Here is a 144,179-nt window from a genome sequence, read left to right as displayed (position 1 = left end):
TGCTTAACCAACTGAGCCACCCAGGCGTCCCGAATGTGTATTTTCTTTCCATTTTTTTCAGCTTTTATTTTTAATGTCATGTAGGCCTCTTACTTTTTCAGGGACCAGATCAAATTTATAATAGAAGTACAACAAAGTTAAAAACAAAGGAAATTTTATCAATCATCATCCTATAAACAGGATTGTTTATTCATCAGGAAGTTTTCAAATAAATTCTTTTGGCTATAAATCCTAAGAATTTGCAAAGAAACCCAATAAATATAAAGCCTCCTCCTCTCTTACCATGCCTTTTACCCACTCCCACTCTTCCATCTGCCTGGACTCCAACACACAGAACAGGAAGAGATTGGAAACCCACCAATTCCACGCTCTTGGCAAGACTTCCAGGAGTCACAGGTTCCAGGCTTAAGGATTAATGTTCCTACATCTTGATGACATCATAACATATTACGGAGAGTTTGGGGCATAAAGGAATCATTGTAAGTAGAAAGTCTTGAGGTTATTTTTCTGCAAAAATATGTTTGCCAAGAAGGTTGGCCAAAGAACAGTTTTATCTAGACCAGCTAATTTCTGCGGGAAGACATGTGATTTCCAGTGTACACATCTCTAGTAAGCTTCAATCTCTCTTTTCCTTTTCAATTCCTTCTCCCTCTCACACTCCTCTGCCCCTGCCCCCTCTCCTTTCTCTCTCTTTCTCTCTCTCTCTCTCTGTGTCTTAAATAGAAGAGTAGTTAGGAGCATGGACTCTTGCTCTGACTCTGGCTCAAAAATCTCAGTTTGTCACTTTTTAGTAAAGTGACTTTAGCCACTTCTCCACTTCTCTGTGCCTCAGTGTCCTCATCAGCAAAAGTGAGGATAATACTTGTTCTTACCTCATAAGAATGTTAAGAGAATTAAGTTAATCTACAAAAACATTTAAAATAAGCGCTGGCACTTAGGAAATTCTCTGTGAGGATTGGCCATCACCACCACCACCATCACCATCATCATCATCATCTAAGTAAAAAACATTGACTCCCCTGGAAGGGTAGAAAGGGAGAAGCTCTTCACCTTTTCTGCATTGCTCTTGTACTCAGCTTCCATTCTGACCACTCCCAGGTGCTAAGTACAAATCTGAGATCCCCTAGAAAGAGATACTTTCCAAGGAGGCTTAGGAAGCCAGCCAGCTTGTCTCCTAGAACACAGCAGAGACTAAGGACCTGCTTGTCAAGACCGTATGGGGAGAATCAACCCAAATTTGTTGCAATCAATCAACATCACCTTGTACAGTCTTTTACTTCTCCAGTTCTCAAACGTCCTCATCTGTGACTCGAAGGGCTTGAATTAAAATTATCCCTTAATTCCTCCATGCTATTTCAATTCCCCATCCCCTATTCCATGTGATCTTTGCATTTACAAGACACAGAATATATAGGAATTCAGTTCAGAATTCAGGAGTTCAGAAATGATTGATTCTGATGATATTGGGGAGTTTGTACGGAAGGGAAGACTGTCACATTCGTGTGGGTATGGCCACATGGTCATGGCCAGTCTACCTCTTGACACCTCAACTCCACCTACCATGAGGGAAACACAACTAACAATACTCTCGACATCTTCCAGGACAGCCGTGTCCTCTCCATGTAACTGCCCTTCTAGCTGTGTTACGGAGCTTGTCACCAGATTCACAAGTCAATGGCACCCCCATGTCCCCACCACAATCCTATGGACCCATCTTCCCTACTCCACTTCCTTTCCCACCCTCATTTCCTTTCCCCTCCATTCCTCTCCCACCCACCCCTGTCTTCAGCAACACTTCCCACTGCCCCTGACATGTAGGACCTAAAATGTTGCAGCCACTAAAACAGAAGACACCTTTCCTCCTGGACCCTCTTTCTCATTTACATGAAGCTACTTGCACAATTTCATACAGAGAATTATATAATTTTGGATTTTTTTTAAAAAAGAGAGAAGAGTAAGGGAGAAAAGGAAAAACTTATCTATAGTCCTACCATCAATATTTTGGTGTATTTTTTAACATTTTCCCATGCACAGATTTTTTATATTCCCAGGGAATATCATGTCTTTCCATTGTGTGATAATACTGCAATTAAATATGCCTTTTTCACTTAGCACCATTTCTTAAGCATTTTCCAAAATAGTATATATACATCACAAATAAACTTGTTGTGTACCTTTTGCCTCACTTAAAATACATATGCCAAAGCTGTCTTCATCTATTCTGATGGTTACTGAGTATTTCGGTCATTTCCAGTTTTCCACTATTATCAAGAACAAAGCAATGAACATCTTTGTGCTTTTAGCTTTTTACTTAAATGTATTTATTTAGGATTCCATAAATGAGATCAAAGAGTATCAACATTTCTAAGCTATGTGTTTCCAAACTGTTCTCCCAAAAAAAATCCATATTGATTTCAACGACTTATGTGTTATTTGGTCATTAATTCCTTTAACAAAATTTATTGAACATCTCCTCTGTGCAGGCACTATCTGGATGCTGTGAATATAGTAAAAAAGGTGGACTTGAAGCTCCCTTTCCTTCCAGCCATCTACAGGAACGTCCTCCTTACAGAGCTGTGATGGCACTTCGGTGTTTAAAAATACACTGATGGCTCCTACAGGAAAGTGGTTTGTAAAGTTGGCTATAAGCATTCAAAAATGTTCACTTTGCAACAACTCTATAAGTAAGTATTATAATAACTCTTTTGGGCAGATAAGGAGAATGAGGTCAAATTTATGATAAAAAGCAGGACTCAAACCAGTCTGTTGGCTTTCAGATTTCACTCTTTAACCAATATACTACACTATTTCCCATTTTTGCAGCTTTTGTCTTCAGGACCTGCCCTTCATTTCCCATTTTGCAACAAATCCTTTGTTACTGGTTAATTCTCTAACTCCTCACTTCATGGATCCTCTCTTCCTCTCCAGTTACCCCTAAGCCTAACTTCCATGTCATGATTCTTCCTCAGACAATCAATCTGTCACTGACCTCCTAAATCCTCTGCTTTTGTTCCATGTCAACCTCTCAGCAGATCTCAACCCTGAAATCATCCAGACTAGTGTCAAACTCACTCCTCAAACATTTTGCTTTGTTTTGGTTTCCTTCAGTTCTCTGAATTCACTGTCTTTCTTCTCATCTCCAGAACTCTGAGCACCATTTAACCTCTGCCTGAATCACTCTTTTCTCCACATCTTTGTCCAACTAACGCTTAACTTATTCTTCATAAGTGGGCTTATGAGTCGCTTCCTCCAGGAAGCCCCAGAACCTCTTCGACGTGCTCCCACAGTTACCAGAGCTCTTATTATACCAACTGGTCATCTAAGGTCTAATGGGCTCCTTTGCTATAGTATAAACTCAATGGAGACAGGGATCCTGGATATCTGATTTACTGCCGTATTCCACTCTTGCCTGGTACCTGGCAACTGCTAGGTCTCTACTGTTCATTATAAAATGAATGAATATTCCAGGTATGCCTGGGTGGCTCCATAGGTTAAGCCACTGCCTTCAGCTCAGGTCATGATCCCAAGGTCCTGGGATCCAGTACCGCATCAGGCTCCTTGCTTGGCGGGGAGCCTGCTTCTCTCTCCACCTCTGCTGCCACTCTGCTTGCTTGTGTGCTCGCTTTCATTCTCTCTCTGACAAATAAATAAATAAAAATCTTTTAAAATAAATAAATAAAGTGAATGGATATTCTTAAAAATTGTCCCTCATGGAGATGCTCTGTCAATGATAATGGATAATTTCTCAAACTCTACAGTTTAAATGTCTTGGGTGGTTTTCTTTTTATGGGTTTAATACTATGTACAAGAGTGTATCTATTCTTATGTTCTTTAATTTGCAGATATAAATTAAATATATTTATTATCTAGCCTGATGGAAACACATTTTGTTCAGACTGGTGGCATTTATTAATGCCTGTTTATTAATGACTATGTATATTAAATAAGAAGTTTTATGGAATTTGAACTGTTTCAGTGAGTCTATCTGGTGTCTGTATTTTCTCATTTTTTTTCCTTAGATTTTTTTTTATGGTGGTAGAATACACATAAAATAATACTCACGATTTTAACCAACTTTAAGTTCAGTAATGTTAAGTACACTCACACTTCTGTGCAACTAATCTCCAGAACTCTTGTGTCTTCTCATTTTTGTAGTAACCTGGGAGCACTAAAAATACTTCTGCAAATGCCTCTTTCCCAAAATAGGAGTGCATAGATTTTTCAAATTCAAAAACATTTTATTAATATCATAAAGTTCATAGAACCCTGCCAGAATCAAGCCAAGCTATTGACACATGCAAAAATAAACTATTAACTCAATACAAGATTTAGCACGATTTGCATTTTACTAATCACAACAAAATCTTTATATAAAGTGCAGTAGACAGGGTTTGGATTTGCTTTCAGTCCCCCAAGTCATAGGGGGTGGGCTTCTGGCAGAAAAAGCCACAGATCACTGAACCAAGAGTACCACCTGACTCATTGAGCTAATCCAATTCCTTCACCAAGAATTTAAAATTAGCAGAAAGATAGTGATAGATATGGGTTGATCAATGATCAGTTCACTGTTTTCATGGAATCAAACCATAAGATAAATTTGGAAACAGTGGATGATCACAATTTGCAGGTTCATCTGTGCCACCGTTCTATGTGGGGGTAATTATCCCCATGTTACAGAGGGCAAAACTGAGGCTCGGAAAGGTTTTGAGCCTTGCAGCCGGACACTGTTTCTCAATATGGCTTTTCTGCACGGTGGAATACTCTTGAACCTGGGCTGTCCCTGGGATATCATCTGTTTGTCTTTCCATTGAACTGTGAGCTCCCTGAGATTTCAGACAATGTTCTCCACAGGTGCCCACTAAATGTTTCTGAAGGAAGTGAGTGAAATTATATCTGTGTGAGGTTACAGGGAGTACTAGAAAAGTGGTCCACAGGAAACCACCCAACTTATCCAAGAGTTGGAGAAAAGCACTTAATGTTTCTGAAAGACACCAAGAGCGTGTAGAGCTTAGCATCCATCCTACAAGAATTTGGAGAAGGAAAATGATTGATGTGTTTTGTGTCAACCTAACCCAAGTATGATTAATGAGATAAATAAAGCTGTGACAAAAGTTTTCTTTCGAGGCACTTCAAAGCAAAGGCAGACCAAATGATGTCTTCATTGCCTGGGTGTTTTTATTCAAACACTGATTAACATGATTTGAAATGTGACTTCTGGGATCATAAACTTTATGTATACCTGTCATCAAAGTTTTTGAGGGTCTATTAGTTGAACTATGTTCCACTCCACAGTAATTGCATGATATCAAAGAAAATAATGAGTTACTTCTTCAGTGGTTGGAAAATAAAAAAAGGCTGTTGAAGTGAGATCTGAGTGATTTATACACCAGGATCCAAAAATGCTTTGGTCTTTGAGAATATTCTACATGTAAATTTAATCTCCCTTCAACACATGTTTAAATTATGCTTCAACCTATTTTTAACACTGTCATAATCCTAATGGCTCTCAAAAACTTGAAAACATAATCATAAAACATTATACTTGATATTCAGGACTTCAAGTCAAACTCTATATGAAATATTGATATTTGATATTGATATATTTTTTTAAGATTCTATTTATTTATTTGACAGAGAGAGAGATCACAAGGAGGCAGAGAGGCAGGCAGAGAGAGAGAGGAGGAAGCAGGCTTCTTGCTGAGCAGAGAGCCCGATGCGGGGCTCCATCCCAGGACCCTGGGATCATGACCTGAGCCGAAGGCAGAGGCTTAACCCACTGAACTACCCAGGCGCCCCATTTGATATTGATATTTAAAAATCTGTCAGAATCAACAGCCACCACATCCTGGAGATATTAATTAGAAAACTTGGGACGCCTGAGTGGCTCAGTTGGTTGAGCGGCTGCCTTCAGCTCAGGCTGTGATCCCGGGGTCCTGGGATCGAATCCCGCATCGGGCTCCTCACTTGGTGGGGAGTCTGCTTCTCTCTCTGCCTCTGCCTGCCGCTCTGCCTGCTTGAGTTCTCTCTCTCTCTCTCTCTCTCTCTCTCTGACAAATAAATAAATAAATAAAATCTTAAAAAAAAAAAAAGAAAACTTTGAGGAAGGTGGGTGGGGGATGGGCTAGAAGGAGAATGGGTATTCAAGAGGGCATTTGTAATGGGCACTGGGTGTTGGATGTACGTGACGAATTACTAAATTCTACTCTGGAAACCATTCTTCACTGTATGTTAACTAACAAGATTAAAAAAAAAAGAATCAAATAAAAGACTTTAATAAAGAAAAAAAAAAAGAAAACTTTATTGGATTACAAAGCCAGGGGGAAATTTTTCCCTAGTGTTACTGATAGATGTCCCAATCTGTCTTCAGATCAAGCAGACAAGTATCCAATTTATTCATAGAACACATTTCACACCTCCTCTGTGTCATAAGTTGAATATTCTTCCTACAACATATTGTATCAAAATGCATAACAGAGATTGGTTCTGTTATAAATTGTTTAAGTATAACAAAATTCTGGGGTGCCTAGGTGGCTTAGTGGTTAAGCGTCTGCCTTTGGCTCGGGTCATGACCCCAGGGTTCTGGGATCGAGCCCCGCATCAGGCTCCCTGCTCAGCATCAGGAAGCCTGCTTCTCCCTCTCCCACTCTTCTGCTTGTGTTCCCTCTCTCACTGTGCCTCTCTCTGTCAAATAAATAAATAAAATCTAAAATAAAATAAAAATAATAAAAATAAAAATATAAAAATTCTGAAATCAGATTAGTACTTACTGTGAGACAATTAATTTCCATCATTTCAGCCATCACGTCCTGGGATGCCAGCCAGCTGTCTTGTAGAATATTCCATATTCTCGATTTGAAAGCGTTTTTGCTGTCCTGTTGTATAACTTGCTCCTCTTTCTCCTATATTTCCTGTAACTTGAAAGTTACATCTAAAAGCTTGATTGGATTTAAATCAAAGATTTTTGTTGAGACGATGTCCTGGGTGCTTCTAGGCACCTCATACGGTATCCCTTCAAAGATACATGATGCCAGGTGGTCCCTCTGTGGTGACATTAACAGGGATCTCAGGGCTAAGGCACGTTTTTCATGACTTAAAAAGTTGCTTGGCTGCTTCACAAACACCACGGGGGTGTGTTTCCATCCACGGCTCACCTTCCTATCCTTCTGCTCGTTCCTCTGGGGACCTCCATCCCCTTTACCTTCTGAACCCAATGGAAACGTCAATCACAGCACCTCACTCCCCAAGTCTGAATGGGCACCTACATACCTGAACCCAGGAACTCATTCCAAGATGGGCATGTAACTGTCTTAGCTCAAGTTCCCCAGAAAACAGAGCCCGAGGCAAAAAACTCAGATGAAAACCCATCAGAGAAGAATGTAGTCCCCAGAGACCAAGAGGAGGAAACAAAAGGGAATAAAAATGGAGAACACAAAAAGCAACAATCACATGGTACAGTCCTGCGCTGGCCACTGCACCGACAAAACTCTGGTTGTCCTGGAAGACATCTCCAGAGACAATGTGGACACTGCATGTCCCAACAACAGTCCATTGGGGAGGAGACGGGAAGAACCACTCCTCCACCAGCTCCTTCCAATCTCCTATTTCTCACTGGTCAGTCTGCATCCTGTGGGACACTAGACCCTCACGTGGTGCATCGTGTCACCGCCAGCCAGTGGCCACAGCAGCATGAGACGGGGACACTTCCTAACAATGACCTGGGCCAGGGAAGCCAACGCCATGCCGAAGTGTCCATCATGTCCTGATGCTTTCTACACCTCGGCCATGACACCGAAATCCTAGAAGTAATCAGCAAAAGCCACTAGTGAGGAATAATGTGATATGTGGCCCTAAGGTTTCCGCTTGGGGCATTCTTTTACCCAGAGGGCGTCCTGAGCAGCGAGCGTACTGGGTTGTAGGCGATGTGCGTGTGTTTATCACTAGGTGGTGGTACAGCATCACGCTCAGCCCTTCCCTCCCAGAGCACGGGGAGAACAAACGGATTCACGCTCGGCGAAATCAGTACCAACTTTTCCTTCCACTTCAGATGCCGCTGAGCTTTCTGTCACTTGGCAGGGCAACCCAGGCAACGGGCCTCCAAGGGCTGCTCACGTTAATGATTTATTGATTCTTCGTTGGCTGATGTTTTCCACCGAATCCTTGGGTTCGATTGAACTGAACTTCTGGTAGTTTAAAACAAGACAAAACCAAACAAAACTGGTTAGTCCTGTTGGAACTCTAAACAAAGAAAAATAAGGCTTCGTGTTTATAATCATCTACCTCATCTACCCCAGGGACAGTGGCTCCGTGGATCCTAGGAGGGGCACTAGCTCGGAGGAGAAGCTGTAATGCCGCGGAGGGAAAGACCAGCAGGTGGACAGCTGGTGAGGTGAGGCAGTTCCAGTCTGCGACCTCACGCGGGGCCCTACAGAGGGCCCTACAGCTTGGCTTCTGCTCGTCTAAGTCTTAGTTCTCCGGGAGGCCAGCGGAGAGTTGCAGCAACCAGTTCCTGCTACCAGAGACTGGGACAGTAAGTCAACACCTCAAGTTCATATGCAAATGACCCTTGCCTCTAAGGCACCTAGAGAAAAAGCCTTGTTGAGTTTCCTGAAAGGTCCAGACCTCTGGAGGCTTTTGCTAAAGAGTATGTGACCTGTCAGTTTATGCTACTTAATCCTTAATCCACCAAACCACCAGATTATTTCACAATCAATTTGATTTTATAGCATAAATGCATATTAAAGGAAAAGCTCCAAATGCAATGGGACACTCACGTGTATCAAGCATCTCGAGGAAAAATCTAACTTGCACTGTTTGGGAGCTTTTTTTTTTTTTTTGTAATTCCAGTTTAATTAATATACAACATTATGTTAGTTTTAGGCGTACAATATAGTCATTCAGCAATTCTGCACACTGCTCAGTGCTCATCGTGGTAAGTGTGCTCTTAACCCTCTTCACCTATTTCACCCATCCCCCACCCCAACCCACCCCTCCAGCTTCACCCCCCCCAACCCCCAACACCCCCCCCAAACCCCCACACCACGCCCGCTCTGGTAACCATCTGCTTGTTCTCCACAGTTAAAGAGTCTGGTTTTGGTTTGTCTCTTTGTTTCTTTGTTCATTTGTTTTGTTTCTTAAATTCCACATCTGAGTGAAATCATAGGGTATTTGTCTTTCTCTAACCGACCTATTTCATTTAGCATCATACCCTCTAGGTCCACCCATGTTGTTGCATAGACAAGATTTCATTCTTTTATGGCTAATATTCCGTTGTATGTCTACACCACATCTTCATCCATTCTTCTGCCTGTGGACATGTGGGCTGCTTCCATATCTAGGCGCTTGTAAATAACGCTGCAATAAACATAGGGGTGCATATACCTTTCCAAATTAGTGTTTTCATGTTCTTTGAGTAAATACCCAGTAGTGGAATTAATGGATCATATGGTAATTCTGTTTTTAATTCTTTGAGGACCCTTCATACTGTTTTTCACAGTGGCTGCACCAGTTTGCATTCCCAACAACGCTGTACAAGAGCTCCCTTTTCTCCACATCCTCGCCAGCCCTGGTTGTTTCTTGTGTTTTTGATTTTAGCTATTCTGACAGGTATGAGGAAATATCTCTTTGTGGTTTTAATTTGCGCTTCTCCAATGATGCATGATTGAGCGTCTTTTCATGTGTCTATTGGCCATCTGGATGACTTCTTTGGGAAAATGTTCACGTCTTTTGCCCATTTTTAAACTGGGTTATGTGGCTTTCTGGTGTTGAGTTGTATAAGTTCTTTATATATTTTGCATGTTAACCCCTTATTGGAGATATCAGTTGCAAATCTCTTCTCTCATTCAGTGGGTTATCTTTTTGTTTTGTCTATGGTTTCCAAAGCTGTGCAAAGCTTTTTATTTTGATGTCGTCTCAACAGTTTAATTTTGCTCTTGTTTCCCTTGCCAGAGGTGACATATCTAAAAAAATGTTTCCATGGCTAATATCAAAGAGATGACTGTCTGTACTTCTTCTATGAATTTTATGGTTTCAGGTCTCACATTTAGGTCTTTAATCCTTTCCAAAAGTTTACTTTTGCATATGGTGTAAGAAAGTGGTGCCATTTCATTGCCCTGTGTGTAGCTATCCAGTTCTCCAGTTTTCCCAATGCTATTTGTTGAAGAGACTGTCTTTTTCCCATTAACTTGCATTGGTTTTTTTGTTTGGTTTGGTTTTGCTTAGTCATGGCATGTTCCAGAAGTCACCTGACTAAATTTTAGGGGAGTCAGTCACCAGTGGACCCTAAAGTAAGGGGAGGAGTGTGGAGGGGAGATCGCACTGGAGGTCACAAAAGAGGCAGATCTCAGGCCATCTGCATTCTAAGTGTGCGGCTGTCCGGGAGGAGGAGGAGATCATACGAGTGCTCTCCACGTGCCCCCTGAAACAGCAGCCAGAAGAGTTGAAACAGCCGAGCTGTGAGACCTTTTTCCCTGAGAGCCCGAGCGAGGCAGGAGCCAGCCTCCCTCAGCAATCCACAAGAACTGCCACGGACCTCAGTCAGCATCACACCAGATCCCTCTCTCAGGAGGTGCAGGACCAAGTGTCCTCACCGACCAGGGCCACCATGTGAATGCAAGTGAGGCTGAAGAGTTCACAGGGCTATGCCTTCCCAGAGGAGGTATCTTTTCCTCGATTGTAGAAAGTTTCTGGGGCACCTAGGTGGCTCAGTGAAGCACATTCTACCCTTAGTTTCGGCTCAGGTCGTGATCTCACGGCATCAGGCTCCGTACTTGGTGTGAAGTCTGCTTGAGATTCTCTCTTCCTCTCCTTCCCTGCTCCCCACCCCCCAATAAATAAATCTAAGAAAAAAAGGTCTCTGCAGGGCGTGGTTCTGACAGGGACTATGTGCAACAAGAAGGAGCAGCGGCAATAGAGAACTGATGAAACCTTGGTTTTGACACCCAACCACTTACCTCCCCCTGGCCCCCACCACGGGACTCTATAACCCTCAGGTTCCTGAACAGTCTGGGGGAAGGATGGCCCCGAGAAGGAGATATTGACCTTTCTGCCAGTCAAGAACATATGGTCCTGAGTTAGTTTTAATCCCTTAAAGAGATGAAACCATGTTTGCACCCCCAGTTTGGGAAAGAAGTCGTACCATTAACACTCGGAATAATACTCCAATGGGCAAAGTAGATACTGCTTCTTCCTGATGACAAAGTGAGGCTTAAAGAGATTACATAACATAGATTACATAGACAGATTACATAGCTGTTACATACAATGAAAGGGTTGGAACAACCCACATCTTTTCCCAATACTTTAATCTGATAGGTTTTAGAGCCATAGTCTTGCTTTAATAATTAATTCATATAGCCTCACAGATAAACTATGGGATATTATAGTCAATTGTACCATAAAAAATCATTAAAAATAAATATTGCAAATGAATTCCCAATTTGGCCAGCTGAGACATTGGGTAGATCCCCTGAACCACAGTCTTCCACATCTACAAAATCTACACAGGGAAAGACTTGACTTAATTCGCAACTGCAGAATTCCCATAATCTGAACAAAAATAAGCATTGAGTATAAAACAGAAATTAAAACAGCCTCACAACAACACGGCTAAGTATTATTACCCTTACTGTACAGATAAGAAAATCAAGGTCTAGAGGGGCAAACCCCTTAGAGAGGATCTCTCCACTTCTAAGTGGAGGGTCAGAAGGCATGAGCATCTGGATGCAAAGCCCACACTCACCGATACCCCCCCATTCCTGGATCAGTCATGCACACAGGATGCTGTTCCATGTGCTCCCTGCCAGGGGTTCACACTCTGATTTGGTCCAACATACGTCAGGAGGAACCATCCATCATTCACACACTTGCGAGCATTTGTTCATGTATAGTCATTCAAGGAATGTGGTATTTGGTGGAAAACTAAGAATGCAGATGATTTGAAAAAACATAATATTTGATGACTAATTCTGGAGGGAGAATAGGAGCTGCCATGCAATGAGGGAATTCAGGCAGCTGGAAGATTCTGGAAGGCAGCTCAGAGTAGCAGTTGCAAACCAATGTCCCACAGATGTATTTTTGGTTAGCACAGCACATTTTTATAATTGAATGAGTTGCTGACATTTTTTAATGTTTTCTTTTTTAAAAAATCCAAATTTCCAGCCCAGACCATGCATATCCACTTAACAACCATAAGCTGGAGCTGAGAAGCCACATGCCCCTGCATCCTTCCTTCTCGTCAGTCACCATTCCATGTTTTTATGAACTTACATTAACTGCGTCATCATCCACTCCCCATAGACATTTATGGGGGTTGGCAACCTGGTCCTAGAGGCTTGGAACTGGGAAAAAAAGGAGAGTGATTCCAGCAGGTAGGATGGGGAAAGTCAGACAAGACAATAGGACACTATTAAAAACAACTTCCCATAATTCAGAACTTTATAAATGAGATTGGCCACCACTGTGCCATTAAGAACCTGCCTCAGTTCAGAGAAGGCCTCAAGCTAAGCAAAATGATGGTTTAAATGTAATACCAGGACTTTGGGGTACCTGGGTGGCTCAGTGGGTTAGAGCCTCTGCCTTCGGCTCAGGTCATGATCCCAGGGTCCTGGGATCGAGCCCCACATCAGACTCTCTGCTCGGCAGGGAGCCTGCTTCCCCCTCTCTCTCTGTCTACTTGTGATCTCTGCCTGTCAAATAAATAAATAAAATCTTTAAATAAAATAAAATAACTGTAATACCAGGACTCAGATCAGAGTACTGAAAATTAGCCCCAGGATCACTCCACTGCTCATTGTCCCAGCTCCTATGTCGTTCTGCCTCTCTGATAGCCCATTACCAATCCTTACTTAATTTCCAGATTCTCTCTTACCCTATTTCTGCAACAAGATTCACTGAAACCCCAGTTTTGGGACTCATTCTTGGATTCCAAGTCCACTTCTGTCACGGAGTCAGTGACCCAGCTGTAAGTCACAGTCCTGGCTGCATTATTCTGTAAACTTCCCTCAATCACAAATAGTTTATTGGGCAAAGGTTGTTGTTTGTCTCACTATTGGACTCAGCAGGAAAAGAATCTCATCTGAGAATTCAGAACCACAACTTGGACCTTACTCCATATTCTAATATAGATATCACTATATGTTCTAATACATATTATGTTTATAATTCAGAAACCTCCAAGCCTAGAAATTAATATGAAAGCTAGCCCAGACCTTAATGATACCTCTGAGACTCCAGGCAGAAATCCATGAAACCATTCTGAAGAGCAAATTCTCCAAGACTACACTAGAGTCCCAAATGTAAGAAACCCCTGAACAATCAGCTATCAAATCAAAATTATTGATAAGGAAAATATGCACCAAGAACAAAAGTAAGCATGTGCAACAAATACCAACATTACATCCTCTGAAGATTCACTTAAGAGTCATCTGAACTTAATTATGTTTAAGATTAAAAAACACAGAAGAGGGGCACCTGGGTGGCTCAGTGAGTTAAACCTCTGCCTTCAGCTCATGTTGTGATCTCAGGGTCCTGGGATTGAGCCCCGCATCGGGTTCTCTGCTCCACGGGGAGCCTGCTTCCTCCTCTCTCTCTGCCTGCCTCCCTGCCTACTTGTGATCTCTCTCCCTCTGTCAAATAAATAAATAAAACCTTTAAAACACACACACACACACAGAGAGAGAAGAAAAATTAAATACATAAATACCCTGAAAAAAGCAGAACAAACATATTTTTTAAAGGGCCAAATAGAGCTTTTAAAATTATGAAAAAGACTCATTGAGGGGCGCCTGGATGGCTCAGTCGGTTAGGCATCCGACTCTTGGTTTGGCTCAGATTATAATCCCAGGGTTATGAGATAGAGTCCTGCATTGGGCTCCATGCTCAGTGAGAAGTCTGCTTGAGATTTTCTCTCCCTCCTCCTCTGCTCCTCCCCCAACTCAGGCTCACTTGCAAATGCTCATGCACACGCACTCTCTCTCTAAAATAAATAAATAAAATCTTTCTTTTAAAAGTCTGTCATGGAAATACAAAATTCGGTTGTTGGGCTAAGCATCAAATGCAATATAGTTGAGTCAATACTTAGCGAACATGAAGAGAAATCTGAGGAAACTAAGAATTAAAAAGATAGAAAATGGAAGAGAGAGGTTAAAAGACATGGAGGATGGGAAAGATGGCCCAACATGTTTCTGATAAAAATTCTAATTGGAACTGATACAACAGAATACTATGACAAGAATGAATAAATGACCATCACATACAAAATATGGATGAACTTCATAAGCATAGCGTTGCATGAAAGAGACAGAAGTGTACATACCACATGGTTCCATTTTTATAAAGCTCAAAAGGAGGGACTAATCTATACAGATAGAAGTCAAGATGGTGCTAATTCTTGATGGAAAAGGTAGATAATGACTGTAAAGAGCCTGTGGAGGCTTTTGAAGTCCTAGTATTATTTTATTGCCTCCTTCCTTCCTTCCTTTCTTCTTTTCTTTCTTTCTTTCTTTTTTTTTTTTTTTTTTTTGGAGAGAGAGAGAGGGTGGGGGAGGGGCAGAGGAGAGCATCCTGAGCAGACTCCACACTCAATGCAGAGCCAGATGTGAGGCTCCATCTCATGACCCTGAGATCATGACCTGAGCCAAAATCAAGAGTTAGTCCCTTAACCAACTGAGCCACCCAGATGCCCCTGTTCGATTTCTTGATCAGGGTGCTGATAAAGCTGGGGTATTCCGCTTGTGAATACTCATCAAAATACATTTATGACGTGTGCATTTTCCATGTATTTTATATCTCAAAAAAACTACACTTGTAGAAAAAAGGAAATCTTTGCAACAAAATAGAGAAAATATGCAAAAGCAATATTCTTGGATATCAAGACTGACATTTCTCTGGAAATGACGAAAGACATATCCTTGCAGACTCAGGACAACAATGGATCCAGAGCAGAATAAATAAAAATAAATCTACACCTAGACATAGTGTAGTAAAACTGCAGCAAATAATAGATCTTTAAAGCCACTGGCAAGAAAAAAAGAAATATCATCTATAGGGAAACCACAATGAGATTGATTGCAGAACTCACAATGGTAGCAAAAGAAACTGTAAGACACAGAAATGATATATTTTAAATTACTGAAAGAAGGTAAAGTGTCAACCCGGAATTATAGACCCAACTAAAATGTCACCCAAGAGTGAGGACGTTTTTAAAAGAAGGTGGCGGGGGGGAGTGAGGACATAATAAAGACATTTTCAAACAAGTCAAGATTAAGTATACTCACTGAAAAAATTAAGTTTAAACTTAAAATTTTTTTAAAAAAAGATTAAGTATACTTGAAGAAGAAGAAAATTGAACACAGAAGTAAAGAGTAGTAAGGAGGAGAGCCAAATCCTGAGTAACCAAATAAGTAAACCTAATGTCATGGTGGATTTTGAAGTATGCAAAAATAAGAAAGAGAACGGTTACAGATTGAATTGTATCTCGCCAAATTTCATATGTTGAAGTCCCAACTCTCAACACCTCAGAATGTGACCTTATTTGGAGATAGAGTCTTTGCAGATGGAATTTGTTAGGCTAAAATGAGGTCATTACAGTAGACCCTGATTCAAAATGACTGGTGTCCTTGTAGAAAGGGGAAATTTGGACAGAGAGACGTGCAGGCAGGGAGAAGACGATGTGGAGATGAAGGGAGAGATCAGGATGATGTCTCTGCAAACCAAAGAATGCTAAAGGTTGGCCGGAAGCCACCAAAAGCTGGCGAGAAGCATGGAAAAGATTCTCTCACAGCCCCTAGAAGGAACCAGTCCTGCCTTTGATCTTGGACCTCCAGGCTCCAGAGCTGTGAGACAATGAATCTGCTATTTAAGCAGAGAAGGAGGAAATCCATCCAGTTACATGCTATTTTCAAGAGACACACCTACAACACAAAGACTCTTGATGATTAAAACTAAAGAGATTTACTATACACATACTAAAAAGAAACTGCCACAGCTATTAGTGGTACGTGGAATGATGACCACAGCCCCCATCCAAAGCTATCCATGTCCTGATCTCTGGGACCTGTGAATATATTAAGTCACATGGCCAAGGAAAAATAGGTTGCAACTGGAATTAAGATTGCTAATCTCCTACCTGGTGAATAGGGGGATTATCCTGGATTATTCAAGTGGCCTGACATGATCACAGGGGACCTGAAAAGTGGAAGACGGGCAGTCAGAGAAAAATGTGACTCTGAAAGGACCCCACAGAGAAATGTAACATTGCTAGTTTTGAAGGCAGAGAAAGGGGGACATGAGCCACAGAATGTAGGTGGCCTTTGGAAGCCAGAAAAGGCAAGAGAAGAGATTCACAGCTAGGGCCTCCAAAAAGGGATACAAACCCTGTTCACACTTCAATCTCAGCGCCAGAAGACCCAGGTCCTATACAGATCTGTAAAATAGTAAATTGTGTTATTTTAAGCCCTAAATGTGTAATGATTTGTTGCAACAGCAATCCAAAACCAATACAACTACATTAACAAAAAGTAAAATACACTTTGTATCCAACTGAATTATTAAGGATATATGGGCTATGTAACCCCCATTCTGCATCTGGCTGTCCTTGAAGGACATTGCCTTAATATAGGTGAAGCAAAAATAAAAGAACTACCATGAGGAATTGCAAATTTAAGAAACCTTTCAATAACTGATAGATTAAGCATACAATAAGTAGTTAGGAATAGTTAGAAAATCTAAACACACAATGATAAGTTTAACTGAACAAGTATAACCCATTGCAATTTATTTACTCAGCTTAGTCTTAAATAAAAGGAAATTATGAGATTATGCTTAAAAAATTCAGGAGCAGATCTTGATGGAAAAGCAACATTTTTTTTAAAACCTGGAAAATGCTACATAATAAGTATTCAGGAAGCTTTGAAATATAAAATTCCATGGTTTTTCTATTGCTAAGATTATAGGTAACATTATCATGAAAATTCTGAAATATTCTTACAGGATAATATCTGAGTTGAAGGATCATGTGATTATGGTTTGGAACAGCTGAAAAATTGTGAGTTCAACTCATATTAATGGGTCATAGTGGCTATATGATGCATGGGTGTATTCAGGTGTCAGGTTACCTCACCAGCAGCCTGAAAATTGCACAGAAAACCAAAGAATTCCATCAGGTTCAAAAATAGGTATGTCTCCTATTTACACAGAACCAAAAGATTTTCAAGAGACCAAAAAAAAAAAGCAAAAAACAAAAAACCAACAAAAAACAAAACACTTGGGCCAGCGTGTTGTTGGGTAGAAACCACAAGGAAATTAACAAATTAAAAATTCCTAGCACATGACTATTGAAAAGAGATGAACCTGGTTTCACAGTGCAGCCAGGTGAAATGCATTCCCTACAGAAGAAAAGTCATCATTCCAAAGCAAAGTATTCACATGGAAGTAATTTTCTTAGCTCTAGCTGATTGCTTGGCTTCATAAAAAGAGCAAATTACCAAAAAGAGTAATTTATTTCAAATTAATTTCTTCCTTCCTTCAGACCTCTTTCTCCTAGAATTAATTTGAATGACACAAGTGTGCCATCTAGCCCAGGAAAGTCCAATGCATCTGTGAGAGCTATTCTCTGAAATCATAAGTTGGAAATACAGAGGCTACAAGGTCACCTGAAAAGTTTGCCTTCCCTCCCTCCCCCCACTTAACTTGAAGTTCTCCTACTTCCAAGCAAGCTCATCACCGATCCACATAACGAGAGCCAAATGAATGCATAAGAATGATACTCGGAATGCACACCATGTTGTCATGTAGCCTTCCTTCACTGCAAAACTATAGGAAAAAGACACACACATCTAGATTAGCTCTAGGATATGGGAAGTCCCTGAAGTTCCTCATGTTGAGAGACAGGGAGTAATTCTTCCAAGCTGAGGAGGCAGCTCTCCTGAGCCAAGAGAAAGCTTGGTCAGATTAGGCAATGGTTAGTTCCATAGCTCTGCAAGGTCAGAAGATCCAATAAAATGAAGCTGGCAATGTAGCCAGAAATAAGACTAAAGAAGGAAGCAGAAGCTGCCTCTTAAGACCATTGTTCTTGCAGTAATTTAGCATACATCTGCATCACCTGGTGGGCTTCTGGAAACCCAGAGTCCTGGGGCCCACCCCCCGTGTTTCAGATTTAAGGGATCTGGGGTAGGGCATGAGAAGTTATCTAATGAGATTCCGGGAGATGCTGACATTGTTGGTCCGTGGAACCTCACTTTGAAAATCACTGCTCTGAGATGTTTCTCTGTTATCTTCAATGTCTTGGAAATGGAAAGAAATGGAAGTCTTCTGGAGGTATGTTATCTCCACCTTGAATAGCGCTTGGTGCCCGCGGAGGACGAGGTTGTGACCATGAGTCACGAGGGTGTGAGAGGCCTTGAGAGAAGGCATTTTTAAATCATTGTGGGAAAGAAGAGAAAACCCGGACTAGAGTTTCATGGCAGGGTACATTAAAGGTGTGGATGAGATTGGGGGCAATACCTCTGAGGTGTCAAAATACTATCAGCTGCCTGACTTTCCCTAGCAGGACAAGGAAGTGCAGGCATAACAGAGGATGAGAACAGAGGATGACTTAGGTCCAGGACTAGAGTTTTCCTGATGGTCAGATTTAAAAAGGGGGGGGGGGAGGGGGGGCAAAAGTAGGTGAAATATTGGACAGTGGTGGGCTTATATATATATATATATATATATAAAATCACTCAGGTTACCAAAATATATTTTTCATATGTACCTGGTCTTTTTGGTTCCTGATTCACAGTTCCCCAATCCTTGGAATTTCTTGAGCAATAAGAGCCTATTTTTTATAATATTTTATCTCCTGTCCTCAGCTCCTGAGAAGCTCCAGAGCCATAAAGATGAAATGTGTACATTGGTATTTGTAACAAGTCCCTTCCCACTACAACTGGGTTTATGTTAGTGTCCTGACTTTTGGGAAGTCTCTAAGAATGAGGGCTGATAGAAAAAACCAACCCTGGGGACACCTCACTGGCTCAGTCAGTGGAGCACTGTGAGTTCGAACCCCAGGTTGGATGTAGAGCTTAGTAAAAAGAGAGATGAAAAAAAAACAATCCTGAAAAGAGGTTGGAACTTTCAGTTCCACCACCCTGATTTCCTGATAGGGAGAGAGGTTGGATCAATCATCAATGACCAATGAGTTAATTGATCATGCCTATGTAATAAAGTCTTCATAAAAACCCAATATGAGGGGGCCCAAGAGCTTCCAGGTTGGGGAACCAGAACTTCTTTGCTGGACCCCAGGACAGAAGCGTCTTTGTTCAGGATCTCACCCTATGTATCTCTTGATCTGGCTGTTGATTCATAGTTTTCAATATCCTTTGTAGTAAATTAGTGATCTAGTGAGTAAAAGGGCTTCCTGAGTTCTGTGTGCCACTCTTACAAATTAACCAAACCCAAGAACGGGTCTGGGAACCTCCACTCTGAGCCTCGTTGGAACCACAAATGATAATATAGGCTGGCAATTGGCATGTGATATGGGGGAGGAGGGAAGCCTGGTAGGACTGAACTCTCCACCTGTGGGATCTGGTGACCACTCTGGATAGTGTCAGGATTGTGTTGAATTGTAAGACACTCACCAGGTATCAGAATTGCTTGTTGTTGGTGCTGGTGAAAACACAACACCCCCACCTCAGACACTGGAACGTATGGATGTGCAGAACAGTTGTGTCTAAACTACTTGGGAAAGGATATTAAGACCAGTGGGTTATGATACACACTGGAAAATCCAGGAGCAAGAATCTGGGAGTCTTGACGGCAGTGTATAAGTGTGTGGGGTGGTAGTCACAGAGGTAGGGTTGCAACCATCAGTTGTGGCTTCAGTGGGGATAGGTCAGCCAATGAAATCTCAGTGTTAAAGAGGAGTTCCAGGCAAGGGCAGGCATGAATGGATGGGCTCCACAGGCTCCAAGAACGCCTTGAAACAATGAAAAATATCATGAGCTCTCCAAAAGAGATTTCCCTGATACCACTCACAGCTTTCATCTAAATGTCGAAAAACTTTCTGGCCCATAACTGATGGAAAGTCCATGGCAGAAGAGGGTAAAAGAACTGGGGTGGAGGTGATGGTGTCTGGGCTTGAGGATGGCCAAGAACCATGGAGCAGGACATGGGGAGAAAACATTACCGAACCATCTCTCCCAGCCACTAACTCAGGAAAAAGAAAAGGTGAACTCCAGCCCAACTCCAGGGAGCCCATTGGGCATCCTGGACAAAGCTGAAGCCTAGCTCCTGACTCTGTTTGCCAACAGTGTTGACAAATAAATTTGGATGAAGTCATAGCAAGAGAAGCCAATAACTCAAGAGAGGAGGGTTTGGACAAGCCAAAGGGAGAAATTTATTTCAGGCGCCAGCAGCCAAGGGAAGGGAAAGGCACAAGCCTTGGTAACCTACCTCTTGGCCGGCAAGATGGACACCGAGAGATTTATGGAGGGGTCCAGGCAGGTGCCTGCAAGAGAGCAGGCAGGGAGCATGTGATCAAGGTGGGGGGTGGGTACATTCAGCCCATGACCAACATCAGAAGGGAATGAACGTGTGGTGTGTGGTCTTCTAGGCATTCCTTTGCTACCTGGGCTCTTAGGGCCGGTGGTTGGTATGTTCCCAGTCATTGCAAAATGCCTTCTCCAATGCTTCAAGAAAGTGTGATAAGGAGTAAAAACAATGGGTTTCAGTTAGAGCACAAGTTAGAGCATCTTCTCTATTTCTGATGGGGTCTAGAGTTAAGCAAGAGGGCTCATTCACAAAGAGACCAGAAAAGCCAACAAATCACAGAGCAGATGGTTGTGGTCACCAGAGATGGCAGATTTAAAAGCACTTTGCAAAGCAACTTCTAAATCTATACAGGTTAGTTATTTTAATTTTATTTTCTGATTACTAAAATCAAAATTCCCCCTTTGGAAATTTTGAAACATGCAGAAAGTTAAAAAAAAAAAAAATCCAAACATGGGGCGCCTGGGTGGCTCAGAGAGTTGGGCCTCTGCCTTCGGCTCAGGTGGTGATCTCGGGATCCTGGGATCCCACGTCAGGCACTCTGCTCAACAGGAAGCCTGATTCCCCCATCTCTCTGCATGCCTCTCTGCCTACTTTTGATCTCTGTTAAATAAATAAATAAAATCTTTAAAAAAAAATCCAAACATGATAGAACTCAAATTAGATTATTACTGTTAATCCTGGTAGCTTTCTAGCAAAATGACTAATAGCCAAGGTACCGAAGTGATCTTGGTATCCAGAAAGCCAAAAATCAGATTAAAGCAGCCTTTAGCAGATTATATGATAGTTGGAGACATACCAAGCAGTCTGCTCAAAGCAGAACATATCAACCACCGGGCCAAAAAAGCCCAGGTAGCAACGAAATGCCTAGAAGACCACACCCACACGTTCGTTCCCTTCTGTTGATGTTGATCATGGGTTTTTACAGTAAATAAACTTTTTAAAAGATTTTTTTTATCTTTCATTTATTTAGAGAGAACAAGCAGGGGGGGGGGCAGAAGGAGAGAGAGAATCCCAAGCAGATTCTGAGGTGAGTGCTGAGCCCCACATGGGACTTGATGTCACGAACCTGAGATCATAACCTGAGCCAAAATCAAGTCGGACTCTCAGTCAACTAAGCTACCCAGGAGCCCCACAAATGAATTTTTGAATCTGTAAGTGGGACATAGGAATGGACATAGGAATATAATGTAAAATTTAGAGGTCAGTACTTAAAGACCAGAGCTATTGAGGAAATCTGTCCAGTTGAAGACTCCAATGTGTCTAGAGACCTAGGGGCATTTTTTCACTATTCATAGGCATGACTCTAAAATAGAAATAAATGTTGTCTTTGTAATCACAAGCTTGTCCGGTTGGGATAGTGAGGGTGAGTGGCCCCGGTGAATGAATGCAGTCCAACAGACAGCCCTGTTTTCCACTACAATAGAGACCAGTAGTTGCTTACAGAATGTTTTTTAAGTGCAAATAATGCTTTTAAAATACATTCATATTTTATATTCTTCTGAACAGGAGTCATTGGTAGATAATTTCTCCACATGAGTAACACGTAAAACTTAGATGCATCTCCTCTTCTCCAACACACAAGCTTAGTGTAAAATCTGACCCTGAGATTCAGGTAATAGTCCTTTTCTTTGAGTTTAGGGCCTGTGCTTTGATTTTTCACTCCTCCCTTGCTTTTTAAACCAAATCTCTGATCTTTCTCTCTTTTCTAGTCTGAGTAATTTTAAGAACCACAAGAAGAGGAAGGTGGGTGGGGGATGGGCTAAGTGGGGGATGGGGATTCAGGAGGGTGCTGCTTGTGATGAGCACTGGGTGTTGTATGTAAGTGATGAATCACTAAATTCTACTCCTGAACCCAATATGACACTATATGTTAACTAACTAGAATTTAAATGAAAACTTGGAAGAAAAAAACCACACACACGCACAAGAAATCTGGGTAGAAAATCTGAGTGCAGATGTTTACAATTTTCCAATTTTCATCATTAGTTGCCTCACCCACACCCAGTTCAACAGCATTTTTTAGTCACTTGCCTTGAAGTCTTTCCCAAAGCATTCATTAAGTTTTCATCAAAAGAAAGACAATGTTTTCATTTCAGCCTCACATTTTATCAATTTATGTAATTTATTGAAATATTATATAATTATAACAAATGTGTCTGGCATAAACGTGTACAGAAACAAAGGTGACTGTTGGTGAGCACAAATCTCTACAGGTGGGGCCTTAAGTGCACAGATGAGCAAGGGAGTCCCTCACCAGGGAACAGACTCTTGGCATGTGTTTTAAAAGAAAAGTAGAGAATGTCAGTTAGTTCTTGAGTCTCTTTAAGTGGACATCAAGAGCATTATAAGGAGGATCAGTTAAGAGAGCTTCTGTTATATATACACCCCCAAAAAACCAACAACAACAAAAAACAAGGAACACAGACATTACACATCTATTAGAATGACTAAAGTCCAGAACACTGGCAACCGCCACTTCTGGTGAGTTTGTAGAGCAACGGAAGCTCTCATTCATTGCTGCTGGGAACATAAAATGGTAAACCACTTTGGAATACAGTTTGGCAATTTCCTAGAAAGCCACACATAGAAACATGGCCTTACCATAGATCCCTCATGACACGTCTATGTATTTACCCAACTGATTTTAAAGTTTATGCCCATTAAAAAAAAAAAAAAAAAAAAAAACAAAACCTGCACTTGAATGCACTTAAGCAGCCTTATTTATCACCAAAAACCGGGGGTGCCCAATGTCTTTCAATAAATGACTGGATGGATATACTACCGTTGGTCCTTTCAATGTATTCATACAACACAGCAATAAAAAAGAATGAGCTATCAAGCCACGCTGACATGAATGTGTCTCAAATGCATAGGGCTAAGTGAAAGAAGCCAGTCTGAATTGGGTATGTAATTACATTTATATGAAATCCTGGAAAAGCCAAAACTGTAGAGATTGTAGACAGAACGATGGTTTCCAAGGGTTTGAAGGGAGTAGGGAGAATTAAAGAGGTGAAGTATAGGGAATTTCTTAGGGAAATAAAACTACTCCACAGGATATTGTAATGGTGGATTCATGATGCTTCACGTTCACCAAAAATATTTTGGTATTCGCCAAAACTCTATAGAACTTTACAACACAGAGTAAACCTTAACCTAAACAAATTTTAAACATTATTATGGTGGTCAGAGTACTCTAGAAAGGAATGGGGAGTGTGACAAAAGATTCTGTGTCATAAATATATAAAACCACCTCCCTAAAATGGGTGGAAGAAAAAGGTCTTTACCTACATTTGGAAAGGAGTCGAGTCTAAGGCAGAAGGAACTGTATACAAATACTGTACTTTATTGAAAAACTTATTTTACATGGGGATATGGGTTAGCGGTTCTAAACCCCTATCCATGGGGTACAGACACCTGGGTGGCTCAGTCCGTTAAGCATCTGCCTTTAGCTCAGGTCATGATCCCAGGGTCCTGGGGTTGAGTCCTGCATTGGCTGCCCTGCTCAGCAAAGAGCCTGATTCTCCCTTTCCCTCTGCTATTCCACCTGCTGCTCTCTCTCTCTCTCTCTCTCTCTCTCTGTGTCAAATAAATTAAAAATAAATAAATAATAAAAATCTTACATGGGGCACAGGAATAGAAAAATGAAGTAAATGGATGGTGGGAGCCAGGTTTTTTGCTGTTGGACTAGGAAATTAGAGATAAGCAGGGGGAGGAGACTAGACTGATCCATGTGGTATCATGATGTCAGCATCAAGTCATGTTTAGCTTAATACAGAAACAGATGGCTATATACAGCAATATTTATAGAAATGTGCATATTCACAGGTTAGTATGCACACCTCTATTTTCTTAATCTGTTAGCTGAGAGGACCTAGAAGCAGTGACACCTCAGTGGCAATGAGCACACCCAGTGCCCAGCTCTTGGTTTCTATCAACATTCCCCAATAAAAGAAACCACTTCTTGGACTGATTCCAGGACTAGAACAGGACCATCTTATAGTGCCAAAAGGCAAGATAGTGCTTTTAAAAACCCCTCAATATTAGCAGTACGTCAAAGGGATGTGGGAGCCACAGAAAGAGCTCTTGATGCCCAAAGCTGGCATAATTTGAGCAGCAGTATAAATAAAGTGATTTTTGAATATAACCCAAAATCTAAAATAAATATTTAGGATAAATATTTAAATATATCTAATATATTTAAATATTTAACTATATCTAGGAAAAAATATAAATATATTCACATTTATGTAAATATAATGTAATATAATATACATGTATAATGTATATATAATGTATACATGCAATGTATACATGTATAATGTAATAATGTAATATATAAATAAATATATATTTATATAAATATAATGTAAATATAAATTTACATAGATATAAATATATTTATACGTATTTAATATATAAATATTATATATTACTTTTATAAGTAATGAATGAATGACAAGAGATAAAACTCCATGCAGAAGAATTCCAAATAATTTTTGGAGATAAAATGGGAATATAACTCCTACTCCTTAAGTATGGGTTGTGCACAGAATGCAGCATGGGAAAGGGGGAAGAGTAACTTTATGAAAGAGACTCCCAATAAACACTATCCCAGCCAGGTCATCAAGGTCAATATCAATATTCCTTTCTTTTTTTTTTTAATAAAAAAGAATTATTTATTTATTTGACAGAGAGAGAGACAGAAAGAGAGGAAACACAAGCAGGGGGAGTGAGTGAGGGAGAAGCAGGCTTCCCACCAAGTAGAAAACCTGATGCAGGGCTCGATCATGACCGGAGCTGAAGGCAGACACCCAACGACTGAGTCACCCAGGGGCCCCAACAGCAACATTCCTAAATCATGTTGATAATATGTACCCTTGATGTATGTTTTCCTCCTCAAAACCTATAACCCCAGTGTAATCATGAGGACAAGATCAGAATTTCAATTCTATAAACTGTCTGACAAGTACTCCTCAAGACCAATCATGAGAAAAACCTATCACAGCTAAGAGAAGCCTAAGGAGACACAATGACTAAATGCAATGTGGTATTCTGGATGGAACCGGCAAAAAAAAGAGAGAGAGAGAGCGCCATTAGGTAAAAAAAATAAAAAATAAAAATAAATCCGAATGCAGTATGGATTTTAGTTCATAAAGTGTCAGTATCAGTTTGCCAACTGTAACAAACATAGCCTACTAATGTTAAGATGTTAATAGCAGGGGAAATTGAGAGTAGAATATATGGGGAACTCTATGTGCCACTTTCACAATCTTTCTGTAAATCTAAAATGAATCTAAAATAGACTCTTTTTTTTAAAGTCAGCTGGGCTAAAGAGGTCTCTCACTAGCCAGGAAATCTTCCTTTTTCAGAAAAAATATTACTAAACTATTAATGTATACCAATTAAACATCTATTCCTCAAACTTAAACCTACTAATAAAATTACAACTTCTCTAAATCTAAATACATAGGCCAAACCTCTGTTAACAATGTTTTATGTAACATTTGCTAATTTGGAAAAGATGAGAAAGAAAGTATACGCCTTACATAAGAGTGTTAGCAAAGGAAAGTCAACAAAAGACTTAAAATATGGATGTAATTATAGTATACAGTGGGTCATTTGTATTCATTCATCAGAATCCCATAAGATTTTAAATGTCATAGATGGCAATGGAAAGTGACTAATGAATCAGCAAGAACCCCATGTTAATAGTATTAAGGGTTTAAATCAAGTGAGGAAGTATATGTGTATTTTATAGCAGGGACCCAGACTTAATAACCCTTTTTCCTTCCCTGACATGTAAATAAGGTCAAATAGTCTACCTAGGCCAACACAGCTGTATGCACAAGACCCTGAGTGTGCTGATAGTCCTACTGTGACAATGAAACATTGTTGTCCTTTTGTTTTGCCATGGCTCTGTTTGACTTTATTATAGGCTACATGGTGGATAGGACTGTAGCAGTAGAATTATGCTGCCCTTGGAGGTTGACCTGTGGAATAGCTCATGGGAATGTCTTATATAAGGACATCTTTCAGAATTCTCTCGGATTATATCACAGAGAGCCTACTTACACAGTGCCAGATTGTTCTCTACAGAGAATAGTTTGGTGGTCATGTCCATTCAAATATAAATGACTTATGCATTATAATCCTAAACAATGAGGGAAGTTACAGAGTGTCCTAGGTTAAAACAAGGTCGTAGGATGTCCTCGTCTTACTGGAAGCATGCACAGCTGCAGATGAGTGGAGTTAACTGCACAGACAAGAATCAGCCTCACCTAAGCCATGAATTGGTGTTGTGTAATCTGAAAAACTATGGAAAAAAAGCTAAGCTATCTTCCCAGAAGAGAAGAGGAGAGGAGGTCAGAATGACCCTTGGATTGCCTAGGATAAAAGAGTTACCTAAGTGCCTAAATATTCCGTGGAAGAAAAATGCACAGTTTTTCCTACATCCCCTGGTCAACTATGACTGAGTGAATAGCTTGTCAGTAAACTGTAGGCAATCAACAACACGGGGGTGGGTGGCCACGGAGGAGAGAGAGTGCTTCTGGCAGTTGAGATGGGAATGCATCCAGGGATAGTTGGGTGGAGTTGACTGGGAACACCACATAATGCTTACGTATGGTGAGGGAATACCCAAGATGCTTAGGGTTTCCAAAGGCTCTGGCTCGTGTGGTTTCTTTGTGAGTTGACCGCGACACCCTGAACCCTCAATAAATAAATGGCATTCACCTCACCACAAAGCTTGCTTCTCCACAGTGTCCAGCTAAGTCAAAGAGATTACAACACCCCAACCATGCAGGACCTATTTCAAACTGTGAATTCCTTGGAGTTCATGGGTAAGGGATCCATGCCTCTGAATGAATGCCCCAAACCACAGCAAAGAGTACTAGATGATAGTTGTTATCTGCCACATTGATGAGAACATTCTTTTGAAGAAGAGATTCTTCTAAAGCCAAACGTTCTATGAGAAGCAGGCCAAGGGTAGAACCTTGGGAGATATACTGAATATAGCACAGAGGTCACCAGGGATCCGAGAACTCTGGGTAGCTGTTCAGCTTTCAAAGGCCCGGGTACTCTTGGATGTTTCTGGGCCAGCATTCGTACCCATGTTCTGTGTGTCCCCTTGCGTTGTCTGCCTGACATTCTTCCTGTCCTTTCTGAGAAAGTTGCTGACCTGAGTGAGGGACAGACGTTCCAAAGCACGCCATGCTGGGCTCTTTCCCTAAATAGCCGTGGTTTGTCTTGACACTTGCACGGAACTACATAGCAATAGTGGATCACAGTCGATCCTAGTAAAGGAAATTACAGGACTAGGCTAAGCCTTTCCCCTTGACCTCTACATCGAAAATTCAATGGCTGACATTAGCACTTTGAAACCTAGAATTGTCCTTGGACTAATGGGAGGAAATAGTGTGGTGGAGAGATTGCTCAGCTTGAATCAGAGGACTTTGTGTCATCATTGCCCCTAACTTCACAACCCTGGGCAGGTCATCTAAACCCTCTGAGCCTTCATTCTTGGAAGCTTTAAAAACAGGAGTGGGCGTGTCCTGGATGGTGTCCACTGGCTCCTCTAGCTTCCCCCTTTTTCCTTCCCCCATCCTGCCTTCTGTCCTCGGGGACTAGCTTGCGGGAATTCCATTAGTCTCTTTTGCCCTCTACTTTCTGATTGGGGTCTTGTAACCCAGGAGACAGTTAGAAGGAGGATAGTGAGACTGGGTATTTACCTCCTCTTCTCTTTCCTTGGGGTCTCCCAGAGGTCACTTCTCTCTCAGGGCAGCTCTCTGTCCAGTCTTCTCCCTGCTGCTGGTCTGCTGGGTAACCACACCACTGTTACTAGCCCTGAGGGATTCCCCTATCCTGTGTGGCTCCCTAGCCCTGCCTGTGCTTTTATAAATGTTCTCATTAAGTTTAAGCCCCCTGCAAACACTCTCGTTTGAGAGTGCGCATTGTTTGCTGCCCAGGCCATCCATGACTAATACAATGAGCTGCATCAGAGGCATGTGAATGTCATGGGGTACTTCTGAGGTTCAATTTGCACTTTGACTAGAATTTTATGGATGCTAACTAAATCTGGTAGAAGAATGAAACCGGATTCCAGAGCCCCAGTTACGAGTTTGGGGATTTTTCAAAATCCCCTGGACTGTTCTCTTTGATTGATGCTGTCATAAGTCAGTAGAATACATTTCAACTTAAAGGGACATTTTATTAGCAAAACTTCTACTATATCTGCTTTATATGTCAGTGTTCTATGAAAAAAAAAATTGTAAAGATTTTATTTGAGAGAGAGGGCCCATGCCAGGGGCAGGAGGTGCAGAGGGAGAGGGACAAGCAGACTCCACACTGAACACAAAGCCCAAGGCGAGGCTCCCAGGACCCTGAGATCATGACTTTAGCCAAAATCGAGTCTGACGCTCAGCCAACTGAGCCACCCAGGCTCCCCCTTTTTATTTTTTAAATGATTTTATTTATTTATTTATTTATTTATTTATTTATTTGAGAGAGCAAGAGAACAGAGGAAGGTAAAATTCTATTCAAAAAGAAAAGAGGCTTTACTGCTTTAAAATGTTTGATAACCACTGGTAGATGGCTTCTAGGTCCCTTCCAAGATTCTAAGACTCCAAATATTACAGTTTGATGAATTGGGCAAGACCAAGCTTCCGGGCAATGAAACAGGATGACAGCCATTAGCGGTGAAGTATAGAGAGAATGCTACAGACCATTTCCACCCCGCCCAGGGGGACAGCCACCAGAGATATCTAGCCAGGGCAGTAGAATGCAACAGTGTCCCTCCCTGCTCCCTTATCCCTTCCCCTGAAGCAGCTCATTCTTTCCTCATCAAGATGTCTTAGTGATAACACAACACCAGGTATTGTCACCTACCATTTAACCTACTGTGTGTCGGGCTCTGTAGTCTGACTTCTATTCGCAACTGCTCCCTGACCTCAGCACTCATCCACCCAAACATAATGCTCACAGCCCAGTTCCCCTCCCCAGCAGGAAAGTCCGACCCTCACCCCTCCATCCACCAGAGCGATACACCCGCCACACCCCGCCTGACCCCGCTCCCTTTCCGAACTCTTGCCCAGCGCTGGTGGGGGAGGGGCTTCCCACCAGGCCCCCCTGCTCCCATCTCTTCCCAAGGAAACTCTGTCAAAGGTACTTCACCTCAAGCTAGGCAGCGTCCTCTTTCCGCTTATTCCCCTGAGCTGCCTCCTCTAAGGTCCAACTCTGCCCTCAGGAGGGCTGAGTCGGGACACTTAGACCGCTGGGCAGCCTCCTCAGAGACCAAGAGACACCTGAACCGTGTGCTCTTCACTAAGTCAAGACTGCAGGCAGCTCCCACCAGCCCCCACATGTCACACTCCTTTTTACCCTATTGGTAATGTTAGTTCCGGGTCTTTATCACCTTGTCCCTGCTAGAGTCCTCCTGAACTTTCTGGAAGAGTGTGCTGAATTTTGACTCTTGGGGACAAGGGGTTAGGATCTTGGTCCCTAAGGTCCAATGCGCGTTATGCAGGATGTTGAAGGTTCTATCCAGCTCTCTGTTTTCCACAGGGTAAGGGATGGGAGAGGCCAACCCCGCCCCCATTCTCTATAGTAAGTCAGGTCTCCTCCAAAGTGACATTTACAGTCTCTACCAAGAGCTGGCCAAGGTTTTAGGGCCTGAATCACGTAGCACTGAGCACGACACACATCCTGTTGACTCATCTCCAGCATCCCCATGTCACAGCTGAGGAAACAGAAGCTCTGACAAGTGATGGGCCTTGCCCAAGATCCCCCCCAGTGAGGCCTTAAAAGCAGGCCAGCTGGGTTCCAAAACTCACACTTAGTCCACAAGGAGACTCCATACTCTAAGCACCTCTCCTTTTTCCTTTAACATGGCTGCAATAATTGCATAATAATGATGGGTGAGCTTCCCAGGCCACCATATAGGATGGCCCTGGCCTGACCCCCCTGGAAAAGGCTTATCTGCATCTTCTTCTTTTAGGGCAGGAGAAGACGCAGTCACTCCTACTTCTAATTTCTATTATGAGCAGAAATCTCTCGAATAAATCCTACTGCTCTGACTTTAAATTAATCTCGTATTGTCAGGATACCAGACTCAAAAATAGAGCACTTAGGGAGCCAGGGGTAATTTTAGAATCACAGTGAATTACAGAGCAAACAGAGGCTCAAAGTCAGAGTAAGGCAAGTGTCTCTGATGAATGAGTTAGCAAAAAAATTTGTTCCACTTCAGTTCAAACCCCTGAAGTCAGACTGTGCTGTTTTTAGAATATGTAAAGGTTCTGCTAAGTTCAACTCAAGTTCAGTGGTATAAAAGAAGTGGCACACTCAGTTGTTGCAAGGCTTGGGGAAGGAGCTCAGCCTTTAGAGGCAGGAAAGGACTTCAATCCCGAGGCTGCCCTGGGCGCATGATTTCCCTTCTCCAAAACTCAGAATCTCATCTATAAAACAGGGACAATACTACCTATGTTGTTGGGAAGACCCGAAGAGATAATAAATCCCCAGTCTCTGACTAATCCTGCTACACTGAATAAACATTGAATATTTAAATGAATAATGGGACAGAGCACTGATACTCAGAAGTACTCAGTGAGGGCTGGTTTTCTAAGTTAAAGCCTTAGATGTCCCTGAGATCATGGAGGGAAATAATAAAGACTAAAAGAGAAGGGCCTAGAACTGGACGGCCTTGAGCAGGACAGACCAGCCAGGCAAGGTCATGACTTTGACCCAGGAGGAACTTCAAGGAGGTGGCTGCCCTTCCCACCCTGCCCTGTGAGAAGGACAAGGGGAAGCCTAGGGAAGAGAGGTTTATAAATGCAGAAGTGTCCGGCGCCTGAGTGGCTCAGTTGTTAAGTGTCTGCCTTCTGCTCAGGTCATGATCCCGGGATTCTGGGATCAAGCCCCAGGAGCCCAGCTCCCTGCTCAGTGGGGAGCCTGCTTCTCCCTCTTCCTCTGCCTGTCTCTTCCCCTGCGTGTGCACCCAATCTCTCTTTCTCTGTCAAATAAATAAAACCTTAAAAAAACTAAAAATAAATAAAAATAAAAAAAGAAGAAGAAGTGTCCATAGTCAGGTGCTGAAGATAAGCACTGGAATTTGCCCCAGCTGATCAGGAGATGGGGAGGTCCTTGGAGAACACGGTCAAGGTTCCCGCAGAAGGCAGATGGCAGCTCCGGAGAGGGTTTAATAAGAGACTTTATTCACAAGGCTGTGGGCAGTCTTCTGGGGAAATGGCTAAGATTCACATGCCCTGGGGCTAAAAATGGCAGGAAACCCCTTACCATCTCCAGGCTTGAAAGACACCCGGGAACAGGTTCTCTAGGACCCAGTAGGAAAGGCAACCGCAGAAGGGGCCTCCCGAGAAGAGCCAGGGGGTCTCGGGAGAGGAGGCAGCCACCGCCCAGCCCAGCCCTCCTGAGACAGGTGGGAAACTGGTGGGGTCACCCCCCCTCTCCTCTCTCCTGTCCCCCACTCCCTGTCCCACCCCGCCCCCACTACTCTTCCTCTACTCCACCTTCCCTTCCTCCCCACCTCTTCCCCTACTCCCCTCCCTCCCCCTAGGCCCTCTCCCGGAGCCTTCTCTCTCCTCCCCCTCCCCTGCCGCCGCCGCTCTTCCCCGCCCTCCCTCTCCCCACCCACCCCACCCCCAACAGTGGAAGCGGGAAGTCAAGGGACTCCTGGGGAGGCTCTCAGCAGGGGTCAGCCGGCCCAGGTTGAGGGCCTGAGGGAAGGGTAAAGAATAGCTTTGGGGCAACTGAGTAGCAGGGAGGTGGGACGGGGGTTGGGGGAGGGGGAGGTAGACAGGCCCTCAGGGGACAACCCTGTCAACAGCTTCCATCTCGGTCTCTCCCTGAAAGAGAAACAAAACACAACCGGCCTCTCCCCCAGCTGGCCTGAGCCAAGTTTGGCTGCCGGTTCGGTCACATGGTGAGCTGCAGAGGAAGCACACAGTTAAGACCAAACAAAAACACCTCCGTGGCTGTCCCACGGCCCTGAGTCCCTGCACTGTTGCCTTCAGAAACCGTAATTCCCAAACCTGAAAACAACTTGAGAAAATACTTGACAAAGGGAGGGGGCAGCTATGGTGTCTGCTCCGCTTCTGTCTCTCTCTGCGTCACCCCTCTGCAGGGACAAGAACTATTTCAGCTCCTTTTGTGCGTACAGATGTGCCCTGACCTACCTTCCCTCCCTGACCTCCCTGAGCTATCTTTGAAACTGGGTCTGCACTGGAGCCTGCCTGTCCTCAAAAGCCTGGAGTGAACCACCAGGCGCTGAGAACCGGGGTGTGTGGCTTTTGTTTTTCAAGCTCGCCTACCACCCCTGCCCACCCCCAGGTGCACACGTGTGCACGCACACATGTGCACACACATGCACACACACACACCAGGCCACATTTCACAGTCCAGTCTGCAGTGACCTCCGAACGCAGAAACCCTAAGCGTGTCACCCCGCCTAGAGAGGAAGCCGGACTTCCAGGAGGAAGCTAGAGCCGCTGCCCCTTATTCCTACCTGAATGGCCACAGGCTGGAGAGCTCAGACTCCCAGATCCAGGAGTCCCAGGGTAGGGAAAGGCCGTGCAGCTCTTGGACACCCCAGTCAGTACAAAAACTCTCCAGCTACTGCCCAACGTGAATCAGCAATTCTGACAGCCCCTGGCTGGGCCCATTTTCCTCCAGGCCTGTGTAGAAACATCTTTGCAGTTTCCCAGACCTTCTAAAGGTGAGATATGACCAGGGAGTCTTAGACTTAACCTCCCTCTCCCGGCAGGGTTCCACCGCCTAATGTATGAATTGAACTATGTGAAAGTGCTGTTGTTCTCGAGTTAAAAATGGTCCCATGTTAGCATTCATGTAATTCAACCTGGATCGTCAGACCAATAGTCACAGTATCCATTTTATGAATGGTTTGGAAAAATGCCTAACAAGACCCCCCAAAACAAGGCTCTCAGTGCAGGGGGAACTGGACCAGAAGTGTATAACTGAGGCCCAAGTGGAATTTCCAGTGTCTTTGCCTAGAACTGATGGCCAGGACTGTGATACACCTCCCTCCAAAGTAGAGGGAGAATGGGGGCCCTCCCCAAACTGGGGCACCACTCACTAAGGCGTGCTGGTGGCCAGGGGGACTCCCCAAGAGGTGACAGAAACTGGGAGGCTTGTCCCTTTTCCTCATTCTAAACCCTAGATAGGGGCCACCCCCATAGGTTGGCCTACATTATCCTGGGGTGTGAACAAAACAAAGTAAAACTGAAAGCACAACATGGTTGTGATGGCTCATTTTATGTCAACTTGACTGCACTCCGGAGCCACCAGATTAAGACCATGGCTGATGTGTCTGTGTTTCCAGAGAAGGGTAACATTTGAGTTGGTGGACTCAGTAAATTGCCCTCCCCGGTGTAGGCAGGCATCATCCAATCCACTGAGTGCCCAAATGCAACAAAAGTTGGAGGAAATAAGAATTTGTACACCCCCCATTTTTTTCTCTGCCTTATTGCTTGGGCTGGGACATCTCATCTCATCTTCTGCCCTTGGGCTTGGATTTACAAACGTTGGCTCCCCTGGTCCTCAGGCCTTGGGACTCAGACTTCTTTTTTTTTTCTTTTGTTTGAGAGAGAGAGAAAGGGAACACACAAGAGCCCATTGGCAGGGGTGGGGTGCAGAGGGAGAGAGAGAATCTTAAGCAGACTCTACGCTCAGCTGGGAGCCCAACATGGGCTCAATCTCATGACCCCAAAATCATGACCTGAGCCCAAATCAAGAGTCAGACCCTTAACTGACTGAGCCCCCCAGGCACCGCCAGGCTCAGACTAAATTATACAATTGGATTTCCTGGGTCTCCAGCTTGCAGGTGGCAGACTGTGGGCCTCCTCCTCCTCCCTAATCATGTGAACGAATTTCTCCTAATCTTCCTCTTGGCACTTTTTCTCTGCAGAATTCAAATCCAATGGTTCAGCAGAAGAGCCCCTAGTACTGTGTGTTTCCTGGGTGCTTATGCCTTGCAAGGCATAGGTGGAACTGAGAAGTTACCGTGGCCCCTAACTGGGGACTCAGAATGCAGCGAGCTAAGCTAGAAGAAGCATTGGTCCTGCTGTGGTGAGGGGAGAAGCAAGCAGCAGCAGAGGCCTGGTGTAGACTTTCTGACCACGAGTCCGATGGAGACTAATGTAGAAACTTGGGGTTTCTAGAACACCAGCAAGAGCCAAGGGCAGGTTCTTAGTCTCTAGATAGCTGTGAGAACAGGTAACACATTTTAAAAAAATATTTATTTGTTTATTTTAGGGAGAGAGAGAGAGAGCACACGTGGGAGCATGAGTGGGAGGGGCAGTTGGAGAGGGAGAGAGAGAATCTCAAGCAGACTCAGCGCAGAGTCCAACACGGGGCTTGATCTCACAACCCTGAGATCATGACCCGAGCCAAAACCGAGAGTCAGGGGGTTACCTGACTGCACCACCCAGCCGCCCCAGAACAGAACACATTATTAACCACCAAGATTACAGATCCGAATGTGGCAACCAGAGCTACCAGGTCCTAACAAGGTTCTGTAAGTCACCCCACACTCCATGCAGGCAGAAACCATCTCAGGCTGATGAGAGAGACTAGAATAAATAGAAGAGAACCCAAGCAACCCTGTACAAGACTCACATACTGAAGAAACTGCTTACATTTACTAGCTAAGACAATGTTTTCCCCCACTTCTCTTTGGGCGATGTTTGGGAGGAAGAGGAGGACAAGCTGAGGAAGAAAGTGAAGAAACTTCATTTGTTCTGACAGCTGAGGACAGCGTGAGGAAAATCTGTGACCGTGTTACACATACTTCTTCAATTAATTCTGAAGAAACAAAACTGAAAGAGCCTACACCCCAGTTTTTACTAGAACTTGGCACAAGCAACTATGGATTTTGGTATATACCAAGTACCTATCTCATCGGAAAGGTTCAAGATACAAGACAGTAAAGGATTCAATTACTGATCCCAACTGTTCACTCTTCCCTTTCGCCATGCCCTTTGTCACGTAACTTCACAGTTAACGTCTACACAAGACTGTGTGAGCTTCCCCACCCCCGCCATTCTCTTTGGCCATGTGACTTGCTCAGACCAAAGAGCTGTTAGCAGGGACTTGACATGTGGCCATATTGAAGCTGGTTCTCGATTCTTCCATCACCAGGAAACAACAGGTTCTTGCCAGCCTGCTAATACCATGAGAAGGATGAGAAGCCCATGAAGCAGAGCCACCCCAGTCAACCTGCAATGGGAAACAGAGTTGTCTCAGCTGACTCGTACATTCATAATGTTTCTCACTAGAGGAGATCGAGATTTCAAGGTTGGTATGCTGCTGTAGCTGAGTGATACCAAAGAAGACTTTCATGGGACCTGATGTATCAGCATGGACAACAAACACAATACTGGAAACCACAGTACGTTTCACTGTATCCCTGACCAGCACCATTGGCGCTGTCAATAGAGGGAAAGGATACATCCAAGTAATAGAAATAGAATATAGATAAAATTTCTTCACTCCCCCACCATCACCACAATAAAAATAAATCTTACTGACAGGACTTTTCACTTCACTAGAAAAAGGAAGAAGAACTGTCTGAACTTTAAGTCTTTCCAATGAAGGATACTATTATGGGTGATAAGAGTTATCTCAATGAAATCCATGATATAAACTCACTTGCAAACTCTTCCTGACTAGGCAATTTCCATAACATATGGTTCTGGTGGGGGAAAAAAAAAAGAAAGAAAGGAAAGAAACAGGTGAGTAAAACACATTTAGCATGGAGCACTGGAACCACGCACCATATGAAACAGTGAGATCCAGCGGGGGGGGGGGGTCAGGTTCTGGGAAGGAGAGACTCTGAAAAGAACCAGGAGGTGGGGCTGGAAATCTCTACAACACGGGAGCCATTACCTGGGCTGGAGATCCTGCTCTATGGCTGAATAGCACATGATGATGACAAGTGATATAGCCTAGCATTAGATACCCTGCTGTAAAATAGAGATAACACTTACTTACAGGGATTGTACTGGGAACAAAATAGAAACCATATTTGGAGCAGCTAGCTAGCACACCTAGCCAGCACACCACTCTCCACAAATGATAGTTTCCATTCTATTGAAACATGACTGGGGTAATGCACATGTATTCTTCCTCTATGGGAATGGACAACAGTGAACTGGAGGGAAAATGGGGGAGGAGCCTAATGTTCAACGAGAGGAAATGGTGGAGTAAATCCCCCTACACAAACTCGGTGGGATATGAAGCCATTTCAAAAGAGGTATGAGGTCCATAAAAAAACTTAAAAATGATTTGTTTAAAAACACAAAATTCTAGATGTACTCTGATTATGTAAATACATGGGCTGCACAGAAAAGACATACAGAAAAAAGAAAAATAGAGTTCTAAAACTATGGATTTTTTTGGTGAGTTCGTTATTGTGCTCAACACTGTTAGTTATTAAGGAAATGCAAATTAAAGGCACAAAGAGATCCCGATTATACACCCACCAGGACACCTAAAACAGATTATTAGTGTTAAAGAATTTAAACATTTCAATCACACAAAAATGTACAAGAAAAAGTCAAGCAGAGTTTATCTTATTGTTTTTCCCTTCTTTTTTCTCTTTTTTCTTTTGGTTTGAGAAATGACCTGCTGTACTCAGTGGGAATCCACTCCCAAAACAAAAGCAGTTAGCCATTTTTAAACCATTATGCAAAGAGTAATGCAGTTAAGTCTATTTTCTACCTTTTTCCTTTTTCATTTTACTTTATGACATTGGACAATCTTCTTTGGAGATACTTCTGAGCTGTAGTTTATAGGTGGAGAATTCTCTGTGCTTCATCTGGGCTGTAAGAATTTATGAACAGGATCCTGCAGCATTCAAAAACACTTTGAAGAGTATTTAAAATGTTTGACGTGGCATTGCAGCCCAAGCTACCCTACGTATTAGTTGCATTTGTAGATTCTTTTATGGTTAATGCGATCTTTTTCTTTGCATACATCTCCCCTTATTTAACATCTATCTTTTGAGTATAAATCCTTAAAATTAAAGTTTCTGATGAATTAGTTTAAGTCATTGATATGTCTATAGTAGTTTCTTGAGCTCTGTCTAAGAGTAAAATTTATGTAGAATGGAGTTCCAAAGTGACACATTGAGCCTCAAATTGTAGCTTATCTGGGCAGTTTATGTTGCTTGGTAGATGCGGCAAGAGGCTCATCTGCAGAAACATCTTCTCTGTGTGCTCAGGACTTGCCTTTTCACGTTCAACCCCAAATATTCTTGGATCCCAGAATGTCCTTCAGAATCTGCCACCACCACCTCGCTGACCCTCTCTGCTCCAGGGCGAGGAAAAGTAGGGAAGCCATCCTCTGCATGTGTCTGATGGTCGGGGCACATCCAGAAGGCAGTACCACCCCATTACAGTCTGTGACAGATTGGAACGGTTCCATAGTGGAGTCATTTCTTCGGTAAATTCAACTTACATCACATCATCCAACACAGAACAGTTACTATCCAGTTCCCCTACTGAGATATGTTTTCCCCTTTGGGGACAAGAAGTCCTAGGAAGCTTTTCCTCTACCTCTGGGGAGGGGAGGCTGCCCCTCCAGCCCTCCTCCCACACTTTTCTACCTGGCGTCTGTCAGGTCTGGAAATCTCTCTGCCCCTCCCTCTGCCCTCACTGCTGCTGCTTTCCACATTATGAACCCTCTGCTCCTTCACCATATGACCTAGAGTCTGAATAATGGTATTTAGAATTCCATACTGATTTGCCGTTAAAAAGGATGTAGGCCTCTGCCCCTTGGGAACGAGAATTGCTTTTATAGCTTGCCATGAATGTATCGGTCCTGCGTTAATGGAGAATTTCCAAGGTTAAAAAATAATAATAATCAAATCTTTCAATAACTATGACCATAATCGTCAAAGTCAGATCACCAGACGAAGAGACTGATCAAAGAATGGTACTGACGAGTTTTCAATCCCACAGAGCCTCTTCCACAGCTACAAAGAGTCTGGGCTGAAAAGGAGACGTGTACATCACCTCTTTCTGTGGGCTCTTCCTTACACACCACTTGGGCAGCTGACCTAGTTCACTGTCGGAAACAAGGACCTGAGCTCGGATGTGGTATTTTTTCAACATCTGTGGGCTTGAAAATAAACAGTTTTGAAAACCTGCAGCTCAGCACTTGGCATGTGACCAGAACTTTCCCAACTCCCCAAAGCCAAATCTGTTTTTCTGTTCCACCGCGGGGTGCCTCATTTATCTTTCCCAGGAGAAAATGTAATAAAAACTAGAGAATTTGGGTCAGAGGATATATAATGGACAGTTAAAATGATCCTCGAATAATAGTTTCTTCTGAAAAGGGTATCAGGCCTAATTTTTCTAACAACACGCATAGAAATGATATTAATGTAGCACCCCAATTTTTACTCTCTTCAATCTCTTTATTAGTAGATTAATAAAATGTCAGAATTTAAATGTTCATAAATTAGTAGATTAATAAAATAATATAGCTGACAGACAAAAACCACCTGTCTTTTCATATAATTATTTGCAGAACCCTGAGGATAAATTTCATGGTATCATGCGTTATCATGCCTTTATGCAAGAGGGGACAAAAAGATCTGAAAATACACATCTTTATTTGAAAAATGCATTATTTCTTACCAGAAAAGTGAAAAAAAAAATTGATTTGATACAGTCTTTTTAATTAAAAAAAAACCTCTACAATGGGGAAAGAACTCAAAATAGTCTTATTTCTATATGCTGAAATCTGAAAGTACAGACTTAGACAGTCCTTGAGTGGTCAGATTTATTTCTATGAGAATAATCTGGAAAACCCCTATCATGGGACCGGGAGTGACAACAGGCCTGACACAAGCCTGGTAATTTTATACATGTGCCTGTATTATTTTGACCAAAATGTTAAATGCTAGCAAAATGTTTAAAAATGTTCAAAAGCAAATTGTCATTTCCAGTGGGCCTGCAAAATGGGATGCCTGGCCACCAGGGTCACCCAGTTTGTTAGTGGCAGAGGCTCTCCTCTGTAACCGTCCGAAAGCACCCCACTTCTGTTGAGCAGTTCACCCAGGCCTTGGAGGGGTCAAACAGCTGTTTGGCTGCTTCAGCTGGCCCACAGTGCAACTCAAAAGACAAAGCAAGAAAAGCAGCTGTTGTCCCAGGCTAGGAAAAGCTGCCAACAAAGAATGTCCCCACTGACCCCACCTTTCCTTTGAGCAGGTAGCAATCTGTCACCGCCTTGTGGAAAACAAAAGGTAATTGCATACGTGTCAATCCCATTGAGCTAGCTGTCCTCCTGCCTGTATTGTGCTGTAAATTGTTCTAGTTCATTAACAAGGGGGAAGGGCAGACTAGGATGTGCCTTGTCCCTGGAGAAATCTGCACCACTGTCACCTTCCCACAGGTCAACTTGGAAAACGGAAGAGCTCTGGCTAAGCTGGTAGAAGCCATTGGGGTCAATTACGATGACAGATGCAACAAGATCCACCATCACTGGGAGGCAACATCAGAGTTCCAGAAAAATCCAAGGCTGTTACTGCCAAGCTGGAAATGCAAGATCTCTCCCCACCAAACTGGGATAAAAGTACAATGTTAACCATTCAGTACATCAAAATAGAAATTATCCTTCAAAAAACTTCAATCTCCCAATGATCTCTTCCCTCCCCAAATTCACACAGTACTACATCTAGAATATGCAGACTCATGCATGAACACTTATGGCTGCATGTTGTTTTGTTAATTGGATTAATGTGGGTGATGTATCTTCTCTAGCCAAGTTACAGTCTACAACGAATAATCTCCCCAAGTTTATGAAACATTCTTCACCACTCTACCTTGTACTTTGGTTACTTGATGGGATTCCTATCTCTCCAACCAGACTGCAAGTTGCCTGAGGGGTGAAAGTGTCTGTTACTCATCCCTGGCCTGAATTGATTTAGGGCTAAGATCAATTTTTTGTTGTTCATAGCATCAAAGTTCTTAGAACAATTCTGCTCACACCATCTCATAGTTGGAGGCAACAAGCAATGTCAAAGTACAGCCCCCAGGAACTCCACCGTGTGCCCTCAGCTAGAGCAGATTCAATCTCCCTGCTTCTGGAACTACCTACCAGTGTAATTCCAGGGTTGGTAGTTCCAATTCTACCACGGTCGTCAGATGACTGACAGGAGTCAGCGTAAGACTAGCCTGTGCTACAGCAACAGATGCCAAAATTTCAAAGCCTTATCAAGGCAGGAGTTTCTTTCCTATTTATAAGATGTCTGATATAGGTGCTCTTAATAAAGACCCTGCTTCCATCTGTGGCTCCTCTCTGTCAACATGGTCACCACCAAAGGGAAGAAGATTATGAGACCTAGGCTTGTTTCTAACTGCCTTGGGTCAAGAGTGACAAAAATCCCTTTCACTTATGGTCCATTGGCTTAATGTAGACCCACAGCCCCCAATCAAGTACAAGAAGGCTGAGAACTAGAGGAACCTTGGGATATTTGGTGGGTATTGCTATCTCTCCCAGGCAACTGAGTTTTTTACAAAATGGAACCAGGGGACCAGTTACGGAATGACACTTACACAGAGCGATGGCTGTATCAACATGGTCTGTGACAATGGTGCCATGTTTCACTGTAGCACTGAGTCAAGAGCTTCACCACTTTCACATTACAGTAAGACCCATTTTTATGTAATTGATTTTCTCCATTTTAAAGGAAAGCAAGTCCCATAAAGAAAATGTGTTTTCTACTTCATGCCAAGCAATGAGGTATTGTGACTTGGCTTTGGAAAAAAGTTCTTAAAATAATATTTCAGGCTCATCTGTTGAGGCCATCCCTTCTGCAGCAGCTTGCTATTGCCCGGTTTTTTATCTCTTTTAATAGTAACCAGCTTTGAAGCCAAAATAAACTCTCTAGTTGTTCTTCAGAACACCTCATCTGCCTCATCCTTCAACACCAGGACTACTTCCAGAGCCCTTGATGGCTGTGGCGGCAAATACTATAAATCAATTGTCACGTGGCTTCATTCCATTGAGGCTAAGAAGGGTGCCTACTTCATCACAGTCGCAAGAATACTTAAACTTTTTAATTTCACACAGCCATTTTTCTCAGATTACTAGCTGAAAGGCCATCTTTGGGATGGTAAGTGGAAATAGTTCTTTCCCAAGCAAAACAACAAAAACAAAAAATCTCATTCTCTAAAAACATCCCTTTGGGATCAAAATAATATCCAAAGAGAATAGCCACAAAAAATAAGTTTTGCATCTATTAACAAATGCATTTATTCTATTTATATGCACACAATAATCATTTCCTTATAACTTTTAGTTCACTTCAGTAGAAAATAAAAAAGAATGGCAAGGCTCTATTTTTGTAACTTATAATTAATGTTTTTATAACTTATAATTCTAATTCCTTAAAGGCTGTGACCAAAAATATAGTCATAAAAACCACATTGATGTTCTCCCAATATTAAAAAAATTTTGAAACACAAAGGTAAACACATAATTAGAGAATGGCACGCAGTCAACTCTGGTTTCTCTTCTTGGTTCCCCCTGGAGAGACGAATGTAATTTTTCTTCCAGAATCTCTTCCAGGTGTTTGGTGATGGCATCACATTCAAATCAAAGAGGGAGGGCTGAAAAATGCCAGCAGCTGGCAAAGGCACCAGAAAGCAACTGAAGTTGTCCTCTTCTTGTGGTTTTTGCAATCACTAAAATTGGGAAATGGTTACCCAGAATCATAGTGAGGTAAACACACACACACTTAGCAGCAGGTATACTCTACAGAAAATCCCTATGTGGGCTCTTGTCTTTTTACTGGATCTACCCCCTGTATCAGTTCAGATGCTTTTGCAAGTGTTTTTAAGAAAACAGAATCCACGTTGTTCCAAACAGAAAAATTGACTGACTCATGCCAATTTACATCTAGAGCAGCGCTTCACCAACCGTGATGAAGGAGAGTGGGTTGATTTTTTCAATCCAATGCACATTGCTCCATGGTTCTAGTACATGAGATGTGTACACAGTTGGCACTAAACTTGCAACTCGTCCCTTTGTTGGACAGCACTCAAACTGGTGTCTAGCCTGTTCAACTACCCAAGTCCACTGGTCACACACTTACATGTCTCGGGCATGTCAAATCACTACAGAAGCTTCTCAACACCACTTTCTGTTTCTGTGTTCATATCAGCACAGAAAGGTGACAACAGTTCACCCTACCTTTTGAGTAGCACTGGTCTAAACATAAGGTAGGCATCTTATGTCATTCATGCTCCATCTTCCTGATGCTCTCTAGGCTGCCCTCCTCTGTGTTCTAGCTGCCTGTGGGGGCTGGTAGGTATGGAGCTGTATGCCATGGTTCCGTCTGTGGGAAACAGGGACCCTTCAAAGGTATACCCAAAAAAGCAAAAAAGAGCTCTCCCAGGAAGCCCTAAAAATTTTTTCCACACATTTTATTGTCCTTAGCTGAGGCACATTCCTGTTCCTGAATCTGTTACAGGCAGGAGAAGGGATTGCTCCTGGAGTAATTCAGCCTACTCCCAGAGCTGGGGGTACAGTTCTACCCTTGGGGCACATGGGTTACACAGAAGAAATAGTCTATGAGAAATAAAATTAGGTTTATGTGGTCAAGGAGGGAAGGAGGGATAGATGCTTGATAGGTGATCAACAATGCTGGAAGCATTTAAGCTAGACTATTTGCATAATCAATAGTCAAAGGAAGGGTATTATTAAATAGTCGTTAATTTAGTAGCTATGTATTGAGCTTGGGCAAGCAGAGAGATTGACTTGCCCTAGAATGCCAAGCTCCTGTGGAGGGGACTCTGTGGACCCAACGTTCTCCAAACACCTGCAGGCGAAAGATAGGGTTGTTTCATAGACCAAATCTGGCTGCTTAAGGGAGGTGTTTGAAGGAATGGTGTTGGGAAGGGAAAGGTTGCCCTTAAGAATTAGGGCAGGAAAGTTCCCAAGGAATGGGGAATCGTATGAGCTGGGGAGATGCCACAGAAAGTGTCTCCTGCAATTTAAAAATTTTAAACTTAACTTTAAAAATTTTTTAATTTAATTTAAAATTTAAAAATTTAAAAATTAACTCATGACTCCCCTTTCCTTAACTTACTTCCAAAAAGTACAGTATGGAAAAGGAGAGGAAAAAAGAGTAACTTGGCAAAAGAAAAACCTAACACTCCTCCAGCCAGATGGTCAATGTCAACATGGATAGTCATAAATAATATTGATTAGTAAGGTCCATTAATAGGACATGATGAAAATGGTGCTTTATGTTGTTGATCTCCTTCCTTGGACTTTCTCTAGTCATGAGAAAAAAGACATTAGACACATTCCAATAAAGGGGTATCCTACAAAATACCAGTATGCTTCAAAACTGTCAAGGTCATGAAAAATAAGAAAAATCTTGGTCACAACCAAGAAGCACCTAAAGAAACAAAACAAATAAATGAAGTGTGGTATCCTGAATGTGATCCTAGAGCAGGAAAAAGTCATTGGATAAAGACTGAGGAAATCTGAACGAAGTATGGACTTTAATAATTTATCAACACTGGTTTGTTAATTATAATAGATGTACCATACATATGTAAGGAGTTAACAACAGAGCACAAGGAGATGGGAACTCTATCTGCTCAAATGGTCTATAACTCTTAAAACCTTCTAAAAAGTAAAGTCTTTTCATTTTTTTAAGTGCCTGCTATTAAATAAATGGCTAAAAATTTAACTTTAAGAGGCATATCGCAAAAGATGATATCTAAAAGAGCCATTAAAAATATGAAAATGGTGGCACCTGTGTGGCTCAGTGGGTTAGAGCCTCTGTCTTTGGCTCAGGTCATGATCCCAGGGTCCTGGGATCGAGTCCTGCGTCCACCTCTCTGCTCATCAGGGAGTCTGCTTCCTTCCTCTCTCTCTCTGCCTGCCTCTCTGCCTACCTGTGATCGTTGTCTCTCAAATAAATAAATAAAATATAAAAAATAAAAATAAAAATATGAAAATGTATTCAAACCTGTTAGTCATCAAGGAAATGCAAAATAAACCACAATGAAGTATTTATTACCCACCCAAACAGTAAAAATTTAAAAGATTGTCAATTGCAAGAGTCGATGAAGATACAGAGAAATTAGAATTCTGATACACTGCTAACAAGAGTATAAAATGGTGCAACCACTTTGGAAAATCCTTTGTCAGTATTTATTAAGGCTGAACCTATGCCTCCCCTATGACCCTGCAATTCCACTCCTGTGTGTGTCCATGCATATATTTGCTTATACATATATACTCAGCAAAACACAAACATGCGTGCACCACAACGTAGATAGAGAGTTTGTATACATAGTCAATCTAAAAAAGTGCAAACTACCCAAAAGATCACCAACAGCAGAATAAATTAATAAAATTGTATGATATGCAAATAATGGCATGTGGCAATGAAGTACTATGAAGTAATAAAAACAAACACATTCCTGCTACACACACAACGTATAAAATACTCATAAATTTAATGTTGAGTATGGGAAGTCAGACATAAAAGACCTCACACTGTATTTCCAGTAATTCAAAACAGGCAAAACTAATCCAAGGTGACAGAGGTCAGGACAGTGGCTACATTTCAGTTGTGACTAAGAGGGGCTCAAAGCGGGCTTCTAGGCTGATGATAGTGTTCTGGTTTTTGTTTGTTTTTTTTTCAGAGCATGCGAGTGGGGAGGAGGGGAGAGGCAGAGGGAGAGGAAGAGAGAGAATCTCAAGCAGGCTCCTCGATCAGCATGGAGCCTTAGGCAGGCTCAATCTCACAACCCTGAGATCATGACCCAAGTCGAAATCAAGATTCAGGCAATGACTGAGCCTCCCAGGTGCCTGGATCATGTTCCGTTTCTTAATCTGCATGGTGATAACATGAATTTGTTCACTTTATGAAGCTTTACCACATTTACCATATTGGGTCACTTTTCTGTATGTTTGTTGTACTTCAATAAGGAAGGTTATTTAAAAAATAATCATAATGAAATGTCCACCGGTGGATGATGGATAAACAAAATATGGTATACGTATATAATGGGATATCACTCAGCCCTTAAAGGGAAGGAAACTCTGACACGTGCTACAACATAGATGAACCTGAGGACATTATGCTCAGGAAAGTAAGCCAGACACAAAAGGACAAATATTGTATGATTTCACTTGTATAAGGAACCTAGAATAGTCAGATTCATAAACACAATGGGTAGACAGAAAGTAAAATAGACAGCAGTAAAATAGTAGCCTGGGGGCTTGGAGGGAGAGCGGAAGTGAGAATTTAGTGTTTCATGGTAGAGAGGTTCAGTCTGGGAGGATGAAGAAGTTCTGGAGATGGGTGGTGGTGATGGTTGCACAACCCTATGAATATTTAATGCCACCAAACTGTACCCTTAAAATGATTAAAATGGTAAACTTTATATTTTACCACAATAAAAGTAACAATAAAATAGTATATATATTATGGTGGCAATATTACTCAGAAATGAGTAACTGAGAATGAATAAATGAGAAATGAGAAGAACAAGGAAACTTTCCAGAAATATGCATAACTTGAAGTCTTTCTAGAAGAAAGAGAAGAATTTGGCTGAGAAAAGTGTGGGCAACATTTGGTCCAACAACACTGTAGGAAGAACTAGGATTCCAATGGATTTTGGATTTGAACCTGCTTGAGTTGGGCAAGCAGAGCTTGTTCACTAACTCTAAGCGTATAGTGGCCCGCTGCTCTGCCCACACTTTTGTAAGTAAACTTCCCTGGATTACCTGAATTTGAATGAGCCACCTGTGTCTTGTTGGGACCCTGACTGACCCATGGAATCAAATTATAAGCAACCAGATTTGGGCTCAGCCTTGGGCAAATTAAAAAGGCAATCACAGATCACATGACACTCAATGAGAAGACTTAGAGAAAGTAATGTGTTGACATATAATTTACCAATTCAAAAAGGTTATTAGCTGGTTATTAGCCTTCTTGGTAAGATGAGAAGACAGAAATAGTCAATATAGGTCAGCCTTTCAAAGCAGAGAGCAGGACAGGAAAGGTGGAAGGTGTATTTAAAAGGGCAAAGGGAAGCCCAGGAGATAGATAGCACATTCCATGAGGAAAACACCACAGAAGATTGTGAGGTGTGTCAGTTGTGATACTCTTGGCTGAAAGGAAGAGTAGACCCAGTTACTAGAAGTTTATAGAAGATATTTATTATTTTACAGAAAGTCCAGAAGAGAGGTAGTTTCAAAGCTAGGTTAATCCATGGTTCCACCATGTCATTAAAAGTAAGGTGCTTTCCATGTCGCATGAAAGCAAAGTCTCCTTTTTGAGCCACAAGATGGCTGTAGGTGTTCCAGGTGTCCCACAACCACCCAAGAATAAGAGTTTTTTGCCTCCATGGTTATCTTTATTGTAGTGAAGACTAAACTCTTCAAAAAGAATACCCTCAGATCCCATCAGCCAGAATGCAGGCCTCAACTATTCTGTAGCAATGTAATTGAGACTGTCACTTAAATTCATCACCATCATGATTGATCTCCAAGACTCAGTGGGAGGGGAAGAAGGGGAAGCCATAAACTCAGGGCTCTGTCAATAAAGGGTGAAATTTTCTGAGGGGTAACAACCAACATGCTCATCTCAGGAGAGAATAACATAACACTCTTTCCTCAAAAGATGGCTTTCTCATAGCTTCTCCCTTTTTCCCCCGAGAAAGAGATCCCCAAAGTCAAGGTAAAACTTTTCAGTGAGAGCAAGATTGGAAATTTCTCTTCTTCTCTGTACCCCTACCTTTAAGAAAGGGTATTATAGGGTATTTACTAAATCTTCTTCCTTGACTCACTCATTCAACAAACATTTGTTGAGAACTTTTGTCCAACTTTGGGGATACAACAAAAAATAAGACAAAGTCCCTGAATCCTAGTTCACACGAGATGTCAAGGGAGTGACCCAAAAAGGAGGAGCAGGTGTTTGTTGTCAGGCAACAAACAAATGTGGTCAGGAGCTAGCTTCCACTCTGGAGAGCTGGATAGGCATTGGTTGTAAATAAAAAGAAGCCCAGGAGATAGTTGTTTAAGACTTAGTTTAGACTCCAACACTAGAAGGGAGAAGAAAAATCTTTATTAGGGTGACAAAGTGGCAAGGAAGTAGGACAAACTTCTTTAGGCCAAGATTGTGTGGTTGACAGAAGCCCTCCCTGAACTGTATCTCAGGAAGCTGAGGGGGTGATGGTGACTCATGCAGGACAACCCTTCAAAACAAGGCAGGGAGGAGCATGGCTGGACATCCCGGCCAAGGGACATCACAGGAGCAAAGGCCCAGAGGTGGGAATCCCAACGCTGAATACATGCCATCAATGAGATTAGCCTCCCCCTCCCTTGCAGTAAAACTTTGTGGTTACAGAACAGAGAAAAATGTGATCAGAAATTATGAATCATGCAATTCATTCATAAATGAACAATGTTAATGATGGCTGTAATAAAGGTGACAATGATCGTGGTGGTAGCAATGGTGACCCCAATGGGGACCCTCACAAATGGCCAATTTTAAGGCCCCTAGTTTAGTGTAGGTGTTCCCTCGAATACTCTTACAGTGCCACCTACAGGGAAACTTGAGAAAGACCCGACACGTTTGATGGACCCACAAATCCTGAGGACCTGTTGGATGCTTTTTGAGAAGGATGTTGTTAAATATTAAGCTAAGAACTTGCGATTGGATTTGCACCCATCCCAACATGAGCACTATATCCTGTATGAAATGTTCCCACTTCAGAAACTTGTACCACCCCACAAGTTAATGAGCTTTTCTATACATAGTTTCTTCCAGTGTATAATTACTGGCCTGGCTTTATATTATTTTAGGATAGTGTCAGCAGCTAATTGTGGTACAGTCTGAATGCTCTGAAATGAGCTCGGCTGAGTATGAGAATAGCTCAGCAAATTTAGGGCTGTGTGTGCATCATTTTCAAAGTCTATTGTTTAGTAGGACACTGAACATGGCAGATTAATGGTGGCGTCCAATTCAAAGGGCAAGTGACTATAGAAGATGACCTGCCTCACATTTCACTTCGAACTTCACATTCCTTGGTACCTACTTGCCACACTCAAATACCATTGCACTTTGGGTTGGCCTAAGTGCATATGGAAGCTTTGGGTCTTTCCATTACCAAGTCCCCAGAAGTACTGCAGGCTCCAGCACCAAGGAGCATGCATTCTCCACCTTTCCATTCTCCTGGAGGCAAAAATACAGGAAGAATACCTCTGGCTTCTTTTGTCTTCCTTATAGACTATCCTCTTATCTACTAGGGTATAGGAGTAGAGTATCTGATGGATGGTTTTATTTATTTATTTATTTTTAAATGCAAGTGCTTTTTTTTTTTTCTTTTTAAGATTTCATTTATTTATTTGAGAAAGAGAGCAGAAGTGGAGGGCAGGGACAGAGGGAAAGGGAGAAACCGACTCCCGGCCGAGAAGGGCGTCCAATGCAGGGCTCAACCCCAGGATCCGAGGACCATGACCCAAGCTGAAGGCAGACTCCCAACTGACTGAGTCACCAAGGCAGTCCTCTGATGTATGATTTTAGGGAAAGGAATGAACATTACTGCCTCAGCCACTTCCATTCACTCTTTCCATACATTCCCTTCTTTTGTGATCAATCCTTCTGTGGGAAGCAGCTTCTAAAATGGCTCCCAAGGTCCCTACTGCATGGTATTCACTCCCTTGTACAGTCCCTTCTTCTTGTGTAACCAGTGACTTGATCCTGGCAAAGAGAACACGGCAAAAGTGGTGAGCTATCAGTTCCGAGATGGGATTACACCTATTACCGCCATCTTGCTTATATTCTTTCTTGCTTTCTCAGCTTGTTTGTTTCAGTGAAGCAAGCTGCTGTGTTAGAGACGCCCAAGTGGCAAGGAGCTGAGGGTAGCCTCTGACCATCAGTTAGCATGAAACTGATGCTTCCTGCCAACAGCCCACGAGGAACTGAATCCTGCCAGCAACCGCATGAGTGAGCTTGAAAGGGGATCTTTCCTCAGTTGAGCCTTGAGATAACGACAGATAGCCCCGACCAGTACTTTGCCCGCAGCCTGGAAGAGATCCTGAGGCAGAGGAGCTGACTAAGCCTCCCCAGATTCCTGATCCACAGATTTTTGTGAGAGAATAAGTGTGTGTTAAATAACTACATTGTGGGATTATTAGTTATGTGGCAATTAGGAACATATATCTTTCTTGCCTCTTTCATCATTGGTCAAAGCTTTTTTTTTTTTTCTTTTTTTTTTTTTTTTAAGATTTTACTGCTCTGAGAGAGAGAGAGCACAACAGGGGAGGAGGCAGAGAGAGAGGGAGAAGCAGGCTCCCCACTGAGCAGAGCTGTGATCCCAGGACCCCAGGTTCCATCCCAAGACCCTGGGATCATGACCTGAGCCCAAGGCAGATGCTTAACCGACTAAGCCACCCAGCCACCCCTATTCAAAGCATTTTGTGGATAACTTAAATAAAAACAGAAACCAGCGAGACTCACACAAATTTAGGATAGTTTATGGAAACACAGCAGCTACTCACCGTGCTAGGCAGGCAATGTCCTGATTTAAACCTAGCTCAAAAAAAGAAAGAAAGAAAATGTTCATGCAGGTATCAGATTCTAGTATTCCAATATCTTCTCTCCAGTCCTTTCTGAATGCTGTCTGCACTGCCATATACAGAAATGTGTTCCAGAATAAGGGTGTGGGGGAAGAAAGGGAGAGCAAAAGATGCTTAACATCCCTTCACTACCCACCAGTCACCCCGCCAGCCTCTATTCTCCAGAATTATGATTATTCACTCACCATTTAGGAAGCATTTACTGTTCTGACTATTGTGGTTATGGACTTACAGCAGGACACAAAAGAAATGAGGCAAAAAAAAAGGGGGGGGGGTGCCTGGGTGGCTCAGTGAGTTAAGCCTCTGCCTTCAGCTCAGGTCATGATCTCAGGGTCCTGGGATCGAGTCCCGCATCGGGCTCTCTGCTCAGTGGAGAGTCTGCTTCCTCCTCTCTCTCTCTCTGCCTGCCTTTCTGCCTACTTGTGATCTCTCTCTGTCAAATAAATAAATAAAATCTTAAAAAAAAAAAAAAGAAAGAAACAAGGCCTCACAAAGGTCACATTTTAGTGACGGGGCAATAAACAAACAAAAATATATATTGTATTGTCACACAGAAGTGCTGTGAATAAAAATGAAATGAAGTTAAAAGGTAGTGAAGGACAGAATGGCATTGGGAGGAGAAGTGGGTAATCCAAGAAAGTGTCTCCACTAGTAGAATATTTTAGCAGAGGTCTGGGAGAAATCACAAAGTAACCCATGAGAAAAATCTGACTGAAGAACATTCTAGTCTGATGAAAACTCAAGTACAAAAAGAAGGAACTTGGAACATCAAGAAATAGCAAGAACACTAGCAGAACTAGAGCAGAATGAGCAGTTAGGCGTGAGAATGAGGTAGGAAAGAAGGGGAAGGACTTGACTATAGAGCTTCATTGGCCATTGTTAAGAGCTTGGGCTTTGAGCACGCGGAAAGGCTGTAGGGAGTTTGGGTTTAGATGATTCCAGATTGCCTAACTTTTGTACAGGGAGAGAAATGGGCTCCTAGCAGTCCAGGATATCTCTGGTAGGAGGGTTAGCTGATAGAGAGCCTTTGGTGGGCTCTTAAAAAGTGTGTGTACTCTACAAGCTGGCAAATCTATTTCCAGTATGTATCATGGAGAAGCCACCACTCATTTGCACAAGGAAACACATACAAGGATGTTCATCGCAGTATTGTCTATAATGGCAAGACCGTTGAAGTAACAGGGAAATTGGTGAATAAAATAAGGTACATTCACTGGAGAGCTATTAAAAAGAATGAACTAGATCTATCTACGTGAACATGGATATGTTTGAGAAACAATGTTAAGTGGAAAAATGCGTATGTAAATCGAGACAAATAACATCATTTATGTAAATTGAAAGCAATAACCCATTCAAAAACCAGTAGTATGTATTGGTTGTAGATACTTAACTATATGAAAAGAATATAAAGAGTTCACTGAAGGGGGTGCCTGCCTGGCTCAGTGGTTTAAAGCCTCTGCCTTCAGCTCAGGTCATGATCCCAGGGTCCTGAGATCAAGCCCCACATTGAGCTCCCTGCTCAGCAGGGAGCCTGCTCCTCCCTCCCCCACTTGCCTCTCTGCCTACTTGTGATCTCTCTGTCTGTCAAATAAATAAATAAAAATCTTCAAAAAAAAAAAAAAAAGAGTTCACTGAATGATAATGGTGGCGGGAATAAGACTGAGACCTGAGGTCAAACGTCACTTAGGGTTGATCTGCTCTATTTCAATTTCTTGCAAAAACAGAAAGACAAACTAAACAAAAATATTCCATGTGAGCTCCCGGTAGTACGAAACGTGTGCTTTTTATACTACTTTTTTCTACCTTTCTCTCTATGGAAAAAAATAGCTCAGCTCTTCTGTAACAAGTAGTTGGAGCAAAAGGAAAGTTATCTTGTGTACTTATGGTCATATGAGATTATTTTGCCTTGAGCAGATGAAATCAGATACCTTTTTTGGACTCAAGAAGATAGAATGTTTTCCAGCCTTTGGGTGGGCAAAGCAGGCCTCTTAGAACCCACACGTGGCTTCTGCGGCTTTGGATCTTCACACTCTCCTCCTGGAAAGGCTTTCCAGAAGCCTCAGACACGAGGTCAATGGTGCTTTCATCATTTTATGTGAAGAGGTCTGTTCACACAGTTCTTAAATCCACATCCGATCAATTAATTTAAAAGGGAAAAAAAAAAAAAAAAACCTTCCTCCCCATCCCTGGGATGAGGTCCAAGGACTGAGACATCCTGTGGGCTGAGAGAAAGTTCAAACCAAAATAAAGATTTAAGCTTTTAATCTATTGATTTCATTCAGCGAGGGGGCGTCCATCAAAACTCCTCTCATCTTGTTGGTTGTGAAGATGAGAAATAAATAAACTTAATTCCCTTTGCACCACAAAACGGTTGGTCGGTACATCCTCCTGGTGCCTGAGGGAGAGATGTGGGGAAGAGGGGGAGACATGTCTTCCCAGGAACAGGCCTGTGGGTTTGCAGGGCCTCCTGAAAGCTGACACAGCTTCACCTTCAACTGATGTTACAAATGGGCGCTCACCTTCGTTTGGCTCTGCTCAGGTCCCTTTTTCCCAGATCTTAAGTTTCTTTATGCTAAGATCTCAACCCCTGAGCCTGCAACCATCCCTCACCCAAGACCCCTCAACCCCATCTTTCAGTCTCAGGCAAACAAAAATTGTTTGCCTCCTCTTCTCTGTGGCAAGTGAGACACTTCCTCTTCGACCCTCAAATATGAGAAACTTGACATTTTCTCTCTTCTTCTAAGTCAAGTGGATCACCTAGAGTCCCATCCAGCCCACTCCCTCAGTGAGCCTGGGGAGCCTAGTTAAGAGAGGCTGTATCCCAGCTTTCAGAGAAATATGTAAGAATCCCGATTCCAGAAAACAACCAAGAGAGGGGCTGGTCCGGAGCCTTGGCTTCATTGCTGGGGCTCCCTCCCAGCAGCCAGGGTCTCCTGGCAGCCCACCCAGGGGCACACAGGATTCCCCCTACCCCAACCCCTCTCAGCTGCTGGCCTTGGCCATCCGCAGGCTTCCTGCCATGATAACCATTTTTTAATGTGCCAACAAGTATGTTCCTCGAGGAAAGAATCCTGAGATGTCTTTCTCAAAGCCCAGGCGGTCACCCAAATTCAAATTCCTTGTCTTCTACCTTTCTATTCCTGTCAGGGCGAGGGGGAGAGCTTCTGTTTCTCACCCTCTCTGAGACTAAGGAAAAATGAAAGAAATGTGGATGACCAAATCATACCCCAATATTGAACTTTAACATTTAAATGTCTTCTCTCTTTTTTCAAGACTTCCACACCGGTGGTGATAAATGAAACAGATACAAAATGTTGACGTGGGTGCAAAAATAAATCTAATTTTTTAAATAAGAGAACAATATATTTTGCAGATTTTGACATGTTTCTATCTGTCCTGGCCTTCTTCTTTATTCTGACCGCAACTCCGAACCATGCCTACTACCCCATGTCTGTCTCCCCCAAACAAATATGAGTGCCACAGTTACAAGACCATTCTGGAGTAGCCTAGGTTGTATTAATTATTTAAATAACTCATTATCAAATGTCAGGGCTTTATTAGAAATGTAAATAATTTGAGGCATGTCTGATGGACACCACAAAGACAATTCAACCACATCTCTCCTGCAATATTATTTCAGCCTTTCCCTAACCTCTACACCCAGCCCCAAGCCTGTTTCTCCTTCCACCTTCCCCACAGCCCCCACCTGCTTCCATTTCCTGCTGGGCTACCATCCCATCCTTTCTCTGGCTCTCTCTGAAATGCCAGTGTGACCAAGTCACTCTCTCGTGGCTGCTGGACTATCGCCCTCGGCCCACAAGGACGACAAGAACCCCTGGTTCGGATGCATCTTCTCTCTCTTCTCTCTTTATTTCCGCAAGTCTACACACTTATATACGCTTACATGACCAATCAGCGAGCAGGGTACAGGAGCGAGCAAATCAGGCTGTGCACCTAAACGAACAACTTCGCTAGCAACCAATGCTGTTTACTTCCTCTTTGGGCGGTCCACTTAGTCTCACGAGGCAATCCTAACCTGGCAACTAGCCAGGCGCCATCTTTAAATGGCGGAGGCCGCCCTGGCCAGGGGCCTGCCTCCGACACTGGACTGCCTTTAGAATAACAGCATGACGGAGCCCCATCCCAGGAATGGGGTCTGGGGTGCATGTCCGCCACCCATACCCCAAGCTCCAACCAGCCCAGATTCCCCTAAATTCATTCTACTGTCTAACAGCCCGCATGTCCCCCATGGCTGTTGATTCTGCCTGAAATACCACTTCCTCTGCCTTTGGTCTTCCCAATCCTCTTCCTGCCCCCAGGTTTTGTTGCTAATTTACGTAGTGTTAGCACACCTGGACTCCCACAACAAACTGCTCGGGTTCAAAAGCCCGCTTCTACCTCTGCTGGACCTTGAGCAAGACCCTTCATCTCTCTTTGTCTTTATGTCCTTACCTACAAAACTGAGATAATGATGGGTTAATAAAATGTTAATTTAATTAATGATTAATTGATTATGAATAATAATAGCAGCACCTATTCCTAGGAAAGTGATAAGGATTCGATTAGCTAAAACCGTTAAGTGCTTAAAGCAATGGCTGGTACTAAGGATGACTCTACTAACAACTCCTGTCGGGCTGGATCTCCTCCAAGAGAGCCTCTCACTCCTCCAGACTCCCTCCAGCACTTGCTTCACTGTCCTGTGATGGTTTGCTTAGCATTACACAGTGGGTTGCCTCTGCTGGGTGATTTCTTTGTCATTAGCCCTGTGCCCATAGCGGCTCATATTACAGTGAAAACATATTGGAGTTCAACCAAACCAGTATTTTTCAACACCCACTGCACATTAGAATCGCCTGGGGAGCTTTTAATACGCTGCCTGGGCCCCAAGCCAGACCAATTACATCAGGATCTCGGAGGATGGAGCACAGACTTCAGTATTTTCTAAAACCTTCCCTCAGTGATGAGGACCCACTGAGCTAAACCCAGGTTTAAATCTCAACTCTCCCACTTCATAGCTCTAGGAGCCTGGGCAAGTTACTGGAGCTCCCAAAGTCTATGACCACGTCTGCAAGATGTGAATGAAAATGTCTAATTGTAATAGTGACATTCAGAGGGACACCTGAGTGGCTCAGTCAGTTAAGCATCTGACTCTAGATTTCTACTCCAGCCAAGATCAAACCCCGCATCGGGCTCTGAGCTCAGCAGGGAGTCTGCTTGAGATTCTCTCTTTCTCCCTCTCCCTCTGCCCCTCCCCCTGCTTATGCATGCTCTCTCTCTCTCTCTCTCAAATAAATAAATAAAATCCTTCAAAAAAAAAATAGTGACATTCATAGTGTGTCCCCACCACTCCCATCCTCTTCACCAATCAGACCTCTGCACACAGAGGTCAGGGTATTTCTTTTCCTATCTGCTACCCTGACAGGTCATCAGAAATTCCTTGGGTCCCTCCATCAAAGGCTGAATCTGCTGGGCAGTCCCTTCCTACAGATAGAGCCATGTACTCCATGTTCTAGTAACCGCAACCTTCCCTAGCCTCTTCCAATACCGGGGCCATGCTGGTTTCCTACTCTCTCCTACTCTCTCCTTCCTCACAGCCCTTCAGTTTCCTTTGTTGACTCTCATAATTCTGCCCACACTTTTATAAATAATTACTTTATTAAAATTTCCCATAAACCCATTTGAGTGTACTATCTGTAATACTGCCTGATTATAAGAGGAGACCAAAGTCCTAAAGAGGGAAGAGGAAAAACAAAACATAAAAAAACAGGGATGCCTGGGTGGCTCAGTGGGCTAGCGGTTGCCTTCAGCTCAGTCGTGATCCCAGCATCCTCGGATTGAGTCCCACATCGGGCTCTTTGCTCAGCGGGGAGCCTGCTTCTCCCTCTGCCTCTCCTGCCACTCTGCCTGCCTGTGCTCTCTCCCTCTCACAAATAAATAAATAAAATCTTTAAAAAAAAAAAAAAAACAGAAAAAGAACTGGAATATATGGTTACATTTTAGAAAAGTAGAAACAAACAAAAACAAAAACAGAAAACCCTCTTAAATCCTATGTTTACTTGCCAAATACTTTTATGGCAGCTAAAAAGCTTGAAAAGCACTTGTGTTATCTATAGTTCACATATGGGGAAAAAAAAAAAAACAGATTGTATTCCAAATTTCTCTGATACTCTGTCTCAGACACTTTTTTTTCCTACTTCATTATATACTTTCCTTTACAGTTTCTTGTTCTTTTCATATTGAGAGAAGTCATTTAACAAGATTGCAGTAAAGATTTCAATGAGATCCTCCATGAAAAATGTACCTTGAGGGAAATAGGGTAACGGAATGTTCTAGGGCTCTGGTCCCAAAGTAGACTCAAATGTGAAACCCCCTCCTGGTTCTGTAACTAGGACAAGTTGCTTACTGCCTCTAAAAATGGGGTCTGAATTTTTATTTCATGGGTTGCTATAAGATGCTACATCATGATAATTATAATAGTTAATATTTTTGAGTGCCTTTAAGGCAATGTGACTAGAACTGTATGTATGTCATTTACTTCTCACAAAAGCCCTATGAAGTATGCTATTTTTAATCTTTAAATGAGGAAACTGAAGACCAGGGAGGTTAAGCAATTTGTCCGGGATCAAACAGCTAGTAAATAATAGCATTAGGCAATAACATATGATGTAAGTTGCCTAGAGTGCATATTAGGTACATAGTAATGATATCCTCTGATATTTTGATAATGATTAATTTTCCTCTCCAAGCAAAAAAAAAAAAAAAAAAAAAAACTAAAACAAACAAAAACTTAAAATAAGTTCAGGACAATCTAGTGAAATCTCTAAGCTAAATAGTTATAGCACTTTTTCTTAACCCAAATAGTCTGGAACTAAAAACAAGTAGAATGCTTAATGTCCCACTCCTGTGAATTTTCCCAAGAAAACTATAACCACAGAAGGATGTATACAAGAATATTCATAATGGCCTTATTCTTAATAGCCCCAAACTAGAAACTTACCAAATGGCCATCAACACAAAAACGGGAAAATGAGTTACAGCACTTGTGTGCCATGGATACTAGTCAGGGATAAAATGAAATGAATTATGAACACACAATAATATGGATGGGGCTCAAAATACTATACCTATGAGAAAAGACAGAATATGTACCTCCTTGCTCCCCACCAACAAGAGACAGTGAGGGGCTTTTATCACCGTCTTAGAAACAGAGAGCTTTCCTAGAGGTAACGCTCTCTGCATCTCTTTGGCCAGAGTTGGGTCACTCATCTCTTCATGAACCCTTTTCCTGGTTTGGAGGACTGACTTTTGTAGCAGTCAGCCATGGCGCTGAACTAATAATCCCCCAGATGCCCTGCAGCTACTACTTTTTTGGAGAAAGCAACTGTAACACCCATTAGGGTACAGGGAAGGTGGAAACTGAGCGTGAGGGTTAGCCCAGGTGGTGGAGAATAGTCACGGCTGAGGAACTTGAGTTTAACATATTAATAGGGAGCAAGAGAGTGACCTAGGGGAAATTAGGACTGTGGCTTTGAGATAAGGGCATTGGATTTGAAGTCATCCTTTCTAAGCCGTGGTCCTGCCGCATGTTAATTACATGAGCTTTGACGGCTAAGTCCCTTAACACTGCAGAGCCATCATCCGTTATCAGCTAAGTGAGAATAATACTGAGCAATTTCAAATATTTTGTTATGAGAATTGCAGCGAAAATGATATTCTTTATCATTCATTCAAACTCTATCAAGAATTGGTTAAACAACTGCAATAAGATGTAATGATATAATTTTTTTAAAAAAGAATAAATGATGCAACAAACATGAGCCCATTCAGTAACCGCTGCTAAGCTCCTTGCTTCTGACATTCTTCTCTGAATGTCATTTCTGGCTGGGCAATTCTACCCGTATTAAACTGAAAGCCAGCAATCTAGTTTTTCTGCATCCTTGAAAGAGGCAATGTCCTCATGCCTTCATTCACTCAACAAACACATTATGGGGGAGTATGAAAGAGTGTTCTGTCATCACTTAATTGTTGTTCTTGTTTTTGCAGTGTGACTGGATTTAGTCATCCAGACAACCTAGCCCCCAGCCTCATAACAGGCAGCGTGCAGAACAGACAGCACCCTCCTTAGTCCCTCTCCTTTTCCTAGAGGACTTTGGAAGTCTCCATTAGGACCATGGAAACTGAAAGGCATCACATCTGTTCTTTGCTATTTTCAGAATCTCTTTAGGAAAAAAAAAAATTGAATGAACGGCAAACTTCTGCAGTTTTCCTTAGGACACTATGCCCTTCCAGAGTTAAGATTATAACTAACAGAATCTAGCTATTTTTTTGGGATGCTTGCAAAGTTCATTGATATTCAGGACTTAGAAATGTTTCTTTACAATATAATGGAGTGAAGCAAATTAGCCTGAAGAGAATGATCAGCTAACAAAGCAATAGTTGCAAATGACCAATAAACATACAAAAAATTGCCAGGTCCCTCGTGATTGAGGAAATCCAAACTAAAAGAATAATGAGGCATCTTTTGTCACCCAAGTAAATTTACAAAGATGAAAACGAATGGTAATAGCATTACCAATCTACGTGAGGGAACTTTCAAACAGAAGGAGGTCTTTGCATTTTTCTACTTTTCACAAGTACAGCGTTTTGCTAGAGCTGTAACATTGGGACAAACTTTTTGGAAGAGAATTTGGCAGTAAGTATCAAAATTTTAAATATGCATACCCTTTCTCCCAGCAATTCCATTTCCAGAACCATATAATAAGGAAATAACTCAGAGATGTAACTATATCTCTGTATGTTCACATTCACTGCAATGTTATTTAGAAGTGAAAAAATTACAAACAATCCAAATGTCCAACAGTAAAGAATTTTAATAATGTGTAGTTATTAAAAGTGATGTGGTAGAGGGTATTTTATAATAACATTGAGAAATTTATACAATATAACAAAGTTTTCTTTAAGCCATAAAATTGTGTATACGATGATCCTCCTAAAAAACATGCATGTGTTTGTAAGGAGAGCATAATGGTGGGACATATGCACAATAGTAACCCTTACTATCCTACAGTATTAGAATTAAGGGATTTTTCTTCTTTAACTTTTTCTGCTTGTTTTTCAAGATTTCTGCTATGATAATGGAAATGCAAAAGAAAACTGTTTTTAGAAGCATCTTCTGATTCTTAAGACTTCTGTCAGATTGTCCCTTACCTTAATCCAAAAGCACAATATAAAATAAGGTTTAAAATAAGACAACACCATATGTTTAAGTTACATCGTATGGTATATTAGGGCAGGGTCCAGTTCTTACTACTGCCACTATCCTCTACCTTAATCCTTTCCCATTTAAGCTGGTCTAACTAGGTATAGCTGGTCTTCCTATCTCAAGCCTCAGCTGTATCCTCAAATCCCTAGTCCCCACTGCTACCAACGTTATCTTCTTTTTCGAATAAGTTATTTGCAGGGGCCCCTAGATGGCTCAGTCAGTTAAGCAGCCGACTCTTGGTTTCGGCTCAGGTCATGATCTCAGGGTTGTGGAATCAAGCCCCATATCGAGCCCCACATTGGTTGCTATACTCAGAGTGAAGTCTGCTTGAGATTCTCTCTCCTCCTCTCCCCCTGCTGCTCCCCCAATAAATGAATAAGTATTTTTTTAATTTTACATAAGTTATTTGCTTGTTCTTTACAATGGGTAATATATGCACCTGGTACAAAACCCCAAAATGTAAAGCAGGTAGATATGCGTATAATATTCATATATATAATATAAATATATATACACATACTATATATATATTTATATTGTTTACATATATATTTATATTTATATATATATTATTTTCTTACCTTTGATAAAAAATAGTAGCTCATGCTTTTTATTACCCAGATACAGTCTCTTAGAGGTTGATGTAATTGTCCATCTTTATTTTCTCAATTTTCTGTTTCACTTTGTTTTAGATACATTTCCTTCAGATAGCCGGTAGTTGGGTTTTAGTTGGGTTTTGTGTAGCCATTCGATCAGTCTTTTTATTGTTGTTATTAGGTGAGGCTAACCCACCGACATTTATGAATAGGAGCCATAGGTGTGGTCTTGGTTCTGTCCAAATACTTTGTTATATTACTAATGTTTTCCCTGCGTTTGAATACATTCTCATTCTACAGGCTGTAATTTCTTTAGTTTTAGGATATGTGTTTTCTTAATAGTTGGAAAACTTCATGTTTTTGTTCTAATGGGCACACCCATACCTATAATTTTGCTTTTTTCATTGTTTTGTATTTTTCTATTCTTTGTTTTTATAGTAGCTAAGATATGAACATAGGACAAAATTCAAAAGCTATGAAAGAGTGTACAGTAAAAAGGGTCTCCTTTTGCTGTCTTCCCAGCACCCATTTCTTAATCCTAGAGGCAATTATCGTTACAGAATTCTTTATAGCTATAATTCCATACAATTTACTCATTCATTTTTAGACAGTATCACTTACTCCCATTATGAGCAATAATAAAATTAATAGACTTCTTTTCTCTTCCACATCACCACCATTGCCTTAAATTTGCTAACTGAAAATCTCTCTTAGTGTTTATCCTTATCCTTTAAATATATTTTATATGTGTTGACATGCCAGATTTCAATGATCTCTTGTACCTCTAACATCAAGTGTTGCAATTCCAGTACTGAGATGACCTCCTACCCTCTTATTTACCATCTGAAATTTTGCTATTGACATTATTTCTGCATAGTCAGAGTTTATGGTCTATATTTTTCACTCCTCAATCATTACACGAGATCTGGACTACTCGTAATCCTCTGAGTAGGGTTCACGTTCATGCTGTTATTTTTCCATTGAGCTTCTGCTGGGCTGAAGTTCATTCTAGAGTAGTTTCTTGGAGAAAAACTCATTGAAGCTAAAGTTCTTATTTTCTTGATTATTCAAAAGATTTGTATGTTGCTTGTATGTTTAAAAACTGTAACTAGGTTTAAAAAAAATGCTTGAGTCCTACTTTTCTTTCTCTAGGGCTTTTGTGAGCAAAGCTCCATTGTTTTCTAACACAGAAGGCTCTGTAGAACAGAGGCCAATCTGACCTTTTCCCCCTTATGGATGGTATAAGTCCTTCCTTCCTCCCCCAAAACAGGCCAAAGAAACTTGCTTCATCTTTGTCAACCAGTAACCCTACCAGAGTGTGTCCTGCTGTTGATTAGTCTATGTCAAATTTTTCTTAGCTAAATGGGTCCTTTCAAACCGCAGATTCAGGTCTTCTACTACTACTAAATAATTAAATATCTGGAACGTTTTGTTTCTTTTCTGTGACAACTGAACATTCAAATCCTCTTTAAGTCCTGGAGATGTTTTTTTTTTTTTTTTTTTTTTTTTAGATTTTATTTATTTATTTGACAGACAGAAATCACAAGTAGGCAGAGAGGCAGGCGGGGGGGGGGGGGGCGGAAAGCAGGCTCCCCGCTGAACAAAGAGCCCAACACGGGGGCTCAATCCCAGGACTGTAGATCATGGCCTGAGCTGAAGGCAGAGGCTCAACCCACTGAGTCACCCAGGTGTACCCTGGAGATGTTTCTTAAACATACCTTTAAATATTTCCTGGGTCCCTGATTTCAGTTCTCTTTTTCACATAACCACTTGTGCATTATGTTAGCTATCCTTTGTCTTCCATTGCTCTCAATTTCTTTCTAAGCCTTCTTAAGTTTGCTCACTTCTATCACATTTTGTTTGCTTTTCTCAGTGTTATCCATATGCTACTTTGAGCTACTTTAATGATGCTTTTATTTCTATAATAGTAAAAATTTATTTTCCTCTTCTTCTCTGAAGTCTGTTAGTTTATGTTTCATCTCCTTCTGTTGCCCTGCTATATTTTCCCTGAATTTTGTGTATTTCTTCTCTGAGCTCTTGTTTAATAGACACCATCGAATGAAGCATTGCTTCGCTGTGATTTTTAGATGTATAATGGTGCCCATGTTTGGCCACAATTTTCAACTGCTCTGAGGTAATCCTTTCCTGATGGGTATTTTTTTGTCTGCCATTTGTCTTCCTCTTTCCTCATTCTTCTTTCAGGATCCTTGTATAATTACGATTATAATTTGTTACAGTTTGTTATAGATTGCCAACTACAAATGACTGATGCTTGGTATTAGTCATTGTTGGATAATCAGTTGTTTTTACACCATTGAATTGCAGAAATTTCATAAAAGAAGGATGAAATTTCTAGAGTATCAGCTTTACAGTTAGGTTCCTCGGACATAAGATTTTTGTGCCAGCGAGGTGTTTCACTTGTTTGTCGTTTTGTTGTCGTTTGTTTGGGGTTTGGGTTTTTTTGGTGTCTACTTATCCACAGGCAATCCAGACTGCTAACTCCTGTGCTACTCATGATAGAGTCTCTCTACAGCTCCTTATGGGCAAACTGCTCCTGGCAAATGTGGCAGGTCTGTGTGTTTGCCTTTGTTAGCTGTCCTCTGCTTCATCTTTGTAGACTAGTAACCCAATCAGAGTGTGTACACCGATTTAGCTGTGGTTGGTTTTGCCCTGAGAACATTCTGGAGTTTTGCGCTCCAGGTGCTCTGTCTCTTGACACCTAAGCCTGTGTTTTACCTGCCCTGAATCCAGCCACCCTACCTTACCAACCTGTCTTCTGCTTCGGCACTATAGCTATCTCCTCGTCTATGCAAATATGGAGTTTTCTTCTCTGTTTATTTTTGTTTTCAGATATTTTTAGAGAAGAGACTGGAGAAAAACTCTCCTCCTGTGCCATTTTAAACACAGATATCTCGTTTTCTTCATAAAACACAGAATGATTGTTGATTTTTTAAAAATTATTGCATAAAAATAAAGTGTAAAACCTTGCATATCCCCAGTGTTTCATAATCGGGCCCCAGCCTGCTTCTAGACCTCATCTTTGCTGTTTCCTCACAGTACTTCTGTACTGGCCACAAGACAATTTTATACATCCTCCATGGAAAATATATTTTTTTCTCCTGAAATACATAACATATATAAATTTTACAAATAGAGGATATAGAACAATCAGAGGCCAGCCTGATCTTTTCCCCCTTATAGGTGGCTCAAGTCCTCCCCTCCCTCACCCTCCCCCAAAATGCCAAAGATTCTTGCTTCATCTTTGTAGACCAGTAACCTTACAAGATGTGTACTGCTGTTGATTACTCTAGGTCAAATTTTACATAAAGGATGGTTGTCGGATTTGAAATACAGTATCAAGATAAAAACAGGATTTAGATCAAGAGAGAAAACACTTTTTTTTTTTTTTAAGATTTTATTTACTTATTTGACAGACAGAGATCACAAGCAGGCAGAGAGGCAGGCAGAGAGGGGGCAGAAAGCAGGCTCCCCGCTGAGCAGAGAGCCCAAAAGGGGGCTCAATCCCAGGACCCTGAGACCATGACCTGAGCCGAAGGCAGAGGCTTAACCCACTGAGCCCCCCCCAGATACCCCAAGAGAAAACACTTATTAAAAGGTGACCAGAACTATCACAGAGCGAATATTGGACAAAACAAAACCAGGTTCTCCCCTGAAGACATTGGAATGTATGAATCAAAAAGTCCTAGATTTTGCATAAGAAAAAAAAATAGTTTCTCCCTTTCTCCAATTCCTTTATCAATCTGAGATCCTTGTTTTTATAAAAGAAGCTGTTTTTATTGAATTATCCATACATGTATGTGAGTAAATCATAAGTTTGCAGCTTGATGAGTTATCACAAAATGAAGGCACATTTGTAATCCCCACCCATATCAAGAAACAGAGCGTGACTGGCCCTCCAGAACCCCTGCATGGGCCCCTTTCCAGCCAGTGCTATCTCTGTCACCATAGAGGTCTCCAATATCCTAAACCGCTAATAATACCATGTGCTTTGGGTTGGGCTTTTTTTTTACTTAGCATTATGATTGACATTTATCCATGTATTTGCTTAAATAAGTGGTTTTTTTTTTTTTTTTTATTTTCCGTATGTATAGCATTCTGTTGTGTGAATATATCACGACTGATTGATCCGTTCTACCACTGACATGAACTTGGATGTTACCAGTTCGGGAGTACAAAGATGCTGCAATACACATTGTTTTACATGTCTTTGGGTGAACATAGACACACATTTCTGTTGTGCATACCTGAGAGCAGAGCTGCTGAGTAACAGGCTCTACATGCCCAGCGTTAAGTAGACCCAACTCCAGTTTTCCAAGTACAAGTACAAGGCTCTTCTGGAAGGCGTCTTATTGTTCAGGGTGAATTTGCATCAGGAGCTTAAATATTAATTACTTTGGGGCCATCACAAGCCACAACAGAATGCAATGGCTTAAAACAACTCTTTTGCTGTGATTCATGGTTCTGTAGGCTTGTCATTTCAAAGGCTAAGCCAATCAGGTTTTCTTCGATGGTCGTTCACGTGGCTACAGTTATTCAGTGGCACTATTTGGGTCAGATGGGATGAAATGTCCTCACTTATGTCTTGGCTGAGCCATACATCTTCAGCAGGCAAACTTGGACTTTTCACATTGGGCAACATTCCAAAAACACAAGAGCTGAAGCTGTAATACCCCCCAGGCCTAGGCTAGGAAACCATATGACCCTACTTCCGCTGCATCCCATAAGTCAAAGCCTAGGATAAGGCCAATCCACATTCAAGAGCAGAATAATAAACTCCACTTCTTGATGGGAAAGCCAGTAAAATGTTATGCCCATTGTTTCCCCCGAGCTCCTATCCTCTTTCACCTGAATGCATTATTTACTTCCCTCTCTCACCAAAACACACTCACCCAACCCCAGGAACCACACATCTCGTCCAACTGGGGCATCATCGTCAAAGTGTAAGACAGTCACACACTAAACTTGGATCTTGACCCCAGGCCTCATTGCATTTTGAGAATCTTTTAATGTCTATGTTCTCCTATTGTCTATTTTATTGTCTGAGTTTATTTTCCAGCCCAGCAGCTCCTGGACCCTTCATATTGTCTCTAAATTTTGCTGGCAAATTCAGTAGTTTGCATTTTGACCCCATCTGTGTCTTCCTCTACCTTAGGTCCAACAAACTGATACTTTCAACATTATGCCACATGAGTTCTTAAGTCAACTGCAGAAGTTTATTAGCAGCAGGTCCCATCTTCCAAGTTCTTACAGACACCGGTTGGGCAAATTGTGACACACTACATAATGCCACCTGCTGTTCACCCAGATTTTGCCAGAGGAGTTTCCTCCTGGCTTTTCCAGTCTCCATGATGCTTTGCACACATCCAGCCTTTACCAACAGTTGTTTTTTTTTTTAAGATTTTATTTATTTATTTGACAGACAGAGATCACAAGTAGGCAGAGAAGCAGGCAGAGAGAGAGGAGGAAGAAGGCTCCCTGCTGAGCAGAGAGCCCGTACGGACAGTTTTTCCACCGCTGTCAGATCTTCCTCTGGGACACGATTATCTATTCAGCTGGTAACCCTGAGAGATGAGGTCATATCTCCCTGGATACAAGGAGCTTGGTTGCTGCTCGCTTTAAAAGTGGCAGGTTCATAAATAAAATATTCAAAAGGGGGAGGATGCCTGAGTGGCTCCTGCGGTTAAGCACCCAACTCTTGATTTTGGCTCAGGTCATGATCTCGGGGTCGTAGGATCGAGCACCGGGTCCCGCTTGAGATCTTTTCCCTCCTTCTCACTATGCCCTCCCTCCCCAACTCGCACACCCTCTCTCACTCCCCTCTCAAATAAATAAATAAAATCTTAAAAAAAAAAAAATGTGGCAGGTTCCCCAAGCTTTGTGTTTCTCAGCTGCATCTGAAACCCACTGTGTCGAAAGCATTCATCTGGGCCATACCACACTGACCCCAGGACGTACAGGCAAGGAGAACCAAAGCGAATGTGCTGATGCTCGAGCGGCTTGCTTGACCATGAGTAGAAAGGGTTCATCTCAGCCCCAGCAATCTGTGTGTATTGACATGAAACAGCGACAGGTCACTGCTTGGCTTGTAAATAGGGAAGGATCGAGTCCCAGACAGTACAGGCTTCGTCTCCAAAAGGCTTTCTCAGTTTAACTCTCAATACATCTTCTCTCAACACTACTGAAGTCTGGCCATGACCTGCAAAAGATTTCAGTTTCCAAAGATAAAATTGGGGGCAGCATTTTTTTTTTTTTCCAAATTCAGGATTATGTCAGAATTCAGTGATTGAAGCAAAATCACACTGACGACTCTGAGCTCGCGTCACTGTGTGTCACCAGAGCTGGCCTGGCTTCGATCAAGTGAAATATTACAGCACTGTTGAAAATTGTGTATCCTTGGGGCGTCCAGGTGGCTCAGTTAGTGAAACCTCCAACTCTTGATCTCAGTTCAGGTCTCGATCTCATGGTTGTGAGTTCAAACCCTGAGTTTGGGTTCTAAGCTGGGTGTGCAACCTATTTAAAAAGAATTTTTTTTTTTAATTTAAAGACAATTTTAAGAAGAGGGACACCTGGGTAGCTCAGTCAGTTAAGCATCTGTCTTCAGCTCAGGTCATGATCTCAGAGTTCTGGGATGGAGTCCCATGTCAGGCTCCCTGCTTAGCGGGGAGTCAGCTTCTCCCCCTCTCTCTGCCTCTGCCCTAGATTTATGCTTGCTCTCCTTCTTTCTTTCTCAAACAAATAAATTAAATAAAATCTTTTTAAAAAATTTTTAAGAAAATTGTGTATCTAGTCAAGAAATTTGTATCTTTTGGGCCACGTGTCAATCTAGCGACAGAAAAAATGCAAACAACTGGCCAACTTCACTGGTTTACACAATTTCTAGACAAACATTGTAATTTTTTAACTCTGTGGTTCCCAAATATGTCTGTCTCGCAAACAAATAAGTCAAAGGAAGAACAGGGATATTAGAAGGGGAAGAAAGGATAAATAACACTCATACAAGAAAGACAATACTGTACGATCTCACTTACGTGTGGAATTTCAACAGTCGAAGTCACAGAAAGGTCACTGGTGGTGCCAAGGGCAGGGGCATGGAGGGAATGGGGAGATGCTGGTCAAAGGATATGAACTTCCAGTTACAAGACGAGTAAGTTCTACCGTTATATTGTACAGCATGGTGACTACAGTCAACGATGCCATACAGCATACTTGAAGGTTGCCAAGAGCAGACCTTAAATGTTTTTGTCACAAGAAATAAAATGTGAACTATGGGAGCTGACAGATGTGTTGACTAACCTTCCCGAGGTAATCACCTCACAATATAGGTGTATATCAAATCACACCGCACACCTTAAGCCTACACAACATTATATGCCAATATACCTCAAGAACTCTGGAAAAAAGATTCATACCATATGCCAAAGAACTGCAAAAGGTACTTTGCTGATGCTGTGATGAAATCTTGTTGTAATTGTTGTGGTATTGATTTTGCAAGAAATACTACAGCTGAGAGCCTAGGAACACAGGCTCTGAAAAAAGACCGCCTGTGTCACAGCTTAGCGTGCAGGTAATTACCTCTGAAACAAGGACTACGTCACCTTCTCTATGCCTTTGTCTCCTCATCTGTAAAATGGGAATATTGGCTCCTATTTCATTGGGTTTTGTGTTAGTTGAGTTCAGAGGGTGAGCACACATAAAGTGCTTGTAACAGGGCTATTTCATGTCAATAAATAGTATCTACATCAAAGCCAGTAGGCAGGTGAAGAAGTTGAGAGAAAGATGTTATAACGTGCACGAGCAAGAAAGGCCATTTGTGGTACACTCTGCAAATGCCAAGAAACCAGGATGAAGAACTAACATACCTGAATCCCTGAATTTCCCCATCACTAAGAAACTAACTCCAGAAACTTTTCTTTCCTTTTCTTTTGCTCCATCAGCTTTCTAACAAATAGGAATTTTACTTTTTTGATCTTGGATTTCTAGCTTCCAGAACTGTGAGACAATATGTTTCTGTCATCCGAGCTGGCCAGTCTGCATGGTCAGTGGTGCTCTGTGATGGCAGCTCTAGAAAATGGGTACGAGATACTAGGGCAAAAGTTTTCTTTCTTTTCTGTCTTTTTCTTTTCTAATCAAAGTAAGACATTGTACCAAAGTGCTTATAATGACAAGAAACACCTTCCTGCCCCGTCCCTCCCCTCTGTTGCACCTGGAAGAGTTATTTATTTATTCGTTTATTTTACGATTTTATTTATTTATTTGAGATAGAGTTAGAGCACGAGTGGGGGGAGGGGCAAAGGGAGAGGGAGAAACAAACTCCCCGCTGAGCAGGGAGCCCGATGTGGGGGCTCAATCCCAAGATCATGTGGGGGCTCAATTCCAAGATCATGACCCAAGCCAAGGGCAGATGCCCAACCGACTGAGGCACCCAGGCATCCCTGGGAGAGCCTTTTAAAAGACTCTTACATTGCCACTTCTTCAACGACCTTCCCAACTTCCTGGAAAGGAGTCGCTGGGTTTCTCATTTTTGCTCAAGTTATTCTGATATGAACACGCCCCTTCGCAGCGCATGAAACTCCTATGCCGTGCCTCTGTGTCACGGATATTTTTTTTCCTACATTTGAACTACTCCAAGTCAGTCTCCTTTGGAAAGAGATTTGTTTTTTTGGAAGCCTGTTTCATGCAGAACGTGATATAGCCAAGCGAAAATAGCACGGGCTTCACACACAAGCACTCCCCACTCCCTACCCTGGGTGCTACTAGCCAGGCTGCTTCCATGCCTTATTCATGGTGGCCCCATTTTAAAAAATAGATGTAGGGGACTGATATCTCAAAATATTAAACTCCGTGCTCTTCCTTTCTTCTTTTCTTAATCACTGCCTTGTGAAATATGAAGCCATGACAGAGCTATGTGTCCAGGATAGATGCCGTTCTAAAGTAACCACGACCCAAGTCAGAAGAAAGAACATTGCCCGGTCCTAGTGATATTCAACATCACTAGCCACTAAGAGAATGCAAACTAGGACTGTGATCTATCACCACACGCCCTACCAAAACAGCTTGAATTCAAAATAACGGCAATACCAAATGCTGGCAAGGATGCAGAGAAACTGGATTCCTACACATTGCTGTGGGAATGCAAAATGGCACAGCCACTTTGGAAAAACACTTTGGTAGTTCCTTATAAAACTAAACATACAATCACCTCGATAAAACTAAACATACAATCACCACGCAAGCCAACAACTGCACCCCTGAGCATTATCTCAGAGAAGGGAAAAACATGTCCCCACAAAAACCTGTACCCAAATGTTTATAGCATGTTTCTCCATAATAGCAAAAAAATTGGAAACAACCAAAATGTCCTAGAAGAGGTGACTGGCTGACCAAACAGGGATAGAGCCATAAAGTGAAATACTACTGATCAGCAAAAAGCAACAAACTCCTAATAAATAAGAACACCAATGGGGGTGCATCCCAAGAGCATTATGTTGATTGAAAAAAAAAATCTCAAAAAATCATCTATGGTACAATTCCATCTATGTAACACTCTCAGAATGATGAAATTGTAGAGAAGGAAAATAGACTCATGGTTGCTGGGGATGGATGGGGGGGACAGGATGTGGGTGGTGACTGGGAAGAGATAGAACAAGGGAGATCTTTGTGGGGACAGATCAGTTCTGGATGGTGTTGGCGAAGGTGGAAACTGGAAACTACACATGTGATAAAATGCTGCAGAACTATATAAATAATTGTGCCAACATCAATTCGTGCTATAATTAAGTTGTAACTATTAGAAGAGACTTGGTAAAGGGTCTTCAGGATCTTCTCTACTCTCTTTGCATCTTCCTGTAAATTTGTAATAATTTGGAAATGATTATTATATATATAATATAACATACATAAATATAATACATATATAATGAAGTAGCCACCACTGAAGTCAAAAGATAGGACAGTCCCTTCACTCCAGAAGTCTCCTACCCCACACACTCCTGCCCACCCAGAACCCTCCACATTGATCCTATGAGTGTCAGTTCTTGCTTTGCGTGATGTATTTACCATCTCTATATGCTTCCCTAAAAATATACAGTATTTTTTGCCTACTTTAAATTTGACACATTGGAGGTCATCATATGGAATCTTTTGAACTTGGCCTTTTCCACTAAATGTCGTGCTTGTGGGTTTCATCCCTAACATGGGTGGCTGTAGCCCAATATTCCATCTGACGAATATGCCACAATTTATCTGCCCGTTTCATTGCAGTTGGCTTTTGGGGGATGTTTCTAGTTTGGGGGTGTTATGAGCAATGCTGTCGTGAACACAGTTATACCCTGGTGCACATGTGGAGGCGTTTTTCTAAAGAATACACCCAGGAAAGAAAATGCTGGGTCCTGGGGTATGTTTATTTTTGCCTTTACAAAAGAATGGTCAACTATTTTCCAAAGGGTTGTACCACTTTTCACTCCCATCTGCTGTGGGATGAGTTGTTGTTGCTTTTTTTGCATACTAAAAGACAGACTTTAGCCATTCTGATGGGTGCCATAATTGTGTCTCTTTGTAGATGAAACTTGCTTCTCAGAGACATTCTTCCCTTGAGCATTGGTTCACTTATTGGCCATTTGGACTTTCTCTGCTGTGAAGTATCTGCTCAAGTTTTTGCCTGTTTTCTATGGTGCATATTTTCCTTACAGATTTGTAGGAATTTTTACAAATTCTGAATACTAACATTTTGTCTGTGGCTTGTCGTGTGTGTGTGTGTGTGTGTGTGTGTGTGTGGCTTGTCTTTTCTCTTTTTCCTGTTTTCCTTCTCCAGACTCAGCCGGGATGATATTCCTCTTTTTCAGTCAAAGCCATCCATCACCTCAGGTAAAAAGATGATCAGTAATAGAATTACAGAGGAAAATAAACAGTTTTGGTCTCCTAAATTGATTATGTAAAACCATAGTAGCAGGGGCGCCTGGGTGGCTCAGTAGGTTAGGCTTCCACTCTTGGTTTCTGTTCAGGTCATGATCTCATGGGTCATGAGATTGGACCCCACAGCGGGGAGTCTGCTTAAAACATTCTCTCCCTCTGTCCCTTCCCCCCCACACTCTCTCTGTAAATAAATCTTTAAAAAATAAATAAACAAAACCATATTAGTTACACCTGAGTTCATAGCAGCCTTGTTCACAACAGCCAAAAGGTGGAAGAAACCCAAGTGTCTATGCATGGATGAGTGGATAAATAGAGCATGGTGTGAACATACAGCAGAATATAATTCATCCATAAAAAGGAAGAGAATTCTGATACATGCTACAATAAGGAGAAACCCCGAAGACGTTGTGCCCAGTGAGATAAGCTAGTCACAAAATGACAAATACCCTATGATTCCATTTATATGAGGTACCTAGAGACAGGAAAGAGAATTGTGGTTGTTAGGGGTCAGGGACAGAGGCTAAAAAAGAGTTAGTGTTTAATGGGTATGGAGTTTCAGTTTGGAAAGATGAAAAGAGTTCTGGAGAATGAATGGTGGTGATGGTTATACAAGCATGTAAATGGGTTTCATGTCACAGAAGTATACACTTAGAAATGATGAAAACTGTAAATTTTATGTGTATTTTATCACAATAAAAATGACATTGCTGGAATCATTTTTAAAATAGTGTTGTATTAAGGGTACCTGGGTAGCTCAGTGGGTTAAAGCCTCTGTCTTTGACTCAGGTCATGATCCCAGGGTCCTGGGATCGAGCCCCACATCGGGCTCTCTGCTCAGCAGGGAGCCTGCTTCCTCCTCTCTCTCTGTGATCTCTGCTTGTCAAATAAATAAATAAAATCTTTAAAAATAATAATATTTATAAAATAGTGTTGTATTCATATAGAAAGAATATTTGTGCATTGAAAAAATAGACATGTAAAAATAACTAAAATTTTTACATTTCCACCAGAGACCCTCGGTATCGTCTTCAAAGTCTAAAAATGGCCATTAACAGTGTCTTATAATCCATTTAAATGGGTACATGATCTCTACCTTTCTACATCAAACTTTTTCCAAATGACCTAAACACATACAATTGCTTGTTTTTAAAGAGGGTGGGCAGAGGGGCAGAGGCAGAGGCAGAGAGATAGAGGGAATCTTAAACCGGCTCCAAGCCCAGTGCGGAGCCTAACTTGGGACTCGATCTTACAACCCTGAGATCATGATCTGAGCTGAAATCAAGAGTCCTATCCTTAACCAACTGAGCCACCCAGGTACCCCTGTACAATTGTTTTAAAACAATTTTCAAAACAGCCCAAACCTGGTTTTTTTTTCTTTTCCTTTTTTTTTTTTTTTTTGGTCCCCCCCCCCACCAAAAGGAAAGCTCTGAAAAGCCATGCCCAAAGTTTATCCTTAAACAAGAGATCGGGAGGACCTGAGACCACATAGGAGAGCATGAGAAAACTAGCAATGGTCCCCAGCTCCTAAAGGAGCAGAGCAGCCTCAGGACAGCCTGGCCCTATCCAGGCAAACGCATTTAGTCCCAGTACTGAAAGTGGGCTGGGGACATCAGCCCAAGCTCGCAACCACCGCTGCACCGCTTGTTGCTCTGGTGAGAAGCCGCGGTGGTGTTGCTGTGTCCCGAGAGGGACTCCCAGGCAACACTGAGCCAAATGCCAGGGGACCCCCAGCAGCTTCCTACTTTGCACAGCCTGTCCGGCTCGTCCAGGACCAAGGACGTGTGCGAATATTCCTGAATGCACCCTGATTCTTGAGCAAAATGCCACCTGTCTTCATCGTTGTTTTAAGGATGCAGTAACACCCCTGAAAGCACCCAGAATGACATCAGTCTCCGTGCTGTGGTTGTCCATCTTCCTCCTTCTCAGTCGGGCCTATCTCTAACCCCAATTATACACCAACTGGCAGAGTGCCAATGTCACCTGGCCAAAGCATCCTATTCTCTGATACCTCAGAAGCTTACAAGAAAGGAAAAAGACACGCAATTAGCCACATTGTGTGAGTGTAAGCAATGAGGTGGGTTCTCCTAAACGCGGCAGTCTGATGGAACACAATTCCCAACATGGAAATTTCCATACTTTTTTGAAAAGGGTGCGATCACTGGAAAAAGCATAGTGTCTCTACTTTGAAGATCAGCCCTCATTTAGCTGTGTAAACTCTCGTGGCTGTCATTCTGTTTTCTAAGTCTTGTTATTATGTAATTGGCCTCATGAATATCCTATTTGCCGCTGCCCAAGGTGTTTTAAGTAGCCTTTAAGGTCCTCAGGAGTCATTAGGCCCACTCACACACACACAAAAATCTATTTGGACTGCAAATTTTTCATTTTTATGTTTACATTCACCAGTTGAATCTCTTCCATTACCAGGCAACAACTAACATCAGGACTTACTGAGTAAATACCAGACACATGCATTGTTACAGGCACTGAGGTGTTACAAAGGAGACATCAGACACGGTCCCTTGACCTCTGGTGTCTGCGATCTGACCAAAAACACAAGACAGTTTAACAGTGAAATCAGTAGAGTGGAGGAAGAGCCAACTAGAGATATCCTTGACAATTTTTACAATTCACATAGATTTTTACATGGCCAAGTTCAAAAGGAAAATATTTTATTAAATTTTTTAGGTTCTTAGCTTTATTCACATTTATCATTTCATTAAGCTTTCACTTTCATGTTTGCTTGAAGTTTTACTACGCCATGTGCATTAACTTTAAGAGGAGATGAGAAGACCAAAGTGAAATGGGTCCAGAGGAAAAATTAGATGATGTAAGTTTTTGTGAAGAGAAGAAGCCTGCCAATGACGGTGTTTTTTGGAACTGGGGATAAACCATTGCTAAAATCTTTGCATTGCAATATTTGCTCATTTCATCATTCAATGGGAACGTCTTAGAGCAAGTAGCAGATTTTATGATGCCCACTTTACATAAAAGAAAGTATACCGAAAAGGCCATTTCTCCAAAACCTCCCCCATGAGTCATAAAAGCAGAAACCAAGTCTCCTACCTCTTAAACTTTTGCAGTTCATCCTGTGTTCACTTATTTCAAAATGTAGCTATTTCAATGCATTTCCAGGTTCTTTTAATAGCTGATTAGTTATGCCTGCAATGGCTCAGGAAAATATCTTTATCTTATATGCCCGTGCTTTCTCAAAGGATACTGGCACGCATACAGCTTCGGAGCTGGAAGTGGTCTTTGGAATCTAGTCCAGTGTTCTCACTTTACAGATGAAGGCCCTGAGGCACAGAGGTTAAGAAGCAGCAAGAGCAACAAGATCACAAAGGCAGTCAACGCTGTAAGAATGGATTCTACGAGAAAACATTAAAAACCCTGAAGTTGGCTCCCCTAAACACATAATTTAATAATGACCTTTGTGTATTAGAATTATAATTCAAGATAAGGAAGTGGTTTTTTGTTGTTTTTTGTTACTTCTCTCTGTCATTACCAAAAGCAAAACAAGAAGGAATGAGTTTTGATGACAGTGAGCAAAAACAGTGCGGCTGAATATAAAAAAAAGAATTTCTGGCAGTCAGGATAATAAAAAACTGAGCTAGGAAACCTAGAGATATAATTTACATAATCTACAATTCACCCACTTAAAGTACACCACTGAAGGCTCCTGGGTGGCTCAATTGGTAAAGTGTCCAACTCCTGGCTCTTGATCGCAGCTCAGGTCTTGATCTCAGGACTGTGAGTTCAAGTCCTATGTTAGGCTCCATGCGGAGTGTGGAGCCTACTTAAAAGATGATAGATAGGGGCGCCTGGGTGGCTCAGTGGGTTGGAGCCTCTGCCTTCGGCTTGGGTCATGGTCCCGGGGTCCTGGGATCAGGCCCCACGTCGGGCTCTCTGCTCAGCGGGGCGCATGCTTCCCTTCCTCTCCCTCTGCCTGCCTCTCTGACTGCTTGTGATCTCTGTCTGTCAAATAAATAAATAAATAAATAAATAAATAATAAAGTCTTTTAAAAAAAGATGATAGATACATAGACAGAGAGATAAATAGAACAATTCAATGGTTTTTAGTATGTTCATAGTTGTACAACAATAAACAGAACCCATTTTAGAACATTTTAATCAACTCAAAAAAACCCATATGCTTTAGCTATCATTCCCTGCACCCCTATCTCCCCCAGCCCTAGGCAACTGTTAATCTACTTTGTCTTTATGGATTGGCCAATCCATAAAGACATATTCTTTGAAAGAATTGAAATTGAAAGACAATTCTGAATATTAAGTATAAATACAATCATATAATGTGTAGTCTTCTGTGACTGTTTTCTTTCCTTAGCATAATGTTTTCAAAATTCAATCTTGTGGCAGGTATCCGTACTCTATTCCTGTTTACTGTCAAATAATACTCCATTGTAGGGATAAACCACATTTTGCTTCTCCATTCATTGGTTGTTAGACATTTGGGTTGTTTCCACCTTTGGCTTTTATGAATAATGCTGTGATGGATATTCATGTGCAAATTCTTGTGAGGACATATGCTTTTATTTCTCTTAGGTGTATACCTAGAAGTAGAAATGCTGGGTCAAATGGTAACTCCCTATTTAGCTTTCTCAGGAACTGCCGGACAGTTTTCCATATTGGCTGCATCATTTTGTATTCCTACCAGCAGCAAAGAAGGGTTCCAGTTTCTCCACATCCTCACCAACATTGTTATTACGACTTTTTTTATTATAACCATTTTAGTGAGTGAAGTGGTATCTCATTGTGGTTTTGCTTTGCATTTCTTTGATGACTAATGATGTTGAACATCTTTTCATGTGCTAATGTTTACTTCTATATCTTCTTTGGAGAAACGTCCACTCAGATCCCTTTCCCATAATTTTTTTTTTATTTTTAAGATTTATTTATTTTGAGAGAGAAAGAGAGTGCAGTGGAGGGAGGGGCAGAGGGAGAGAATCTTAAGCAGACTTCCCACTGGGCAAGGAGCCTGAGGTAGGGCTCCATCCCACAGCCCATGGTATCACAACCTGAGCCAAAACCAAGAGTTGAATGCTTAGCCAAGTGAGCCACCCAAGAGCCCAGAAAAATTTCCTTTTGAAAGGTTAACTGTATACTAGATTCTTAATCTTTGGGCTGCTTCACACCTAATTTTCCATTATATAAACTATATGAGTCCTAATCAAATGAATTTGATTTATTCTAGTTCTTTCTAATTCTATGAATCTCTGGTCATATCTCATGTCAGATTTTCATAGAATGGAAGCTGAAGATAAAATGCTTCCAAAGGTCTCCACATCCTCCAAAGATGAACTTTTGTGTAGAGATACATTTTGGGAAGGTCCTTTGAGTGGTGGTGAGTCCTGCAAAACATGCTGTTTATATTAGGCCACAAACTGACACAGAAGGGGCCAGTGGGCTTCTAGGGCAATTTTCTAGGACACTTTGAAATTATTGCCTGAGAAGACAAACCCAGTTTTTGTCTGAATTACATTACGAGATGATCCATCTTCAACCCCAGCTGAGAGTATAGTTGAGCTGTTTCCCTAAATGAATGATGTAACATGAAATCATGCATCTCAAGATAAGCAATTCAGCAGGGGCTCAGTGCAAATGTGTTCAGGAAAGGTACAGACATGGATGGGCAAAGCCAGCCCTCTGCATCTAGGCCTTTCCCTTCATCTCTATAATAATTTATCATGTTGCTTTATTTAAATGTGAACATTTCAAAAATATTTTTAAGTTTGTTTTTTTTTTTTTAAGTCTGTAGGCTCAACAGTCCCAAAAATAAGGCTCAGGATGATAGGAAGGAAATAAGGATGTACCCACTTGTGAGTGGGTAGAGGTAAGATTTGAAAGTTAAGAGTAAAAAATTATGACCAGTTCTGGGGCAACCGAAGACACCACAGTTGATCACTTGAAAACAGTATGTGTTCATTGAAGATAGAATTGAAGATAGGATAGAATTGAGGATAGGAGTTTTTCTTTTCTTTTTTTTTTTTAAGACAGAGGCCATTTATATAATCCATCACTGACACAGTCCGCTCACCAGCATCCTAAATAGCAGGATTAAAGGGAATGTTACGAAGGCTACGTGAACAGCTTGAAGGATCTGAACTATTAACTGAAGAAGGGCAAAATATCTAAATGATCATTAGAAAGTTTACATTTTAAAAAGGAGAAGAAAAACAAGTCACAGAGCTTTTGGATGACCCAAGACTCTTCTGGCTCATCTGTGGCTAGATATTGAGTGGCCTAAAAGGCGAATGGGGCCATAATGCAAAACACCCACCATAGTGCTCCCCACACCGGATTCTCTAGCCTACCTTGATCCACTGTGATATTTCCTACTCAACTATTCTTGCTCCTGTGCCTGCTGATGAACAAAACAATGGATATTCCCCTGAATCCAGTCTTTGGTGTAGGTCTGTCATGCCCAAAGTTCAGCCACGGCAGCCAAGGTCAGCCAGCACCTTCCAAAAAAGGAAACAACTGTCAATATCATAAGGGTTGGAGAAAGGGCTAGAATTTTTTCTTTTAATATGTTCTTCATACATCTTATAATCACCTTATAATTCAATCAGTGATTCTTTTTTTTTTTTTAAAGATTATTTATTTATTTATTTGACAGACAGAGATCACAAGTAGGCAGAGAGGCAGGCAGAGAGAGAAGGGAAGGGAAGCAGGATCCCCGCGGAGCAGAGAGCCCAAGGTGGGGCTCAATCCCAGGACCCTGTGACCATGACCTGAGCTGAAAGCAGAGGCCTCAACCCACTGAGCCACCCAGGCGCCCCTCAATCAGTGATTCTTAACCTGTGAAAGTTCTGGTTTTGGATTCTTGGCAGGATCTTTGAGCAAAAAGCCGCAAGGACACCTTACCGCCATCACCCCTGCCTATGAGCCCAAACATCAGAACATGTGATGGAAATGAGGACAAAGCAGCAAGGAATGGAGCTGAAGAGATTTCAGGATTTGCAGAGACCTTGAAAGTGCTTAGACGTCACATGTCGCCAATAAAAAATATGACCCATCCAGAAGGGTCTGAACATGTCCTATGAAACAATTTTAAAAACCAAAAAAGTTGACTTTTAATTAAAGTTCAGCTTTAATTAATTGTCTATGAAAATTAATAAACAGAATGATGGAATGCTAGATGTAGCAAAACTAGGTCACAGAGTACCAGGACAATCTAGGCCAAACTTGGTAAGTGAATATATCGTATAAGAATTTGAACTATAGGGGCACCTGGGTGGCTCAGTGGGTTAAAGCCTCTGCCTTCGGCTCAGGTCATGGTCTCAGAGTCCTGGGATCGAGCCCCACATCAGGCTCTCTGCTCGGCAGAGAGCCTGCTTCCTCCTCTCTCTCTGCCTGCGTCTCTGCCTACTTGTGATCTCTGTCTGTCAAATAAATAAATAAACAAAATCTTTAAAAAAAAAAAAAGAAAAGAATTTGAACTATAAACCAAACTGCCAAAAATGCATTTAATAGGGAATTTCTTTTGTTTCCATAGAAATTTATCTTGATCTATTCTAGAAATCAGTTGCTCTTTTAGGTGTTGATTACTAGAATAGAATTGAAATCCATAGATAAGGAAACCACTCCAGTAGTTTCAAAGTGAAGCTGATGACAACATGTGAACCCAATCAACAGCACGAGTTTTATGTTCTTAAAGCTCCCTTTGCCTTCTGTGGCTTTGGGAACAAATTGGTTAACCTCTAATATGTAAATGCCCGGATGGACTCTGAAGCTTGGATGGTGGGCAAATTGAAACAGGCCAACAGCATGACACTGCTTGCCTGCAGCGGGTCATAATTGCAGTCAGATGTCTCCATGGTGACCTCTCTGAGCCATGAGGCCAGAACTGTGGGATTAATGACATCCCACGACTGGAGCAACCACAGTGCCGAGGACAGCTTTGACTACTGTAAGTAATTCCCAAACCTCAAATTTAGATGAAAAAATTTAAGAACTTAATCCATACCAAGGGACCGATTTGGGTGGTTCTAGGTGGGGAGGTCTCTCTGTGTGAGATCCAGGAGGCCCTTTTAGCTCTCTTACCTTCCAGAGTCCCCATGGTAGTCTCAACAAGGAAGGGAAAGGACAGAGAACTTAGTAGACAGAAACCAAGAACGAAAGAATGAGAATAACATGACTGCTCATTGTTCCCTGATACTGTGTCTTCTTAGGTCAGCTGCCAACTACTTTCATTTACTTAAGAAAGCATCACTTGATTAGGGTTGCCCAAAAGAATGTAGACCGTAGTCTTAACTGTGTGTGTAACCACCCCAAAATAGTAAGAAATGAGGTTTTATTTCATTTAGGTGGTTCCGGGGGAAACCTTTCCAGGACCCATGTATGGGCACAGCTGTTCTCCCTGATCAGGACCCTTGCAGTACCCAGGTAGGACTATCACTGTCACCTTGTTCGGTCTCTGGCCATTGCTAATTGTGTTATTTCCTTTATGACAAAAAGGCCCTACTTTTTCCTACAATTGTGATATTCACGATCATTTCACCACTTATTCACCAACTAACCAAAATCCAATCCACCAGGATTTTCTATCTTACTTTTCTATAGAAGGGAAACCCTTAAAAGTTTGACTTTTAAGGGCTGATTCTTAATTTCTCAAGTGACTCAAACAATTTTGTTTAAGATCTTTAGAGGTCCTACCTTAGACCTCCAAAAATATTAAAAATATCTAAATACCTTATGGTTGCACAGGCTGAGTACATTTTATCTTAATTTTCAGAGATCACTAGTCAAGTAAATGAAGGAAAACATAATTCATTTCCATTGTGGGAAAATTAAATCAACCACTAAGTAGCAAAAAGACAACTAACCTAATGGCTTATCTTAACTGCTTCTCTTAGAGTTTAATCCCCTATCTAGGTATTAAAAAAATTGGGGGCACCTGGGTGGCTCAGTCAGTTATGTGCCTGACTCTTGGTTTCAGCCCAGGTCATGACCTCAGGGTCATGATCTCAGGGTCATGAAATCAAGCCCTGCTTTGGGCTCTGAGACTCCCCTTCCTTCTCCCTCTGCCCCTGCCCCTACTCAAGCACGCCTTCTCTCTAAAATAATTGTCAATGGCAATGCCTTTATTACACAGAAAATGATTTGGACCTTTCTAATCAGTTTTGCTCCATTGTTCTGTCACTTGTTTATATGTGTGAAAACATCTGTAACTCTAGTAGTGGGACACAGCTTTGTGTTAGCGTCTTAGGACAGTTACACAACTGGAACATACGAACTCTCAAATTAAAAATAACTGGGTGACCAAATAATTGTCATAAAGCTCATGTGGGCTACTCTATATGGTCTGCCCTGTCCTCTGCATCTGTTTCATAGCCTTTTTAATGCACGTTTCCAAAGCATGCAGCAAACCAGATGATGAGAGCAGCTGACAAGAAGAGGCAGCCGTCATTTTATGTTGGCACTTACATTAAGTGGCAGATGACTGACAGGAAAAAAAAAAAAAAAAAAAAAACTTCGAGAAAAGTAGTCAGTGATATAAGACACCAAATCTCAGAGACCTAGAGTGAATTCGTTTCGAGATGAGCAACCCTAAGTGGCGTCTGTATTCATCACCCTATTTCAACACAGTGTGATAATTGCCTTAATGACCCTCAAATGCTGGGGCTGGGAAGATACCCACAGGAATCAAGTCCAATGCTCTCCGATTTACAGATGAGCAAGTGGAGGCCTAGAGAAGACTTCAGGGCCAAGTTCAAGATCATAGCTGGTTAGGGGTGGTATTCCCACTGGAATCAGGATCCCCCGCCCCAGTACTTTTTTTTTTTTTTTCATGGAGAAGTGGTTGAAGCTTCATTGAATGAGATAATGTACAGAAGGTTAGCACTCAGACACAGAAGAGAGCCAAGTCTCCTTGGCTAGGATATCATGAATAACAAATCTGATGCACAGAATGGTGGAGCATTATTAATATTCATCTTTGAAATAACTTTGCTTTTTCAGAAAACTAATTTCCATGAAGCAGCCCCTTTTCAGATTGTTAAAATATCCACTCTTCAAAAAGGTCTCCCCTGACTTCCCTGTTAAAAATAGGACCAATTTCACTTTCTATCTCCTTACCTTGACTTAATATGCTCTAGATGCCTTTCCTCTAAACCCTCTTTTCAAGTTAACAGCTTAAGTCTTGTCATTTTCTTCTAGTTTTTAAATAGAATAGTTTTCTTTCCTTGGAAGGGATTTAGCCCTGATCTGAAGCTCAAAACCACTAAACAGTCAGTGTGTAATGGCTGAGCCCCCAGAAGAACAGAAGTTCTTGCAACTGATTCTGCCTGAAACCAACCAGAATAAGAAATGATGGAATCCCTTTAAGATGATGGTGTTTAGACACAAGAACCAATCAATATTTCAGTTTTAAGCTGTGCTGTACCAAGATTCTCTGTATGCAGTTCTGTTTTAAAAGAAAATACTGGACTTACATCTGAATTGAAGTAGCACAGGCCTCTTTACAACAGGGTTTCAATACCGTGCTTATTTTATGTGACACTGAGAACTTAAAACACATTCCTGCTTTTCCCCAGTCCCTTCCCACATTTTTTAAAAGGGCGGAACTATTATCTCTCTGATAATCGAGCAAAAACATCAGCATAAAGAAAGCTAATTAGATACACACTTCCATTGAGATTGGAAGAAGACAGCATCGGACATCTTAGTATTAGTTTGAAATAGTGTCTTTAAATAATTATTTTAATTCCGTATTGTTATAGCATTGTTTCTAAGTGAGAGGTAGAGAGGTAGATTAGATGGTAAGAGAGCTGAGCAGAGAAGAAAATTTAGAGAAAATAGTATTTCTTTAGCACCAAATAAATATCATCACTCCTGAAGTACAAAAGAAAAAAATGCAAATTAAAAATAATCCTTTCAAATATAATGTGATAGGATTGACTTTTTCTTTAACATCTGTGCCTACTTGTTCTTCCAACTACCTTGATGTTCATTAGTGGACTCCTAGGTATTAATCCCTTGCCAACCAGAGATCAAAAGGGAATTAGAATTTAAGATGACTAATCGTGCTCAATGTACTACCATCAGTTCCCTCTTAGGATTATATTTATATTACGTGTGAATTACAAACCTCCACTGCCTGGGCTCTTAAGTGTTGGGATGTCTCAGGGCTGAGTCCTTGACCCTCTTGTGTCTTCCCCAGGAGACGCCATCCACTTCCACAGCCTTAAAAGCCATGAATGTGATGCCTCAGTGGGTATGTCCAGCGCCACCCTCTTTCTGAGTTCCAGACATCCCCGTCCACCTGCTTGCTGGACATTCCCCCACTTGGATGTCTCCTACGCATCTCAAACTTGCCATGAATGAAACTCGCCTATCAATTTCTTCTCGCCAGAACTTACCCCAACACATCCTCACATTCGAGGCATTGCCGTTGTTCAGATCAAAATCCTAGGCAGCCTCAACTTCTCTATCTTATGTCGTCTAGAGGATTCAGCATGGAGCTCGGAGAGCTTAAGCTTCCAGATCATTCGCTCACACGGAGCCCCCCCATGTTCAGTGTTTGTTTCCTTACAGAGGGCCCTCGAATTGCGTTGTCAGGTCCCACAAAACTCGGACCTGCCTCGGCACCCTACACCCTGCTCTATTTTGGAGAGCAAACTAGCTCAACCCGCCCACTCTGGACACTGGCAATTGCTGTAGTCCGACACCTTATTCTCTGGCCTGGAGTGCCACAGTGACCCGAGGCTCCCCCAGCCTCCTCACTCCCTCCTACTGATTTCAATATTGCCCCCAAATTACCTTTTATAACTGTTTACATGTGAAATGATCTGTTAAAACCAGTCCTATCCCTTACTTAAACCGTTCGACTTAAAGTCATACTACTGAGACATCACAATGTCCCCTCGGTCTGGCCTCTGTTAGCCTCTCGGCCCTCCCCTCACGGCTTTCTCCTCTCTGGCTGCACCCTTCTTTCCTCCCAGGAACACACCAGATTCCGTTTTGTCTGGGGGCTTTTGCACTTGCCGTGTCCTCTGCTGGAAATGGGAATGTCTCCCATTTTTTCAACTTGTCCCATCTTTCAAGTCTCTGCTCAAAGAGCTCCCACAACAGAGCACCCAACTCCACCCAGTCATTCCTGACCCATTATCTCCTTCCCAGTGGTTATCTTAGGTGTTATCTAATCTACTCAGTTGACTTTTCTCTCGTCTGGCTTCTAAAAGATCAGCTCCATGAAGTCGGGAACCCAGTCCCGCTCACTCCCTACAAGGAGTGCCCACTGCAGAGTAAGGGCCCAATAAGTATTTGCTAAATAAGTGAATAAGTAAAATGTTAAAAAAAAAAAATGGCAGACACAGTTAAGTGTGTCATAAAACAGTACAACACAAAATGTGGATGGAATTAAAGAGTATGAACTATATTATGAGGCTGCTTTGGTTTCTACCTCATTAACTACAGACACCTAAATATATCTCCTGCCAGTTCAAGAAAATCTGAGCTATACATTGATGTCACAATTGATATTCCACTGTGAATGCCATCATAATGCATGAGGTAAAATATGCACATCAGAGTATCCAAACCATGAGATGCTTGCTATAAATAACAAATGCATGGAGAGGGAAATATATAGACACCAGTATCTCCCTAGTCCCTTTCCTCCAAAATAATGGCTTAGGAATGCTCAGGTTTGAAGGTTAAGGATGCTGTCCTCCATGTATTCTGAATTGAATTAAAAACAGTGTGAAAATAGAAAACAAAATAGTAATTGAGGTCTGGATCAAACTCCTTCAGATCACTCAAGAAAAACATTGTTTTTTTTAAATTACACCTTTATTGGGGGGCATCTGGGTGGCTCCGTGGGTTAGGCCTCTCCCTTTGGCTCAGGTCATGATCTTAGGGTTCTGGGATCGAGCCCCGTATTGGGCTCTCTGCTCAGCAGGGAGCCTGCTTCCCCCTCTCTCTGCCTGCCTCTCTGCCTACTTGTGATCTCTCTTTGTCTCTCTCTGTGTTGAATAAATAAATAAAATCTTAAAATTACACCTTTATTGGGACGCCTGGGTGGCTCAGTTGGTTAAGCAGCTGCCTTCAGCTCAGGTCATGATCCCAGCGTCCTGGGATCGAGTCCCACATCGGGCTCCTTGCTTGGCAGGGAGCCTGCTTCTCCCTCTGCCTCTGCCTACCTCTCTGTCTGCCTGTGCTCACTCTCGCTCCTCTCTCTCTGACAAATAAATAAATAAAATCTTAAAAAAAAAATTACACCTTTATTGAGATATAATTCACATCCCATAAAGTTCACACTTTTTTAAATGTACAATTGTTTAGTAGTTTCACAGTTTTGCATCCATCGTCACTACCACATTCCAGAACATTTTCATCACCCCCCCAAAAAAACTCCATACCACGAACAGTCACCCCACTTTCCCTCCTCTCCCCTCCAGGCCCCTGGCAACCACAAATATACTTCCTACATCTATGGACTGGCTGCTTGTGCACATTTCACAGAAATGGAACCAGAAACTATGTGACTTCTTGTGTCTGGCTTCTTTCACTTAGCATAATATTTTTAAGTTTCATCCACATCACAATATGTAACCATAATTTGTTTCTTTTTATTGCCAAATATACCACATTTTGTCTATCCATCATTTTATGGATATTTTGGATTGTTTCCACATCTCGGCTATTATGAATAATGTTGCTATGAACAATGATGTACGTGGTTTTTGTGTAGACATATGTTTCCATTTCTCTTGCACACGGATTTAGTAGACTTGCTGGGTCGTATGGTAACTTTATGTGTAACTTTTAAGAAATTGCCGAACTGTTTGTCAACTTGACTGCACCAATTTACAATCCCACAGCAATGTACCAAGGTTCGAGTATGAGGGGTCTAATTTCTCCACATCCTCATCAATACTTGCTATTGTTTTATGATAGTTCTCCTAGTGGTATACCCTTTTCTTGGTTCTGATTTGTATTTCCCTAATGACTAATGATGTTGGACATCTTTTAACGTACTCACTAGCCATTTGCATTTATGTATCTTCAGTGTGGAAAGGTCTATTCAAATGTCTATTTTGCTTACTTTTTAATCAGGTGTCTTTTTGTTATTGAGTGTAACAGTTTTTTATATATTTTGGATACAAGTCAGATACAGGTTGAGCAAATACTCTCTCTCATTCTGTGGGCTGTCTTTTCACTCTCTTGATGGTTTCCTTTGATGCACAGAAGTTTTTAATTTTGATGAAGTCCAATGTAATCTTTTTTTTTTTTTTTTTGTCTTTTATAATTTTGGTGCCATATCTAAGAAACCATTGCCTAATCAAAGGCCTTATGCTTTGGGGGCCTGGGTGGCTCAGTGGGTTAAAGCCTGTGCCTTCAGCTCGGGTCATGATTCCAGGGTTCTGGGATCGAGCCCCATGTCGGGCTCTCTGCTCAACAGGGAGCCTGCTTCCTCCTCTCTCTCTGCCTGCCTCTCTGCCTACTTGTGATCTCTGTCTGTCAAATAAATAAATAAAATCTTTAAAAAAAAAAAAAAGGCCTTATGCTTTCTTCTAAGAATTTCACAGTTTTCTCTGCTATATTTAGGTCTATGCCCCATTTTGAGATTTGCATATGGTACAAGGTACCAGTTCAGCTTCATTCTTTTGCACGTGGATATCCAAATGTACCAGAAACATTTGTTGAAAAGACTGTTCCTTCACATGAATGGCCTTGGGACCTGCATTTGTCGGGGTTCTCCAGAGAAAAAGAACCAATGGGATATATATATAAAGAGATCTATTTTAAGGAACTAGCCCATGTGATTATGGGGGCTGGCATGTCTGAAATCCTTAGGGCAGGGCAGCAAATGGAAATTCAGGCAAGATTTGATTTTGCAGTATGGAGTCTGAAATTTACAGAGCAACCCAAATGTTTCTAGGTCCTGAGGCAAAACTGTTTCTTCCTTTAGAAACCTGCCTTTGCTATGAAGGCCTTCCACTGGTCAGATGAGACCCACCCATTATGGAGGGTAATCTACTTAGAGTCAGCTGACTTGTAAATGTTAATCTCACCTACAAACACTTTCACAGAAACATCTAGTGTTTGACCAAACAACTGGGCACTATAGCCCACCCAAGCTGAAACCTAAAGTCAACCATCATAGCACCCTTCTCAAAAATCAATTGACCACAAATATAAGGTTTATTTCTGAAGTCCTCATTCAAGTTCATTGATCTTTACATCTATCATTATGCCAGTATCACAGAGTAGCTTTATAATAAAATTTAAAATCAAGGCATGAGTCTTTCAATTTTGTCTAGTTTGAGATTATTTTGGCTATGTGTAGTCTTTTGCAATTCATATGAATTTTAGGATCAACTTTTTCCAAAGAAAAGAAGCGGTTGAAATTTTGATAGGTATTGCTTAAATCTGTAGAATAATGTGTGGAGTATTGTCATCTTAATATTAAGTCTTCCAAATCATGCACATAGACTGTCTTCCCATTTATTCAGACCTTTCTAAATTTCTTTAGCCATGTTTTATAATTTTTGGTGTATAAGTCTTATGTTTGCTAAACTTGTTGAGTATTTTATTATTTTTGATGCTATCATAGAGATTTTTAAAATTATTCATTGTTAGTACATGATACATGATTTCTGTGTATTCATTTTGTGTCCTGCAACCTTGCTGAATTCATTTGTTTTAAGAACATTTTTGTGGATTCATCAGGATTTTCTCTATACAAGATCCCACTATTTGTGACTCTCCAGTATAATGTTGAATTGAAACAGTGAGAATGGACATTCTTGTCTTGTTCTTGGTCTCAGGAAGAAAGCATTCATTTTTTATTCCAGCAATTGTGATATTAGCTGTGGGTTTTGCATAGATGGCAATTTGAGGAAGTTTCCTTCTATTCTGAACTTGTTGAGTATCTTTATCATGAAAGGGTGTTGGATTTTGTCAAAGGCTTTTTCTGCATCAATTCCAATGATCATGTGGTCTTTATATATTTTTTTCCATTAATATGGTGTATAATATTGCTTGATTTTCTTTTGCTATACCAACTTTGCATTCCTAGGATAAATCCCACCTAGTCATGATATATGGTTCTTTTTATATATTGCTGAATTCAGTTTGCTAGGACTTTGTTGCGAATTTTTGCATCTATATTTATGTTAGTATGCAGTTTCCTTGTGAGGTCTTTGATTTTGGTATCAATTTAAAACTGGCCTCATAGAATAAATAGTCACTCTGCTTCTAGTTTTTGGAAGAGCTTAGAAAGGATTGGTGTTAATACTTCTTTAAATATTTGGTAGAATCCCCCAATAAGGCCATCTAGCCCTGGAATTTCGTGGGAAATTTTATTACTAATTCAATCTCTCTACTTGTTATGAGTCTATTCAGATTTTCCTTATTCTTTCTTAAGATAGCAAGCAGGGGGAGGAGAGGAAGGGGAGGGCCGATAGACTCCATGCTGAATGGAGAGCTTGATGGGAGACTCCATCTCAGGACCCTAAGACCATGACCTGAGCCGAAACTGAGAGCTGGACACTAGCCATCTGAGCCACCCAGGCACACCACTATTCAGATCTTCTATTTCTTCTCAAATTCATTTTGGTAGTTGTGACTTTTTAGGGATTTCTATTTCATCCACGTCATCTAATTTGTTAGCATATAATTGTTCATAGCATTTTATTGTAGTTTTTTTTTTATTCCTGGAAGTTAGCCCCTTTTATTTTTAATTTTTTTGGTCTAGTTAGAGGTTTGTCAATTTGGTTGATCTTTTCCAAGGAACAACTTTTTTCCTCTTGTTTTTTTAATTCTCATTTCACTTTTTTCCTTTCTTGGTTTTATTATCTTTCTGTTTGCTTGGGTTTAATTTGCCCTTCCTCCAGTTTCATAGAGACTAAGCAACATTATTGATTTGAGCTCTCTTTTCTTTTTTACCAAAGATGTTTGCAACTACGAGTTTTCTCAAAAGCACTGCTTCCACTGCATCCCATAAGTTTTGGTCTCCTGGGGTTTTGTTTTCATTCATCTTAAAGTATTTCCTAATTTCTCTTGTTATTTCTTCTTCAGCCAATTTGTTATTTAGAAGGATGCTGGTTAACTCCCACTTATTTGTGAATTCCTCAGATTTCCTTTGTGCTTGGTTTCTAATTTCATTTTACTGAGGATTGAGAACATTAGTATGATTTGGGTTTTATTAAATCTACCAAGACTTGTTTTACGGCCCAATGTGTGATCTCTTCTGGAGAATATTCCATATGCACTGAGAATACATATCCCACTGTTGTTGGATAGAGTATCCTACAGATGTCTGTTAGGTCTAGATGGTGTACAGTGTTTTTCATGTCTTCTGTTTGTTCATCTTCTGCCTAGAGGTCCTATCCATTATTAAGAGTGGATTGTAGTCTGCCAACAATTTTGTTGAACTTCTTCCTTCAATTCTGTAAGTTTTGCTTCATGTATTTTAGGGCTTTGTTGGTAGGTACATGTGTTTATAACTGTTGTGTCTTCCTGACTGATTGACTGTTCATAATAATATATCCTACTTTGTCTCAGCTAATTTTATCTTAAAATCTATTTTGTCTGGTATAGGATAGCCACTTTGGCTCTCTTTTGAATTGTTTGTCTGGCATGTCTTTTTCCACCCTTTTACTTTCAATTTCTGTGCGTTCTACAGAAAACAGCTTACAACTAAATTCTTCTGCTATGTATATTTTTATTTCAGGTGTTAAAATACGGTGAATGATGGTTTTCAAACCATTTGCCACATTTAAGTGAAAATAATCAACATTAAAAATAAAAAGGTGGTTCTTCTCCCCCCCCCACCCAGTTCTTAACTAGTTATTGACTTGACTTATACAAGGGTTTATTCTAGAAGATCAAATATGAAGTCTTACTTTCTAGAGGTTCACAAAGCTCTTTAATGTCCAATAGCAGGGAAAGGAAATTCCTAAGCAAGGAACACTGCTCAGGAAGTACTGTGCCATGTCTCCAAATCCCTGAGAATCAAGTCAGAAAACTGGAAGCAACAGAACGTCCTATAAGGTAACTGATTTTCATTTTGTTGACAAGTCACTTCCTACATCTAAATTAACAAAGTATGTAGGACACTTGTGCAGAGCTAGTTGGTAATTTTACTCTCTAGCAAAGTACTGTTGAATAGAAATATCATGTGAAACCACAAATGCAAGTCACATATGTAATTTTAAAGTTTCTAAGAGTCCTATTTTAACAAGTAAAAATAGGAAAAATTGTTAATGTAAATAATAATCACTTATTAAAAAGTATAATTAAATGTTATTTAACCCATTATGTTATCATTTCTGCATGTGATCAACATAAAGTTGTTATTCTTTTTTTCAAGATTTATTTATTTAGGGCACCTGGGTAGCTCTGTCGCAGTGAAGCATCTGCCTTTGGCTCAGGTCATGATCTCAGGGTCCTGGGATTGAGCCCCAATTTGGGCTGCTCAGAGGGGAGTCTGCTTCTCCCTCTCCCTCTGCCCTTTTGCCCATTCATGTACAGGTGGGTTCTCTCTCTCTGAGAGCAGGAGCAGGAATCCGCAGTGGGTGACGGAGAGAGAGAAGCTTAAGCAGACTCCCCTCTGAGTATGGAGCCAGACTTCAGGCTCAACCTCACAACCCTGAGATCGTGACCTGAGCTGAAATCAAGAGACAGACACTAAACAGACTGACCCAGCCAGGAGCCCTAAAATTGTTATTCTTAATTTTCTACTAAGTCTCTTAAATTTAGTCTATACCTTATATTTAAAGCACATCTAATTTCAAACTAGCTACATCTCAAGTGATAGATAAACACAATGGCTATTGGCTATCACTTTGGACAAAACTATAGAATTTTAAACTGATAATGGCCTTAAAATGCTCTATGATGATCGCATCAAACTTAAAATTTTTTTTCTTAACCACAGTTTATTATGCATTGCTATAACATGACTGCTTACATGAGTATAAAAATATAATAACCTAACAAGTGGATGTGCAATCAGAATTAAATTTACAAATCTTGGAGGTTTCAATCTGCATCAGTAATGACAGCTAACATTTATTAAGCATCTACTCTGTGCTAGGCACTATGCCAAGTATTTTAACACATGGGGGAAGGTACTTCCGTTATCTCCATTTCATGGAAGAGGGAACTGGGGTTGAGAAAGTTTAATTAACTTGAGCAAGATCACGGCATGCACGTTGTAAAGTCATTATTTGAAGTCTCATTTTGGCTGCCTCTTAGAACCTGTGATCCTAGCCTCCAAACTCTACACCTCCCTAAAATGTATCCAAACACCTGCAGACATTCAGTGAATTTCATATAGAAAGCTATGAGGGAGAGAAACAGAGAGAGAGCAAAAGAAACTGAAAGACTCCAAATTTCCCCTGCCTGTGTTCAGTTCAACAATTTGCTGACTACTGTGTGCGGTGCCCTTCAGGAATATGAAGGTTTCACTCGCCCCTGATCGGCATGCTCTGACTGCAGTAGACTGGGGGCTTGAAAGTCTTGATAAAAAGAAGCTGAGGAAATGTAAACAGTTCAGCATTTTATTTTCAGTAAACAGCTTTTCTCAACAGTTCTCATCTCTTTTGCTGGCTCTTATCTAAGCAACAAAGAGCATCAATATTAGAAAGAGTTAGAAATCTTATTTATCAGCCCAATGCCTACTAACTATCCTTAATCCACCAATGTACAACTTTATTCTGCATAATTGGGAGGAGACTAATAGAAAATATACAATACAATTTCTATACACACAAGTGTGATGCATACATCTATATCACATGCAGCTTTAACAGTAATTACTTGTCTAAGGTCTATTTCGTATTTAACCCTAAAATCCATCTAATTAAGAATAGCTGATAATTACTGAGTACTATGCAGACACCATGCCATGAGCATTTACAAATATTATCCTAACTTCTACAATACCCCTATGAAGAAGTGTCATTCCCCTTTTACAAATGAGAAAAAAAGCCAACTTTTTTTCATTGTAACATGTTAACTATTAATACAAACACCTGTAAAGAATACCATCATCTCACATTTGTATACAGTTATAATATTCTCGATTATATTATTTAAAACGACTCTCATAAGTTATGATAGGGAGAGCACACGTGCTTACAACTACCAGGATAAGTAGGTGAGGTTCTTTGGGGGTCCTGGGGCAACTTTTAAAAATTTACAGATTGCTCATTTGGGAGAATCTTATTTTATTTACACTCAGCATCCAATAAACCAGAAATGACAGACAAGACCAGATTCTACTCCAGCTGAGAGAAGCTTTCACAGGGTTTTTAAAAGCCTAACTTCTCCAGCCATTCCCATCAATACGAAAACCCATAAAACCAAGAACAGTACCTGACGAAGATACTGATACAAAGATACTGATGCTGTCTCGTTAAGGAGTCTTTCCTCCTGCATTATGATAACTAGGTCATGACCAGATTGTGCAGTACCTTCTGAGGAACATCAAAAATGCCTAATTACCAGAGCAGTGGGTGGCTCAATCAGTTAAGCGTAGACTCTTGATTTTGGCTCAGGTCATGACCTCAGGTTTCTGAGATCGAGCCCCAAGCCCCAAGTGGGGCTCTGCGCTTAGCAGGGAGTCTGCTTGAAGATTCTCTCCCTCTGCCCTACTTCCCCTCCCCCATCTCTAAAATAAATAAACCTTAAAAAACACTAAACTAAAGTACCTGGATTTCATGTCACAGTTGAGAGAAACTTCAAGTCTTCCATTTTCCCAACCTTACCCATTTTCACAAGCGGTTATAAATGCACTGAGCAAATATTTCTCCAGAATTTGACAGAGGTAAGTCAGGTCTAATAAGCCGAAGTGAAAGTCGTCAGGGGCTGGCTGTTCAGAACTAACTGGCCCAAAGCAATGACAGCTAATCAGAGTGAGCAAAACTTAGTTTTCCACTCCTCCATTTCATTTCCAATTATCACTTAATGTCAGAACTGTTGTGATTAATATCATATCTTAACTGCCATTATTATTCCATTTTATAGATAAGAAATCGAGACCTAGAGACATTAAGTGCTCACTCAAGTTCCCATAAGTAGTAAGAGACCAAATTCACTCCACTCAAGTTCAAGGTTCTTTACCTTCCACCATCTAATCTCCTTGGGAAATAAACCTATATTCCTGCAGGCTGCAAGTATACAGTATTTGAGCTACTCTCTTATGGTGAGATAATGCTCATAAAACAAACAGGACTCTTTCCATGGGAAATGGGTTTCTAAGTGCAATAAATTCCCAGAAGGCTGAGCATTAGGAACTCTCCTAACTGGCCAGCCTGATGTTGGAAATGCTTTTCCTACTTTGGAGGCTTCCTGGACACGAGAACTAGTCTCAGTTATCAGGATGGCTGATTTCCACCTCTAGTTTACAGGAATTTCTCCCATTTGGGGATCTCTTTATTCATTACCCTTAAAAAAATCTCCTTCCCTTTTGATTGGATACTTACAATATTAAAATAAGGCTAGGCTGACATTTCATATTGTAGCAGTTGTTAATTTGTTCTATTTGTAAACTGAAATAAGATTATGCTTTGCCTTACCAATAAACGAGCTTCCTATCTTGACATATCTGTAGACTTGCGTTGGAATTTCTCTTATTTAATAATTATTAAACAAATATATGTAATCTACAGGGTCATTGCCAATAAAAACACATACCACAGATGTTAAAAAGTAACTGGAGTTGAGGCCATACCCTAAACAAGCCTCATCTTCCTTCACTGGTAACCTAGTCATAAAATGGTTTTGGCAAATAACTTCCAAAATCTTAATAATCTTGGGTGAGGAAAAAACCTCCTCACAATCCAGACATGATCACCGCTGACCTAAATAAATAAATATCAAGTAAACAACAACAACAACAGAACTACCCCCAAATTAATTTACATAATGATCTATGTTTAAAGAAATAATGTGTCGTAAGAACAAATGGTCACATCTAAGAAACATCAATTCTACAAAGATAGGTCTGCAGCCCTCTTGTAGAAAACTCATCACTGACACAGCTAAAACTTTCTGAGGGAGTTTTCTCCACCAATGGATTAGAATGCTTTAAGAGATCTTGGCTGGCAATCACAATTGAATAGCGATCCCGGGCCTCCGCCCAGAGATTCTGGACTCACTGGCCTGGATTCTAATATACAGCTAAGGCTTAAAATCATTCACTTAAAAGCACATTTTTAAAGTAGACTTCCAGAGAGCTGAACTTCAGGACATCTATAGGAAATTAAATTCCCTATGGTCTGCCAGAAGTTTAGTACTCTCCATCTCACCCAGTGTGGAACCTTGTCCCTAACAGTGTCCTTTTGAGGCAAAGATAAATTATTATTTTCTCCACTACTACCCTTAGCTCAAAACACTGGACTCGGTAGGGGCTCAAGAGAAGTACCCTTTGATTTGAACACTTTCTCCGATTTGGGCAGCTCCAGCTGTAAAGGAAGATTGAGTGTATTGTCTATGCCATTGAAATCAGGTCTTGGGGCCCCTCAGCACCGGTAGGAGCCAATAAACATTTAGATCAACCCTGCAAGCCAGTGTTGCTTTAGGAAGGGGTTCTCTCTCTCCACTTCTCCCCATCATTGGAAGAACGGTACCCCGAAACAAGGAATGAGAGGGAACAGTCTCGGATCCTGGGTGGGGAGGGGGTGGAGGCATGTGTGCTACGTGGACAACTCAGGGCGACCCTGGGCTGGGGAGGGGAGGGGAGCCCGGCGGGAGAGTCTAAGCGCTGAGTGACTCCTCTCCCGGACAAGCCGAAGGTGTGAGTCACTGGTGAGCGCGGCGGGAGAGAGGGGCGGCCTGAGTCACAGTCCTGGGGGGATGTCGGAGGGTCTGACAGATGGAGGAGTCTGGGACCCCGGGGGTGGAATATAAGTGGGAAGTGGGTTTCTAAGGGGCCCACTCCCTGGGGAGTGGGGGTTTCGGGTCCAAGGGACCTAGGGGGCTGGAGCTGGGGGGCACTCCTCGGGCCGCCGGGAGGGGCTAGCGGGCGGCAGAGGAGGAGGCCGGGCAGCCCGCGGCGCCGAAATCTCCCGCGCTCCGGAGCTAGCCCCACCTCCCCAGCCGGACCTCACGCCCCTCGGCGCGGCGCTGCCAGCCAGCCAGCCCGCCCCTCCCGCCACCCTCCCGACGTCACCCTAGGCCTCAGCTGGCCGGCAGAGTCCCCGCCCCACCTCGTCCGCGACCAGCCCGGCTGCCCGCCGCGAGTCGCCAGTGACGGCACTGCAGGGTGCGTGGCCAATCGGCTCGGCCCCGGAGGAGGCGGCCTCGGCCCCGCCTCCCGCGCCCAGAGCCAATGAGAGGCCGGCGCTGGGGGCCGCGGCGGGGTGAGGGGTCGCGAGGCCCCGCCCCATCCTCCCCTTTCCCCTATGCCCGGCCCTTTCCCGCCCGGCCCCCCCAGCCCCGCGCCGCCGCTGGTGCAGGTCCCCGCGCTGGGCCCGCCCCCACCCCTCCCGCCGGCCCGCCAGCGCGCCTCACGGCTCCTGTCTCCCCTCCCTCCTTCTCTCTCACACGCCTAGCGCAATGGCGGCGGCCGCGGCGGAGCAGCAACAGTTCTACCTGCTCCTGGGAAACCTGCTCAGCCCCGACAATGTGGTCCGGAAACAGGCAGAGGTAACCGAGCTCGCCCGCGCCCCCGTCTCCGCGCCCGGGCCGGCGCGCCGCCCTTTCCCCGCCGCCGCCGCCCCGCCGGGCCTCGGCAGCTCAGCCGTGGCGGCGCAGGCCGGGCCGGGCGGCGGCCGCGCAGCCCACGTGTGAGGCAGCCCGCGGCTCCCGGCCGTGCCCCCGGGCCCTTCCGGCCCTTGTCGCCGCGGCGCCGGGCGCCAGTTAGCAGCACCCCGCCACCCCTCGCACACACGTGCGGCGGCTCCTGACACGCTGCCCCCGCCCAGATGGGGAAGCCGGGCGGCGGGGAGGGACGTGGGGTGTGGGGCGGGCCCCCAGGCTTCCCCTTGCCCCTTTCCCGCTTTCTCCCGGTGGGAGGCTCCGCCGCCCTTCGGTCCTCGGTCTCCGCCTAACCTAGCCCTCCCGGTGCCCCAAACCCCGGCTGCTCCCTGTCCCATCACCCTTCTTTCTCTCCCGTCCTCTCCTTCTTCGGTACCGTCTTTCCCTCCCCCATCCCCTCCTTTTGAAATGTGTGTCTTCTCTTGCCTTTCCACTTACTTCCATGTAGTCCTCTTTCTCTTGCCTCGTTCTCAACATCGGAAGCTGGGTTACCCTCCTCCCCACCCCCATAACGCCCCCCAATTCTGGGAAGTTTCCTTTAGGGTTTCTTTCTAAGCACCTTCCACCTTTATTCTTCCTTTGGACACATTTTCTTTGATCTCTAGAGATTTGTGGTCTCTTAACATAACTGCGATGCCCTGGGACTTCCGTTGTTTAAGTGGGCCAGTGCCCCCGTATGTTTAAGTCTTTAATTTCATTTAATTTAACCTGAATCAATCTCTCTCTCTCTCTTTTTTCTTTAAAACTACCTCTGGCTCCTGGCCTCCAAATTGGGGAGCTGTGGATACAAGAGACAGTATCTTCAGATGTATCTGCAAGTTCCTTTAGCAAGTAGCAGCAAGACACACTTAGTTCAGTGTAAGGGTGAACTGAGGCTGTCAATGTCCAGAACTCGATGTATACCTGAGACACTAAAAGGGAAGGGCAGAAGCTTTCTAGATTCTTTTAAGTGCATCATAAGAACCTGTCTTCAAATTTTATTTTATGTAGAATTCTCTACCTCCAGGAGATTAAAGATTATTATAGATTTAGTGAAGGGTGTAGAGCTAGATATTTTTACAGAGCAGAAATTAATTTTACATGTAGCTAATGAAATTGGGGGACAAGTTCTCTTGTCCTCCTGAGTTTTACAGATGTCTTTAGAATCACAGTGTTGTTAATATTTATTTTGATTAGGATATGCTGGCTAACCTTTGTGGTTTTATAATATGTGAAGTAAATAGACAGGAAGGTCAGTTCTGTATGAAAAAGCACTTTAAACAGTTATTAACGTTAGTCTAATGATTTTTGATTCATGTATTATAATGTGATACGTGTTCAGGGTAAAAATTTAAATAGCACAAATCGTTTTTTATCCCATTCCCCAGAGATAACTACTTTTAAGTGTCTTGTGAGTAGTCCTTGAAAATATCCTTACTAGTGCAAATGTATGCATTCATTTTTACACGAATGGGCCTATCATACACATACTGTTGTGCAACTTGGATTTTTCACTCAACATATTTCACATTGCCACATAAAAGATTCTGTTAAAGCAGCTACATAGTTTTCCATCATATGAGTGAATTATTCAGCCAACCCTCCTATGAATGGACATTAGATTCCCAGTGTCGTCTTAAAAATAGGAATACATATCTTTTCAGTCTTTGCTGATTTACTTGTGGAATACTTAAAAGTAGCGTTTGTCCTTGGAACTAATGTGCATTGATTAGTTGCATCAATTTGCACTCCTATCAGAGGGATGTGATGATCCTATAAAACCATTTTAATGCATTCTGCTAACTCTGGAGGTAATTTTTCACCAAAATAAGTTCTTAATCCTAACCCATAATGGAAATTGCCATGTGTTACAAAGCAGAACAGCATTGTAATTAGTAAGCGAGTTTAATTCTCCCTCTTCCCTCCAGTTGCTTAAGTCTCTATTGTCAAGCCTAGTGGGGAATCTCTCTTCTATTGAACTTAATACCAGTGTCTGGTTCAGCTTGAATTCCAATTGGTGCCTGTTGTAAATCTTTTATCACTTCCATCACTTTGGGGATAGTTAGCAGCATTCAGCACATTTTCTCATAAAGAACAGTTGAAAAGTACAGTTGACCCTTGAACAACTCAGAGGTTCGGACACTGGCTCACATACCCCCAACTCCCCAGAAACTTAACCAATAGCCACCTGTTGACTAGAAGCCTTACCAGTAACATAAACAGCCAATTAACACATATTTTGAATGTTATACATACTATGTACTACATTTTTACAAGAAGCTAAGCTAGAGAAAAGACAATTACGAGGAAAATCATGAGAAGATACATTTCAGTACTATATTGCATTCATTTAAAAAAGTCCATGTATAAGTGGACCCATGCAGTTCAAACCCATGTTGTTCAAGGGTCAACTATACTGTTAGTCTCTATTTTTACTTTTTTTAGACTCTATTTTACTTTGTGTATCCTGGAAACATTAATATGTAAATTAGGTATTATAAAGTATAATATTTATTTGACACCCCAAAAAAGATAAATGTTAAAGGGGTAGTTTCCTGGTCTCACATAACACAAAGCTGGACTGGAAGTAGAGCTTCTTAAGAAAGGAAAACATTTGAAAAATAAATTAGCTGCATATAATATTTTCATACCTCTTTTTTTGCCTTATGAAATGAGCTGTTTATAAGTAATCAAACTAAATTGAGTATTACAGTCTGATATAGCAAATACAGGAATTTTTTTTTTTTAACTAAAGAATTGGCAAACAGTCAGTAGATATCTTTGTAATTTACTCAGTCAAAATAAAAATACTTAGTTGACACAAATACCAAACTGTTGAGTAAGGTGACTTATTTTATATTCAGATGTGAAATCAAGTACAGTAGAAGACTTTTATTGTGATATATTAAAAACATTAAAGGTCTTCAAAACTTTTTTTTTCCCCATTTATTTGACAGACAGAGATCACAAGTTGGCAGAGAGGCAGGCAGAGAGAGAGGAAGGGGAGCAGGCTCACTGCTCTCCGCCCGATGCAGGGCTTGATCCCAGAACCCTGGGATCACGACCTGAGCCAAAGGCAGAGACTTTAACCTATTGAGCCACCCAGGCGCCCCTCTCTTTAAAACTTTTGAAAGTTTTTAAAACATCCATTGTATAAACCATTTGGTGGGCTTTATATTTTCTGTTAAATCTTCAAGGATTTTTTTTTCTTTAACTTTACAAAACATGTTTCTGATGCTTGAAGAAAATGATTCTAATGCCCCTAAGTCTCAAAACACAATAACATGAATAAACAATTAAATAAGTAGTTGACAGATAATACAAAGTTGAATGTCCATGGCATTCATGATGAAACATTTTTATGTGACATAAGCTTAAGTATTTTTTATTAATCATATGCATGGATTTTACATTCTTATTTTCTCCATTGACTTTGTTTTTGATTGATTCTAATACAGAACTTCATTAATGAGATTTTAATTGAAGGAAGACAACATATTAAAAAATGTACTTGATTTTTGAGGAACCAGGGTGTTTACTAGGTAAAAGTTGTACTAGGTGAAACTTGTCCCCTCTAAATATGCAGGCTCATGATAAATATTTATGGAATGAGTGAGATAAGTACTTACTAACATTTCTTTTTTGTGGGCAGGAAGGGGGAGGTGAAATCTGCTTTACAGTGTCTGATTGCTCATGGTGAAATCAGATGGAATTGAAATTTTGTTTGCCATGACATTGGCAACATTAACTGAACCTGCCTGGCCTAGGAATATTCTTAGAAAGAATAGTTGTATTTTTATATAGTCTTTATATTATATGTTCTTTGTTTTTGCTGCACTCCAGTGTGGTAGGTGCTAGGAATACAAGGAGAAAAAGATACCATCCTTGTTTTGGTGGAACTCAGCCTACTTTGGCTAATAACTTGATTTTAAGGCTGTGTTCTTTTTGCCAGACTATTATCCTTGACCAGTGTTACGGTGTAAATGTAATACTATGTCTGGATTGCCACAGAGGAACAGAACAAATGGGGAGAACCCTGTCTCAGGAGTCAGATGCCACTCATACTAAACTCTCCTCCTTTGACTTCTAATTCTTTATGGAATAGAGTTTAGTATTTGACTTATTGTTTATAAGTGTCTATTAAAATTAGCATAGTACAACTGTCAAATCAATAGTCCCAGCTGGGCAAGGTTTTCTGAGAGTGATATCCTAGTAAAGCATTTTTTCCCTGAAACTTGATTTAGACCACTGGAAATTAAAGTGTTAAACATTTATAGCATCTGTAGTGCATGGGGGCTAGGCTAGGTACAAAGACTAAAAAGGCATTTTTATTGTACTGTGAGAGACCATGTTTAAATGGAAAGGCTATAACCGGTCTTTCAGTTGCATTCGTAAAGATTAGGTGAGAAACCTCGAGGCACATAGCCATTTTTGCAATCATCTTATGAATATCTCTACATAAATTACCTCATTTGTGTATACATAAATTCAGACCATCTCCTTAGCTGCAAATGGTTGTCACAGTTCTTAGCGTTGTTGCATTCCTGTGTGCCTATGTACTTGAAAAGAACTTGAGGTTATCAGAAGATAATGAAATCTTTCCCCTGCACGTATTCTTCGGATTGAGATATGTTTGAGAAGTTTGAGAACTGTGTAGCACACTGCATAAATAGAACTGGTTGGTTGGTGGAGTCAGACGGACCCCCAGGAGTGAAACCCAGAAAGAGCGAGCATTCAGTACCAGTACCGCTGGCCTCAGAAAACCAGAGTTCTTTCTAATGCTTATTGTATGTGACCTTTGGCAGGTCATTTCACTTCTGAGCCTTTATTTCCTTATCTGTCACTATCTCAGAGATGCCAAAGAGTACTTAAAAAAAGTTATAATAAGGTAGATGTGGATTCAGGGAGACCCTTTGTTCCCTCCCTTGTCCTTGTCACTTCTGTCCAGAGAAACCAGGTGGGTTATGGGGTGGTGGTTCTCAGAGAGCAGGCAAGGTAAGCGTCTTCTTGGGGAAAACGATTCCAAGTATATTTCAGAGAATGATGTGTTTTCCACAGTAAAAGACTGCTATTGTTGGAATTATACGTGCATGTAAATCTATACTTCAACTTTTATAGAAAATGCATATCTTATATTTTGATCCAATTTGATGACCATCTTTTGATTGGTGTCAACTTTTTATTGTTAACCAATGTGTTCTCATTTTACATTATTCACGGAGAAGGAACGAAGTGCCCTAATTCTCAAAACCTAGACTTCTAGATAATTATTAAAATGATATTAAAGAAATTATAATAAAGTCTCCTGGCCATGTTCATTTATTTATGTATATAAGTTTTAGTATAATCTTTGCTTGAAAGAAAAATTAGCATAAAGAATTTGAATGCTTTCTTTCCCTTTCTTGGACTTCTTCATCTGAGATATCTCTCTGGTGGTTGTTAAGTAGTGCTAACTTGAACCATTCATTCTATATCATCTGATCTAGAAAATGATGACAAGATAAGTAGTTTTCCATGATGTAAAGGGATATTAGGTGAGCCCTTAGTTAACTGTATGGTAGCTCAGGTCACATTTAAGAATTTTTTGGCCCTCTTTTGCCTTAAGTTCTGTTCATCAGAGAAGCAAAAGTTTGGAAGTTGTGCACATACATGAGAAAAATTTAAGAGCTGAAGGTGGAAGGGAGCTTGAAAGTCACTCTCTAGACATCCTTTTTTTCCGCTGAATTGTATGTTGTGTCTCACGGGGGAGTTTTACCACCAGACCTAGATGACATGGTTTCTTGTGCATGGACCTTGCCCATTCTTCACTGCACTTCTTTTCACTCATGTGCTTATGACATTTTTTAACATATTCTAACCTTAAACTTTTTTTTTTTCCTGTAGGAAACCTATGAGAATATCCCAGGCCAGTCAAAGATCACATTCCTCTTACAAGCCATCAGAAATACAACAGCTGCTGAGGAGGTATACTTGAGTATTTGAGAGTATGACATTCTAACAAAACTAGTTGGGTATTAGATGGTGGTCTGTGGGTAATGAGAACTGTTGTTGACTGCATAGATGTTACCAGAACATTGAACTTAGTATTTGCTAGAAGCTATTTTCCAGTTAGAGTTTTCTTTGAGTACCCTCTATTAAGAATGAAATTTCTTTTTTCTGTGTCAAATGATGTGTTCAGGACACTTTAAGTTAATGGTTTTCAAATAATTACATAAAAATATATTAAATTTAAGTGATATCTGTAGCTGTAGAAAAAAAATTTTCTTCCATGAAACAATTCATTCTAAAGGAGGAAATTAATTCATTTGGTGTTTTAATGTGTTGCCAGATGTTTCTAAGAAAATACGTATTATCTGTCTTAAAAATTTTTATGCTTATAGTCATCTCTAGGTAGTAAAGAGTATGTGCTAAAGATGTTTAGGGACAGAGACACTTTGTTGAATCCTTTTTAAATCACGGTTTTTAGCAAGGACCTTGTTACTCTACCAAATTCAGATTTACTGTTTCTTACTGCTTTCCTATGTTTAGCAGCAGATTTTTTTTTTCCTTTCCAGAAGTAATACTCTTATATATATTAAATGTTAAATGAATATTTTCTTTATTTTGGAAAAGGTATCAAAATACCCCAAGTCTAGAAAACCAATCCCACCTATGAAACATGGGATTGAGAATTTGTAAAGTGAGGAAAGCCCAGCCGGCTCAGTTCATGGAGCATACAACTCTGGATCTTAGGGATCATGAGTTAGAGCCCCACACGGGGCACAGAGATGATTTTTTTTTTTTTAAGTTAATTTGTATAGTGAAGCTTATTTACTAATATTAAAGCATGAGGGAAATGGAAGTCATACTAAACTTCCACATAGTATTACACCTGACTTCTTATGGTCACTTAGTTTAAATTAGCAGTTTGATGTTCTTTGGTGAAAACAGTATAAAGTGCTCTAGTCTCTAAAAATAGCTGACAGAAGGCACTTCTTCATTTTTATAATAGATTCTTTAATTTAAATATGAAGAACAAATGTAAAGTAACATCTTTAAAAACAGTTGGCTATTTTAATTGTTAAAGATTGAATCAAGTTGGTTGTGAAACTTTTTTTTTTTTTAGGATTTTATTTGAGAGAGAGCGCGCTCAGAGAGAGGGCGTGGATAGGGAAGAGGGGGAGGGGGAGAGGGTGAAGCAGACTCCCCACTGAGCCCAATGTGGGGCTGGGTCCCAGGACCTGAGATCTGATGTCAGCTGAAGGCAGACACGTAACCAACTGAGCCACCCAGGCACCCGCTATGAAACAAATTTTAAAGCCAAGAATAAATACTACTAAAAACTATCGAATTTTATTTTAAAAAACATATATTGAACCCTTTTTAAATCTTGATTTGATTTAGGAATTAGATGATTGTGAACTAGCCTCAGGATCTTGATTGTGGCTTCATAGTTGTCAATGTAAGTGTGAGAACTGCATAAACTTGAACTACTTTTACAAGGATTTTAACCACTTTGAATCCTTTCAGGAGCATTAAAGATTTCTTTAAAAGTTTGTTCTTTGCCAAAAGTAATAAGGTAAAAAGATTCAGTGAAAAATGACTTGAGAAAAAAATTGGCACATTTTATTTGTGTAGCTTAACTCCTTTTTGTTGGTCACCGTCCCAAACTGATTATAGTGATAATGAGTAGTTGCCATCCAGAAATGAAACAAAAGATGAAAAATTGTGTTTTATAGTTTCAATGGCTTGTTGATTTAATATGATAAAATTTTAAAACGGTATTTATCTTCAAATAATGTAAAGGAATATTATACAGAAAATGCCAAACTTAAATATATTTTACAGATTTTTTTTTTTTTAAGATTTATTTATTTATTTGAACAGACAGAGATTATAAGTAGAGAGGCAGGCAGAGAGAGGAAGGGAAGCAGGCTTCCTGCCGATGCGGGGCTCTATCCCTGACCCTGGGATCATGACCTGAGCAGAGGCTTTAACCCACTGAGCCACCCAGGCGCCCCAATTTTACAGATTTTTAAATGGGATAAGAATATACACATTGAGATTGATTAGTGCTTTTAGGCACTAGAAACTTACAATGTTTGTTTGCTCGAATGAAGCATAAAGATAAGTGGGTTTGATAGCATGATATCTAAGAGGCTAATGAAAGGGCTGTGATACAGCGAGATAGGCCAGGCTAGGAGTCAGATTAGGTAAACTAGAATGACAGCCAGGTGGAGAAGTAGGTAAGGAGCATCCTAAGGGTATATTAATTTCTTTTTCTTAAAAGAATGTATTAAAAGTAGAAATTAAAGATAGGTTTATCATGGCTAAGAATTTTCCTATTTGTAATCTGTGTTGAGGGATTTTTCCTTAGCTTTGAACAAAAAACAGATTGTGGGTAGCATTTTCTATACAGTAGGCTAATGTGACAAGAGTTTGTGTATTTTCCTAGTTTTTGCTTTTGAAATGAATTGTAAAAATAGAATAGTAAAATACATCAATGGTGGAGTGAATGTAGTTTGTTGGAAATTTTTTTCTCTCCCAAGACACCCAAGTTATTAACCACATGATCCATTTATAGGCTAGACAAATGGCTGCTGTTCTCCTAAGACGTCTTTTGTCCTCTGCATTTGATGAAGTCTATCCAACTCTTCCTTCTGATGTTCAGACTGCCATCAAGAGTGAACTACTGATGATTATTCAAATGGAAACCCAGTCCAGCATGAGGAAAAAAATTTGTGATATTGCTGCAGAGCTGGCCAGGAATTTAATAGGTGTGTATGTAGATACATTCATTCTTGTATTCTAGATGAAAATGAGTATAGCCTTCTTTTTTTTCTTTTTCTTTTTTTTTTTTTCAGTTGAATCTTAAAGGAAGATTCTTAAGTACCTGAGTACGATTTACTCTCTTCGAAATGAGAATGATTATGGATTCTGCATTTAAAGCTAAAAATTATAGATGTTTGTGAAGTACTTGTCTGTTGATCTTCAGAACATCTGTGTGGAGAAATAATTTTGCAGTTTGCTTAAAAATTGTCAGTTTTATTTCCTCCTTGATCTGTAAAGTTTTGAAAGTACAGTGTAACTTAAACCTACTTTGTAGATTAAACTTGCCAACAGAAGCAAAAATGTGTTGACTCTGGGAGTTTTTGCTATTATATTTGTATATTAATAAATTATGCACATAGGCTATTATACCACTATACTGTGTACTTTATGAAATACTCCCAAAATGTTTTTAAACAGTGAAATAAAAGGAAAATCTCTAAAAATGCATTTTACCAATAATCAAAACCCTTTTGGGTCACACTAAAAATAATAATGTAATTGAATATGCTTTTTTTTTTTCTGACCAATTCAGAGATAGGATTTTTTTTTTAAACTATTCATTTATTTTAGAGACACAGAGTGGGGAGAGGGGAGAGAGAATCTTAAGCAGACTTTGCGCTGAGCACAGAGCCCAAAACAGGGCTTGATTTCATGACCTTGAGATCATGACCTGAGCTGAAACCAAGAGATGCTTAACCAACTGCACCAGCCAGGCACCCCATTCATAGATATGATGTTAAACTCAATTCATTTAGGCAGTCTTTTTAAAGGTTGAAAAGGATACCTCATGAGGATAAGGGCTAAATGGGAGAATATTGTTGGTTGTGCTTATTAGTAAATCATGACTAATATTTTTTTAATTTAATACTTAACTAACATGCAGTGTAGTATTGATTCAGGAGTAGAACTGAGTGATTCATCACTTAAATACAACACCCAGTGCTCATCACAAGTGCCCTCCTTAATACCTATACCCAGCCCACCTCCCCTCCAGCAACCCTTGGTTTATTGTCTGTGGTTAAGAGTCTCTGTGATTTGCCTCCTTTTATGATTTTATTTTTCTTTTCTTTCTTCTGTGTTCATCTGTTTTGTTTCTTAAGTTCGATGACATTTGGGCTCTTCCCATAATTTGGCAATTGTTGATAGTGCTGTTACAAACATTGAGGTGCACGTGCCCACTTTGAATCCACTTTTTTTTGTATCCTTTGGATAAATACCTAGTAGTGCATTTGCTGGGTATTAGGGTATGACACTAATTTCTTAATCTCCACTACCAATAATGCCAAGTCAGTTGTTCAAGTCAGCTGACTGATATCAGCCAATTCTTAAAAATAGGAAATGTGTTAAATTATTTTAAATAAGTTCAAAACCCCCTGAAACCTTTAAATTTGAATTTTTAAAGTAGCCTAGAAAATCTGTTTTCAAGTTGAAGTGTGCAGATAAGGATTGTGTTAGGTGCACATACCATTTCTAATTCAAAATCACTTAATAATGGAAAGGTTTCCACAGTGTTTCGAAGTATGCTCTCCATAGATTTTTTTTTTTTTAATAGCAATTTCATTCTCCTAGCTCCCAAGCACGATCATTATGTTAAAGGGACTGATTAAGGTTTGTTTTGGTTTTCTTTTTTTTTATGTCAGGTGAGTAGCACATTTGCCATTTCAAAAAAATTCAGAAAATATGTAAGGGAAATTTTTTAAAAAGGAAAAGTGCATATATAAGTCATCTGTAATTTCTACAACTTTTAAAATTCTTTGTGACAGTATAATTTGTGAGTCTTTTAACTAGTACAGATTTTTGTGGTCACTCATTTTTACTACAAATTGCCACAAAAATTCTTTATTTTAAAATCTGGTTTAAAAATAAGCACCTTTTTAGCATGAGTACTGCTCTGGGTCCTGGGATTTCCATTCTTGGATCTTCTCCAGTTTGAAGGTAATATTTACAGTGTTTTGGCTTCAAGATCTTGATACCAAATACTAACTTTGCCCTTTTTTAAAACTCTTTAATAGCAATAGTATATATAAATAAATAAAAACTTTAAAAAACCCCACAAAGGCACCTGGATGACTTAGTTGGTTAAGTATCTGCCTTTGGCTCAAGTCATGATCCCAGGGTTCTGGGATGGAGTCCGCATCGGGCTCCCTGCTGAGGGAATCTGCTTCTCCCTTCTACCTCCCCCAACCCCGACCCCCTCTCACACACCCTATCTCTCTCTCTTGTAAAAATAAATTCTTTTTAAAAATAAACTCTTTAGGGGCGCCTGGGTGGCTCAGTGGGTTGGGCCGCTGCCTTCGGCTCAGGTCATGATCTCAGGGTCCTGGGATCGAGTCCCGCATCGGGCTCTCTGCTCAGCAGGGAGCCTGCTTCCCTCTCTCTCTCTCTCTCTGCCTGCTCTCCATCTACTTGTGATTTCTCTCTGTCAAGTGAATAAATAAAATCTTAAAAAAATAAAAATAAAAAAATAAACTCTTTAATAGCTATAGTGTAAATAAGAGTTAACCAATCAAATAGTCATGGTGCTGCCTTTTCTCCAAATGCTACTCCTTGGAAATAACCACTGTTGATATCTCTTCTTACGTAACCCAAAAACACGGTTGCTTTTTTTATAAGATTAGAATGCCATGTTTATGGTTAAAGAACCTAATTGTATTAGGATTTTTTTTTTTTTAATGTAGAGCATGTGACATTTTCTACTGCTACATACTTTGAGGCTTATAAAATGAAAAGAATAACCCTTCATTTTTTGAAGTTTTGACTTCTACACTTCGTGCCTTGATTTCTTTACTTTTAGATGAGGATGGCAACAATCAGTGGCCTGAAGGTTTGAAGTTCCTTTTTGATTCAGTGAGCTCTCAAAATATGGGACTGCGGGAAGCTGCCCTTCACATTTTCTGGTACATACATTTATCTTAATGTCCTGAGAAATTGAATGTCATGAATGTGCAAAACACATTTTAATGGATTGTTCTAGTCTGACTTTTTAGACTTAAATAATGCCTTTAGGTGAACTTGGTATTTGTGTTGGAAGTAAAATTGATTAAAAAAAAAAAAAAGCTTTTAATTTCATTTTATAATCCTTTTTTGTACACAAGGGTTCTCTGCAGTTTTTTAAAAAATCCTTTGCCTTTTATGATTCCAAGAAAGATATTTTCTTCTTTATTTGGAGATTGACACAGTATACTAGGATAAATATATCTTTTAAAAAGCCATTTGAATGATGAAATCTTGAAGAAAAAAGAAAAGGCTGGTGAATCCCCATTGTTTTCTGGATCTTCTATAGCCAAACTTTACACAGTGTTTTAATAAACTTCTGTATACTTATAAGCAAATGGTCAAAGTTGAGAATTATGATTATCTGCACTAAGAAAAAATATGTCCATGTTATACAGTTCTGTGGTAAAAATTAATTAGATTTATAACTTTCCAAGATATGCACATTTTTAAAAATGAGATCTGTCTTGAACATCAGAAAAGGATAAGGGTAGATACTCCACCATTTTCTACCTCAGTTTTCAGATGTATCTCACCTGTATTGGTAATCTAGGGTACAGAATTAATTGAAAGTATTCATTGTAATTGCTAACCACAGTTGCAGTAGAACAGAACTTGGACTACCTGGATTACCGACCGAGTCTAGGAGCAGATTGTCAGGCAGCACCGTTACTGCAGCTATCATCTGAAACCTTGTACTTGCTTTTGTCCCGTCCTGTACTCCAGGTCACCTTCCTACGGAAGCAGAGTGATAAGGATAAAGCATGGGGCTGGGATTGGCTCCTGATAGCATGTGAGCGCCCGGCTTGCCCCTGCTGTCAGTCTAATCCTCTCCACTCTGTTGCCTTTCGCCCAACCCCAAAAGAGGATTGCTTGGAGGATGGGCAGATGATGTTCATCCTTGTAGGTTAATGCACCCTTGGGTCAGGCTGTTGTTTAAGGTTAGATTAGAGCATTAGATGCTCTAGCTGATGCTTCACTAAAATATAATGTCATTTGGATCTTTTTTAGGAATTTTCCTGGAATTTTTGGGAACCAACAGCAGCACTATTTAGATGTTATCAAACGGATGTTAGTTCAGTGTATGCAAGATCAGGAACATCCATCGGTAAAGAATTTCAATTCCATTAATATTAACACCAAATTTAATAGAACATTTAACTTGGGGAGGAAATGTATATATTTGGTGATTATCTTTAGTTTTAATACTTCAAAATATAAATACTAGTTTTACTGATGAAGAAAAATTTCATCTTGAGTAAGAAATCTTGAACCTGCATCCATCAAAAATTTCGCACGTTTGACCTGTTTTACCGTCTTCATTTTAGATCAGGACATTATCTGCGAGAGCGACAGCTGCGTTTATCCTCGCAAATGAGCATAACGTTGCCCTGTTCAAACATTTTGCAGACTTGTTACCTGGATTCCTACAGGTAGGAAAACAGTACAAACGAGTGATAGTTGTATCCTACTGGTTTTCTGTAGTTGAAGGTCCCATCAGAGTTCTCTGTTGTATTCATTTATTCAGTATGTTGGTTGCCTACTGTGTGCTGGCACTGGACGTTAGGGATTCAGCAGTGAACAAAACATGCAAGCCTCTGTCCCCACTGAACTCTGATCTCCTGCCTTTCATAGACTCTTGGTCTTTTAAAATATTTAGGATTTCAAATTTTTCCAGAACGTAAATGATAAAAGCAATTTATGGCTATTGAATATATAACCACATAAGTTATTACCATAGGATCAGCCAAATAACCCATGAAACTTAATGCCCATTTGACAGAAGGAGAAGCTAAAGAGGAGAGGGTAAGAAACTTGCCCAAAATCACAGTGTTGGTAAGTGACGGAAACGTGATCCAAACCCTAACTGGACAGTAGTCCTTACTCTTAAGCCCAGGACTTGAAATGGTTTGTACTATAAAGTGAACAGATTATGGTTAATTGTCAGTATTGGATTCCAAAGGTGTTAACTAATTTAGGGATACTTTTCTGCCTTAATCAGAAAGTAAAAGAACACTGTATAAGTTAGAGCAACTTGTTAGACCCATATTTTGTAATAACTGCATCTTCGATTTTGAAATGCATAGGTGACATGCTTATGTACACATAGTTTTAAAAATACAAATATATTGCCCTAAGTTAACACAAAGAAGAAGTAAAAAGAAAAGAATAAACTGAAATGGCATGCTTTTCAATCTATAAATGGTAGGGCATGGCTACAACAAAAGACATAGACTCGGTGATTTTTAATTGACATATACAAACATGGTGGCTAAACATGTGGACTGACAGATACAATTGACAAGGCAAACACTGTGAATGCAGTTAGTATTGATGATTTGATTTCCAGAAATGGTAAAAATCTGGACAAAACTAAATATGTATCCATTCTTAATTTATATAGAATTTGCACTTCCAGGTGGGGGAAATCATGGTACATTAAAAGCAGACAAAAAATAATTTGTGAGTTAGGTTTTAGGTTCAGATCATTATAAATGAGTTTTTCAGTTTTAGAAGTATCTGACTTTTATTGTCTTGTGAGTTCCTCGGGAGCATTTGTGTCACAGATGTGGGCTATCTAGAAACCCGGACTTTGCCCTTCCTCAGTCGTTGTGACAACCAAGAAAAGTGGGAGAAATAGTGTCCCCCTTGAGGACACTGGGTTAGAGAGGATTTGGAGGAGTTAAAACTGAAAAGACCTGTATGTATTCTGCGTATTCCAGAGTAATTTTGCTGGGTCCAGTAGAAACTTCTCCCTGTGCTGTCAAACTGAAGATAGTTTGGGTCAATGACAAACATGAACTTTTCCATTCTGTTTTAGTGGTTTACTACCTAAAAAATTGGGGAGTTACTCACTGCTTAAGTCTAATCTCATATTTTTCTTCTCCTGAATTTAGAGTAAGTTAAAATGTTAGCCAAAACTTCTAGGAGTTGTCACTCTGAAATAGGCAATGGTACATACAAATGTACTCTTTTTTTTTTTTTTAAGACCTGATGCGGGGCTCGATCCCAGGACCCTGGGATCATGACCTGGGCCAAAAGCAGAGGCTTTTTTCTTTATTTGACAGAGAGAAATCACAAGTAGGCAGAGAGGCAGGCAGAGAGAGAGAGGAGGAAGCAGGCTCCCTGCTGAGCAGAGAGACCGATGCGGGACTCCATCCCAGGACCCTGAGATCATGACCCGAGCCGAAGGCAGCGGCTTAACCACTGAGCCACCCAGGCGCCCAAAAGCAGAGGCTTTAACCCGCTGAGTCACTCAGGCACCCCCATACAAATGTACTCTTAAATACCACAGTGAGCTAACTTGATGTCAAAGAGAAATAAACTGAGTAATATTGGACACTTTTTTTTTTTTCAATTTTATTAAGTTGTCAGAGATAGAGCACAGGCAGGGGGAACAGCAGGCAGAGGGAGAGGGACAAGGAAGCTCCCTGCTGAGGAAGGACCAGGATGTGGGACTCGATCCCAGGACTCTGGAATCATGACCTGAACCGAAGGGAGACGCTTAACCGACTGAGCCACTCAGGTGTCCCTGGACACTTTAAATGTACCATACATAAGGTCTAGTATTTACTGCATGTCTGAAAAAGACAAGGATTTGGATATTGGAGGGACAGAGGAAAGGGATTCTTTATGGTCATGAAAAGAATTCCTTGACAGCCTTAAGCTTATTGTGCTAGTTACTATAATTCTGACTTGGATTTAAATATTTGTATGTTTCCAGTTAATTTTAGTCAAAAGGAAGGTATACATGTGGCTGTGAATTTGCTTCTATAGATTCCTAAGTTGTTATTTAGTGAAAATGCTCTTCAGTAATATTATTCTGTTGTCTGCATCTTAACCAATGTTTTGACAGTGAGGCATCATATCTGTAAAGTGACTCTTGGACATAGACCTTTTTTCTTTTCATTTTTTCCAGGCGGTGAATGACTCGTGCTACCAGAATGACGATTCAGTCCTCAAATCCCTTGTTGAGATTGCAGATACGGTTCCAAAGTATTTGCGTCCTCATTTAGAAGCTACTTTACAGCTAAGTCTAAAGGTAAATTTGGTATTTTGGTAAATGATCTGTTTATTCTTCTTAGTGAGTAATCTAAACTATTAAACACATACAAATACATCTTCTCTGTAGTTGTGTGGAGACACCAGCCTCAATAATATGCAACGCCAGCTTGCCCTTGAGGTAATCGTGACCCTATCTGAGACTGCAGCTGCTATGTTAAGAAAACATACCAACATTGTTGCACAGACCAGTAAGTCAAAGGTCTTTAAATAATTTGTGTTAAAAGTAGAAAAATTGTTGGATGAACTTGCTGAGAGTTGTGTAAACTCACAGCTTTGCTGAGAATGTAATGAATGTTCTTTTACTATCAGATGAAAGTGGAGAAACGTCTTTTTGTACGTATTTATGTGCATGGACCCAGCACGGTGGCTGTGCTGCAGATATTCTGAAATCCCAGTGTTGTAGGCATGACTTGTGATACCTGGAAATCAATCAGAAAATGTGGAAGACTTTTATGGGAGAAATTGGGTAACATGTTGAAAGACCGATAGGAGAACTAAATATCAGTTCTCCTCAAACTTATGTATAACCTGTTACAGTTTCAGTCAAAATCCAGTGAAGTTGGTCATAAGGTTGATCCTGAAATTCATGTAAAATAGAGGTCCTGAAGTAGCCAAGACAATTTACAGGAGCAAAGTAGAGATCTAGCCTTCTCACCTATGACTATGTAGAAATTGTTGGTTATAAAGGGAGACAAATGGGTCGTAGGAAGCAGATGGATCTACGAGTGGATCCGTTCACCTGGAAATACAGCGGACTCTCAAAGATAGACAGTTGACTAAAGGCCATTCTGTGGCAAAAATCTATCCCAACCTCAGATACCCTATAAAAACCAATTTGGGGTTGATTAAATATCTAAATGATAAATACTCTTTAAAAGTAAAGCTTGAGAGTAGAGAAAGTTGTTTTGTTTTTTAAGAGTGACTCACAAGCCATAGATGCAAACATTGCTAAATTTGTGAATACTAAAACAGTTTTTTGACCAAATATACCGTAAGTGAAAACAGGATAAGTTGCACAGACTTCAGCAAGTTCAGGTCTGTAGCAAACAGGCAACGCAGCAGGTAGGAACCAGAAATTCATAAGGGAGGAGTTGGAACGAGCTAATGAGGGCTGCTCAGTGTCAGTAAACACCAGTCTAGTTGGGGTGTCCCAAGTTGCCACAAAGTTCAACAGTTACCAACTGTTGATGAAAGGTGTGGAGCAGAGGACTCTTACAGCTCCAGAGCATCTCACACATGGTCATGAAATAAGACAGGTGTTCTTTCAGACTTCTGGAGCAGTGCACGCTTATGCAACCACTATACTGAACAGTTAATCTTTCTTATTAATATTGAAGATACCTGTAACAATTTCATGCCCTGAAGTCAAACTTGTCAAGGATGTGTGAACAGTAATCTCATCAAAGCAAATTTTGTAATAGGGAGAAAATTAGAAACAACTAAAATACCAATTAGTAGAGTAGTGTGTTTATGTAATAGAACACCGTGAAGGAATGAAGTTGAAATCCATGTGTGTTGAGAAGAAAACAGATTGCCCAAGGATACATGTAATATGGTATTATTTATTGTGTAAAAATTAAAAGCTTGAGCTAGTCCTGTATTTTGTATACAGAGAAATCTGTAGTTCAAGTGTAAAAACACCTGGGAATGAGGCATAGATTTTAGGCAGTGCTACCCTCTGGTGATAAAGGAAAGAATATAATAGTATCTGGGAAGTTTGACTTTTATTTTTAATGTTACTTCTTAAGCAGAACAAGATCTAAAGCAAATGTGGCAAAAGGGTAAAAAATTAACAAACCAGATGTTGAGGGCATAGGCAAATAATTTTTCTGTCTTAGAGACAAAGTAAACCCTTTGGTTTTTATTTAAAATTCTTGTTCGTAAGCAGTGATACTAATAAAATAAAAAAGCCACAGTATTTGGGTATGAAATGATGATTTGCTTTAGTTCCTCAGATGTTAGCGATGATGGTTGACCTCGAAGAGGATGAGGATTGGGCAAATGCAGATGAGCTGGAAGATGATGACTTTGACAGGTAAATTGCGCGTGCCGGACGCTTTGTTGGAGGCACCCTTGGCGGAATGGAGTGAGTACAGCTTGCAGCAAGAGTTTGGGGTTCTAGGGCCCATCTCTTCCTGCTGCATTCTGTAATCTAAAGTTAAACTTAAGTTTGGAAACTGGGACACTTGGGTTTGTTTTTGTTTTTGTTTTTAATTGAGATTTTATTTGAGAGAAAGCATGAGATGGGGGAGGGTCAGAGGAAGAAGCAGACTCCCCACTGAACGGAGAGCCCAATGTAGGACTCTCTTCTGGGATTCCAGAGTTTCCACTTGAGCCGAAGGATCATGACGCTTAACCGATTGAGCCACGTGGGCACCTGACACTTCGGCTTTGTGTCAGATTCTTTAAATATTTTTAATAAAGTAGATAATCTTTTCCACCCCATCTTACTCTAAGTTTTCAATGTTTTTTTTAGTGTAAGAGTATCTTAAAGTATGTGTAAAGAAGCTTTATTGTGAAAAATGCTTTTATATGTGTAGACCTCACTTAAAATAGTTGTTTCCACACAGTTCCTGGCAAAATGCTCTGATTTCCCAATTTCGCACAAGTTAACCTTAGGCTAGAGAGGAGACAGTGGTGGCAAGATTTGTACTCCAAGGTACAGTGACACCGGAGCTACTTTTTAACTTACTCAGATTTAAGAGGCTGTCATGGATACAGATTCCTATGGCAGAGACCGCCAGAATCTAAGTCACTGCCCAGTGGTGTTGATGGTCTCCTCTTAAATGCGAATGCAGCATTACCTTCATGGATTCTTTCAGTGGCCCTAAAGGTCCATTCTCAGGTAGATTCAGAAATGGAGGGGCGAGGTTGAGTGATCTCTCCGGGTTTTGTTTAGCCAGTCTGTAGACTGGGGTTTCATACCATTTCTCTTACTCTTTCCAGTGCGTCATACTATCTCTCTCTCTTAAAGAGAACCGAGGGGCGCCTGGGTGGCTCAGTGGGTTAAGCCTCTGCCTTTGGCTCAGGTCATGATCTCAGGGTCCTGGGATCGAGCCCCGCCATCGGGCTCTCTGCTCAGCCAGGAGCCTGCTTTCCCCTCTCACTCTGCCTGCCTCTCTGCCTACTTGTGATCTCTCTCTCTCAAATAAATAAATGAATAATCTTTTAAAAAAAAAAAACAAAAAGGGCGCCTGGGTGGCTCAGTGGGTTAAGCCGCTGCCTTCGGCTCAGGTCATGATCTCAGGGTCCTGGGATCAAGTCCCGCATCAGGCTCTCTGCTCAGCAGGGAGCCTGCTTCCTCCTCTCTCTCTCTCTGCCTACTTGTGATCTCTCTCTGTCAAATAAATAAAATCTTTATTAAAAAAAAAAAAAAAAAGAATCGAAAGTATTCCCCTGAAAGGCTGGTAGTTGGTATAAGCTACTGTAACAGGTATTAGGTAAAATTAAAGACATTTGCCTTACAGAATATACAGTGTGTTTTGCGGCTAGTCCCATGGTTAGAAGTGCCTACTCTGGTTGGAATGCTGTTTTGAACTATATGCAAGGAACCCTCCACTGGAAATCACTTCATCGGGCTGCAGGGAAGAGCAGGCTCAGACTGGTCAGACTGACCGTTGCTCCGGTTCAGTTACTGTACTGTGCTGCTCCCTGGCCTTTCAAAAGCAATTTTTTCTGCTCTAGGTGAATAAGATTCTCTTATCTGTGAGTAAACAGGTCTTAAATATATTTCCAAGATGAATTTGAGTAATCCTCAAGATATTTACAGCTCCCTCTGTATTGTCTGCTCCTCCTGACCGTTTGCGATGATCGGCACGAGAGACTCACTCCCTCAGAACAGTGCAGAAAGCTCTGACGGCCAGGTTTCTTCAGTTTCTTCCGTCAGTGAAATCACTGGAATTGAGTTTCCCCTGTGCATAATTTGTGGCAGTGCAGTTTGCACCCCTTAGAAAGCAAATGAGCTCACAGCAAGGAAGACAGTCTCCAGAGTCTCAGCCCAGCTTTCAGTTTCCCGCGTTCTGTCCGTTGAGGAGTTTGAAGGGCATGTGTCCAGGAGAGGAGATAACAAGGCTCTTCTAAACACTCCGCTCATACCTCTGAGTCTCGAAAGCATCAAAGCTTTAGTGAGGGGTGTGTGCAGAAGAGGGAGAGAGAGAGCAGAGTCTTGAAAGTTAAGATTGAGACACAGGACTTGTTACGCCAGGGTGAATGAGTCAAGAAGATGTTATGTGCCCTCCCCCTCTTCTTTAATTCTGGATTTTTAGCTCGCAACTTCATACATTTGGAAGACGGCTTGAGTTGGTCTTTCTCAGCCTTAGTTGAATGTGATAATGTGTTTAGATGTACGTGTATCCAGTGCACAGTTCTTGTGTTGTTGAGCGAGGTCAATCCCTTCTCTGGTCTGTGTGCAGCAATGCAGTTGCTGGGGAAAGCGCCCTGGACCGAATGGCGTGCGGACTCGGTGGGAAGCTGGTGCTGCCGATGATCAAGGAACACATCATGCAGATGCTCCAGAATCGTAAGCCGGGTCTCCCTCAAATGCTCGAGGGGTGCAGTGTGGCTTTCTAAATCCTAAACTCAGACAAGCACTGAGACTTACTTTCTTTGCCTTTTTTATCCTGCGCTTAGCCCAACTTTTGTATGGTCCTGATAAAATCCTACTTCGTCCTTTTGGAACCACTCAGTCTTATGTGGAAGAACGCTTTTTCTCACTACTGCAAATGTTTATTCAGTTCCCTCCCTAGAATTGGTTTCAGTGCATAGGAGGAAATTGTAAATCCAAGGAAAAACTATAGATTTCCTCCCTAGGCAGAAATAATCTAGGTTCTAACTTTTAAATAAGATACCATTATTTATTGTTTATGAAATATTAGCATATTTAATTCATATCATCTTCCCTTATCCACTCCCTTTTGTTTTTAAAAACGTATAATTGGAAGTGAAGCCTCTTCTGTATTTCTGCTATTGTTTTCATAGCAAATATTTGGTCATTTGTCAGCCTCTGTACCTGTAATTTATAGCAGTATCAAAAATTGTTGTACAGGTGTTCTACTTTTGTCTTTTTTTTTTTTTTAAGATGTTATTTTTAGGTAATCTCTGCATCCAGTGTGCTCCACCAAGCCAGCCAGGTGCCCCCCCCCTTTTTTTGTCTTTTTAATTATGGAGTTAAGGTGCTTAACTTTTTTAAAAAATTCAAATACAGAAATGTGGCTTAGATTTAGAGATGACCACTGTTAATTGGTCTCTGGCACTTTGTCTGACCTCCTTTGTGCATACATGCAGTTTTTAAAAAGTTTGAACATACCTTATGGACACCATACTCAGTTTAAGCTTTTACCCCAGGGTATATTGTATCACCACATAAACAGCTCCCCCTCATTTTTTTAACAACCACATAGCCTTCTACAATACTCCACTAAATGTTAATAGTTTTTGTTGATTACAAATAATGCTAATGCATACACTCTTCTACAGAAATCCTGGCATACTTGTATGTGTATTTATATCTATAGGGCACATTACATACAAGATAAACACTTGAGGGTCCGACCATTGATTCAGCATCTTAAAGTAGTAAAACGGAGTTGTAACAAAAGACTACCTTCAAATCAAAGTGAATCATTGAGAACTGGAGGCTTTATGCAGTTTACCTAATTCTTTCTTATCCTATATAAGACTCTTCTCCTGAAAAGGTATGGCCCAAAACCGGTATTCCTTTTTTTAATGATGTGATCTTCCCCTTTTTTTCCCTCCTAAATTTATTAACAGTTTCTTTGTCCCTTCAGAGGGATGGAGACAGCATCAAAGATTGCTTAAGTTATAAGGGCTGTTAGGAAGTATCTAGCTTTTTCATTTTTAAAATGAAGAAAGTAGCCCAGATGCACAGGGTCACCCCAGCTGCCACTATCTCACCGTTGGTTCACACTGTTCTTCAAATCAATGTGGATGTGACTGTGACTTGTAGTTCAAGAATTTGGCTTTTAAATTTCTGCTACAGCTTACTAGCTGGATGCCAGAGGCTTTATATATATGGCAGTGAACTCCTAATAAGATTTGTTACTGTTAACTGTATGGCTTTCAGCAAATCTTCTGCCCCTTAATTTCCTCATCTGTAAACGAGAAAAAATGATGCAGAGATGGATTTCTTGTGTGCAAAGAGGGCTTCAGCAACAGCAAACAGTATGTATGTCCTATTAACTTCACATGAGCCTCGTGTACTGGCTTTGCTTTAAATAATAAAAAGGAAAATTTAAAGGAGAAAATCCATTTCCAAATCCCTATACCATAGCATCACATTCTGCTGAACATACTTTCAGGGACTCTGCCTGTTGGAGATGTGTAGGCATCTCTCTCTCTTCTCTGAACCAAATATGGATACCTTCAGTAATTATTGCCTCTCTTCTTTAAATTAGTAAATTCATTGTGCAAAGATTAGCATCTTTCCTAGGGTGATCACTCCTCAATTGAAAATTTTTGGCTTACTGATCCGTTGAGTAATTGAAACTCACTAAAAATAAATATTTAATAATGTTATAAATAATATGTTTTAATACGTAACAGCAAAATTAAGAATTTCTCAGAAATTTTTTCTAGTAGAAAAGTTGACCAGCTTTTTCTTGACCAACTCAAGCCATCTTTCAAATGTATGAAGTTGTGAACTAAAAATCCAGAATAGGTACATAACAGAATCCAGAAAAGGTACATAACAGTCACAACAGAGTTCATCTTTATGTGAGTTTTGGGCTCCCCAAAGTGAACAGCTAAGTCTGATAAAATATCAGACTTTACTACAACTTTAGTTAACCCTTAAGCCAGCAGTTCTCAAACCTTCTGTCTTCAGGACCCCTTTACACTCTTAAAAATTACTGAAGATCCCAGAGTGCTTTTGTTTATGTGGTGTATCAATGTTTATATCATTAGAAATGAAAACAAACATTGGGACGCCTGGGTGGCTCAGTTGGTTAGGCAGCTGCCTTCGGCTCAGGTCATGATCCCAGCGTCCTGGGATCAAGTCCCACATCGGGCTCCTTGCTCAGCGGGGAGCCTGCTTCTCCCTCTGCCTCTGCCTGCCATTCTGTCTGCCTGTGCTCTCTCTCTCTGATAAATAAATAAAATCTTTAAAAAAAAAAAATCCTTTAAAAAAAAAAAAGAAAAGAAAACAAACATTTAAAATGCGCACTTAAAGATAACGGTATTAAACCCATTGCACACTAACAAATATCATTTTTCATGAAGAATGACTCTTCCAAAACAAAAACATGTTAGTGAGAAGAATGTTTTATGCATTTTGTAAATATCCTAAGATATTTAGAAATAGTTCCTATTTCTGCTTCTTCCTTCAGTCTCATGGGATCTTACATGTTTTATAATCCTTGGAGTACCCCACTGGACCCTCATGAGAGACAGTATTATCAGAATAGTTTTGATTCAGAGAATCCCAGGGTTCTTGGGCCCCACTTTGAAAACCATTGCTTTACAGATACTAGCTTTCTGTATTTATGTATCTCTTGCTTTTTGCCACAAGCTGTATGAAACACCTCAAAGGGAACAATAATACAAATATAAGTATTTAGAATTGAGAGTCAGGGAAATTATATATTACAATATAATAGGAAGGTTTAATTAAATATTGTCTAGCTAATTTCTATTAGTCTAAAATCACATAGCTATTAGCAATAGAATACAAATGAAGTTCATCTATGTTTATGTATCATATTGTTAAATAAACATTCTTTAAAAGCAGCATCTTTCCTCCATGGCTCTTTTTTCTTTTTAAAGAAATGTGACTGAGGCACCTGGCTCGCTCAGTTCAGTAGAGCAGGGGACTCTTGATCTTGGGGTCATAAGTTCAGGCCCCATGTTGGGTGTGGAGATTGCTTAAATAAATAAAATGATAAACTTTAAAGGAAAAAAAAAAGGGGGAAATGTGACCGGAGACAAAGATAAAGTGATTCTTTATTCAGTAAATATCGTATGTGACACACAATCCAGGTACTTGTTGCTTACGGTACATCTTAGGGGTAAAGCCTCATTTTCGGCAGTTGCTGAAAATACTTAGAAGCTCTTTGCTTCCACATTGCCTTTTAACTACTTCTGGAATATTAAGTGCTCGTGTGACGGAACTGTCACCCCCAGTGAAATAGTCCCAGTCAAGCACTTTTCTCTGTTCGTTTTTCTAATTAATGTATAAAAATATTTTGATAGTCTTTTCCAAATAAGGAGAACTTGGTGTTAGACTTCTGACTACCAGAGTGACATGTTTGTACTGGTTAATTGCTCTTCTTTCATGTGTGATTATTTTTTGTAGCTGACTGGAAATACCGGCATGCAGGATTAATGGCCTTGTCTGCCATTGGTGAAGGATGCCACCAGCAAATGGAAGGAATTTTAAACGAGATAGTAAATTTTGTTTTGCTTTTTCTCCAGGATCCTGTAAGTACCAGTAAATATCTGACGCATACTTATGACTGTAGTTTCTCATGGGAACCTATTGCCTTTACTTACACAAAGTTACCCATTCCAGCATCCAAGAGTAAGGTATGCAGCCTGTAATGCTGTGGGACAGATGGCTACAGATTTTGCACCTGGTTTCCAGAAGAAGTTTCATGAGAAGGTAAGTGACAATGCCCCAAACACTCAAATCAAGACTTTAAGAAGAGGGTTGGCATTTTCTGTGTATGCTTCGAAATGTGGCATTTCAAAATGGGTACTTACCTACTTGCATTTCACAGGTGATCGCAGCTCTGCTGCAGACCATGGAAGACCAAGGCAACCAGCGAGTACAGGCTCACGCCGCTGCCGCGCTTATTAACTTCACTGAGGACTGTCCCAAGTCACTACTTATCCCATATTTAGACAATCTAGTGAAACATCTGCATTCCATCATGGTACTTAAACTACAAGAGGTAAGTTTCTAGGTCTTTCAGCTCCTTATCTAGAGATTAACATAGGTGAATTTGATGGGTAAGACCTGGAGAAAGAGAAACTTTTCAGCATGGCCATATAGAATAGAAAGCTAAGTTCAGCTATTTGAAGTAGGATAATTCAGTCTTGACAAGAGAATAGGCCGATATTGGAATTGGGGAAGAAGAGAGAGCCTAAAGGTTAGGTAAAATCAGTATTTGAATTGCCTTGGAAACAAGGCAGTTATTTTGAATTCTGATTTATGTAAATTTGGAAGAACCATTATTTTTTTTAACTGCAGCAAGAAATCATGATAATGTGATTGTCGGAAATTAGCACAGTAGCATTGTGAGGCATAAACAAAAAGGGAGAAGATTTACCTCAAGACTGTCAGAAGATTATTGCTCAGAGAGCTCGGGAGGAAATTGGTGGAAGATGACTCTAAAAGCCATTTCTCAGGAAGCAGTAACAGTTTCTGCTGGTTTGAATTTAAAAAGATGAAGAAGTAGTGAAAAATGTTAACCATTCTTCTCACCTGGATGACAGAAGTAGAGAGATGAGAAAAAATTTCCTTTTTGCTTTAAATATGTTGGATTTCAAACAAGGCCCAGCTGTCCAAATAGAAGGTTTATAGTTACAGCTTAAATAAGCGGTGCAACCTAAAAACAATTGAACAATGTTTAATACAGCACTGTGTGAGAAAGAGGCTGCAGGAGAGAGGCAAAGATTTAGGCTCGGTTTGTTGTCAAATACCATGAAAATAAATTGCTATAAAACTGACAGGAATAAAAAGGACAAATAAATTTGTATTACATTTAACAGTCATAAAGTTACTGTCAAGTTGCTGTAAAAGTAGCCTAACATTAGAAACTCAGTTCTTTGGGGTTTTTTGTTTGTTTGTTTGTTTTCATTTTTTGTTTTGTCTTTTTTTTTTTAAGATTTTTATTTATTTGACAGACAGAGATCACAGGTAGACAAGAGAGGCAGGCAAAGAGAGAGAGGAGGAAGCAGGCTCCTTGCTGAGCAGAGAGCCCGATGCGGGGCTCAATACCAGGACCCTGAGATCATGACCCAAGCCGAAGGTAGAGGCTTTAACCCACTGAGCCACTCAGGCGCCCCTGTTTTTGTTTTTTAAGATTTATTTATTTATTTGAGATTGGGGAGGGGCAGGAGAGAAAAATCTCAAGCAGACTCCCTGCTGAGCACAGAGCCCAACGCTGGGCTTGATCCCAGTACTCTGAGATCTCGATCTGAGCCGGAATCAGGAGTCAGTTGCTCAATCAACTGAGCCATCCAGATGCCCCTGGAATCTTAATTCTTCTACATTAATTCATTGTGAACCAGTGACAGTTTGCCTAATCCTGTTCTCAACAGAACAAGGTGGAAGACAAAATTCAGTGTCTCAGAAGGCAAAGAAAAGGGGTTCGAGACAGGACGGGTATTCAGAGTCAGAGGACAACAGACTGAGAACATGGTAAAGGAACATGAGTTAATCTGAAGACAAAGAAGCAGACCCAAATTGAAAGCTCACGAGTTGGTTAGTCAGGCGTAGATGGACCAAACGTGACTTTACAAGTAGGTTTGGGTAGAGGGTTGAAGAGTAAAGAGAGTTTCTGTTGCATCCCCTTACCCCAGATGGACGACATGTCAGATTTTTAAAGGCTGAAAGAAGGAATTGCTAAAATGGGACGGGAAGAGGATAAGTTATGCGGGCAGAAGTTGTACGAAGAGAGGGTAGCCAAGAAAGAACGGCCTTGATCTGAGATCAGAGGTAGGGTCGGGAACTGAAATGTGGAGCAGATGCAGAAGAAGGGGCAGTGGAAGTGGTACCCCGAGTTGAAGACCTCTGCGGAGAGTGGCTAAAGTTGCTAAGGGGAATGAAAAAATCTGGAGTACTCACTGGGTCAGGTATTCATAGGAATCCACAGGGATTATAAAATAGTATTACTGGTCACAGCATGAGCCCAGCTGCAAGTACCCACTGCTCGTCACCGGCCAGGTCAGAGAACACCGCAGGTCTGCATTGCAGAAGGAGGGCGGGCTCACCCGTCTCAGCAGACGGTGAAACTGTTCGTGAGGGAGCCCTGGCACCCGTGGTGCTGTTAAGGGGGACCTTCTAGGGACAGTCGGAGTAGAAGAAAAAGGGAATTCTCTCCACAGCTGGTAGGACAGCACCAAGTACACAGTAAGTGGTGGGAGTAAGTGAGGAAAAAGGACAGAGAAAGACTGGCATTAAGCTGGGGGTACAAAAATTGGAAGAGGAATTGGATTTGTGGTCGAGCATGAGCTGCTCTGAGATAAAGCAGACACGAGAAGCGAGCGCTTTGTTAAATGCTGCTAGCTGCCACTCTCGGTAGTTCCGTGGGGATCCTTCCATTTGCTCTGGAACCCACAGTCTTCACTCTGGCTGCTGGAGGGTGGTCTCAGCTTACTGGCAGAGAAGCGTTTGAGAGCTCGCAGCAGGTGTTTCCACCAGTTTCTCATTTCCATGACTTGTCTTTTGTGTTTTCCTTCTAGTTGATTCAGAAAGGCACCAAGTTAGTGTTGGAACAAGTTGTGACATCTATCGCATCAGTTGCAGATACCGCAGAGGAAAAATTTGTCCCCTACTATGATTTATTTATGCCATCACTAAAGCATATTGTCGAGAATGCAGTTCAGAAGGAACTCAGACTTCTCAGAGGAAAAACTATTGAGTGCATCAGCCTCATTGGTCTGGCTGTTGGGAAGGAAAAAGTAAGTGATTTTTCAAAGGTTGAATTTACTGTATGTAATTCAGCTGTGGAGGCATTGAGGGTTCTAGAGGGCTTTTCCTTCTGATGAAGTTTTCTGATTGCTTGATTTTTTTTTTTTTTCCCATCGTCTTACTCTCCTATCACTGCTACTTTGTATATAAGTTCATTTTATCAGTGTTAATATTAAGGTTTAATCTTAATTCAGTTACGCTCTTGAAACCTACTCCTTTTCTTAGCCCGTGTACAGTCTGTCTCCTAGGAGGCATGTAGAGTTCAAGATCCATATGTGTAGTTTCACCAGTTTCAGCATGTACTTGGAAACATTCCACTTGCTTTCTTACTAATCCAAAAGCATCAGGTGTCCTAAGAGAGAAATCCTATATGCATATAGCTTTTCAGAAAATAATTACCAAGGAACATGCCCCAGTGTATTCCACCCACCCCCACCCTCACCCCGGTATCTCAGAGTTGTCAGAGCTGATCCAAAGGAAGTCTGACCCCTCAGGTTCCAATTCTCAGAACTATCAACATTCGAACCTCTCTGGTGGGTTTTCCAAAACCAGCATCAGCTTTAACTTAACCTTATAAACTGTTTTCTGTGGGATACTGAGAACCTAACCAACAATTTATGTTCCATACTCCGTCTGGTTTTCAAAACTGTCTTTGAAACACTGCCTGTTTACACAATGGAGATTGCCAGAACTACACAGAGTTAGATGAAAATCATATGGTTCTAGGGAGCAATCCAAAATTTTCTTTCTGGATTGGGATCTTTTTACTGCTGGAAATACATAAACTGTTGACCAAAACTTGATGTCATTGGAGATACCTCTGTACTGCAGTTCACACTGACCTTCCTGGAGAATACATTATTCTAGAAAGAGCACTAAGTCTGCAATATATAGATGAGAATTTTTCTGTGTAACTTTAGTCTGAGGGGTTGTGACCCATGTGGGAAATGTAATAGATTTTTCTTTTGGAAAGTTGTGTTGTTACACAAGAAACAAAACTGGGTAGCAATAAGCACCTCTCTGATCTGGGAGCTACAAGTAACACTGGTGTTGATTTTCCTACTTCCTTCTAGTTCATGCAAGATGCATCAGATGTGATGCAGCTCTTACTGAAGACCCAGACAGACTTCAGTGACATGGAAGATGATGACCCTCAGGTAACGCAGCTTGCTGACATTGGCCTTGATCCATTTAGGAGTTGTGGCTAGTACAGGGTTAATGAACTCAAAAAATAATGAGTAAAAATAAAAGGCATCATTGCGCTCCTTGAGATAACCCCTGGTTTCAGAGACATTCTTCACTGGCTTCCCTTTACTTCCCTGCCACCTTTTGCTCAGTCTCAGTTATTAATAAATAAACAAATAATAAATAGTTGCTGCCCCCCTCTATTCTGACTCTCAGTTGATTTTTGGTGCTCTTCGGGTTTTGTCCCAGGCCCCTTGTCTCCTGAGCAGTGTCCTCTACATGGTGGCTTCAGTTTTCCTCTGTATGCTGTGACTTCCAGGTCTTTCTCTGAACTCAGGGTTCATTTATCCAACAGCTTACAAGACAGCTCCGTTGGGTTGTCTTCCAGTCCTCTCAGTGCCACCTAACTTCCCTCCCCAGTCAAAAAAGAAATACAGAAACCTAACAAACTTAGCACATGCTCTGCTTTTTTCTTTCTGCCTGTGAACAAACATTCGTTTCACTTAGGACTCACCCCCCAGCCCCACTCAGCCAGATCCCTGCTCATATTGCACGTCTGGTATAAGTCATGATAGTGGGTTCTTACGACCCTGTGCTGTAAATCACAAGTGTGTGTGTCGTAATCCTGGTAATATTCACAGTACCTAACAAATAATTGCTACCTAATAAATAATTACCACACTACCTGATAAATAAATACCCATGCTACCTAATAAATAATTGCTGAATTACATTTTGATTCTATACAGGCACACTATAATTGTTTCCCATAAACTTAAAATTTGTCTTGTTTTGTTTTAGAGTAGGAATGGGGAGTATTTGTGTGAACACACATGGGGTAGATATATTGGGGAGTGAAAAAAATCACTTCCGGGTTACCAGGATGATGAATTAAAAACTGGGAATCTCTGTAGGTAATTTGCGGGTGATGAAGACTATGTAAGTACAGTAGCAGAAGAGGTGTCTTCAACATGCCCAGCCATTTAGAAAACTAAAACAGCTATGAGAAAGGGATGCTTTGTTTCTTGGGTGTAAATAAATGTTTAACAAATGGAATGCTAGGCAGTAGGGATACAGTCAGATAAAATAGGTTCCTGCCTTCAAAAACTCAGTGCCATACCTTAACCTGGTATAGTTAAGTGGGTTTTATTTATGTAGTCCAGATGCTATTAGAGAAAAACTAAATATTGCTTCTTGAAAGTAACAAACAATAAGACACGGTCCTGGTCTTTCTTACCTCATATGCTGTCTGTATCCAAGGGTAAAGGTTCACAATGATTTTGTTATTTCTGAATGTTTTAAGTATGTGATCTTAGAAAATGCACTTACCTCTTAAAGAGGGCTGAGTGTAAAATAAAACATTGTTTCTATGAAATAGGGAAATGTCTGTCTTTGTGATGTCTTTATACCCATTGTTTTAAAATCAGTTTTAACTTTTTCTCCCCAGATCTCTTACATGATCTCAGCATGGGCCAGAATGTGCAAAATTCTTGGAAAAGAATTTCAGCAGTACCTTCCAGTGGTTATGGGGCCTTTAATGAAGACCGCTTCAATTAAGCCTGAAGTAGCCCTCTTAGACAGTAGGTGTCTTCACAAAGAAATAGGAGTTGTAAAATTCTTCTCCGTGATTATTTTTAACATAAATTTGTTTTCTTCCTGTTACTAGCACAAGACATGGAGAATATGAGTGATGATGATGGTTGGGAGTTTGTGAACCTTGGGGATCAGCAAAGTTTTGGTATTAAAACTGCAGGATTGGAAGAGAAGTCTACTGCTTGTCAGATGCTGGTGAGTGCGTCCACTGTTACCAAACTTAAGTAGACAGTCTCCCATAACACCTGCGTACACATTTCAGAGTTCTTTTCAAAGAGCAGGAACATACTCTTTAAAATGTAGAAACCTTGTGACCCATTTACTTTTGAATAAAGAAATCCTGTAGGTGCAGTGCCTGGGGGGCTCAGTCAGCTAAGCCACCTACTCCTGCTTTGGGCTCAGGTCATGATCTCAAGGCCCTGGGGTCTCTATGCTCAGCGGGCCGAGTATTCTCTCCCTCTGCCTCTCCTCTTGCTCATCCTCTCCCTCTTTCTAAAATAAATAAATCTTTAAAAAAAGAAATCATGTAGGTAAACTTCATTATCGGTGCTGTTTCTAACAACAGCGGAACATAAGCAGCTCGAATGCTTGTTACTAGGAAGATAATAATAACGTACCCTAGAACATTACACAGCTGATACAAAGCTACGTGGGGGCAAGGACTTTTGTCTGTTTTGTGCTTAGCGTATAGTAGAGATGGCCAAAGAACATTTTTTTTGAATGAGTGAACAGAAATGTTCTTGGGATACTGAAAATTGTCTGGTTTCACTTGTTTAAAAAAAAAAAATACATAAACATGCTAGGGACATCAAAAAGTTTGCAGTGATTATCTCTTGTGGTATTATGGGGTCTTGTGTGTAAGTTCTCTTTGAGTTGTTTTTTTCCCCTTCATGAGCTTGTGTTATAGACAGAGACAATAAATTTTTTTTTAAGATTTTATTTATTTATTTGACAGAGATCACAAGTAGGCAGAGAGGCAGACAGAGAGAGAGGAGGAAGCAGGCTCCCTGCCGTGCAGAGAGCCAGACATGGGGCTCGATCCCAGGACCCTGGGATTGGGATCATGACCCGAGTTGAAGGCAGAGGCTTCAACCCACTGAGCCACCCAGGTGCCCCAACAATATATTTTTAAAAGAATTTTAAAATTATGGTTTTGGATAATAAATTAAGCAATTAAATAAGCCTAAATAAAAGTTAATTGCTTACATTTTATCGTGTACTAATAAAGGACTGTTGTTGTGTTTTCTAATTCATTAAACTTGTATTTCCTAAACTTAGCTTATGAGTACTTACTATATTTTATGAACATTTAATGTCCATAATTTATGAACATCTTGGATTTTTGTGGCATCTCTCAAGCAGAGAGCAGTTACAAATGTCACATCTCTGAACAAAATGATCAGATCTTTTAATGTAGTGGAAGAAAGTAAAGAAACAATTATTTTTAAAACAGCACTGTTTGGGGCACCTGGGTGGCTTAGTCATTTGGGCATCCAGCTCTTGGTTTCAGCTCAGGACAGGGTCTGAGGGGTGAGAGGGAGCTGCATGAGACTCTGCCCTGGGCGTGGAGCCTGCGTGGGATTCTCTCTCTCCCACTCTCAGCCACCCCACTCCTCCACCCCACAGTCCCTGGGAACAGGTGCTCTGTCTCTGAATAAGTAAGTAAGCAGACAGCACTGTTTTCTGTTTCGGTGCCGAAATTATTTCTTTTTTAAGAATGATTATTTGAGAGAGAAACTATTCAAGCAGACTCCCCACTGAGCACAGATCCCAAAGTGGGGGTGACGAGCTGAAACCAGGAGCTGGAAGCTCAACTGAATGAGCTGCCCAGGCGCCCTGAAATAATTATTTTAAAAAATACAAAATAACAAGCCAGTTGGCAGATTTACAAAGTAAATGATATGCCACCATTACAGTTTAGAGTGAGAGGATGAGCGTGGAGGAGAGGCAAAGGGAGAGGGAGAGAGAACCGTAACGAACTCAACACTTAGCTCGTAGTCCGACACAGATCTATCTACGGACCCTGAGATCAAGAGTCAGACTCTCGGCCGACTGAGCCACCCAGTCACCCCTATATCTTTTTTTTTTTCCCCCAAGATTTTTAAAATTTATTTGAGAGAGAGCACTCGCACCCACACAGACAGGGAGAGGGGCAGCGGAAGAGGGAGAAGCGGAAGAGGGGCAGCGGAAGAGGGAGAAGCAGACTCCCTACCCAGCAGGGAGCCCAGTGTGGGGCTCAGTCCCAGGACCCTGAGATCTTGACCTGAGCTGAAAGCAGTGACTTAACCAGCTGAGCCTCCCAGGTGCCCCTTATCTTTTTAAATTATTTTTCGTTAATTGATACATTTTGTTTGAAGTTTCTCACAGTGCCGAAACTTATGCAAAATTCTCCCATGCACAAGAACTAAAACGAGTGGTGTTTGAACCTTTGAAGGACAGTGTATACTGCAGTCACGCCATGGCCCTTGCGCATTTTACAGTTCTTTTTTACATTTATATTTGTGTTTTCCAAATACCCTTCACAGTCCTGCATGCCACTTTTCTTTTTTCTTAAGATATTGTTCATTTATTTATTTGAGAGCGAGCGTGAGTGAGCAGGGGAAGGAGAAGAGGGCCTCTCGGTGGGACTCCACACTGAACACAGAGCCTGACACAGGGCCTGATTTCAGGATCCTGAGATCTTGACCAGAGCTGAAATGGGGCGTGGGACACTTAACAAACTGAGCCACCCAGGCACCCACTGCATGCAGCTCTGAATACATCTCTAGTCCGGATTCAGCATTCTGTGGTCCTTATGATTCTATTTAATAAGCATTAATACTTAAAAACTAACATGGATCTTGATTTCTTTTCCGATATTTTGTTTGCAGGTTTGCTATGCTAAAGAGTTGAAGGAAGGCTTTGTGGAATATACTGAACAGGTTGTCAAACTGATGGTCCCTCTACTGAAATTTTATTTCCACGATGATATCCTACAATTTTTGAACGCATAACTTTTCTAGTATTAGTTCAGTTGTAGCTTGTTCAAGTATTAGACTTTGTGTTAACTGCAGCGTACATCACTGTTACTGTTTGCACTAACTATAGATAAACTTCGTTTTTTGCATGTGCTTTAGTTTCATGGTTTTTGCTTGGGCCAAAAGCATGAAAAAGGAAATGTTAGGTCTTAACTTCTAATTGACAGCTTTTTCTATGAACCTCTGACAGGTTTTAAGGATTGATATTTTATAAGCAAATGTTTGTGGTTATATATGTAATTGCTACTTTTCTCAAATATCTTGGGGTGATGTTAAGAAACTTAAGACCTTTCTTAATAGGTTAGAGACTCAGAATTTTGTGTGGTTTTACATTGGGGAGAAACATTTGATAAATCTGCATGTTAAATCTTTTCTTTCCAATGTGATAATAATAATTCATACATATAGAAACATTTTTATGGCCTTTACACACACACACACACAAATTTCATAGATGGATTTTTTTAAAAGGACAGCCCAACAGTGTTTGAGTCCAGACCCAAACTGAGACTTGCCTGACTCTAGGTTCCCTTTGTTGTCGTTCTTCATGCAGTCCCATCCTTTACAAATGACAGCTTTTGCCCAACAGACACTTAACATGATGCCGGAGGACAAAAAAGTCTTTTTAAGAGGAAGTCTCTGAACCTTCTTTTACAAATGATATTAGATAGGGAGGGGCATTTACTCTTCGATGAAAACTGAAAAGGCTCTGACAGGTGGAGATCCTCATTCGTTTTCCCGGGAGAATCATAGCTTTGGTTGCTTTTATTAGAAACCTATATTGCCTAAAGTTTTGGGATAGGAACATCTCGAGATAGGCTTTAAGGATCCCAGATCCTTCCACATCTGAGACTCATTGCTGCTGTATTGTAGATGACGGAAAAGATGGGCGATAAGTCATACGGGTAGGGAGATGTCTGGTTTGTACACATGTTCAGCTTACCACAAGCTCCTGGGAAGCAGTCTGGGATAAACAGGTTACCTGGTGCTCAGTGAGCACTTTAATGTTTACATAAGCAAAGGGATTGAGCCATCTTTTGAGGATAGCCATTACAGTAAGTGTATCTAAGAATAGTGATTATGTTTCCTTAACAACAAAACGTGTTCGAGTGGCAGCAGCAGAATCCATGCCTCTTCTCCTGGAATGTGCGAGAGTTCGTGGCCCTGAGTATCTCACACAGATGTGGCATTTTATGTGCGATGCTCTAATCAAGGCCATTGGCACAGAACCAGATTCAGATGTCCTCTCAGAAATAATGCATTCTTTTGCAAAGGTAAGTATTTTTCTTTTAAAAACACATATAAGGTGTGTTTTCATTTATTAGTCTAGCTAAATAAATAAAATTGAATCTTTTTGTGCTATCACAGATTATTTACTGAAAATGTTTAATCCTCTTTTTTAGTTTAACGCTTTTGGTTTTGTGTTTTTTTGTTTTTTTTTTCTTCAGAGTAGCTGCTCTTATAGTCTAGTCTTGCTTAGTTTCTCCCCTCACTTACCTAATCATCCAGCTGCAGAATCTTGGCTCACTTCCAGCCCACACCTACTTGGTCCTATTCTCTGCTGTTCCCACTGCCTGTGTCTTTGGGCCGAGATAGCCTTACTTGGTCTGTTCCAGAAGTCTCTGTCCTTTCTCTCCCTCTCAGTTCATGCTGCTTTTCTCAAACATGAACTTGCTTGTTACTTGTCACTTCCCTTCTTGTATTTCTTGGTCAGCTCCATGGCCTGCTTCACACTTCGTTTTGAAAGTTTTCTTCTTCTTTACTTGTCCCCACTTACCCTCCTGCACTTTGACTTGACTTCTTTTTCCAAAGAATGCATGCTGCTGGGCCTTTGCATGTGCCCCCCCCCCCCCCGAAGCTGTAGTGCCTGCCCTCCCAGCACACGCGTGCCCTTTTTCTCGAGCTGGGTCTGTGCAGAGTCTGCGTGCTGATGGAGCTCCGCAGAGGCTGGGTGTTCTGCTCCATCTTCGAGACCTCAGCACCTAGCAGTAATGCCTGACATTTAATTAAGACCTGCTCAGGATCTGCTTCATATAAAAACATTGTTTAAGTTTTTTTCTTTGAAGTACTGTCATTGTAACACACACACACCATGCATTTTCTACTCAGTCAGTCATTAGTCTTCCAGGGTACTGGCTTAGTGAATTTTCCTCATGCTCCATGTGATTCTTTTTCTTCTTCTTCTTTTTTTTTTTAAGATTTTATTTATTGGACAGACAGTGAGAAAGGGAACCACAAGCAGGTGGAGTGGGAGACGAAGAAGCAGGCTTCCCGCTGAGCAGGGGGCCCAATGTGGGGTTCAGTCCCAGCACCCTGGGATCATGACCTGAGCCAAAGGCAGATGCCTAACAACTGAGCCACCCAGGCACCCCTTTGCATGTGTGATTCTTAGTGGAATTTAACTAGTGACTCTAAAACCCTTGAATCCCATGGCTTGCTTTCTTGACCCAATTCCATTGTAGTGCATTGAAGTCATGGGAGATGGATGCCTTAATAATGAACATTTTGAAGAATTGGGAGGAATATTGAAAGCTAAACTCGAAGAGCATTTTAAAAATCAAGAACTGCGGCAAGGTAAGTTTTCCGCGCTTTTATTTCCGAATGTGATCCTTGACCATTCTGGCAGCATTTACAAAGACATTTATTTGGGTGTGTTTTAGTTAAAAGACAAGATGAAGACTACGATGAGCAGGTGGAAGAGTCACTGCAAGATGAGGTAAATCACTCCCTTCGGAACCTAATTTCTATGATCGTTTGCATCTGGACGATTTTAAATGCTTAAGTTTCTGATTCATCTGACTTGTCATTCTGATGGTAATTATCAGTAATTTTTAGCAGAAGACTCTGACATGTGTTGCACTTACTAATTTAGAGAAGAAGTAACTGAAGTTAGCTGATTGTGGTTGGGACGCTGGGGGAAGGTCTTGCGGCCGTACCTCGCACAGAGCAATGCTCGATGTTCCCCGGCTATTTCTTTTATGTACCCCTGAACAACTTTTTATTTGGTGCTTTTAGCACTTTAAATATTAGAGTGAGCTCAGATCAGGTGTTGAATGACTATCTAAGCCACACCCTGTTGACGGTCTAGGGCTGACTGCTCGATCTTTCTGTGACATCAGTTGTTTTTCTCCCGGACCACAGAATACAGATTTTATCACAGATAACACACAGAGTGGTTGACGTAAGTCAGTCGTCTTTAGCTTGTTGGCCAGTTCTCTCCTCATCCAGTCACTTGATGCCGTGAAATCTGTTTGTGCTGTGTGTTCAGGGCCCAGAGTGCGGCCTGTAGCCATCCTGGTAGACCAGTCAGCCCCTTGCTGTGCAGGGGCCTCACATGCTGACAGCCGCAGCTTGTGAGTAACTGAACCCACGTCTCGCCAGTCTACTCCCGGGTTAGAAACATTCTTGCAGAAAACAAAAAAGAGTACTGAAGTAAAAAACACTCTCAGAACTTTGAAACTTAAGTCCATTTCAAGAAAACTCTTTGGAATAAGCATAGTACTTGCCCACACCTTCTCTTTCTGGGCGGGTAGGAGACGCCACCCCCAGTCAACAGCGTAAGCGCAGACTGCAGACTCCTGCTGTGCCCTTAAGAAAATGATGACAAATTGAGTTTTCTACACATCTTAAATTTTTAAAAATAAATGTAACTGTCATAGTGGAGATAACTTTTTAATGCATATGGATGTTGTGTGTGTTTTTGTTTTTAGGATGATAATGATGTTTATATTCTGACCAAAGTGTCAGACATTTTACACTCAATATTCAGTAGCTACAAGGAAAAGGTGTTACCGTGGTTTGAACAGCTGCTTCCGTTAATTGTCAACCTAATTGTAAGTGTTGCCTCTCTCTGATAGTTATTTTAGATAGTTGCCTGGGATGTTTTCAGTTCAGCTTTTGAAAACACACTTTTAGGTTAAAATGGATCTTAGAAATCCTAGAGAGCTTCCAGAGTACATCTTTAATTTTGTCAAGTTTATTGCATTGCCCTTAGTACTTTCTCATTTAATACATGCCTAAGGTTTGCTAATGAGGTTCTCCGTAGTTCAGTTAAATTACAGTGCATTCCAGGGACCTACAAATGACTTTTCATTATTTGAGGTTATGTGTGCCCTGCTAAATTAATAAAATTATTACTTATTTTGGTGGACCCTAGAGGATGCAGTTAAAATCCTTGTTACGTACAACCAGCCATCATACACTGTAGATGATGGCCTTATGTATTCAGTTTTTAAAATATGCATGAAAAGCAATCAGTAGAAGTTTGCCTTGCTTTGGCTTTTACTTTTGCTTTGTATTTAGTAGTGCAGCACGTTTTTTAAAAAGTTGAGGTACATGTGACTTAGCCTGTTGAATGGGTACATAAAGTTAAAACCTGTCCGCAGCTTTTTCTTGTTTTTTTGTTTTTGTTTTAAAGATTTTATTTATTTATTTATTTGTCAAAGAGAGAGCAAGAGTGAGTGAGTGAGCACAAGGCGGGGGAGCAGCAGGGAGAGGGAGAAGCAGGCTCCCCGCTGAGCAGAGAGCCCAGTGTGGGACTCGATCCCAGGATGCTGGGATCATGACCTGAGCCGAAGGCAGATGCTTAACCAACTGAGCCACCCAGGTGTCCCTTTCTTGTTGTTTCTTAAAGACAGCATTATCATTATCTTTTTTATGAAGCAAATGTACATAGTTGCTGCTGCTGCTGCTGCTGGTTCTTCCTGGTATGTGCTAATGTGAGATTGTGAGATTCTATAGAAAAATTTCCTAGAGTCTTTTAAACTTGTAGTTCATTAAATCTCTGTTGTAAGTTGAAGATTGTTATTCACAAGAAGTGATTATTACTGTGTTGTATTTCATTGCCTGTATCAGGAATATCCGTGTAAGCTAATAGTCAATAGTGTTTTGGGTTTTTTTGTTTTTGTTTTTGTTTTGTTTACATTTTTTTACATACTCCGGTATTCAAAGCTTAAAAGATTCTCTCTTTTATAGTGTCCACATAGACCATGGCCAGACAGACAATGGGGATTGTGCATCTTTGATGATGTCATAGAACACTGTAGTCCAGCCTCATTTAAATATGCAGAATATTTCTTAAGGCCGATGCTCCAATACGTGTGTGACAACAGCCCGGAAGTCAGGCAAGCAGCTGCATATGGCTTGGGAGTCATGGCGCAGTACGGTGGAGATAACTACCGTCCCTTTTGTACAGGTACGTTTGTTTGTTTGTTTCCAGGCACTCTCTTAATCACTTCTTAGTTCTCTTCCACGCCCCCAAACATTATATTGCATTTTTGCTGTATTCTCCTTCCCTTTCTCAAACTTGTCACCTTTGGTGCATACGAATTGCCCTCTTTGTTCTAGAAACGGAAACGAAGTCTGAGTGGAGTCTGAGCCTCTCCACCACGTCCTCCAGAGCACAGTTCATTTCGGGTTTGGGGTTTACGCCCCAGCTGTAGGAGAGGACGTTTTTATTTTTAATTTTTTTTTAAGATTCTATCAATTTGAGAGAGTGAGAGCACACATGAGCCGGGGTGGGGACAGAGGGAGAAGGAGAAGCAGACTCTGCACTGAGCACAGAGCCCGATGAGGGGGCTTGATCCCAGGACCCTGAGATCATGATCTCTGCCGAAGTCAGACACTTAACTCACTGAGCCACCCAGGTGCCCCGAGCATAGGACTTTCCAGACATACTGGGATCCCTGTAGGGGTAGCACAGGAATATAGCTGGAGGCTTTTTAAAGCTGAAGTAAGTGGTCGGGAGTATAAATCTGGAGGCTCCTGACCTTGACCTCGTAGGGTCTCCTTCAGTAGAGTGAGTGCTGGTGCTCCAGGTTGGGGGCAGCCTGCCTTTCCTCACTGGGTCTGGTTCTGTCGCCAAAATGACACAGTATGCCTTACACCTTACTGATTCTTCACTGTAATCGATAATGGGGCCATAGATTAAAAAAAATATTGGCATGAACTGTGAGGTTTTAACTGACCTCCTTGCAATTGCCTATTTTAGAAGCACTTCCACTGCTGGTAAGAGTTATTCAGTCTGCTGATTCTAAGACCAAAGAAAATGTCAATGCTACAGAGAACTGCATTTCAGCAGTAGGGAAAATTATGAAGTTCAAGCCTGACTGTGTGAATGTTGAAGAAGTGCTGCCACACTGGTTGTCCTGGCTTCCACTACATGAAGATAAAGAAGAAGCTGTTCAGACTTTTAATTATTTGTGTGATTTGATTGAAAGGTAAGAAAAAGGACAAATTAGACCGTATTTTCTTCCTCTTTTTATAAAACAGTGTTTCCTGTGCATAGCCCTTAGATGTATAGGTTTCTAATAATGTTGTCTTTATAAATCATGTTAATCCGTATCACAGTTAATGCTGCCTTACAGTTAGATCTAATTTTGACTCTTTATGGAATTAAATTCAGCAGTTGAGGCATTGTAGAATATAATGTTATAAGAAGATTCCCTTTTAGTATTGTCACCCTCCCCATTTATCTGGGGTTTTTTGTTTATTTGGTTTTAGATTCTTATTTTTTAAGATATTTATTTGACAGAGAGAGCACAAGCAGGGGGAGAAGTGGGCTCCCTGCTCGGCAAGGAGCCCAATGCGGGACTTAATCCCAGGATCCTGGGATCGTGACCTGAGCCAGAGGCAGATGCCACCTGGGCACCCTGCTTTAGATTTTTTTTAAATTTCAGCTTTACTAAGGTGTAATTGACATATATCACATACTAGTGGAATGAGATTGAAGAATGTTGATAGGGCCATTATTTGACCCTCTAAAATTCTGGTATTTGGCAGGGGAGGGAATTCAAGAATCAGTGGTGTAAGGAAAGTATTCCGAACCAGAAATCAAGATCTGGCCCCAGGCTCTGGCATTATTGATGCTATTTTGTGTTCATGAGTATATCTAAGAATTGCAACAACCTGGAAGCCATGGAAGCTATCACATCCAGCGCGTGTTCTTTGGTGTCTGTCTTCCAATTTTTTTTTTTTTTTTAAGATTTCATTTATTTATTCGACAGAGAGAGAGATCATTTAAGTAGGCAGAGAGGCAGGCAGGCGGGGGGGAGGGGGAAGCAGGCTCCCTGCTGAGCCGAGAACCCGATGTGGGGCTCGATCCCAGGACCCTGGGATCATGACCGAGCCGAAGGCAGAGGCTTTAACCCACTGAGCCACCCAGGCGCCCCTGTCTTTTAAATATTTATCAGATATAGGCTCTGTTGCTGTTAACTACTGTTTTTATTCATGAATAACTCTAAGGACTACAACCACTCCTTTCTTAGAAGTTGTAGAAATAGGCCAGTGGGCATAGTCCTTCATGCCTTTTTAAGTTCTTGTTCACACAAATGCTGTGTTTGAGTGTTCCCACGGAGAACTGTCATTAGGGGATGTGATAGCCATCCTGGAGACTGTACACTCCTTATCTGCTCCTGCCTCTGAAGCCACCAGTTCTCCGTTATGCTCTTGGATCCTCTCCCTTGGAAATGACTATTCTGAAAGTCTCTTAATGAAAGGCTAGAATTCTAGTTAAATTCACTATCATGTTTCTTTCCATTAAACTCGCATAAAGTTTATTTCCCAACATACTCTTGAAATGCCCCTAAATCCTTTTAAACTTCAAATTTATTTGGAAACCATTTTGCCACATACAAATAAAAATAGTGTTAAGAAACTGTTATTCTTAGTAATCTTTTTTTCCTTAACTAAGTCACAAATTATTTATAAAGCACTTTGAACATTCTATTCCTTGCCCCTTAAAACAAATCTAAGAAATGAGCCAAGTATTTTTCCTGATTTACATGGCAAGACACTAAAGAGCTAATAAATAAAATCAACTGGTTTTCCTCCCACTGAATATGACTTTAGTGAATGCATAATCAGAACAAAATTGTGTAACAAAATTCTATGTTGGAGGAAGGATGTAGGAAAGTATGAGTGCTTGAGTGATTTCTCCTTATAATTTTCATTTTTAATGGCTTTCTTCTCTTTGGGCAGTAATCACCCCATCGTTCTTGGCCCAAACAATACCAATCTGCCCAAAATATTCAGTATAATTGCAGAAGGAGAAATGCACGAAGCAATTAAACATGAAGATCCTTGTGCCAAACGTCTGGCTAATGTAGTTCGTCAAGTACAGGTAAGCTGTTTTGCTGACATTGTGGAAGGGGCAATAATATAGTTTTTGAGAGGTGTTTTGGTTTTGGTGTGGGGGCTTTTTTTTTTTCCTTTCTTCTGTATTAGAAATAGGTACCCAGGTGTGGTTTTTTTCTTTTTTTTTTAAATTTTTTTAAGATTTTATTTATTTATTTGACAGACAGAGATCACAAGTAGGCAGAGAGAGGAGGAAGCAGGCTCCCCGCTGGGCAGAGAGCCCAATGTGGGGCTCGATCCCAGGACCCTGAGACCATGACCTGAGCCAAAGGCAGAGGCTTTAACCCACTGAGCCACCCAGGCGCCCCCCACCCAATTTCATTTTTATATTCTCTCATCTTCAAGGCTCAAATTAATTAATATATGGTCTGTGTGTTCTTACTTTTTTTGTTAGCACTAAAACATTTGTCCTAAACCTGAGACATTTTGAATCTTCCGGTTGGTGCTTAGCACATACTCATGTAGGGTTTTTTTTGCATTGTCTGAAGAAAAAAAGGATGAGATTTGAATAGTAAGTAAGCTGTCATCTACCAAAGTCTTTTAAATGATTTGTGCTCCCCAAATTCTTGTTGTTTACTTGACTGTGTCCTCTACCAAGTATAGGTTTATCAGATCAGACTAAATGAAGAAAACTTCGTGTAAATGAACTTTAAAGATATGAACAGATTTCTTGCTTTTATAAGGATACTCATGAAACTACTCTACCTTGAAAGAAAGTATTTGGCATTATTACAGTCTACCTAATGATGGTTAGTACAGTGCTTCTAAATGACCATTTCACTGAATCTAAATTTCTGAAACTGTTTTTTCCTAGACTTCTGGAGGATTGTGGACCGAGTGCATAGCACAGCTCAGTCCCGAGCAGCAGGCAGCCATACAGGAGCTCCTGAACTCTGCTTGAAGGGCCTTAATATCACCACCAGAAAACTAACTCCAAATAAACGTTTACCCTTTTGTTTAGGTTTCTTTGTTTTGTTTTTGAGCAAAGAGAGCGGTAGAGTTGTGTTGTGTAGGCCCTTCCTCTACAAGGCCACACCAGCGGGAAGAGAAGCACTGGGTTTCAGAGTGGTGTTTGAACGGGTTCTGGTACCACAGAAGAGGTTCCCCGTAAGCCCTACAGTAGCACTGAAGAGTATTTTTCTACTGGTATAAGCCACCTGTGTGAACGTGAAAGGGAAGTGAAATTAAGTTCTCTCATTAGACAAAGGAAATTTAAGACAAAACAGCTTTAAGATCAGTTAATCAGCGTAGATGTCTGTTAAAAACAATTTGCTATACACCTAGTGTTAATTTTATTAATTGGGAGTGTGAGTCTCTTTGTAGGGTAGAAGGAAGCCTTCTACCCAACAAACTAGTAGATCTAAAAATTGAAAAAAGAAAAAAAAAAAGCTGAAGACAAAAACAAGCATGAAGATGTCATATTTGATGTCACTTTCAGTTTTTTCCCAAAAGGCTTATGCAGTGACTCAATTTGGAAAGCTTTTCAGCTTCCAGCCCTTGAATGTGAAGTGTCGTTGGCATGTCTGGCAGTAGTCTCTCATTCACTCCTCAATAAACAACATTGAAATACAAAAGAAGTTTGTGTAAAAATTCAGTACTGTCTGGCTTTGATTCATTTAATGTTTTTAATACAAGAATAAGCTAATATTTTTTCTAGAGTAGTAACTGTGGCTTTGAATGTTTTCTTTTTTCCCCTAATATTTTCCTTGTGCAGTTGGAACATTAATTAAAGCATCTAGTTTTTACCATCTTCTACTTTAATTTAAACTAAGTTATATGCCTATTCCTTCACAAGCGGTATCTTTTAAGGTTTGCAAATTTCAGCCAATAGTTTTTTAAAATTAGGATTGTCCTGGTAGATAAAAAAAAAGATTCGGCTCAGTATTTTCACTGCAAATTGTAATTGATAACGGAGCCACACACAACTTTCAAACTTTTAATTTTACGATAAATATTATGCCTAAAATGATTTACTGGTAAATTCAGTTAAATGTGTGAATTTTTTTTCTTTATGTGTTAACCTCATACCAGTAAATGACTTGCTGTTGTTTCTTTCGGTAATTTTTCTAAGGGATCTTAACCAGATTTCTGTTGAAACTTCAGTGTTAACATGTTTATAGTTTGTACTAAATTTAACCATGATAAAAAGAAATGAATTTTATGCATAGATCAGAATTTAAAATTAAAGATTGTTTCTTTAAGCTGTTTGCATTACTTTATTAAAACAAAATCTGAAATGGAATAGAAAGAATGAATCATCTTAGATGGTTCACTTGGTAGCAGCTCCCCTTCAAATATATTTTCAGTTTTCAGCACAGCATGGGTAGCCCAGCAGCTTCGGTCTCTGGCAGACCGCAGACTTCACCAGCGCAGGCATTGCTTTCCGCGGGCGCCCCCGCGCCTGCTAGCTGGTGTGTCTGGAGCTCTTCCATACCTTGTGTTCCTGTGGGAGTAGAACGTGTCAAGACAACTCCTTTGTGCTTTCTGACATAGAATAGTGTGAAAAGCCAGTTCATGTACTGATGCCAATCGCAGATTCACTTTTGTTTTTAATATAAATTATTACTACACTTGAAAGAAAGCATGTTAAAAATGTGGCACACTTTTATTAACTTCAGACGGACGTGTGGTCGCAGGATAGCCACACGTTTTCGGAGAATCTCGTGTCTGTGGAGCTCCGTTCTAAGCACGTTCAGGTACGACTCTTCGTAGCTTCTGGTTAAGCATTAATGGAACAGTCAGAAGACGGACAAGTGAAGAGTCGCTAAGATCCCTGAAGGAAGTAAAGGGGTGCAAATCCACCTTCTGGAGAGACGTTAGAGAAACAGGTCATTGACATTGAATTGAATCTGTTGGGGAAGGTTGGTATTCAAGGCTGTTAATGTGATCCTGCAATCCAGGGCTCATAGCTCACTGTAATCTGTTCATGAACTAACAGTGCTTTGGAATTTTCCGGGAAACATTTTTAATACCTCATTTTGTCTACACAAGATGGAAGTTCATGTTTTTTCCTTTTGTACCAAATTGAGTTGCCTAGTGGCCTTGTATGTCCACCAGTAATGATATATTTATGAATCCAAGCTATTTCTGGGAGGAAATAATGTGTGTGGCTCTTACATTTTCTGGGTATTTTGTAACAAAGGATTAAGTTACGTGCACAAGTGTTAGAAATTTGTAGCAGAACTCATTTGGAGTATTTTTTTAATGCTGTAAATTTAAAGAAAAGTAAATTGTCTTAAAGCTAATTTGACATTTCTGTAATGGGAAGGCGACGTTATCATGACTCTGGAGTTGTAGTTTGACTAACAGAACCATCACTAAATACATAAGCAAATAAACATTCTTGATGCACCTGGTCTCGTAATGAAGAAGGGGGTGCGTATTTACAGCGGTGGGAGCAGTACAGTTTTATGATCTGGTCTTGAATGATTTCCTATTAAGCAGCTGGAAAGACTTAAGGAGCTAGCTAAATGTTTTACTTAGTATGGCTTCATTCTCTGAAGTACCCAACCATCTTTTGGCTCTTGTCTTGTTCCATAGAAACCACCTCGCACCTTATCCCTCTTACTTCGAACTCTTGAACTTCTGAAGCACGGGGGCAGGGGTAACTCGAAGACCATCCTGGACTAGACTTGCCCCCCCCTTTTTTACACAGCTCTAGAAGCCTGACATTTACTAGACAGTATTTGACCTTGTTTTACATACTACTTTTATTTGAATATGACACTTAAATTATAGCTCAATTTTTACTTTATAAAAAAAGGAATCCAAAAGGAGTGCAATGTGTATGGTTTTTGTGCGAAACACCACAAAAAGTTTTTTTAAAGATCGGTGCTGCTGATGGGGGGCAGCAGCAGTCTGAGGAGGAGACCCCCTCCCTCCTCCTGATCCTCCCCCTGCTCGTGCTCTCGTGGGTGCTCTCTCGAATAAATTTTTTTTTAATCTTAATAAAAAGTTTTTTCAAATTTATTATTAAAGATTTTAAGAAAAATGAAACATACCAATTTTTAGTGTTCTTGAGTTGGGTCACCATTTATAATAAATAAGACCAGAAGCTCACATTGTAGCTGGGGGTTTTTTGGTTGGTTTGTTGGGGTTTTTTTTTTTTTGTTTTTTTTTTTAAGATTTTATTTGCTGGAACGCAAGCAGGGGGAGTGAGAGAGGGAGACACAGGCTTCCTGCCGAGCAGGGAGCCTGATCGATGGGGGATCGAATCCCGCCTCCATCTCGCTGCTGCTCTCCCCGCTCGGCAGGAAGCCTGCTTCTCCCTCGCCCTCTGTTGCTCCCCCTGCTTGTACTCTATGTCAGATCTTTTAAAAAATGAGTAGAGAGTGAGAATATAGCAACACTAACGTGGAGACATGACAATGGATTGAAATCACAGCCGTTTCTTTGAAGAGCAATGACGCTCCTGAGTGACAGGAAGGATTCTGAGGTTCCATGAAGACCGCATGTGAAGATACTGAGAGGCTTTCTGGTTTCGCAGTGGAGATCACCCTCTGCCCCCCTCCCGAAATGGAAGCCTCAGGGTCTCTCACCAGAGACAGTGTGAAGCCCTGCTTCGGCCTTCAGGGACCCCGATCATTCCAAAGCCGCTTGCTTTCCTAACGCAGAGGCCAGTTGCCAGGAGTCCTTCCCGGAGGCCTGCAAGGCTGGGGGCTGGCCAGTGGGGTCTGGTTCCATCTTGCCATCTGACTCCAATCCACAGCGCCCCAGAGCCCTGCCTCCACAAGCTCCCAACTGGCCCCACAGGCTTCCTGCTGTTTGGAAAACTGCTTAGATGTGCCAGTCGGGGGCTGTTTCTCTTCAGCCCCATTCCACGTTGGTGTACTAGACCACTGGTTTCTTGCTTGGGCCTGTTTTCTTTGCAAACCTTTGCAAACCCGGCCTTTACCTAAGCTAACTAGAATGGACAGCATTATTTCCAAATAGTTTCTCTTGGATGCTCCAAAGGCTGCTTCTGATCTGTGGTGGGGAGTGCTGGTGGCAGTTTGGTGGAATGATGTGACCCAAGGGCCAGGGGGCTCAGGGTAGCGGCCTTACTGGGATGGCTCCATTCAGGCCCTGGGGACCAGTCCCCGTTCAAGCATTCCCAGACCAACCAAGATTGAAAACTTCCTGATGATCTGAGCTTTCCACTCCGGAACTCACCTGAACACTTCACTGGAAATATTTTAATTATGAAAAGATCCTTGACATATTTTCTGGAACAGATGGCAATAGATAAGTAAGGAATGCTCTCTTCCTCAGTTCGTACGTGGGTATTTTGAGAAGAGGCTCAAATTCTGCCAGGTCTTTTTTTTTTTACACAGAGGGCCACCTGTACCTGGTTCAGAATTCAAGATTTATAAAACATTATTCAGGGAAAAGTCTCTTCACTCATGCCTCAGCTAGCCCCTCTCGGCTTTTCTTGTGAAAGAAAAGTTCATAGACTTGGCCCCAACAGAACATTTTTGCTCTGTGTAATTCATAATATCCTTTTGGAAGGAAATTAGCATTCCTGTTGAAAAGCCTCTGTGTCTTTCTGATGGACAGGAGTTGGGTTAAAAACTGTTCTAAGGGGTGATGGGCTGTCTCAGTAGAGTGTGAAACTTTTCATCTCAGGGTTGAGTTTAAGAGAGTTCCACATTGGCTATACAGAGTACTAAAAAAAATTTTTTTTAATGTATTTCTAAAAAAAACAACAGTGTTCTGAGAAACTACCCACCTGCCTAGTTAACCTAGCCTGAACTCTAACCAGACATTCGGGTTTGTTTGTTTTTAATAAACCAACAGTGATTAACCTAACCTAAATTTTTTGTCTCTAAATGCCTCTGCTGTGAAAGAAATCTTTGAAATTGGCCCGCTCAAGGTCTGTGTTCCTGCAATAAATTTTAAGTTCCAACCTACTAAATTGTCTGAAAAATATTTTTTAAACATCTTCCACAGAAGGAAAACGATCTGTTCGTATGTATCCTTCAGGGCAATAAATATTCAAATGGCTTTTTGGAATAAAATTTACATCTTTTAGGCCAGGAATTATCAATAACCAGCTCTATTAAAGATGGAGGTTAAACATTTTTGCCTTTTAAATGGATATGCTCAGTACTTGTTCTCATCAAATTGTTAAAACTAGATCATCATATTGATTTAGAACCTCATTTCATTTTAAACTAAGCGGCATCAGGCTAAAGAGCCTTTTATTACTAAATTGGCATAGAAAGTCTCATTCCCATTAGGGAGCATATTTTCAAGTATGCATTTTCATAAAATAATGATCTTTACTAGCATTTTATTTTTTAAAAATTTAATATCGGAGTTGTGTATTTAATGTGTTTATTTTTGTGGTTGCCTGCTATTTATAGCAAATGATACCAATTTTTCGTTTTGGGTAACAATTTAAAATTTTAAAGTGCTTTAAAAAGTGAGTTGATTTTTTTTTTAAGATTTTATTTATTGAGTGCAATTTGAGAGCACAAGCTGGGGAAGAGGCAGAGGGAGAGAGAGAGAGAGAGAAGCAGGCTCCCTGCTGAGAGGGGGCTGGATCCCAGGACTCCGGGATCAAAACCTGAGCCAAAAGCAGACGCTTAACCAATTGAGCCACCCAGATGCCCCGGTGAGTTGATTTTTTAAATTATAATGTAAATAGAGGTACAGTTGCTGTAAGGGTACAACAAAAATCATGCAGATGGTACTCATGATTGAATTGTAGTCTAGGAGATGCTTTTTCTTTTTTAAAAGATTCTATTTATTTATTTGACAGAGATCACAAGTAGGCAGAGAGGCAGACAGAGAGAGGGATGCAGGCCCCCTGCTGAGCAGAGAGCCTGATGCGGGACTCGATCCAGGATCCCGGGATCATGACCTGAGCGGAAGGCAGGGGCTTAACCCACTGAGCCACCCAGGCGCCCCGAGATGCTTTTTCTTGACCAAGCCTCGCAGTGCAGTCCTACAGGATCCACAGGTTTTGTTCGCAGTGATGAGAAGTGTGACACACCGAGTGCTCTGTCAGGTTAGACAGACAAATCTCGGCCAGAGTATGGCTCGGCCAACAGACGCTCAAAGGCATGAACCAAAAACTAAAGAACTGTACAGGTTTGGGGCTTTAAAATTTTTTATATCAAAACAATTTCAAATTCACAGGTAAGTGTAAGAAATAGCACAAAGAACTCCCATATACCCTTTCTCCAGGCACCCCGAACAGTACCTCCAGAATCCCTTGAGAGAGGCAGAGATTGCCTCCTTGAGCGAGCTCTGATCAGGCTCCTCCGAGCTCTTCGCGTGGGCCTCGGCTTTCGGACTCCCGTGGTCCTGCCTGCCTTGTCCACCGTGGCGAGAATCGTGCTGTCGGGGGAGCCCCCTCCACCTCCAGTCGGGTTCCCTGTGCCCCACCCCATCTCCCTGGCGAGGCAGCAAGGGTCCTGCCAGGTTGGTTCAGCCAGAACCCCAGCACCCCAATGTCACCCCTTCCCAGTTTCCCATGCACTGAGCCCCAACGTGCCCCTGAGCTAGAAATCCCCACTTGTCCTTGTGGGAGTGACCGTTGAGCCTGGTCTCTGACCCTGCAGAGCCCCATTGCTCTGGACCCTACGCCTGTCGCCGTGCTCTCCCTGAATACAGTCTGCCTTGCCCTCCTGTGTCACAAACAATCTTATCTTTAGCAAAAGTTACAGAATCCTAACCCCTCATTCCTTAACGTTTCGGCATGCATTTCCTAAGAATAAGGACATGTCCGTAAATACCACAGTATCTTCACTGTCGGGAAACTTCCCATTACCGCCCTATTACCTAACAGAGCATCCAGGCTGCAAATCCACCAGTTGTGCTGGACCCTCCAGCCCAGTCTCTTGGCTCCAAGCTCCACTCGCCTACTCGCTCTGCTCTCCCACACTGGGGCTGGGACTTGGCCCCAGTGCCTTTGCAGGTCTCCCTGGCCAGCTGGCCTCTGTTTGGATCCTACAGATGGGAGGCCCAGTGGGAGATGGGGCAGGAGAGGAGAAGGGACATCCTCCCCTTCCCAGCTCCCAGCACCCCCTGAGCTCTGGTTCTGGCTGGCCCTGGGCAGCCACCCGCTTCCCAGAGCA

General features: G+C 41.2%; 1 protein-coding gene across 1 annotated transcript; it reads left to right on the top strand.

The window, feature by feature from the left end:
- The first annotated feature begins 78,797 nt into the window (after positions 1 to 78,797).
- IPO5 (importin 5) lies at positions 78,798 to 137,076 on the top strand. Its single transcript, XM_045081391.1, has 29 exons — positions 78,798 to 78,886; positions 79,284 to 79,362; positions 88,867 to 88,977; positions 94,485 to 94,578; positions 100,552 to 100,632; positions 103,232 to 103,424; positions 106,274 to 106,376; positions 107,485 to 107,581; positions 107,802 to 107,906; positions 110,393 to 110,515; positions 110,606 to 110,726; positions 112,486 to 112,573; positions 114,951 to 115,057; positions 118,847 to 118,971; positions 119,063 to 119,152; positions 119,271 to 119,444; positions 121,960 to 122,178; positions 123,262 to 123,345; positions 124,821 to 124,953; positions 125,040 to 125,161; positions 127,837 to 127,933; positions 129,085 to 129,257; positions 130,446 to 130,557; positions 130,644 to 130,699; positions 131,694 to 131,816; positions 132,958 to 133,177; positions 133,973 to 134,201; positions 135,961 to 136,102; positions 136,931 to 137,076. Exons 1-29 carry the CDS (start codon positions 78,835 to 78,837, stop codon positions 137,015 to 137,017), a joined length of 3,540 nt encoding a protein of 1,179 aa, XP_044937326.1. The 5' UTR covers positions 78,798 to 78,834; the 3' UTR covers positions 137,018 to 137,076.
- The last annotated feature ends 7,103 nt before the right edge of the window (positions 137,077 to 144,179 follow it).

Source organism: Mustela putorius, unplaced genomic scaffold (genome assembly GCF_011764305.1).
Source record: "Mustela putorius furo isolate JIRA1106 unplaced genomic scaffold, ASM1176430v1.1 tig00000551_pilon_pilon_pilon, whole genome shotgun sequence".
NCBI classification, from domain to species: Eukaryota; Metazoa; Chordata; class Mammalia; order Carnivora; family Mustelidae; genus Mustela; species Mustela putorius.
The sequence above is the reverse complement of the archived record's forward strand: the minus strand, read 5'-3'. Positions and strand labels throughout refer to the sequence as shown.

Coding starts and splice junctions, on each gene's coding strand:
- IPO5 (XM_045081391.1), top strand. CDS start 78,835: ATGACATCCCACGACTGGAGCAACCACAGTGCCGAGGACAGCTTTGAC. Junction 78,887..79,283: donor CGAGGACAGCTTTGACTACT/GTAAGTAATTCC, acceptor TATTTCATTTAG/GTGGTTCCGGGGGAAACCTT. Junction 136,103..136,930: donor ATGTAGTTCGTCAAGTACAG/GTAAGCTGTTTT, acceptor GTTTTTTCCTAG/ACTTCTGGAGGATTGTGGAC.